Below are 121,896 nucleotides of genomic sequence, written 5' to 3'. Positions count from 1 at the left end.
ATTTGTACTATTTTCTACATTGTAGAATAATAGTGAAGACAAACTAACACATATGGAATCATGTAGCAACCTGGAATACATTTTAATTAACAGGTGTGCCTTGTTAAATGTTAACATGTGTAATTTCTTTCCTTCTTAATGCGTTTGTGACAAGGGAGGGGTTGTATACAGAAGATATCCCTATTTGATAAAAGACCAAGTCCATATTATGTCAAGAACAGCTCAACTAAGCAAAGAGAAATGACAGTCCATCATTACTTTAAGACATGAATCCGGAAAATTTCAAGAACTTTGTTGGTTTTTGCGACTGCACTTGAAGAAACTATCAAGTGCTATGATGAAACTAGCTCTCACGAGGACTGCAACAGGAAAGGAAAACCCAGAGTTACCTTTGCTGCAGAGGATAAGTCCATTAGAGTTAACTGCACCTCAGATGGCAGCCCAAGTAAATGCTTCACAGAGTTCAAGTAACAGACACATCTCAACATCAACTGTTCAGAGGAGACTGTGTGAATCAGGCCTTCAAGGTCAAATTTCTGCAAAGAAACCACTACTAAAGGACACCAATAAGAATAAGAGACTTGCTTGGGCCAAGAAACACGAGCAATGGACATTAGACCAGTGGAAATATGTCCTTTGGTCTGATGAGTCCAAATGTGAGATTTTTGATTCCAACTGCCGTGACATTGTGAGACACAGAGTAGGTGAACAGATGATCTCCGCATGTGTGGTTCCTACCGTGAAGCATGGAGGAGGTGTGATGGTGCTTTGCTGGTGACTCTGTCTGTGATTTATTTAGAATTCAAGGCACACGTAACCAGCATGGCTACCACAGCATTCAGCGACACGCCATCCCATCTGGTTTGCGCTTAGTGTGACTATCATTTGTTTTTCAACAAGACAATGACTCAAAACACACATCCAGGCTGTGTAAGGGCTATTTGACCAAGGAGTGCTGCATCAGATGACCTGGAATCCACAATCACCAGACCTCAACCCAATTTGAGATGGTTTGGGATGAGTTGGACCGAAGAGTGAAGGAAAAGCAGCCAACAAGTGCTCAGAATATACAGTTGAAGTCAGAAGTTTACATAAACTTAGGTTGGAGTCATTAAAACTTGTTTTTCAACCACTCCACAAACTTCTTGTTAACAAACTAGAGTTTTGGCAAGTCGGATAGGACATCTACTTTGTGCATGACAAGTAATTTTTCCAACAATTGTTTACAGACGGAAAAGTTCCAGAAAATGAAGTCATGGCGTTTGAAGCTTCCGATAGGCTAATTGACATAAATTGAGTGAATTGGAGGTGTACCTGTGGATGTATTTCAAGGCCTACCTTCAATCTCAGTGCCTCTTTGCTTGACATCATGGGAAAATCAAAAGAAATCAGCCAAGACCTCAGGAAAAAAAATGTAGACCTCCACAAGTCTGGTTCATCCTTGGGAGCAATTTCCAAACGGCTGAAGATACCACGTTCATTTGTACAAACAATAGTACGCAAGTATAAACACCATGGGACCATGCAGCTGTCATACCGCTCAGGAAGGAGACGAGTTTGGTCTCCTAGAGATGAACGTACTTTGGTACAAATCAATCCCAGAACAACAGCAAAATACCTTGTGAAGATGCTGGAGGAAACAGGTACAAAAGTATCTATATCCACAGTAAAACAAGTCCTATATCGACATAACCTGAAAGGCTTCTCAGCAAGGAAGAAGCCACTGCTCCAAACCCACCATAAAAATACTATGGTTTGCAATTGCACATGGGGACAAAGATTGTACTTTTGGAGAAATCTTCTTGGGTCTGATGAAACAAAAATAGAACTGTTTGGCCATAATGACCATTGTTATGTTTTGCGGAAAAAGGGGGAGGCTTGCAAGCCAAAGATCACCATCCCAACCGGAGGTGGCAGCATCATGTTGTGGGGGTGCTTTGCTGCAGGAGGGACTGGTGCACTTCACAAAATAGATGGCATCATGAGGAAGCAAAAGTATGTGGATATATTGAAGCAACATCTCAAGACATCAGTCAGGAAGTTAAAGCTTGGTCGCAAATTGGTCTTTTACAAATGTACAATGACTCCAAGCATACTTCCAAAGTTGTGGCAAAATGACTTAAGGTCAACAAAGTCATGGTATTGGAGTGGCCATCACAAAGCCCTGGCCTCAATCCCATAGCAAATGTGTGTGCGGAACTGAAAAAGCGTGTGTGAGAAAGGAGGCCAACAAACCTGACTCAGTTACACCAGCTCTGTCAGGAGGAATTGGCCAAACTTCACCCAACTTATTGTGGAAGGCTACTTGAAACATTTGACCGAAGTTAAGCAATTGAGTGTATGTAAACTTCTGACCCACTGGGAATGTGATGAAAGAAATAAAAGCTGAAATAAATCATTCTCTCTACTATTATTCTGACATTTCACATTAAAATAAAGTGGTGAACCCAACTGACCTAAGACAGGGATTTTTTTACAAGGATTAAATGTCAGGAATTGTGACAAACTGAGTTTAAATGTATTTGGCTAAGGTGTATGTAAACTTCCGACTTCAACTGTATATGTAGGAACTCCAAGACAGTTGGAAAAGCATTCCTCATACAAAGCTGTCATCAAGGCAAAGCTTGGCTACTTTGAAGAATCTAAAATATATTTTTTAGTTACTACATGAATCCATATGTGTTCATAGTTTTGACGTCTTCGCTATTATTCTACAATGTAACAAATAGTAAAAAAAAAAAAAAAAACATTGAATGAGAAGGTGTCCAAACTTTTGACTAGTACTGTACATCTGGGGTACAAGCATATTCTCCAACGTCTTACAATTCCTGTTGGTCCTTCCCTGTAGCATACTTGTTAAAAGTTATACAGCATTGGTGGAAAATGGATGTTTCAGTGTTTTGCTGTGGTCAATTGGCATTCGCATACTGTAGATAAAAGCTGTATCCCTGTGAAGAGCAGAACATTAATCAACTTGACAAAATTGAATGAGGCATTTAAGTCGAAGCATTACATCCAACGTATTAAGGTGCGACATTTCCCATGAAAAAAATTAGCATAATTCTAACAATTGATCAAATAACATGAATACAATCAACAGTTCAGAGAGAACATTGTGTTAAACATTTCATAATGACTTAGGCTGGCAGATGCTTTGGTTCAAATTCTAAACACACAATTTTCCCTATAAACTTGTTTCCCCTCAAGAACAAATTAAACAAGACATTAGGGGCTTATTCAGGCAAATGGGAAGTTATCAAATGTCAATACGGAAATTATTTTCTGTTGTGTTTTACAGGGAATCATATCATCTCTGTTCACTACATTTCTATCTGCAACTTTCAAAGCATCGCACCCTACTGGACAAAAACCCCTATTAGTCTACTCTGCGGCCCTGTCCAGAAACAACCCATAGCCCCTAACCCCTAGACACTTGTGGAGATCTGACAGGATTTCATAGGTTTAAGCTACAGTACATGACAATTTAACCACAATTTAACCACTCGGATAGGTTAGGTGGAATTATTACCACATTTATTACACCTATCCATTCCTCTCAGATCTACACAACCTTCAGTAAGCTGTCTAATAGAATCATGGTTTGGCTCAAGCGCTTCAGAACTGAATGAATTTACAACAGAGATTGTAAAGTGTTACTGGATGGTGGAGGCACCCTGATAACTATGCTTACAAAGCACAGAGACAAACAGACATAGTGAAGACATCCCAAATATATAAAAGAAAACAACCATTTCATATCATATTTAAAAATGTGACAAACGTAAAACATGACCCCATAAAAACAAATACAATTTTACGAATATGAGTGTAGTGGTGGTGTTTGTCTAGATTTAAAACAACCCAATCAACCACAGTACTTCAGGAAATGTTTAAATGCTTGACTTGTATACAGTGGGGTCTGAAATTATTGACACCCTTGATAAAGAATAGCAATACTGACTGTATAAAATAAATAATAAAAATACTGATCTATATTTTGTGCTAAAAAATGACTTTCCCCCCCCTAAAAGGTAGGGGTCAGAATTATTGACACCCCTAAAGATTTCCTATAAATGATTCTGTATCAAGGGTGTCAATAATTTCAGACTCCATTGTATATAATTATACTGGTACTGTTTGTTTCTTACTCCATACTTATTAACTTGCTTTAGTTCTCAAACTCAAACTCTTCATTTAGATCAATAGAGGGCGCCAGACACATGTCAATCAGTTATGTATTTTTGCGTAACTTGAACCTCTTGAAGTTCTAAAAAAACGTTTGTCGTCAGCGACAAAACTCGAAACAGGCAGTCTATCTTAAGGGGCACCCAAGAAGTCTGTGCTACATTAAAATCATTTCTCTCTCCATACCCTGAGGTTTAAGTCACAATTATCTCACTATTCAGGTAGATACTGGATTTGGTTAAACTTATCATTCACAGAACTCTCAGAAACTAAATGAAATATACTAGTTTATGCTTACTGCATTCAAACAAATATAATCCCCCTAATTGTATGGTGCAACAGTTCTAAGACCCTGTAAATTGATCACAATCCTTACAATATTCCATTGAATAAATCTATATTCCATCATTTTGAGGAAGACATTTTCTCAGTAGAATTCCTTGCTCCATCAGGAGACGTTGGTGAGACTGGTTAGCCATGTAATTAGTTCTACCTTTGATCAGCTAGACATATACAGCAGTCTGTTTCTGACACTTTACCCCTAGAATCAATTACAGAAAACAGGACTAAAAAGTCCCATCTGGCACAAAGGAGAAAAAAAGAGGATATAACGATACTTCTTGTTCTACAAGATTAAACGGAGGGAAAGTGGTCAGTGTAAAGGTGTCTTCAGTGTAAAGGGACTGTTGTCATTACAGACTGTTGTCAAAAAACCCACCCTGCACGTCCAATTGCTGCTGGGACCCACGAACCAAGGCAGGGACTGAATGAGGTGCTGGGTGGGCTAGGGTTGGTGTTACGTGCCAAGCCGTAGGTACGCTACACTATTGCCTTCCTGACCCAGTTCTCTGTCCATATCGTCTCTGTCGTCCCCGTCCAGCCCGGGGCTCAACGTCCTGAGATGGCCGGGGCTCCTAACTGACATGGTGGTCAGACTGAGGGCCCGGCCAGGGTGAGGGGAGGGGGGCCGGTGTCTGGTGCTGCTGCTGGGCTCTGGGGATTGAGACAGGGCCGGGGTCTTCCTAGAAGTCTCTCCCCCCAGTGACATCTCCTCCTCGGGTGGGCTCTCCAGGTCTGACTCGACGTCGCCCTCCTCCTCCTCCTCCAGGGTAAGTTCAAACTGGAACTTGTCCCCTGTGGAGGTGCAGCAGCCCCCCGCCATGGCCTCCAGGGCCCCTGGCCCCCCGTCAAGGTCCCTGTCCTCGAGGGTGGGTGAGGGGCTGCGCTGGATCATACTCTGGTACCACTCCCGGTTGTCCTCTAGCGTGTCCAGAATGTCCTGGGCGTCAGGGTGGACCAGGTCAGCCCACGTCTCCCACAGAGGGTGGACAATGTAGTCTATGAATCCCACCTACAGGGGGGAGTAAATATGTGAGCTGTACAGTACCTTGCGAAAGTATTCGGCCCCCTTGAACTTTGCGACCTTTTGCCACATTTCAGGCTTCAAACATAAAGATATAAAACTGTATTTTTTTGTGAAGAATCAACAACAAGTGGGACACAATCATGAAGTGGAACGACATTTATTGGATATTTCAAACTTTTGTAACAAATCAAAAACTGAAAAATTGGGTGTGCAAAATTATTCAGCCCCTTTACTTTCAGTGCAGCAAACTCTCTCCAGAAGTTCAGTGAGGATCTCTGAATGATCCAATGTTGACCTAAATAACTAATGATGTTAAATACAATCCACCTGTGTGTAATCAAGTCTCCGTATAAATGCACCTGCACTGTGATAGTCTCAGAGGTCCGTTAAAAGCGCAGAGAGCATCATGAAGAACAAGGAACACACCAGGCAGGTCCGAGATACTGTTGTGAAGAAGTTTAAAGCCGGATTTGGATACAAAAAGATTTCCCAAGCTTTAAACATCCCAAGGAGCACTGTGCAAGCAATAATATTGAAATGGAAGGAGTATCAGACCACTGCAAATCTACCAAGACCTGGCCGTCCCTCTAAACTTTCAGCTCATACAAGGAGAAGACTGATCAGAGATGCAGCCAAGAGGCCCATGATCACTCTGGATGAACTGCAGAGATCTACAGCTGAGGTGGGAGACTCTGTCCATAGGACAACAATCAGTCGTATATTGCACAAATCTGGCCTTTATGGAAGAGTGGCAAGAAGAAAGCCATTTCTTAAAGATATCCATAAAAGGTGTCGTTTAAAGTTTGCCACAAGCCACCTGGGAGACACACCAAACATGTGGAAGAAGGTGCTCTGGTCAGATGAAACCAAAATTGAACTTTTTGGCAACAATGCAAAACGTTATGTTTGGCGTAAAAGCAACACAGCTCATCACCCTGAACACACCATCCCCACTGTCAAACATGGTGGTGGCAGCATAATGGTTTGGGCCTGCTTTTCTTCAGCAGGGACAGGGAAGATGGTTAAAATTGATGGGAAGATGGATGGAGCCAAATACAGGACCATTCTGGAAGAAAACCTGATGGAGTCTGCAAAAGACCTGAGACTGGGACGGAGATTTGTCTTCCAACAAGACAATGATCCAAAACATAAAGCAAAATCTACAATGGAATGGTTCAAAAATAAACATATCCAGGTGTTAGAATGGCCAAGTCAAAGTCCAGACCTGGATCCAATCGAGAATCTGTGGAAAGAACTGAAAACTGCTGTTCACAAATGCTCTCCATCCAACCTCACTGAGCTCGAGCTGTTTTGCAAGGAGGAATGGGAAAAAATGTCAGTCTCTCGATGTGCAAAACTGATAGAGACATACCCCAAGCGACTTACAGCTGTAGTCGCAGCAAAAGGTGGCGCTACAAAGTATTAACTTAAGGGGGCTGAATAATTTTGCACGCCCAATTTTTCAGTTTTTGATTTGTTAAAAAAGTTTGAAATATCCAATAAATGTCGTTCCACTTCATGATTGTGTCCCACTTGTTGTTGATTCTTCACAAAAAAAATACAGTTTTATATCTTTATGTTTGAAGCCTGAAATGTGGCAAAAGGTCGCAAAGTTCAAGGGGGCCGAATACTTTCGCAAGGCACTGTAAATGCACAAAGACCCATACTTCTGAACTTTTGCTAAGACCATTGGTTTAAACCATTGGTCTCAAATGGCTAGTTGCTAGCTTTTCTCATAAACCATGCTGGCAAAATTTGCCACAATGCAATATCCAGTAACAAAATTCTTAGCAGCCAATTAAAATTGTCTACGTAGTTGGATCTGATCCCAATACGTTCTCACTAAAGTATCCATTGAAGTTTTAGCGAACTGTGACCCCAATCAGTCATAATGGTTTGGAAAAAATACAACCAGTTGACAAGACCTCCATCTTCGATTTATTTTTAAGGTGGATGTAGCTAAAAATATTAACGTATAATCCCCGTAAAAGCACATGGATGTGTATGAAACGGTGAGCAAAAACTTGGAATTTGGTCATATATGCAGAAATGTGCCTTACTGCCTTTCGAACTTTGTGGAACATCAATAGCTTAGCCATGGAAGCATCATGCAAAATATATTGGAACACTCCACTTAACCAAGCAGTTGGATGGTTTAACAATCTCCCTCTGGTGGCCAAGTTGACCTTTTTAACAAATACAATTGCATGGTGGCTATACTGTTTAAGGTTGATTCCTTATTTAGTTTCCGGATCGAATGATCTGCTCAGCTGGCCGTCCCCAGCATTTTTGACAGGTTGGCCTATGAGAAAATCTAGCAGCTAGAAATGTAAGACCAATGATTTAAACCACCGGTTTTAGCAAAAGTTCACGAGTATGGTCCCACACTGTTTGATGGGTTCAAACAGACAGTATGACAATAACTTGTAAGCAACTGGGTCTGTTAAGCAGTGCCAAAGATCTGCGGGTGGGTTTGCAGATTTGAGTGAGTGAGAGAGCCTGCGCGCCTTCGCCTGCGTGAACACTACTTGTATGCTATGCACATGCGCTGTACAGTACAGTACCTGGGTCTTCTCGACAGAGGCATTGTGTTTGTCACACATAGGGCTGATCTCCATGCCCTTGTCCCTCTCCCTGTCCCCCTGGGTGAAGAACTCCATCATGATGCGGTCCGTCCACTGGCGGTAGACGTCCAGTGGCTTGGTGGGGTTACTCAGGTCAGCACAGTGAACCATGTTCTGCAGGACCTTGAGACAAGCACAAAGGACCCCGTTAATCTATTGCTTTGATCTTTTCAGAATATATATTTTTTTATTACATATACACTACTGGTCAAAGGTTTTAGAACACCTACATTGTAGAATACTAGTTATGACATCAAAACTGTGAAATAACACATATGGAATCATGTAATAACCAAAAAAGTGTTTTATATTTAAGATTCTTCAAATAGCCACACTTTTCCTTGATGACAGCTTTGCACACTCTTGGCATTCTCTCAACCAGCTTCATGGGGTAGTCACCTGGAATGCAATTAACAGGTGTGTCTTGTTAAAAGTTAATTTGTCGATTTTCTTTCCTTAAAGAGTTTGAGCCAATCAGTTGTTGTGAAAATGTAGGGGGGAGTACAGAAGATAGCCCTATTTGGTAAAAGACCAAGTCCATATTATGGCAAGAACCGCTCAAATAAGCAAAGAGAACCCATCATTACTTTAAGACATGAAGGTCAGTCAATCCGGAACATTTCAAGAACTTTGAAAGTTTCTTCAATTGTAGTCGCAAAAACCGTCAAGCGCTATGATGAAACTGGCTCTCCTGAGGACCGCCACAGGAATGGAAGACTCAGAGTTACCTCTGCTGCAGAGGATAAGTTCATTAGAGTTAACTGCACCTCAGAATGCAGCCCAAATAAATTGCTGCAAAGAAACCACTACTAAAGGACACCGATAAGAATAATTGCTTGGGCCAAGAAACATGAGCAATGGACATTAGACCGGTGGAAATTTGTCCTCTGGTCTGGAGTCCATGTCTTTGTGAGAAGCGATGTGGGTCACCAGATGATCTCCGCATGTGTATTTCCAACCATAAAGCCTGGAGGAGGTGTTATGATGTTGGGGTGCTTTGATGGTGACACTGTCTGTGATTTATTTAGAATTCAAGGCACACTTAACCAGCATGGCTACAACAGCATTCTGCAGTGATATGCCATTCCATCTGGTTTGGGCTTAGTGGGGCTTGTTTTTTTTGTGTTTAATTTGTTTTTCAACAGGACAATGACCCAACACACATCCAGGTTGTATAAGGGCTATTTTACCAAGAAGAAGAGCGATGGAGTGCTGCATCAGATGCCTGGCATCCACAATCACCTGACCTCAACCCAATTGAGATGGTTTGGGATGAGTCAGACCGCAGAGTGAAGAAAAAGCAGCCAACAAGTGCTCAGCATATGTGGGAACTCCTTCAAGACTGTTGGAAAAGCATTACAGGTGAAGATGGTTGAGAGAATGATAAGACTGTACAAAGCTGTAATCAAGGCAAAGGGTGGCAATTTGAAGAATCTCAAATATCAAATATACAGTGGGGGGAACAAGTATTTGATACACTGTCGATTTTGCAGGTTTTCCTACTTACAAAGCATGTAGAGGTCTGTAAGGTCTGTAATTTTGCTCGTTACCTGTATAAAAGACACCTGTCCACACACTCAATCAAACAGACTCCAATCTCTCCACAATGGTCAAGACCAGAGAGCTGTGTAAGGTCATCAGGGTTAAAATTGTAGACCTGCACAAGGTTGGGATGGGCTACAGGACAATAGGCAAGCATCTTGGTGAGAAGGCAACAACTGTGGAAGAAGTTCAAGATGATGGTCAATCACCCTCGGTCTGGGGCCCCATGCAAGATCTCACCTCGTGGATCATCAATGATCATGAGGAAGGTGAGGGATCAGCCCAGAACTACATGGCAGGACCTGGTCAATGACCAGAAGAGAGCTGGGACCACAATCTCAAAGAAAACGATTAGTAACACACTACGCCGTCATGGATTAAAATCCTGCAGCACACGCAAGGCCCCCCTGCTCAAGCCAGCGCATGTCCAGGCCCGTGTGAAGTTTGCCAATGACCATCTGGATGATCCAGAGGGTGAATGGAAGAAGGTCATGTGGTCTCGTGAGACAAAAATAGAGCTTTTTGGTCTAAACTCCACTCGCCATGTTTGGAGGAAGAAGAAGGATGAGTACAACCCCAAGAACACCATCCCAACCGTGAAGCATGGAGGTGGAAACATCATACTTTGGGGATGCTTTTCTGCAAAGGGGACCGGACGACTGCACCGTATTGAGGGGAGGATGGCTGGGGCCATGTATCGTGAGATCTTGGCCAACAACCTCCTTCCATCAGTAAGAGCATTGAAGATGGGTCGTGGCTGGGTCTTCCAGCATGACAACGACCCGAAACACAAAGCCAGGGCAACTAAGGAGTGGCTCCGTAAGAAGCATCTCAAGGTCCTGGAGTGGCCTAGCCAGTCTCCAGACCTGAACCCAATAGAACATCTTTGGAGGGAGCTGAAAGTCCGTATTGCCGAGCGAAAGCCCCGAAACCTGAAGGATCTGGAGAAGGTCTGTATGGAGAAGTGGGCCAAAATCCCTGCTGCAGTGTGTGCAAACCTGGTCAAGAACTACAGGAAACATATGATCTCTGAAATTGCAAACAAAGGTTTCTGTGCCAAATATTAAGTTCTGCTTTTCTGATGTATCAAATACTTATGTCATGCAATAAAATGCAAATTAATTACTTAAAAATCATACAATGTGATTTTCTGGATTTTTGTTTTAGATTCCATCTCTCACAGTTGAAGTGTACCTATGATAAAAAATTACAGACCTCTACATGCATTGTAAGTAGGGAAAACCTGCAAAATCGGCAGTGTATCAAATACTTGTTCTCCCCACTGTATATTGATTTGTTTAACACTTTTTTGGTTACTACATGATTCCACATGTGCTATTTCATAGATTTGATGTCTTCACTATTATTCTACAATGTAGAAAATAGTAAAAAGAAAGAAAAACCCTTGTTTTTCAACCCTTTTGACTGTTGTGATTTCTACTTCAGGCATTTATGTAGAAACCTACATTTACATGACACTATGTCTTGACTTACACTATATATATTTCAGCCACACCTTTTGCTGACAGGCATATAAAAGCGAGCACAGCCATGCAATCTGCATAGACAAACATTGTCAGTACAATGGCCTTACTGAAGAGCTCAATGACTTTCAACGTGGCACCATCATAGGAGGACACCTTTCCAACAAGTCAGTAAGTCATATTTCTGCTCTGTTAGTGTGAAGTGTTGTTATTGTGAAGTGGAGACGTCTAGGAGCAACAATGGCTCAGCCGCAAAGTGGTAGGCAACACAACCTCACAGAACGGGACTGCCAAGGGCTGAAGCTCGCAGTGATGAAAACTTAGGACAGTAAAGAGGCCTTTCTACTGACTCTGAAAAACACCAAAAGAAAGATGCCCAGGGTCCCTGCTCATCTGCGTGCTGCATGGAGGCATGAGGACTGCAGATGTGGTCAGGGCAATACATTGTAATGTCCATACTGTGAGATGCCTAAGACAGCGCTACAGGGAGACTGGACGGACAGCTGATCGTCCTCGCAGTGGCAGACCATGTGTAACACCTGCACAGGATCAGTACATCTGAACATCACACCTGCGGGACAGGTACAGGATGGCAACAACAACTGCCCGAGTTACACCAGGATGCACAATCCTTCCATCAGTGCTCAGACTGTTCGCAATAGGCTGAGAGAGGCTGGACTGGACTGAGGGCTTGTAGGTCTGTTGTAAGGCAGGTCCTCACCAGACACCCCCGCAACAACGTCGCCTATGGTGGCACAGCTGGCGCTGCAGTACAGCGCCCTTAACCACTGCGCCACCCGGACCTTCAACATACTTTCTATCTCATTTTAAGGATGCACTGATGTGGAAATTCTGGGGCCAATACCTAGATGTGATATTTTCATTGGAATATCGACCAATAACAGATAAATATGTTTTTACATTTTTTTAAAAACATTTTTACATTACAAGTGTTCAAAAATTAAGATAACAGAGAAATGTTGTATTATTAAACAAAATTATGCCAAGTTCACGAGAACCCTAATGATATGAGGCCCCGGGCAATTGCCTGAGTTGCCTAATGGTAAGTCCACCACTGCCTGTGGCATCTACTAATCTAGGAATGACCTCTGACCTGGATGCGGTCTGAGTAGTTGTCCAGCAGCAGCACTCCCAGACTGGTCACCTTCTTGGTCTCCACCATGGTCTTCAGGTCAGCCAGGAAGTTCATGTGCTTGGACATGTCAGTGGCCAACACCTGCAGAGGACAATACCCATTCATCACACTTACTTCAGTCACTAAGTCCAATGGCTCAGTGGGTTAGAGCATGGTGCTGCCCACATCCAGGGTTGTGTTGTGGGTTTGATTCCCATATGGGCCACATGCTGAATATACCGAGTGTACAAAACATTAGGAACACCTTCGTAATATTGAGTTGCAGCCCCTTTTGGCCTCAGAACAGCCTCAATTTGTCGGGGCATCAAACCAAATCTTATTTGTCACATACACATGATTAGCAGATGTGTAGCGAAATGCTTGTGCTTCTAGTTCCGACAATGCAGTAATATCTAACAAGTAATCTAACCTAACAATTTCAAAACTACCTTATACACACAAGTGTAAAGGAATGAATAAGAATATGCACATAAAAATATATGAATGAGTGATGGCCGAACAGCATAGGCAAGATGCAGTAGATGGTATAGAGTACAGTATATACAGATGAGATGAGTAATGTAGGGTATGTAAACATTATATAAAGTGGCATTGTTTAAAGTGTCTAGAAATACATTTATTACATCAAGATGGCAAGATGCAGTAGATGGTTTAGAGTACAGTATATACAGTGCCTTGCGAAAGTATTCGGCCCCCTTGAACTTGCGACCTTTTGCCACATTTCAGGCTTCAAACATAAAGATATAAAACTGTATTTTTTTGTGAAGAATCAACAACAAGTGGGACACAATCATGAAGTGGAACGACATTTATTGGATATTTCAAACTTTTTTAACAAATCAAAAACTGAAAAATTGGGCGTGCAAAATTATTCAGCCCCTTTACTTTCAGTGCAGCAAACTCTCTCCAGAAGTTCAGTGAGGATCTCTGAATGATCCAATGTTGACCTAAATAACTAATGATGTTAAATACAATCCACCTGTGTGTAATCAAGTCTCCGTATAAATGCACCTGCACTGTGATAGTCTCAGAGGTCCGTTAAAAGCGCAGAGAGCATCATGAAGAACAAGGAACACACCAGGCAGGTCCGAGATACTGTTGTGAAGAAGTTTAAAGCCGGATTTGGATACAAAAAGATTTCCCAAGCTTTAAACATCCCAAGGAGCACTGTGCAAGCAATAATATTGAAATGGAAGGAGTATCAGACCCCTGCAAATCTACCAAGACCTGGCCGTCCCTCTAAACTTTCAGCTCATACAAGGAGAAGACTGATCAGAGATGCAGCCAAGAGGCCCATGATCACTCTGGATGAACTGCAGAGATCTACAGCTGAGTTGGGAGACTCTGTCCATAGGACAACAATCAGTCGTATATTGCACAAATCTGGCCTTTATGGAAGAGTGGCAAGAAGAAAGCCATTTCTTAAAGATATCCATAAAAAGTGTCCTTTAAAGTTTGCCACAAGCCACCTGGGAGACACACCAAACATGTGGAAGAAGGTGCTCTGGTCAGATGAAACCAAAATTGAACTTTTTGGCAACAATGCAAAACGTTATGTTTGGCGTAAAAGCAACACAGCTGAACACACCATCCCCACTGTCAAACATGGTGGTGGCAGCATCATGGTTTGGGCCTGCTTTTCTTCAGCAGGGACAGGGAAGATGGTTAAAATTGATGGGAAGATGGATGGAGCCAAATAGAGGACCATTCTGGAAGAAAACCCGATGGAGTCTGCAAAAGACCCGAGACTGGGACGGAGATTTGTCTTCCAACAAGACAATGATCCAAAACATAAAGCAAAATCTACAATGGAATGGTTCAAAAATAAACATATCCAGGTGTTAGAATGGCCAAGTCAAAGTCCAGACCTGATTCCAATCGAGAATCTGTGGAAAGAACTGAAAACTGCTGTTCACAAATGCTCTCCATCCAACCTCACTGAGCTCGAGCTGTTTTGCAAGGAGGAATGGGAAAAAATGTCAGTCTCTCGATGTGCAAAACTGATAGAGACATACCCCAAGCGACTTACAGCTGTAATCGCAGCAAAAGGTGGCGCTACAAAGTATTAACTTAAGGGGGCTGAATAATTTTGCACGCCCAATTTTTCCGTTTTTGATTTGTTAAAAAAGTTTGAAATATCCAATAAATGTCGTTCCACTTCATGATTGTGTCCCACTTGTTGTTGATTCTTCACAAAAAAATACAGTTTTATATGTTTGAAGCCTGAAATGTGGCAAAAGGTCGCAAAGTTCAAGGGGGCCGAATACTTTCGCAAGGCACTGTACATATGAGATGAGTAATGTAAACATTATAAAAAGAGGCATTGTTTAAAGTGGCTAGTGATACATTTATTACATATATTTTCCATTATTAAATGACTAGAGTTTAGTCAGTATGTTGGCAGCAGCCACTCAATGTTAGTGATGGCTGTTTAACAGTCTGATGGCCTTGAGATAGAAGCTGTTTTTCAGTCTCTCGGCCCCTGCTTTGATGCACCTGTACTGACCTCTCCTTCTGGCTGATAGCGGGGTGAACAGGCAGTGGCTCAGGTGGTTGTTGTCCTTGATTATCTTTTTGGCCTTCCTGTGACATTGGGTGGTGTAGGTGTCCTGGAGGGCAGGTAGTTTGCTCCAGGTGATGCGTTGTGCAGACCTCACTACCCTCTGGAGAGCCTTATGGGCGGAGCAGTTGCCATACCAGGCGGTGATACAGCCCGACAGGATGCTCTCGATTGTGCATCTGTAAAGGTTTGTGAGTGTTTTTGGTGACAAGCTGAATTTCTTCAGCCTCCTGAGGTTGAAGAGGCGCTGCTGCGCCTTCTTCACCACGCTGTCTGTGTGGGTGGACCATTTCAGTTTGTCCGTGATGTGTATGCCGAGGAACTTAAAACTTTCCATCCTCTCCACTACTGTCCCGTCGATATGGATAGGGGGCTGCTCCCTCTGCTGTTTCCTGAAGTCCATGATCATCTCCTTTGTTTTGTTGACATTGAGTGTGAGGTTATTTTCCTGACACCACACTCCGAGGGCCCTCACCTCCTCCCCGTAGGCCGTCTCGTCGTTGTTGGTAATCAAGCCTACCACTGTAGTGTCGTCTGCAAACTTGAGAATTGAGTTGGAGGCGTGCATGGCTACGCAGTCGTGGGTGAACAGGGAGTACAGGAGAGGACTGAGAACGCACCCTTGTGGGGCCCCAGTGTTGAGGATCAGCGGGGTGGAGATGTTGTTGCATACCCTCACCACCTGGGGGCGGCCCGTCAGGAAGTCCAGGACCCAGTTGCACAGGGCATGGTCGAGACCCAGGATCTAGGGTGTCAGGTAGGGTGGAGGTGATATGGTCCTTGACTAGTCTCTCAAAGCACTTCATGATGACAGAAGTGAGTGCTATGGGGAGGTAGTCATTTAGCTCAGTTACCTTAGCTTTCTTGGGACCATGGTGGCCCTCTTGAAGCACTCAAACCGGTGTACCTGGCACCTACTGCCATACCCCGTTCAAAGGCCCTTAAATATTTTGTCTTGTCCATTCACCCTCTGATTGGCATACACAATCTATATCTCAAGGCATAAACATCCTTCTCTAACCTGTCTCCTCCTCTTCATCTATACTGATTGAAGTGGATTTAACAGGTGACATGAATAAGGGATCATAGCTTTCACCTTGATTCACCTGGTCAGTCAATGTCATGGAACGAGTAAGTTCATAATGTTTTGTGTGTGTTAAATGTACCGTTAAGTGACTTTGGGAAAAAGGTTTTGCTAAATGGCCATGTTATTATGATGTTAGCTAATTCCTTATCATGTTTAACTATGATAACAGAGAGTTATGTAGACGTAATGTTATTTATATCTGATTTCAATTCATTCAGTCAGTGTCTCACCATGTCGATGACCATCTTCCTGAGGGACTGTCCCTGTTTCTTGCTGAGGCTCTGGAAGATGTCACAGTTGTCCTCCTGCAGCAGCTTGAAGCCCACGGCCAGGTGGTGGTTCTCCAGGACAGAGGCGTCGTTGTACATCAGAGCAAGCTCAGAGTCTACAGTAGGAACACCCACAACTATAGTAAAGCAACAACAATTCCAAGGCACTCCTGTATTCAGTGATGTAACGCCTTACAGATGCTATAATGTAGTCTTCACAGTAGTAGATCCAAGACACATTTTGCGCCAAAGGACATATCCTTTATATCTAATCAGTGAGATTGCTAGTGAAGGATGGAACTGACTTGTGTTGATGAGGAACTGGTTGGACACTCCGGGGTGATCCACGTCATGTATGGCACTGCTAAACAGAGCAGCCATGATCTCCAGGTCAGTGAAGACAGCCTGAAAACAATCAACACACACTTTTGTGTTACTACTACTGTTAAGTGTATGTTAAGTGCATAGTTAAATAAAGGTTTAAAAAAATAAGTGTTACTAAGTACACTGCTCAAAAAAATAAAGGGAACACTTAAACAACACAATGTAACTCCAAGTCAATCACACTTCTGTGAAATCAAACTGTCCACTTAGGAAGCAACACTGATTGACAATAAATGTCACATGCTGTTGTGCAAATGGAATAGACAACAGGTGGAAATTATAGGCAATTAGCAAGACACCCCCAATAAAGGAGTGGTTCTGCAGGTGGTGACCATAGACAACTTCTCAGTTCCTATGCTTCCTGGCTGATGTTTTGGTCACTTTTGAATGCTGGTGGTGCTTTCACTCTATTGGTAGCATGAGACGGAGTCTACAATCCACACAAGTGGCTCAGGTAGTGCAGCTCATCCAGGATGGCACATCAATGCGACCTGTGGCAAGAAGGTTTGCTGTGTCTGTCAGCGTAGTGTCCAGAGCATGGAGGCGCTACCAGGAGACAGGCCAGTACATAAGGAGACGTGGAGGAGGCCGTAGGAGGGCAACAACCAAGCAGCAGGACCGCTACCTCCGCCTTTGTGCAAGGAGGAGCAGGAGGAGCACTGTCAGAGCCCTGCAAAATGACCTCCAGCAGGCCACAAATGTGCATGTGTCTGCTCAAACGGTCAGAAACAGACTCCATGAGGGTGGTATGAGGGCCCGACGTCCACAGGTGGGGGTTGTGCTTACAGCCCAACACCGTGCAGGACGTTTGGCATTTGCCAGAGAACACCAAGATTGGCAAATTCGCCACTGGCGCCCTGTGCTCTTCACAGATGAAAGCAGGTTCACACTGAGCACAAGTGACAGACGTGACAGAGTCTGGAGACGCCGTGGAGAACGTTCTGCTGCCTGCAACATCCTCCAGCATGACCGGTTTGGCAGTGGGTCAGTCATGGTGTGGTGTGGCATTTCTTTGGGGGGCCGCACAGCCCTCCATGTCCTCGCCAGAGGTAGCCTGACTGCCATTAGGTACCGAGATGAGATCCTCAGACCCCTTGTGAGACCATATGCTGGTGCGGTTGGCCCTGGGTTCCTCCTAATGCAAGACAATGCTAGACCTCATGTGGCTGGAGTGTGTCAGCAGTTCCTGCAAGAGGAAGGCATTGATGCTATGGACTGGCCCGCCCGTTCCCCAGACTTGAATCCAATTGAGCACATCTGGGACATCATGTCTCGCTCCATCCACCAACGCCACGTTGCACCACAGACTGTCCAGGAGTTGGCGGATGCTTTAGTCCAGGTCTGGGAGGAGATCCCTCAGGAGACCATCCGCCACCTCATCAGGAGCATGCCCAGGCGTTGTAGGGAGGTCATACAGGCACGTGGAGGCCACACACACTACTGATCCTCATTTGACCTTGTTTTAAGGACATTACATCAAAGTTGGATCAGCCTGTAGTGTGGTTTTCCACTTTAATTTTGAGTGTGACTCCAAATCCAGACCTCCATGGGTTGATAAATTTGATTTCCATTGATAATTTCTGTGTGATTTTGTTGTTAGCACATTCAACTATTTAAAGAAAAAAGTATTTAATAAGTATATTTCATTCATTCAGATCTAGGATGTGTTATTTTGGTGTTCCCTTTATTTTTTTGAGCAGTGTATTAACACTTAACGTGGGGATTTTTTTTTACCTTATCTTTACTATTAAAACCATGAACAAATGCCTTCTCCCTCAATATGCATTGATAAAGTTGATGAAATCCAAAGCCATGCACAGGGCAAGTCAACGAACTGGATGAGAATATAGAATATGGCTGAACATCATCCTGTAATCTTCCTCATAATGGAGCCCATACCTCCAGGGCAGGGGTGGAGAGGAGGATGTGAGTGGACTGTACCACGTCGGCAGCATGGATGTTGTTGTGGTAGGCCACGTCGGTGTGGTAGTGGTCCTCCAGGGTCATCATGAAGGTGACGAAGGTGTCGGCTGGGATCTTAAAGTTCTTCAGCAGCTCTCGTTCCTGAGTTTGGGGAGCAACAGAAACCAGGCTCACAGAAGAGTAAACAAATACGTAAGAAACATAGGGGTAAAGTATTGCAGCGAATTCGGGGTAGCCAAGACCGGGACTCAAACAATACACTAAGAGATTCAAACGCCTCGGTGAGAATGCTAGAAAATGCTACAAAGTAATGGGAGACTCATACCTGGAAAATGGAGTACATCACCACGGTCAAAGGCCGATTCCCCGAGTATTCAGCTATCTTGAAAATATCTAGACCCCATCTGTTGATGTCTTCAAATTCCTAGAATGACAACACAACATTCAGTGAGAAAAAGTCTGGCATGGCAAAAATATTTGATTTATTTAACTTTTTTAACATGCATAGCAAAATATATGAAAATCGCACAAAAAAGTCTGTCTTTCCAATTGCGATCCTCCAGAGGGCAGATGATGTGATGAGTGATAATGCGTTATAACACGTCACTGACGGCAGTAGATGATAACGGCATTACATAAATAACATTATAGGTCAAGCAATAAGCATTAAAGTACAGTAACTTATCCATTCTTCACTGTAACATGGGGTAAACAAACTCAGTAGCTACGCAATACCACTCATACATTACAGTATCGACAGATCATAAAACAGTGCCTTCAAGTACCACAATCCTATGGTCATAATGAGGGGGGTGAACCCATTGTACTAATCATTTATTGCCGTTTTTCTAAATAAAGGCCCTGTGGCCCACCGTATTTACGCCAATTGTAAGCCCTCCAGTCATAAAAATGCTAAAATGTTTTAGGGATGGAATGAAGAGATTCATATAATATTTGTAGTATGTCTGACGTATGAAAGCACGTAATGGTCTCTACCACTCAGCCACACAAACCTACACAGACGTTCTTCACATTCACACATACCGACGTACTCATGCTCACACAATCCCTACTGACATCTCGCACACTCACTCATTACCATGCACACACCACAAACGCTGCTGCCAAAATTGATTGATCAATTATAGAGATTCATATTACCATTCGATGCTGCTATATTGTTTATTACCATTATTATTATTACCATGGGTATTTATCCTGCTAACAGCGACTTTACATGTACATTCCTTCATCATTCGCTCCAGTACCCCTGCACATTGAAATAACGCTACTGGCACTGCACTGACCTGTATACAAGACCTGTACAGTATATAACTGTTTCTTTATTACTATAGTTAAGCAATTCACTGTACTGTTTTACACCTGATGTATCTTGTGCATGTGACAATAAAACTTGAGACGTAATGTGTTTTTCTTCACATATAGTAATACGGTCACTAAGCAGGCGTTTTTATCCAAAGGTCTGTCATCCATGCGGGAAACAAACCATTAAGCTGCCAACACCATGCTCTAACCCACTGAGCTTGGAGTGTGTTTGTGCCCGTCTGTGTAAGTGTGTGTGTGCTTGGCACCCACCGTTGCCAGTAGACCCTCCTGGAGCGTGGTGACCCCAAATCGGGGGATCTGGGTAGGGGCAAGGCTGGGGCTGAGGGCAGGTTTCTTCACCGCAACAATCTGGGACATGGGCCTCTTCTTCTTGTCCTTGTCTTTAAGAGGCCCAGACATAATCTCCACATCTTGCTGCTTTTCTACAAACACACAGAGAGAGAGAGAGAGAGAGAGAGAGAGAGAGAGAGAGAGATTTCTTTCAACCAATATAGGGGGACACAGTTGATTATTGTTAATATTAATAACTATAGCTAATCTTTTTCCATCACAAATCAGGTGAGCAATCAATTAGACTAGGACCAGGAATACGGCTTCAACCGATAACTCTGCAGCAAATGTAATGTCTCAACCAAGAATGATTCCTGGTAGTCAGAGAGTGACAAATATAACAAGCTCTATTTTCATGTCATCTGACCATAGCACCGCCTGGAGTTTGATAAATGGCATTGGCACTTGGATTGAAACCAGTGCTATGGTTAGACGACATGAAAATAGAGCTCTTGTGGTGTGGAGTTGCTTACCAAGACGACATTGAATGTTCCTGAGTGGCCTAGTTACAGTTTTGACTTAAAATCGGCTTGATAATCTATGGGAAGACTTGAAAATGGCTGTCTAGCCATGATCAACAACCAACTTGACAGATCTTGAAGAAATTGTTTAGAGAATGATGAGCAAATATTTTACAATTCAGGTGTGCAAAGCTCTTAGAGACTTATCCAGAAAGACTCACAGCTGTAATCGCTGCCAAAGGTGATTCCAACATGAATTGACCCAGGGGTGTGAATACTTACGTAAATTAGATTTCTGTATTTTATTTTCAATACATTTGGAAACATTTCTTAAAACACGTTTTCACTTTGTCATTATTAGGCATTGTGTGTAGATGGGTGAGGAGGAAACCTATTTAATCCATTTTGAATTCAGGCTGTAACAACAAAATATGGAAGAAGTCACGAGCTATGAATCATTTCTGTAGGCACTGTATAACAAAACATTATACAGAACTATAAACGTTGGTGAGCATCCACAACAGCGGCCAGTTTATCATTGATTGTTCTGCAGTAGCCTACACCTGTCAATCAACTGATCAACGCATTCTACTGCAGGCTGTAGGCCTATTAATAATGTGGTAGCACAGACCATTCAGTGTGTGTTCATTGTCATGGTGACAACTGCAAATTGTCCTTCAATGTAAATGTAACGAAAAAATTATGTAGAAACTCGTATTTAAATGTAGCAATTTAACAACAAATGCTGTTTAGCCTATGTATCTTTTACATCATGTTATTGCTTGCCTCGTTGCTTAAGTGGTTGGAAGTGATTTCCATTTTTCAAATGGTTGTCAATTAGTTTGAATCTTCTTTTTCACTGTGCTCATCTCTCTGTATATCCTGTGCAATCATTTGCAATGCATCAGTGCAATAATGTTATCATCACTGGCCAAAGATCCCACCAACGCGCACTCCTAAGATTTCCACAAAGTTAATTTGGCCTAGACCTATTTTACATTCAGCAGCCCTGCTTCTCTCCACAAAAAGGCTATTGGGCATAGTTTAAAAGCTTTTCCTGGGATTTCAAGAGAAGAGGAATAGCGGAGAGGCTTGCCTCCATAAAGCCAATTGCACACGGGAACGGCTGGAAGAGAAAAAGGCGAGAGCTGTGTAGCCGAAGTAAGAAGCTAAATATTAACTAGATAGGCCATTCATTAGCTAAATACTAGGGCTATACATATTTACCTGTCAAAGAAAAAAAAGGTTGACAGATTATAAAATGGCAGATCAGTGTGTTCATCCAGGCTGTGCTTTGCAGTCCCCGGGCACGCAAAGCTCCACTATTGATTAGGCCTACGTTTTTTAGACAATACCATTTTCTACCTAGGCTACAACACAGTGAAATGTGGATTTTTTTTGTATTGTTATCAATTGAGTACACAAGTATTGTCTAGGGCTGTAAACTGCAGCTATGTAGGCTAATTTGAATAACCGCTCAAACGTTCTGTTTTGAATGCTTCATGCCGAAATAACTGCATCCAGCCTAGGCCTGATTTTGCAACCATTTGGATCAGTTATGTATCTATTCTCTACAGTTTACAAGGTCCAGAAAGGTACATTAGCAGACTAATCATTCAAGCTAATGTAGTCTAGCTCCAAGAGCTAAAGACGAATAGCTGCCTGTAGCTGAAAGGACCCATGAAGACAGACTACAAAAGTGTAGCCTAAATGAATTACCTAAATATTAGGCCTAATATTACAGTGAATAGCCTTTACCCAAAGATTTTACACAGTGAAAGTTTTTTTTTAAAAATCAGATAACGAAATGACAAGTAGCCTGGGATAGGCTACTGTGTGCTCCCCAGGCTGAGCTCCCAGTCGGGCTGGGACAAGAAAATTATCATTATCATACAATAATGCATTTTATCCGATTTTTTTCTAGTGAGTAAATCATTCTAGTCTAGGCTGTTAATTAACTGCATTGAATATGGCATTTCAATAACCATTTTGAATGCATGTTTCATTATGAAATACTAATAATTTAGCCTAGTCTTTTAGAGAGTTTAGGTCTACGGTCCAGAAGGGCACATTAGCAGGCCAGTCATAGTGCGTATTTTGTCAGGATGTATCGTGCGTTAACATACACTATCTGAAAATATGGCCTTCTCATACTGATATGCAAGTTTGTTGTGGATCATCATTCTCCCAATTCGTCCTATATCAGGCAAGTTTGCCGAGCGTTCTGCCTTTTCGCCTCGCGCTCCAGGAACCAATAATGTTTCTATTGAACAACTTTTTGATTGGTTGTTAATGTTTTATCGTCGGGGGGACAGGGGGATCACTCAGAAAATTATCCAAACGATAGCCATTGTTATCGTTCTCCACTCTTTTTGTAGTTATCGTTTAGTGTGATAGCTCCTGTTCACTTGAATTAGAGTTGTCTTTGATTTGTATTTATTTCAAATGTTTTTATAACACAAAAAGATAGCAATTTTTCCATTCACTATAATGGGGGATCCTGTCTTCTGCTAACAATGCCTGCAGTACCGCGATCGGTCTTGAACTTCCGTGGCTGCAATGAGAGGGGGCAGTTGTGCTGCCACATTATTAGTTAAAGCATGCGTTAGTAAATTCACTCTTGCTATCTACTCTGATTTCAGAGCACTCTGTCTGCACTCTGAGCCTAACCACCTCTAATGGTCAGAGTGGTGTTTTCTCACTTGTGTCTAGAAGTAGCTAGCAAGCTAGACAACTTTAGCCAGTTAGCTTAGGTGCCTGACTGCCATTGTAAGGTCAGAACGCTCGGATCAATAAGCTCTTAATTTACAAACGCCCAGAGCGTCCTCTGGCACTCCAGAGGGAATTTACGATCACACACGTCCTGATGCAAAAGGCAGCCTAATAATATTATGGTCTCCATGGCAATGCCACACAATGTGTCCAGTAATGCCAGGCTGACATGCTAATAGGCTAGAAGACATGCATGACTAAATATGCATATTTGTGTACTCTTATGCAGGGGCACAACTTTTATTATAAATGAGAATACAGTTGAAGTTGGAAGTTTACATACACTTAGGTTGGAGTCATTAAAACTTGTTTTTCAACCACTTCACAAATTTCTTGCTAACAAACTATAGTTTGGGCAAGTTGGTTAGGACATCTACTTTGTGCATGACAAGTAATTTTTCCAACAATTGTTTACAGACAGATTATTTCACTTATAACTAACTCACTGTATTACAATTCCAGTGGGTCAGAAGTTTACATACTAAGTTGACTGTGCCTTTAAACAGCTTGGAAAATTCCAGAAAATTATGTCATGGCTTTAGAAGCTTCTGATAAGGCTAATTGACATAATTTTAGTCAATTGGAGGTGTACCTGTGGATGTATTTCAAGGCCTACCTTCAAACTCAGTGAAATAAATCACTCTACACTATTATTCTGACATTTCACATTCTTAAAATAAAGTGGTGACCCTTACTGACCTAAGGCAGGGAATTCTTGCTAGGATTAAATGTCAGGAATTGTGAAAAACTGAGTTTAAATATATTTGGCTGAGTTGTATGTAAACTTCCAACTTCAACTATATAATATGTTTCTAAACACTTCTACATTAATGTGGACGCTATGGATAATCCTGAAATAATCGTGAATAATGACGAGTGAGAAAGTTAGGCGCACAAATATCATATCCCCCAAGACATGCTAACATCTAACCATTACAATAACAGGGGAAGTGAGCATTTTTTGGGGGTATGATATTTGTGCAGTAGCATCCACATTCATGTAGAAGTGTTTAGAGACATATTATATTCTTATTTACAATAAGTGACCACAAAATTACCCAAAAAGGGTCATATTAGATTGTGTAGAAATGCAGGAAATTAGCTTTAAATGCCCCCCAAAATTGACAGAGCTCCAGAGTTCCCCCAGACCCCACACCAGGTTGTGTCCCCCCCACTTCTAAAACCAAAGTTGCACCTCTGCTCCTATGTAACCAAACACTGTGCAACCTATGTTCACCCTCTGAATATGTTGGCCTGTTCAGTACTCCAACACATTATATACTGTACAGTACATTAGGAGTGTTCAGAACCATTCCCCTTTTCCACATTTTGTTACTTTACAGCTTTATTCTAAAATGGATCTAACAATTTTTTAAAACTCAATCTACACAAAATACCCCATAATGACAGCAAAAACTTTTAAAAATAAAAAGTATTCAGACTCTTTGCTATGAGACTTGAAATTGAGCTCAAGTGCATCCTGTTTCCATTGATCATCCTTGATGCTTCTACAACTTGATTGGAGTCCACCTGTGGTAAATTAAATTGGTTGGACATGATTTGGAAAGGCACACACCTGTCCATATAAGGTCCCACAGCTGACAGTGCATGTCAAAGCAAAAACCAAGCCACGAGGTCAAAGGAATTGTCAGTAGAACTCTGAGACTGTGTCAAGGCACAGATCTGAGGAAGGGTAACATAACATTTCTGCAGCATTGAAGGTCCAGAAGAACACAGTGGCCTCCAACATTCTTAAATGGAATAAGTTTGGAACCAATAAGACTCTTCCTAGAGATGGCCGCCCGGCCAAACTGAACAATCGGGGGGAGAAGGCCCTTGGTCACGGAGGTAACCAAGAACCCGATGGTCACTCTGACAGAGCTCCAGAGTTCCTCTGTGGAGATGGGAGAACCTTCCAGAAGTCCAACCTTCTCTGCAGCACTCCACCAATCAGGCTTTCATGGTAGAGTGGTCAGACAGAAGCCACTCCTCAGTAAAAGGCACAAAACAGCCCGCTTGGAGTTTGCCAAAAGCACCAGAAGGACTCTCAGACAATGAGAAACAAGATTCTCTGGTCTGATGAAACCAAGATTGAACTCTTTGGCATGAATGCCAAGCGTCACGTCTGGAGGAGACCTGGCACCATCCCTACAGTGAAGCATGGTGGTGGCAGCATAATGCTGTGGGGATATTTATCAGTGGCAGGGACTGAGAGACTAGTCAGGATTGAGGGAAAGATGAACAAAGCAAATTACAGAGAGATCCTTGGTGAAAACTTGCTCCAGAGCACTCAAGACCTCAGACTGGGGCGAAGGTTCACCTTCCAACAGGACCCTAATCACACAGCCAAGACAACGCAGTAGTGGCTTCGGGACAAGTTTCTGAATGTCCTTGAGTGGCCCAGCCAGTGCCCGGAATTGATCCCGATCTAACGTCTCTGGAGAGACCTGAAAATATCCGTGCAGCGATGCTCCCCATCCAACATGACAGAGCTTGAGAGGATCTACATAGAAGAATGGGACAAACTCCCAAAATACAGCTGTGACAAGCTTGTAGCATCATACCAAAGAAGACTCGAGGCTGCGAAAGGTGCTTCAACAAATTACTGACTAAAGGGTCTTAATACTTATGGGTGCCTGCTATCTCTATCTAGAGTGGTGCAGCAGTCCTAGGCACTGCATCTCAGTGCAAGTGGCGTCACTACAGTCCATAGTTCGAATCCAGGCTGTATCACATCCGGCCGTGATTGGGAGTCGCATAGGGCGGTGCACAATTGGCCCAGCGTCATCCGGGTTTGGCCGGGGTAGGCCGTCATTGTAAATAAGAGCTTGTTCTTAAGTGTCTTGCCTAGTTAAATAAAAACAAAATCTAGAAGGGGGCGCTGAGTATGAGAGTGGATGTATGAATGTTTGTCCTTTATTTTACTGATCAGTATCAGAATCCATATTTCATCAACGTGCATACTTTCATCATTTCACCCTGATACATTATTCTTAAGTATTTGCATGAATGTGAGATGAAATGTCATTATGTCGTGCTATCATTTGTTCTCTCTTTGTTGCCTCTCTCTCTTCCCTCATCACAGGTGACGAACTGCACCTGTGACCAGTGGGAATGGTATATAGTGGAGTGCTATGGGGTGGGGCTTCAAGTCTCCTGGTTCAAGGCCTGGGAGAACATGAGTGAAGGTGTCTCTGTGAGGAGGCCTTCTTAATGCCACTTGTACCATGTGTTTGTTATTTTCATCCTGAGGGCCATGTATTTGTAATAAATATCCCTTAACTTTGCATCCGACAAAGTCATCCTGCGATTCCTTTCATAGATATGGCCTGTCTGTGACAATTTTCTATGAATACCCTCTTCATAATGCATTCTAAGTGCATTTATAATACCTTATGAGCTATCCATAATAATGCACAACTCATGAACATCTTTGATTACATTTATAGAGCATTATGACCAAGGCTGTATAACGCCTTATAAAGCAAATAAATATTGTATTATGTAACAGAATTTGAGCAGGATGAATGCTTTACATCAATTCCTATTTGGCAGTAGGGTCAAAATAAATACATTGCATGGCCATTTTAATGCCTGTTCAGGAGCCATTCAGGAGCGCTGTTGTCACTCACCTAGGAAAGTGTTGGCGATAAACTCTGAGACTTGGTTTCCTGACCGGCTGGTTTCTGACAACTGGGTGAGCTCTCTGTTCAGCATCCTTTTGAACTGGGGGACAAGATCAGACACCAGGCATCAGTGACACAAGTTCATACATGGACATACTGTACAGTGTGGAAAGTAGAAAATGCCTCAGTAGAACAAGTGTACCCGCATTAGAGTTCTTCACACACTTTAATGTGGATGACTGACTTATCTCTTTTTGCATAAACAATTTGTGAAATTATAAATTAATAAAACAAAATGAGAGTTCAAAATGGCCCCAAAAATATTTTTACATGATGTTTGGTGTGACTTTTTTACACCACACATTAAAGTGTCAGGAGTAACTAACAAGTAAATCAAATGACAGTAGTGATTTCCTTGATCACATCAAAATAAATGTGTGATATCAATAGACTAATAGTAATCAAGTAATACACAATTATTTTAATAAGACCATAAAATGAATCATTAACTTCTATCATGACACAACCTCATACAAACCCCAAGTCTATTTCAGTGCATCACACATTTAGTTGTCGTTGTTGTTTATTTCATACTAAACACATGCACAGCAAATATTGCACCATGTTTAGCTGAATTAGCTCTGTTGGTATTTTCCATATGCAGGGACACAGTCGTTCCATGAATGGGGATAAATGGAAAAACCAGGGAAGTATAGCCATATCACTAGCAGACAGTGCAGCACACAGTTCAGACAGAAAGAAGTGGAACATTATTTTTCAAACAGAGCGGTGTGGTTGCCATGGTGAATCATGGTACACAGAGGCAGCAGTGCTCAAGGAGTGGTTCATTGAGAGTGAGCGCAGGGCATTTGGGAAGGGAGGGTAGGGCACAACGTCTTCAGCTGGGCTCAGCCCGTTATGTAATCACGTGGGTACGAGATGGCGGAGCGCACAACGCCAGCCATACAAACCACCATATGGTCTTCTTAGGGCTGCAATCCCGTTAACGGGATTGATATGACAACAGCCAGTGAAAGTGCAGAGCGCCAAATTCAAACAACAGAAATCTCATAATTAAAATTCCTCACACATACATGTATCGTATACCATTTAAAGGTAATCTTGTTGTTAATCGCACCAAAGTGTTCAATTTCAAATAGGCTTTACAGCAAAAACACCACAAACGATTATGTTAGGTCAGAGCCAAGCCACAGAAAAACACAGCCCTTTTTCCAGCCAAAGAGAGGAGTCACAAAAAGCAAAAATAGAGATAAAATGAATCACTAACCTTTGATGATCTTCATCAGATGACACTCATAGGAGTTCATGTTACAAGATACATGTATGTTTTGTTCGATAAAGTGCATATTTATATAAAATAATCTCAGTATACATTGGCGCGTTATGTTCACTAGTTCCAAAAACATCCGGTGATATTGCAGAGAGCCACATCATTTTACAGAAATACTCATTATAAATGTCGATGAAAATACAATTGTTAGACATGGAAATATAGATACACTTCTCCTTAATGCAACCGCTGTATCAGATTACAAAATAGCGTTACGGAAAAAGCAAACCATGCAATAATCTGAGTACAGCTTTCAGACAACAAAGCAGCCAAAAAGATATCCGCCATATTGTGTAGTCAACACTAGTCATAAATAGCATTATAAATATTCACTTACCTTTAATGATCTTCATTCGAACGCACTCCCAGGAATTCCAGTTCCACATTAAACGTTTGATTTGTTCAATAATGTCCATAATTTTTGTCCAAAGAGCTACTTTTGTTAGCACGTTTGGTAAACAAATCCAAAGTCATAAAGCGCGTTCCCTAGTTGCAGATGAAATGTCAAAAAGTTCCGTTACTGTCCGTAGAAACATGTCAAACGATGTATGGAATCAATCTTTAGGATGTTTAACATAAAACTTAAATAATATTCCAACCGGAGAATTCCTTTGTCTTCAGAAAAGCAAAGGAACGCAGCTACCTCTCATGTGAAATGCGCCTGACCAGCGCGTGACTGCTGGCAGACCTCTGACTCAATCCTCTCTCATTCGGTCCCACTTCACAGTAGAATCCTCAAACAAGTTTCTAAAGATGGTTGACATCTAGTGGAAGCCTTAGGAAGTGCAACATAACCAATATCCCACTGCGTATTCAATAGGGGCTGGGTTGAAAATCGACCAGCATCAGATTTCCCACTTTCTGTTTGGATTTCTTCTCAGGTTTTTGCCTGCCATATGAGTTCTGTTATACTCACAGACATTAATTCAAACAGATTTAGAAACAGAGTGTTTTCTATCCAATACTAATAATAATATGCATATATCGCAACTGGGACTGAGGAACAGGCAGTTTACTCTGGGCACCTTTCATCCAAGCTACTCAATACTGCCCCTGCAGCCATAAGAAGTTAAAGGAGACGGTGCATGTACACACACACACTGAGACATACAGGACGAAAAGTGTAGTGTACTCAAAGGGAAACAGGCATGTGTGTACACACAGAGGTGTACACACACAATATGTGATAACTTGTCTAGACAATAATAGGCAGTTTTATACACTACGTAGCCAAAAGTATGTGGACACTCATTCAAATTAGTGGATTCGGCTATTTGTTATGGTGTATAAAATTGAGCACACAGCCATGCAATTTCCACGGACAAACATTGGCAGTAGAATGGCCCGTACTGAAAAGCTCAGTGACTTTCAACGTGGCACCGTCATAGGATGCCACATTTCCAACAAGTCAGTTTGTCAAATTCCTGGTTTGTTAGGAGCTTTATGAAATGGGTTTCCGTGGCCGAGCAGCCGCACACAAGCCAAAGCTCGCCACGCGTAATGCCAAGCGTCGACTGGAGTGTAAAGCTCTCTGCCATTGAACTCTGGAGCAGTAGAAACGGGTTCTCTGGAGTGATGAATCACTCTTCACCATCTGGCAGTCCAACGGACGACCCTGGATTTGGCGGATGCCAGGAGAACGCTACCTGCCCCAATAAATAGTGCCAACTGTAAAGTTTGGTGGATGGTCTGGGGCTGTTTTTCATGGTTCGGGCTAGGCCCCTTAGTTCCAGTGAAGGGAAATCTTAACGCTGCAGCATAGAATGGCATTCTAGATTATTCTGTGCTTCCAACTTTGTGGCATCAGTTTGGGGAAGGCCCTTTCCTGTTTCAGCATGACAATGCCCCTATACACAAAGTGAGGACCATACAGAAATGATTTGTCGAGATCGGTCTGGAAGAACTTGACTGGCCTGCACAGAGCCCTGAACCCATGTTTGTCGAGATCGGTCTGGAAGCACTTGACTGGCCTGCACAGAGCCCTGAACCCATGTTTGTCGAGATCGGTCTGGAAGAACTTGACTGGCCTGCACAGAGCCCTGACCCCATGTTTGTCGAGATCAGTGTAGAAGAACTTGACTGGCCTGCACAGAGCTCTGATCCCATCGAACACGTGTGGGATGAATTGGAACGCCGACTGCGAGCTAGGCCTAATCGCCTGACATCAATACCTGACCTCACTAATGCTCTTGTGGCTGAATGAAAGTCCACACAGCAATGGTCCAACATCTAGTGGAAAGCCTTCCCAGAAGAGTGGAGGCTGTTATAGCAGCAAAGGGGGGACCAACTCCATATGAATACCCATGATTTTGGAATGAGATGTTCAACGAGCAGGTGTCCACATACTTTTGTAGTGTACCATCTCACTGACATAATATGCTAAAACACAGATACAACCAAAAACATACTGTTCTACAGTGCACCAAAGCACACTTATCGTTATGCAGACCCATTAAGAAGTTTGCAATGCAATAACAGAAAATGAAATTCTGACACCCTTACACCTTGAGCCCAAACACATTCCCGTGCACTCACCTGTATGAGTGTCCAAGACACAGAGAACAAAGTGACTTCGGCCAACCAAGTGGACACATGTTAAATCAAAAACAAAGACGAGTGAGCAGTAAAAACCAACTCAGATGAATAAAATCCAGTAGCAGATTCTATGGGTCTACAGTTCTGTCACAACCTGACAGTCCGTAGGTCCGAGATTGAAAGAGGGGAAAAGATCTAACAGTCGTCAGCCAAAGACGAGGTGTGCCCGTAGCCCTGAGCTGAGTAAGGAGGACAGAGGGCACAGAGGGGACATGGGGGACGGGCGATGCAGAGCAAGTGGACAGACAGTCCAGCTAGGTGCAGGACACCAGAGCGCATGGCTGACTGCTGCTCCTTCATCCACCATCCCACTCTCAATGTAAATACAGAGACCGAGGGGAAGGAGTGAGAGAGGGAGGGAGGGATGGGGAGAGTATGAGCGAGGAAAGTCTCTCCCTCCCTGTGTGTATCTCCCCTTGAACTACCTACATGTGGGATGCCCCCTAGCCAATCAGCTACACAGGCTGGAGGGATGCGAGGGATATGATTGGTTGTGGGTGTAAAGGGGAGGGGAGTGTGAGAGGTGGAGGCTGAGAGAGAGAGGGGGGATACATAATGCATCCAGGAGGAGTGGAGTGGAAAGAAGGGATGGGAATCCATGCGACTGGTTAACTCCTTCAATGGGAAGGATGGGCTCCATTCATGTGTTGGTGTGTGTTTGTGTCTGAATGGGAGGGTGTGTGCATCAGCCCAATGCTCTTTGTATGCCCAAATATTAAGCAGAGGGAGAATGCAACAGCAGTTCAACTGCCTACATCTGTAAAAATGTAAATACTGCAATGCAACAAGAACCGACCTGCTTGGTGGAGGGTCCAAATAATGGACATATCTGTGAAGTGGTCATATCTGTGAATCTGTGGTTGCCATGGCGCTGTGATGTCGCATACGCAGAAAGCTCTGTAAATATTGAACATATTTTAATAGTTGTAGGTGCTTCTGGACAGAATTTTAGATAAAATATTTTTTTGTTGTTAGGTAATTAAGTTTTGATACACTGAACCAGAATATAAATGCAACATCTAAGTGTTGGTCCCATGTTTCATGAGCTGAAATAAAATATCCCAGAAATGTTCCATATGCACAAAAAGCTTATTTCTCAAAAATGTTGTGCACAAATTTGTTTACATCCCTGTTAGTGAGCATACCTCCTTTCCAAGATAATCCATTCACCTGACAGGTGTGGCATATCAAGAAGCTGATTAAACAGCATGATCATTAGAAAGGTGCACCTTGTGCTGGGGACTATAAAAAGGCCACTCTAAATTGTGCAATTTTGGCACACAATGCCACAGTCTCAAGTTTTGAAGGAGCGTGCAATTGGCATGCTGATGGCCAGAGAATGTAATGTTAATTTCTCTACTATAAGCTGCCTCCAACGTCATTTTAGAGAATTTGGCGGTACATCCATCCAGCCTCACAACTGCAGACCATGTGTATGTCGTTGTGTGGACGAGCGGATTGCTGATGTCCACGGATGCCCCAAGGTGGCGGTGGGGTTGTGGTATGGGCAGGCATAAGCTACGGGTAACGAACACAATTGCATTTTATCGATGGCAATTTTAATGCACAGAGATACCGTGACAAAATCCTGAGGCCCATTGTCGTGCCATTCATCCACTACCATCACCTCATGTTTCAGCATGATAATGCACGGTCGGCTCCATGTCACAAGGATCTGTACACAATTCCTGGGAGCTGAACATTCCCCAGTTCTTCCATGGCCTGCGTATTCACCATACATGTCACCCATTGTGCATGTTAGGGATGCTCTGGATGGACCTGAACGATGGCGTGTTCCAGTTCCTGCCAATATCCAGCAACTTCGCACAGCCATTGAAGAGGAGTCGAAAAACATTCCACAGGCCACAATCAACAGCCTGATCAACTCTATGCGAAGGAGATGTGTCGCACAGCCTCGAGTCTTAGGTATGACGATACCTAAGCTTGGCACACCTGTATTTGGGGAGTTTCTCCAATTCTTCTCTGCAGATCCTCTCAAGCTCTGTCAGGTTGGATGGGGAGCGTCACTGCACAGCTATTTTCAGGTCTATACTGAGATGTTAGATCGGGTTCAAGTTCGGGCTCTGGCTGGGCCACTCAAGGACATTCAGAGACTTGTCCCAAAGCCACTCCAGTGTTGTCTTGGCTGTGTGCTTAGGGTCGTTGTCCTGTTAGAAGGTGAACCTTCGCCCCAGTCAGAGCTTTGGAGCAGGTTTTCATCAAGGATATCTCAGTACTTTGCTCCGTTCATCTTTTCCTCCATCCTGACTAGTCTCCCAGTCCCTGCCACGGAAAAACATCCCCACAGCAAGATGCTGCCACCACCATGATTCACTGTAGGGATGGTGCCAGGTTTCCTCCAGACATGACGCTTGGCATTCAGGCCAAAGAGTTCAATCTTGGTTTCATCAGACCAGATAATCTTGTTTTTCATGGTCTGAGTCCTTTAGGTGCCTTTTGGCTCCAAGAGGGCTGTGATGTGCCTTTTACTGAGGAGTGGCTTCCGTTTCGCCACTCTACCATAAAAGTCTGATTGGTGTAGTGCTGCAGAGATGGTTGTCCTTCTGGAGGGTTCTCCCATCTCCACAGAAGAAATCTGGAGCTCTGTCAGAGTGACCATCGGGCTCTTGGTCACCTCCCTGAGCTCAGTTTGGCTATGGGGACAGCTCTAGGAAGAGTATTGGTGGTTCCAAACTTCTTCCATTTAAAAATGGAGGCCACTGTGTTCTTGAGGACCTTCAATGCTTCAGAAATGTTTTGGTACCATTCCCAAGATCTCTGCTTCGACACAATCCTGTCTCGGAGCTGCTAGGACAATTCCTTCGACCTCATGGCTTGATTTTTGCTCTGACATGCACTGTCAACTGTGGGACCTCAAGTTGTAGAACATCTCAAGGATGATCAATGGAAACAGGATGCACCTGAGCTCAATTTCGATTCTCATAGCAAAGGGTTTGAATACCTTTATTTTTAATATATTTGCAAAAATTCTAAAGACCTGTTTTCGCTTTGTCATTATGGTGTATTGTGTGTAGATTGATGAGGAAAAATAATAGTTCCATCCAACTAATGTAACAAAATGTGGAAAAAGTCAAGGGGTCTGAATACTTTACGAATGCACTGTATACTGTGCCATTTTCAAAAGCTATTGAGATGGCATAGCGAACAAAAGCATCATATCACTTCAATCAACCACTGTCCTGATGCATCAAGGAAAGCAGCATATGCTACACCAGGAACTCAATTCTCCAATCTAATATACTGTACAGGTAAAGAATAACATCACTTTGTAAATCTTAAACATAAGACATGTGATCGACATGAACACATGGCAATGAGATACTTATGAGGGAGATGAAAGGTGCTGTGGCAATGGTATTCAAAGTTGGGTTCGCGACCTTAAGTGGGTTCACGGGGGAAGTGCAGTGGGGTCACGTTATTGTATGGGGTAATATACAAATGTTTTTGAGAAAGATAATTTGAGAAAAAATAAAATAATTATTGAGTAAAAATGTATTTATTGGTTTATTTCCATTTTGACAAGAGATTCAAATGCAATGAATTGAAGGTTATTTGTTGATGTAAAAATCTAAATTGACCAATTTTACGGTTGTGTCATCAGATTTGGGGTGGGGTGGGTTCACGAGAAATTCTTGGGGGAAAAAAATGGGGTCCCTGCTGAAAAAGTTTGAATACCACTGCTTTAAAGCAATCATTCCCAGGTTGTTACTGTAGATGAGGCTCAGTTCAAATGCAACACAGCTCACCTTGTTGGAAGCCATCTCGCTGACTGAGTGACGGGTCTGCAGGGTCTCCAGCTGGTCCAGACACCAGTCCAGCTCCTCCAGTGTCTCTATGGCCAGCTTCTGGTAGGGCTCCTCTGAGGGGGTCAAAGGTCATTATGCTGTTAAAGCCCTGAGAGAGACCACCAGAGACCACCCCATCCAGGCCCTAGTCTAGACTGAGCCCCAGATCCTTTGGTTCATGTCCAAACCCTCAAACAAGGGGGGGGGGGGGGGGGTGCAAAGACATCTATATCGTCCGCTAATACAGGACTAGTGAAGGTCCAGTGAGGTACTTTTGTTAATTTTTTGTAAACTAAATGTATTGTATTTCAGTGTTTACCAGCATTTGTAATTAGAGTCTGATAATTATCTGTAGAAAACAGTTAATCTGATAATACCTGCTTCATATAGCTTATGTTTTACAGTTTCTTGAAATACAGCACTTTGCAAATCCAAATTATTTCTATGTGGAAACTGAAATGGTATATTCGTTCCTTTTCCATTTTAGTAGACACTCTTATCCAGAGCAATTTACAGTAGTGAGTGCATACATTTTCATACTTTTTCGTATTGGTCCCCCCGTGGGAATCGAACCCCAAACCCTACTGTTCCAAGCGCCATGCTCTACCAACTGAGCCACATCATCACAAACCACTTGATGCCTCAATGTACTCAATTACTGTATTGTACATTGTTTTTCATCATGGTGAGGGAAAGTCTACAGGTACAAACCTAGATGACCAGCATATGTACAATACAGTAATGCAATTAATACTGAACAAAAAGGGATTGTTTTCCATGTTATTTGATCAAGAAATGTAATTTGATGTGGATGTTTTGGGTCATTTCCCATAACTTTGCATCTTTTGATGTAATGGTTTGAGGACAGGGTTTTGTTCTTTCTGGATTCCATTAGAATGATGATCACAGAGAAAAGGACAGGGCAACAACTCTTACAATTTTAACTGTTGACCCCTACAAGATACCTTTCTTAATTATCTTAAAAACATGTTTTGCCCGCTACAGACGTCTATATCGGTCCGCTAATACAGGAGTAGTAAATGCCCAGTGTACTACTGATGTGAAAAAAACATTTACTTCAAATGTTAATATTTTTTTTTATTCATCAGATTTTTCAGGGGGTGCTGCAGCACCCTTAGCACCCCTACTTCCCACGGCTATGATCACTTTCTCTTTATTTTACCCTAGTCCCACAGACTGAGGCCCTGACCCCTGTGTTCAGTTATCTGGCATCAGACTGTAAGGCTCTATCTCAAACCAGAGACTATACAATTCATTGTCTAGACATCTATTGCATATTTTCTCTGGTTTGTTATCAGTGAAAACTAATTCTCAAACCATGGCAGCTTCAAATACGACAAATGTCCTCCTGAGTACTTGTATCGAGCTATGACATTTTGGATAGCCCCCCCCCCCCAAAAGGATGGATATAGAGACAGATATTTTATTCTGTATGTCTCTTTACATCTTTTCATTCTCACTGCACTGCCCTTACCAACGTAAAGCTGACAGATACGCAATACTTGCAATTAAGGCAGTAACATCAAAACAATCTTACGGTTAGATCGTAGGGCAAGCTGTATTTTCAGTTCTTGTGAACTTACTATTTTCACAGAGTGCAGCAGACACTAGGGAACAACAAAACCAATTGTTGTGAAGTAATGTAAGAGGTAAAATCAGATGCATAACCTACTGACCTGGTATGCTTGGATTGGTATGAGTAGGCATTGAGGGAGTGTTGCTGCCTGACGGCCGCCTGTTGGGCCGATCCTGCAGATGAGTTATGACGGCAAAGTTGCTTCTGACTGTTCGGAGACTGGCGAGCACCTAAAGAGAGGGGGGGAGACTGATTTAGTGGTATGATGCATTATGTCCATGATATTCTACGCACAATATCCGGATTTCCTAAAACATAAGATTTCATTTGCGTTTTTTTCGATTTTTAATGGGAGCTATGTCTGTCCCAAGACAATCAAATGAAAATCAGAATGTTACGGTTTTGTAATTTTGATGCCAACATTGAGGGTAGTTGATCAAACTCTGCCTATGGCTCTGTAGCCTGATGCCAGATCTGTTTGGGCTGTATAGCCTGCACCTATCGTGACAATGGCCAGTTGGCTATACTGCACAAAAAGTACTGGGACCAGGCTAATGGCTCTGTCTTTGGCATGTGCAGGTCGTACATAATTGTACATTTTAGTAATTTACCAGACGCTCTTATCCGAAGCGACTTACAGGAGAAATTAGGGTTATGTGCCTTGCTCAAGGGCACATCGACAGCTTTTTCACCTAGTCAGCTTGGGGATTCAAACCAGCAACCTTTCCGTTACTGGCCCAACACTCTTTACCGCTAGGCTACCTGCCGCCACTCAGGTATTATACACCTATCACACACGTGAGCTCTAGTGAAACACTGAAATGCACAGGGGTACAAAACATCCCTAAACACCTGTCTCAGGGACTTTGTGTGCCTTCATGTTGCAACTCAAGACTGCTCCGAGTTCAAAATGTCACCCCTTGAAGATTTTACATCTGTCCGGCTCTGCTTACGACGCATGTCAATATTGGACTCCTCACTTGTTTTGTAACCCTAGTTGAGTTGTGACACACAATGACACGCACTACGTGCAGACGGGTTATTGCAGCAAAAGCCGCTGGTCTGGGTTGGAAGAGTATCGCTGGCACACAGATGTCGTCACAGTGTGTTCAGACCTTTGAAATGTTTGAATCCTTCCCGACTGTAATGTGCTTTGTGGATTCAAATAAAGTATTTCATGTGTGTGTGTTTGTGTGTAATGAATGGCGCCCTACCACTTAAAACACCACCAAGACAGCACTGTGCATCATATGATTTTCCACGCAAGAAGTACATAAAGGCTGGCTCACTGTACTGCACACAATATTACCATGCACTTAAAGCGAAAACGCATGAACATAGCACTGACCTGTGCAAATGGTGTCACAATCATGTCTTCTCCATGTCTAAACGGACAGAAGAAAACAAAAACACTGGGTTAGATACTACATCTTCAACAAATAGGTGAAGAACAGAATATCACCATCTGGTACGCTCTGAGTGTTAAGCAATGGGCGTCCTAGATGCAGCCTGAACACCCATATACTGTATCCTGTATCAGTTAACACATTGGACACATGGAGAGGAAACAAGTGACATGCACACAACTGACTGTGAGAACTGTGGGAAAAATCCTTTGAAATTGTGCTTTATATATTATCATGGACATAATGTGTGGTCTTGTGGTCGAGCCTTTCTGTTAAGATTGTAGGCCTCAGGCTATCCATGCAGCACCAAAACAGCAGCAGGCTCAACTCAGATGCAAGGCCTGTGGGGTTTTTCTTTTGGGATGGTTCGGGAGGAAAAGGGGGTGAGGGATGCGTGCATGTGTGTGTGTATGGGCTGGGGGGGTTAAAGGTTATGTGTTGGGGCAGGAGGTGGGTGGGGGTGTGTGGAGGGGTTAAGGGGTTTGTGAGGGCAGGAAGTGTCTGAAACCTAAAAACGCAGTGGGTCCTTAAAGGGGAAGTTCAATAGAAAAAATGTGTCACACGCATCTCTCACCGCGGCAGCCAACCGACTTCCCAGTGCTTCAAGCCCTCTTCCCTTTAAATACATAGAGCGAGAGTCCAGTGACTAAGCTAGACTTGACATGGGTAAACAGACTGTGACATGGCCTCCGATCTCCAGAAACAAACATCAACAATATGAGACAGGAAGGTTACGTTTTTAGGGACCTCTGTGGGAATCATAGTTGAAGGGTTAGCTATGACAGTATAAATATAAGAGAGTAGACATGTATTGGTTAGTGAAACATCAAGGTTGGGGGGGGGGGGGGGGAGCAACAACGGCAAAAAGAGAGACAGAAAGGTCAGAAAAAACTATTCAGAAAGAGCGCGAGAGCGAGAGCGAGAGCGAGAGCGAGAGAGAGAGAGAGAGAGAGAAGTCCCTGGAGAAGGGGTAAGGTTAGGAGGGTCATGCATCACTTTGGTCCAATGGTACTTACAGCTCACTGGCCATGGAGGAGTTGCGGGACATGGCTTTTGGTGAGAGGTCGAAGTCGGAGTCGGAGCGGTAGAGGAAGGACTCGCGGCGCTGGCTGTGGGGGTAGTTGGCCTGCAGGACCAGGCCGGAGCTGGGGCTGGCCTGGGGGTCCAGAGGGCTGCGTCCCACCGGCAGCCCATTCTCCACATCAAAACTTAGGGTGAGAGATGAGAAAGAGAAGGGAAGATTCATGTGAATAGGTGTCTGGAGCAGCGGAGCAGGAAGACAAGATGTCATTGTCCCTTCCTTTATTCTGTCCAGTGTGATGACAGAGGTATGGAAGTCTGACAAAATGTGTGAATCTTCAATCCGAAATCATCATTGTAGTTATCGTCGTCAAAAACACCACTGACCAATCTCTGCCTGCCTCATAGCTAATACACAGTATATTGAGAATAGAAAAGAGCTGACCTAGTGATAGCAGGCCTAGAGCAGCAGCCATTCCCTACAACCCCCACACCATTTATTTGAACATAATCACGCTAGTGTCAGCACTGACTTCACCACGTACGTCAGCAGAGTGCCAAAGTCTTCCGCCTCTGTCAGGGTCCTGGGTGGCACTAAAACAAATGGCGCCGCTGGCACCTCTCCACCTCTGCAGCCAGACCCTGACCCCAAAATGTCAGGGTGATCAGTCCATAGTCATCCAATCTCATAATAGGGCTGACTGTTTGATGGGACAGTGGAACTCCTCTCTCTCCTTTTCATGTTTTGAGAATGCAATTAGACGTTCAGTTAGGAGATCGGAGGGGGAGAACGGCAAGTGGGAGATACAGCGGGAATGCTGGATGTGGGGATTGAACCAAAGTCTCTGGAAGGAAGTAATCTAAGCTACAGTATGTGTCAAGAGCCGGAATTGTTACCAATCAACCACAGGCTCTGCATGAGCAAAGTATATCCAATACAACAGGGACTTTACAGATACCGCAGTCGGCAGGTGAATGCTTACAAAGTTCTAATACTACAATAACCTCCTCCTTTAGGCTCTTTGGTAGGAATACGTGACCGTGCGTCTGACCTGTGTGACTCTCCTTTGTCCAATCCAACTCCAGAAGCGGAGTTTGATCCAGGGGGCGGTGCCACGGTATACAGGCGGCAGCTGCAAGGTCAGGCTGAGGTGGAGTTGGAGAGAGTGGTTCTAAGAATAGCCCTCTGTCATTGATGGAGGTACATGCGAGAGGGCTATACATAGCCTTAAACATACGGCATGCCCCCCCCCCCTGGCTGGAGTCTCATATAATTACGTTAGGCTGAAACCCTCACCCAATACGGTACATACCCTTTCAATCGACTTCAAGTTCAACACATAGCGAATAGAAAGTGCTGCAGATTTTTTTGTTGTCATGATTTCCACAAACAAGTTATTATTTGCCAGCACTGTGTGGTGTGCGAATTTCTTTTGAGTAAAACTATTTCTGAATGTCTCTGAGGCACCTGCAACAACCACCTGTGGATGTACGAGTGCATTTCACTCCTCTCACAACAGCAGTCAAACCTGCATGCCTCGGTATGGGGTGTGTTGTGTTGTGACGTATGCACCCTAAATACATCGAGGCTCCGTATTTTGCCTAAATTAACATTTAAAAACAAACCTGCACCATACTCGGGCAGTGACTGACATCATTAATCAGAAACAATGAGAGGGAGAGCAACAGAAAGAGAGAGTGAAAGATAGGTTTGCATTTCGACGGCTCAATGCAGCGTTTTAACAAGCTCCACCTGATTGGTGAGGAGGTGCCACGGGGGAGGAGCTGCAGTATAAAAGCATCAGTGCCAGGGCTTGCCTTATTACCCAACCTCTCCTCCTCCCTTTCCTCCCTGACTGGTGGGGAGAGCCCCAGGGGGAGGGGCTTGCCTTATTACCCCACCTCTCCTCCTCCCTTCCCTCCCTTTTTCTCACCCTTCCCTTCATCTAATTTTCAAAGATGCGTCCGTCCCCTCGGAGCGATTTGGGCCATCTCTGAGGGTGGGGCCAATGGCATCAGCAGCTATGAATAGCTCTATCCAAAATAACTGAATTAACCCCCAAAAACACTCACACGTGAAACAAAACTCGCCCATTAGAACTGAAATCCACGTCATTCACATGAAATGTTAATGTTTGAGTAAACTATCAGAGCCTGAGGCTTGGAGATATCAGAGTACACTTATGGACTGTGGCGATCTCCTTCCCAGCTGCAGGCGGCTTTTCTTCTCAACAACGTTCCCACTCACTTCTATTTCCAGAAGCAATACAGTGCGGTAGATGAAGGCGCATATTTTCCCAAGAAAACCACCTGGGCAAAGTTCAAGAAATGCCACTAGGAAAAACCTGGGATTATCAGACTGAGTGGGAGGACAAGTGTCCATAAACAGTGGTATTCATACTGTTAGTTCCCTCTACTGGGCTCCCGAGTGGCGCAGCGGTCTAAGGCACTGCATCTCAGCTCTAGAGGCATCACTGCAGACCCTGGTTCGATCCCGGGCTGTATCACAACCAGCTGTGATCGGGAGTGACATAAGGCGGTGCACAATTGTCAGGGGAGGGTTTGGCTGGGGTAGGCCATCATTGTAAAAAAAAAAAAAAAAAGGTTCTTAACTGACTTGCCTAGTTAAATAAAGGTTAAATAAAAAATACAGGAAACAGAATGGGCTTCTGAGTGTCAGGTAGCACCATCTACTGGAGACAGAAATATAACTCATCACTGTGCCAGTCAGTGCATGTTCCCCAGCACACCAGTGTCTCTATAATTCGACCACTGTTTAAAGTACATGCATCTTAAATGTCAGCCAGAGAACAGGTAAGATGAAGTTTTTGCCTCAATGTGGATTGGGTGGTAGCCTAGAGGTTAAGAGGTTGGGCAAGTAACTGAAAGGTTGCTGGTTCGAATCCACAAGCTAACTAGGTGAAATCTGCCCTTGAGCAAGGTACTTAACCCTAATTGCTCTGGATAAGTGTGTTTGCTACTGTAAATTTGTATAACATGTAAATGACCCAAAAAAGTATAATAAAAAATCTGATGTTACACAGACACTACACTCAACATGGAGGATATGTATCATGTATCACACAAGCATTAAACCAATTGTGCCATTCCACTGAATAAACCTTCGAATCAATCATCTTTTATTATGGTGATGTTCTAGTCGATAGTGACCTTGGTGTTGTCATTGTTCTCAGGCTCTGACGTCAATCAGTGTCTCCTCTCCCTTCTCTTTGAGTCTGGACTACCGTCAGAACTCGTGGGAGACAGGCCTCCCTGTATCCCACTGTGGCACGCACCCTTCTGGGGTGTCTCCCGAGGAGACCACTGGCACATATACACACGCACACACACAAACATTTGGTGCAGACTAATCACTAAATGACTATCTTATACTGAACCGGAACGGTGATATCGAAACGTCATCTGATCTCCACAAACACAAAGATAATCCTCCATGTTTTCTTTCCTCTTCAAATGTGGGAAAAAGAGCAAATCCATTAGTTCCTGGATAAAAGGATAAGCCCCCCTCATGATTCAAATTAAATCAAACTTTATTTGTCACATGCGCTGAATACAACAAGTGTTGACCTTACCTTGAAATTCTTACTTACAAGCCCTTAACCAACAGTGCAGTTCAAGAAAGAGTTAAGACAATGTATACCAAATAAACAAAAAAATAAGAAGAAGTAACACAATAAAATAACAATAACGAGGCTATATACAGGGGTTACAGGTTAGTCGAGGTAATTTGTACAAGGAGGTAGGGGTTACTAGTGACTAGTGATTCAGAGGAAACTCAAAGGAGCCTTCAGGTCTGTGTCATTCAGACAAAGGAAGAATGGACATTAAGGTCGTTCCCCAAATACCGCTTTTAGCTAATAAAAAGTCCAATCCCCTTTCTGTTTTCTTTCTGAGTGGCGTGAGAACCAGCTCCGGGGGCCTCGCCGACCTATGACAATCAAAGTGTGTGTGCTTGTCTCGGGGAAGTTCCCGCAGCCCTTACACGCCAGGAAAGAAGGAAGTGGAGGCAGAGAATGTTGGAAAACAGAGGAGTGGACCTTTTTTTGGTGTGTGTGTTCCTGGTGATGCGTAAGCTTTGTACTGGGGGGGGGGGGCACCTGGTTTGGGAAAGGGGGATGTTAGTGTTGCACCTCTCACCCCATTGTGCGCGACCTGACACCCGTAGCAAAACAACGCGGTGCACCACCAAAAACAAGAAAAAAATGATGCATTTGAAACTGCACATCTAAACACAGCTTACGTATGAAGACAGAGCACTGGCACAAAACTTACTTTTTATTTGAGGTCCCATGTGCCAGTCTAGAGTAAACAATTTCAACACTTCCTATTAAACCTATGTCAAACACTCAACTTTTGAACACAAACTCCATGGTTAACGTGTAAATGAGGCTATATAAACCTCTTTGCCCTGTATACTTTTGTACCGGGTCTAGCCAAAGGTCTTTTAGATAGGTTACTGACTATTCTTCTCTTATCTAGTCTAGCTTCTGGTGTTTATAAGTCATTTCTGGATACTGATAAACATGTTATACACGTTATTTATCATCTCAACAGCCGAACAAAATTTAACCCCACAACATAATACATTCACCGTGTATCAATTCATACAAGTTGACCAAAAGGGAAAAACGTTCTGTATCCAGCAACATAAGATACAGCCATGAGCATATGTTTTCTAAAAATAGCCCTTGAAGAGAAGTTGTTGCCCGAGAACAGACATGGAGTCATCAGAGAGCCGTCTGTGGATATTTATTTTCTCTCTGAGCGACTCTCCAAACACCACAACTTGACTCGCTGTCAACAGGGTAAGAGAGACCCAACTTAACTGGTAACAAGCAGTTCTGAAGTTCTGAACACAGACACGTTCCACCCTCCATAAACATGCACAATACTTCGGGACTTTAACTGGCTTGACCAAATGGATTAAGAATGATATGTTTTTTTAATAATAATCATCATTTTTTATAAACAGTGTAATCCATATAAGCAGATTAAGCTAATATGACAAATATGTGAGTTTATGACATTTAGCGGTTTAAAAAAGGGAATGTTTGGCCTGGTAAATTGGTGTGGCACAGCTGAACAAAAGTTGAATGTACCACTTGAGCCAATAAGATAATAGAACACATATCGTCTCACATACATCATAAATAAAGTGAAATGTTAAGAACTAAAGGAACTGAGAAACTTTTGGAAAGATCTCCAAAGCAAAGCCAAAAGATAGTCCTTCTTTGCTTTTGTTCACCGCCAACTGACTATACTGTTCCGCACTGTGGCTGAACTCTTACCGGAACAAGCCTCTGTCCCAGCCAACAAGAATCAGAGGTAAAAAAAACTTCAGCTATTAAAACCGCTTCAAAAATCTACAGGATGTATACATGAAGAGTGAGAGTGTAGAAGTAACCGATATAACAGATACAAATAAATACACACACATACCACCCATACCCATACAGTATCACCCACCCACCTCCCACAAACACACCCACTCACACGCTTTGGATTCACTTACTCCAGGGGGAACTGGAGGATCCTATCCTATCCAGCAGTGGTCCTGTGGTAACACACAAGCAGCCATGTATCAGATGAGCACCACAACGGCTCCAGAATGCCACCGTCCGTATACCCATATACTCTGGCCGGGGCCGTGACGTCAGAGGCGCTTGTGACAGACGACTGGGAGCGGTAGATAAGCTACTGTGGTGGGCCCTGCTCAGGCCTGTCAAGAGAGTGCTACAACCCAATGGCTACACAGCTCAATCCACTCACATCTAGTGTGGAACCTACTTCTCGTGGCCTCACTTTAACCCCTGCCTCTCGTGGCCTCACTTTCACCCCTGCCACTCGTGGACTCACTTTCACCCCTGCCACTCGTGGACTCACTTTCACCCCTGCCTCTCGTGGACTCACTTTCACCCCTGCCTCTCGTGGACTCACTTTCACCCTTGCCTCTCGTGGACTCACTTTCACCCCTGCCTCTCGTGGACTCACTTTCACCCCTGCCTCTCGTGGACTCACTTTCACCCCTGCCTCTCGTGGACTCTTGTGCTTTTGGAGAGGAAATAACCCCCCTCAAATGTTGACAGTTGAAAGAAACTTCTCTGAAAATTGAAGTCCAAGCTCTTTAAAAGACTTGCATTTACCTGAAGTGCTTTTCTCTTGGTTTTGAAGTGCTCTTCTATGGCAGTAACTCACCCAAACCACCACCCATCTGTATTACCATCTGCTTTCATTTGCTATGACACAAACATTACTCATTGGGACATTGCCAACCTGCAACTCATGACTACTTACTATGATACCATCAGCTCTGCTCAATCCCATGACCTAGGCGAGGAGTCAAGAAGGCATAAAAAGTGAAAAAAGTGGTATTCCAGCATGAGCCCTTTCCCCTATCTCTACAGGTGGGTATTACAGTATGGAACTTTAGCTGGTAGGACTCTGCTTGTGTGCTGGGTATCTGTTAGCAATTAGCTAGTGCTAGTCCTCTCAAATCTCTCCGTCAGAGGAGACCAGCCCTGGCTTGACCTCTGTGGTATGACCCTCTTCTTTCTCTCCCGTGTTTCATTACTGTCCTCTTAGAATGGGATCAACATGCTCTTTCCCAATGGAAAGGGAAAAATCACACTGTTGCTACCTCACAGTCCAAACAAGGTGCATTAAAATCAAGAACAAACTGGATCGGCGAGAGATATTCAGCCATTCTTGGAGGAAAATGGAAGTTCATTAAAAGCTCATCAGGCAAAAGACAAGTATTTATCTGTCAAGCTCTCCGTGTGAATGACACAAAGTTTGACAGACGGTGATGTCATCAGTGGAAGTGAAAGCGCTGGCCATGAGAGAAAATACAAATAGTTGTTTCTTGAAAGTGATTTCCCTGTCTTTGCAGTCTATGGGAGGAATGTTGATAATATGTTGTGTGGAAAAAACACTCCCTTGTAAAAGAAAATTAAGAAAGGAAAAAAATGAAGGGTGTGGCATTGGCTGCACGGAGGCATATGAGGGGAAAAAAACAGGAGCGGTAAACATTTGGTTAAAGGAGGGAGGGAGAGAGGGAGGGGTGGGGTGGAGAGCCAAGGCAGGGAGGCTCTGATCTCTGCTCCCACATCAAAGGGAGAGAGTGTGTGTGTGTCCTGTCTGTAAGCGGGGACTCCCGTTTGAAGGTGGCTTGTATGTCGTGAGACTGACGTCAATCACATCTGGATGAGTCGTCATGTATATAGCCACAGATGTAAGCCAGAGAGCAGGCCAGCTGCTCATAGGCACATTTAGACACCCACTAAGATACAGCACACACACTTCGGGGGTAGTACGGGTTGACGATGTAGTCAGATACCTTTTCCAATTGGAAATAGGATATTTCAATGTGTTGAAATGGACCTGAACCAAGTGCTTATGGTCTTGGCCAATCTGAAAGGGTTTCAGCTACAGGGATAGGACTTTGTTGACTACATACACTATATATAGTTGAAGTCGGAAGTTTACATACACTTAGTTTGGAGTCTTTAAAACTAGTTTTTCAACCACTCCACAAATTTCTCGTTAACAAACTATAGTTTTGGCAAGTCGGTTTGTGCATAACACAAGTCATTTTTCCAACAATTGTTTACAGACAGATTATTTAACTTATAATTCACTGTATCACAATTCCAGTGGGTCAGAAGTTTAGACACACTAAGTAGACTGCGCTTTTAAACAGCTTGGAAAATTCCAGAAAATGATGTCATGGCTTTCAAAGCTTCTGATAGGCTAATTGAGATAATTTGAGTCAATTGGAGGGGACCCTGTGGATGTATTTCAAGGCCTACCTTCAAACTCAGTGCTTATTTGCTTGACATCTTGGAAAAATCTAAAGAAATCAGCCAAGACCTCAGAAAAACAATTGTAGACCTCTACAAGTCTGGTTCATCCTTGGGAGCAATTTCCAAATGCCTGAAGGTACCACGCTCATCTGTACAAACAATAGTACGTAAGTATAAACACCATGGGACCACGCAGCCATCATACCGCTCAGGAAGGAGACACGTTCTGTCTCCTAGAGATGAACGTACTTTGGTGCGAAAAGTGCAAATCAATCCCAGAACAACAGCAAAGAAGATGCTGGAGGAAACCGGTACAAAAGTATCTATAGCCACAGTAAAACGAAAACGAATCCTATATCGACATAACCTGAACGGCCGCTCAGCAAGGAAGAAGCCACTGCTCTAAAACCGCCATAAAAACGCCAGACTATGATTTGCAACTGCACATGGGGACAAAAATCATACTTTTTGGAGAAATGTCCCCTGGTCTGATGAAACAAAAACTGTTTGTCATAATGACAATCGTCATGTTTGGAGGAAAAAGGGGGATGCTTGCAAGCCGAAGAACACCATCCCAACCGTGAAGCACGGGGTGGCAGAATCATGTTTTGTGTGTTCTTTGCTGCAGGAGGGACTGGTGCACTTCACAAATACAGTGCCTTGCGAAAGTATTCGGCCCCCTTGAACTTTGCGACCTTTTGCCACATTTCAGGCTTCAAACATAAAGATATAAAACTGTATTTTTTTGTGAAGAATCAACAACAAGTGGGACACAATCATGAAGTGGAACGACATTTATTGGATATTTCAAAGTTTTTTAACATATCAAAAACTGAAAAATTGGGCGTGCAAAATTATTCAGCCCCCTTAAGTTAATACTTTGTAGTGCCACCTTTTGTTGCGATTACAGCTGTAAGTCGCTTGGGGTATGTCTCTATCAGTTTTGCACATCGAGAGACTGAAATGTTTTCCCATTCCTCCTTGCAAAACAGCTTGAGCTCAGTGAGGTTGGATGGAGAGCATTTGTGAACAGCAGTTTTCAGTTCTTTCCACAGATTCTCGATTGGATTCAGGTCTGGACTTTGACTTGGCCATTCTAACACCTGGATATGTTTATTTTTGAACCATTCCATTGTAGATTTTGCTTTATGTTTTGGATCATTGTCTTGTTGGAAGACAAATCTCCGTCCCAGTCTCAGGTCTTTTGCAGACTCCATCAGGTTTTCTTCCAGAATGGTCCTGTATTTGGCTCCATCCATCTTCCCATCAATTTTAACCATCTTCCCTGTCCCTGCTGAAGAAAAGCAGGCCCAAACCATGATGCTGCCACCACCATGTTTGACAGTGGGGATGGTGTGTTCAGCTGTGTTGCTTTTACGCCAAACATAACGTCTTGCATTGTTGCCAAAAAGTTCAATTTTGGTTTCATCTGACCAGAGCACCTTCTTCCACATGTTTGGTGTGTCTCCCAGGTGGCTTGTGGCAAACTTTAAACAACACTTTTTATGGATATCTTTAAGAAATGGCTTTCTTCTTGCCACTCTTCCATAAAGGCCAGATTTGTGCAATATACGACTGATTGTTGTCCTATGGACAGAGTCTCCCACCTCAGCTGTAGATCTCTGCAGTTCATCCAGAGTGATCATGGGCCTCTTGGCTGCATCTCTGATCAGTCTTCTCCTTGTATGAGCTGAAAGTTTAGAGGGACGGCCAGGTCTTGGTAGATTTGCAGTGGTCCGATACTCCTTCCATTTCAATATTATCGCTTGCACAGTGCTCCTTGGGATGTTTAAAGCTTGGGAAATCTTTTTGTATCCAAATCCGGCTTTAAACTTCTTCACAACAGTATCTCGGACCTGCCTGGTGTGTTCCTTGTTCTTCATGATGCTCTCTGCGCTTTTAACAGACCTCTGAGACTATCACAGTGCAGGTGCATTTATACGGAGACTTGATTACACACAGGTGGATTGTATTTATCATCATTAGTTATTTAGGTCAACATTGGATCATTCAGAGATCCTCACTGAACTTCTGGAGAGAGTTTGCTGCACTGAAAGTAAAGGGTCTGAATAATTTTGCACGCCCAATTTTTCAGTTTTTGATTTGTTAAAAAAGTTTGAAATATCCAATAAATGTCGTTCCACTTCATGATTGTGTCCCACTTGTTGTTGATTCTTCACAAAAAAAATATAGTTTCATATCTTTATGTTTGAAGCCTGAAATGTGGCAAAAGGTCGCAAAGTTCAAGGGGGCCGAATACTTTCGCAAGGCACTGTAGATGGCATCATGAGCAAGGAAAAATATGTTGATATATTGAAGCAACATCAAGATATCAGTGAGGAAGTTAAAGCTTGGTTGCAAATGGAACTTCCAAATGGACAATGACCCCAAGCATTCTTCCAAAGTTGTGGCAAAATGGCTTAAGGACAACAAAGTCAAGATACTGGAGTGGCCATCACAAAACCTTGACCTCAATCCTATAGAAAATGTGTTGGCGTGTGCGAGCAAGGCCTACAAACCTGACTCAGTTACACCAGCTTTGTCAGGAGGAATGGGCCAAAATTCACCAAAATTATTGTGGGAAGCTTGTGGAAGGCTACCCGAAATGTTTGACCCAAGTTAAGCAATTTGAAGTCAATGCTACCAAATACTAATTGAGTGTATGTAAACTTCTGACCCACTGGGAATGTGATTAAAGAAATAAAAGCTGAAATAAATCTTTCTCTCTACTATAATTCTGACATTTCACATTCTTAAAATAAAGTGGTGACCCTAACTGACCTATTTTTTTACTAGGATTAAATGTCAGGAATTGTGAAAAACTGAGTTTAAATGTATTTGGCTTAGGTGTATGTAAACTTCTGACTTCAACTGTATACAAGTATGTGGACACCCCTTCAAATTAGTTGATTTGGCTATTGCACACACACCCATTGCTGACAGGTGTATAAAATCGAGCACACAGTCATGCAATCTCCATAGAAAAACATTAGCAGTAGAATGGCCTTACTAAAGAGCTCAGTGACTTTCAACGTGGCACCGTCATAGGATGCCAGCTTTCCAACAAGTCAGTTCGTCAAATGTCTGCCCTGGTCAACTGTACTTGTTGATAGTGTGAAGTGGAAATGTCTAGGAGCAACAATGGCTCAGCCGCGAAGTGGTAGGCTACAGAAGCACACAGAACGGGGCTGCCGAGTGCTCAAGCATGTAGCGAGTAAAAATCGTCTGTCCTCGGTTGCCACATTCGCTACCGAATTCCAAACTGCCTCTGGAAGCAACGTCAGAACAAGAACTGCTCGTCGGGAGCTTCATGAAATGGATTTCCATGGCCGAGCAGCAGCACACAAGCCGAAGATCACCATGCGTAATGCCAAGCGTCGGCTGGAGTGGTTTAAAGCTCCCCGCCATTGGACTCTGGAACAGTGGAAACGTGTTCTCTGGAGTGATGAATCACGCTTCACCATCTAGCAGTCCGACGGACGTATCTGAGTTTGCCGGATACCAGGACAACGCTGCATAGTGCTAACTGTAAAGTTTAATGGAGGAGGAATAATGGTCTAGGGCTGTTTTTCATGGTTCAGGCTAGGCCCCTTAGTTCCAGTGAAGGGAAATCTTAATGCTGCAGTATACAATGTCATTCTAAGCAATTCTGTGCTTCCAACTTTGTGGCAACAGTTTAGGGAAGGCCTTTTCCTGGTTCAGCATGACAATTCCCCCATGCACAAAGCGAGGTCCATACAGAAATGGTTTGTCAAGATCAGTGTGGAAGAACTTGACTGGCCTGCACAGAGCTCAACCCCATCAAACACCTTTGGGATGAATTGGAACGCCGACTGCCAGCCAGGCCTAATCGCTCAACATCAGTGCCTGACCTCACTAATGCTCTTGTGGCTGAATGAACGCAAATTCCAGCAGCAACGTTACAACATCTAGTGGAAAGCCTTCCCAGAATAGTGAAGGCTGTTATAGCAGCAAAGAGGGACCAACTCCATATTAATGCCTATTATTTTGGAATGAGATGTTCGACGAGCAGGTGTCCACATACTTTTGTCATGTAGTGTAAGTAGGCCTGACTCATCTTATTGATTATGTTGGGTACGGTACGTGGGGAACTGATTAGCACTAACATGGAAACTCTTAATCTAATGGCACACCGTGTAAGGATGAGGTGATTGCCATTAACTTGTGCTGAATGGTTAAGGGATGATACATGGGTTAGACTGCTCAGGTCATAAACGAATTAAGCCCTATCAGAAACCTGCAGCCCTCTTCCCACAAGTTATATTGATGAGTAAACCCCCCAACCATGTACTCAGAATAGACACACACACACACAACCTCCCTTCCCCCCACACACCATCCACAAACACACACCCTCTGCGTCCTGCCAGCTGAGTCTGATTAGGGCCCCAGCGGGCCAGGTCTTGATTTGGCTCTTTGCATCGACCCCCTTTGCATCTACCCCCGAGCGGCCACAATTAGGCAGGCGGGCCATGGAACATGAGCGCTCAACGGGCAGAGCAGGACTCAGAGCAGGGCTCTCCATGGAACAAACAAGCTCAGGGGAGCAGGGGTGCTCTCCTCTAACAAGACTCATATGGCTTTAATAGGTGCCTTTCAATAAACAAGTGATTGAGCCCTGGTGTGAGGCAGGTTCCTCCACTTCCTTTTCACATTAAGACTTCGCAGCCAAGAAAAGGAAGACTGAGGCACACTGGGCATGATGTCCACTTGTCACATGTGCCTGGCGTCTCTTAGGAAGGAAACATAGAATTGTCTGTCCCCTTTCTGTGAGAATGTTTGTTTGATGAGACCCTCAAATTTTTGGGGCCCTGAGCAAATTGTTGGTCTTGTGAGTGGAAACTTGAATGTTGTAAGAATTTTGTACAACTTCCAGAGCACGTTTACAGTGAACATTGAGGCTGTACCATTACAGTTTTAGACAGTAGCCAATAGGCTATTGTGGCTATTTAAGCATAATGTAGGCTTACCAACAAAACCAATGGAGCAAATCACATAACATTTTCACACGGAAATAGCTTTTGATTTCTATGAAATAGCCTACAGTATATGTGGTGTTCAATGCAGGCCTACATTGCATGGGACTTTTAGAAACGTTTTTACATTATGAAGGGCTTGACTAATGATTTTTTACTTGGTCTGTAACACCATGGGCCATATAGGTGACTGTAAATTGCATTGTATAGTGTTATATTTTTTTATGTATTATTTTTTACCATACAGCGAATTAGACAATGTAGGCTACCCCTCTTCGTATTGGCTTATGTGCATATTCACCCCTGTCTCAAAATACTACACTGCCCCTTAATTAAGACACAAGCTTTTTACCTGACTGGCTTTTCAACGAGCTTGAAATGTAGCCTACACGTTTTGTGCTCTTGTATGAAGCAGTAACTCTCCATTGCTGGCCTATACTTATCTATAACTGGGCTAATAACTCGCTATCTAGCAAAGAATATCAACAAATGTCCACACGTGCGGCTCTGATCTGAAAAGCGCATTCACTCGCGGGTGATTGAAAGACCGCTCGTGGGCTACACCCGCCAATAGAATTATACTCCGTTGCGCTCTGGCTCTGCGTACAACAAAATAACAGACTAAATCTTGCAAAGTTAGATTTGTTTTGGCTTGTTGCATTGAAAAGTGGCTGATATAATGTTGATTCGATCACGGTAAAAACGTTGATCAATATAGTGCAAACTAATGGGGCGAACTCAGTGAAGTTAAATCTCTAGTGTCTCCGCGCGGCATGGCATTTCTTCTGGGCGGCAGTCCTGGAGTAGGTGTGCGGCTGCGCAGGCGCGCAGTTTAGAGAGAATATTATTGTTGGTGACAGTGTTGAGAGTTTGGGCAAAAAGTGTAGACAGAGAGGCTAGGCTGCGGTGGCTTGTGTGTGTTGTTATATTCTCAAACAAGCACATCCGCACACACACACATCAACACACAAGCATGCACACACTTTCTCACAGTCCTACTTGTCTCCCTATCTGTGCCAGAGGCCCCAAGTCATTGACCACAGAGGTTGAGGCGTCTGAGAGTGGGTGTGCGTTGACGTCACCAGTGGTTTCTGAGTCGTTGGAGCAAGGCTGTGCAGATAAACTAGCACAGTGGGGCTTGATGGACACCAGATAAGACCACTCCACAGGTTTTAACCCAGTCAGCATGGGGCATTGTTTGCTACCAAATTTGTTATTGTTATGCAAAACGGAACTGGTGACGTCAACACATTCTGTCCAAACCAGTAAGCAGGTAGCTTGGATGAGTCAAATGTACTCAACAAAACAATGACTGTACAGGGGAACAACAGAAAACTCAATATCTTCTTGGAAATTCAGACATTTTGATGCAAGTGTTTGTCTCGTCCTAAAAGCTAAGGTATTGGTTTTGACTGAGTAGTCAAGAAGATATAGAGGGAATGGCATTGAAAGATAGTATTCACACCCCTCGACTTTTTCCAAATGTTGTTGTTTTACAGCCTGCATTTAAAATGGATTCAATTGAGATTTTTTTTGTCACTGGCCTGCACACAATACCCCATAAAGTCAAAGGGGAATTATGTTTTTCAAAATTTGTACTAATGATAAAAAAATGAAAAGCTGAAACATTTTGAGTCAATAAGTATTCAACCCCTTTGTTACGGCAAGCATAAAAAAGTTCAGGAGTAAAATTTTGCTTAACAAGTCAAATAATAAGTTGCATGGACTCACGGTGTGTACAACAATATTTTTTAATTAACATTATTTTGAATGACTACCTCATCTCTGTACCCCACACTTACAATTATCTGTAAGGTCTCTCAGTCGAGCAGTACATTTCAAACACAGATTCAACCACAAAGACTAAGTAGGTTTTCCAATGCCTCGCAAAGAAGGATCACTATTGGTAGTTGGGTAAAAAATGTTTTTTTTAAAAGACATTGAATATCCCTTTGAGCATGGTGAAATAATGAATTATACTTTGGATGGTGTATTAATATACCCAGTCACTACAAAGATGCAGGAGTCCTTCCTAACTCAGTTGCCGGAGAGGAAGGAAACCACTCAGGGATTTCACCATCAGGTCAATAGTGACTAAAACAGTTACAGAGGTTAATGACTGTGATGGGAGAAAACTGAGAATGGATCAACAACATTGTAGTTACTCCACAATACTAACCTAATTGATAGAGGGAAAAGAAGGGAACCTGTACAGAATAAAAAATATTCCAAAACATCCATCCCGCTTGTACCACTTCCTGAGTGGCCTAGTTACAGTTTTGACTTAAATCAGCTTGAAAATCTATGTCAAGACTTGAAAATGTCTAGCAATGATCCTCTTTGGCGCCATAATACGATGGTAGTATGAAGAGGATGGCTGACGTTTTACATGCTCCTAACCAACTGTGCTATTTTGTTAGTTTTTTTTACGTTGTTTGTAACTTTTATTTTAAATTATTTTGTACATAATGTTGCTGCTACCATCTCTTAGAACAGCGATTACTCACCACAAACTGGAATAAACTTTTTCCTTTAATGAGTTCGACGAGAAGGATATATTGCTTTCCCAGGAACAGGCTCAAATCCCAGTCGTTTGCATGAAGAAAAGACAGAGGAAAAGGGGGCGCAGGTCGGGCTTCCTTCTGAGAATCCGTAGGCGAGCGAGTAAACTCCTAAATCCATCCGTTCTACTGGTTAACATGCAATCATTGGAAAATAAAATTGATGAACCTACGATTCTGCCCCTATAGAAGTCTCGAGGTATTGCTCGCCTGAGGTAGAGTACCTGATGATAAGCTGTAGACCACACTATCTACCAACAGAGTTCTCATCTATATTATTCGTAGCCGTCTATTTACTACCACAGACCGATGCTGGCACTAAGACCGCTCTCAACCAACTCTATAAGGCCATAAGCATACAATAAAATGTTCATCCAGAAGAGGCACTCCTAGTGGTGGCTGGGAACTTTAATGCAGGCAAATTTAAATCAGTTGAACACATTTTTTTACCAGAATATCACGTGCAACCAGAGGGAAAAAAACTCTAGACCACCTTTACTCCACACACAGAGATGCATACAAAGCTCTCCACCGCCATCCATTCGGCAAATCTGACCATAATTCTATCCTCCGCATTTCTGCTTACAAGCTTAAACTAAAGCAGGCAGTACCAGTGACTTGCTCAATACGGAAGTGGTCAGATGATGCGGATGCTACACTACAGGACTGTTTTGCTAACACAGACTGTAATATGTTGCGGGATTCATCCAATGGCATTGAGGAGTATACCACCTCAGTCATCAATAAGTGCATCGACGACGTCATCCCCACAGTGACTGTACGTACATATCCCAACCAAAAGCCATGGATTACAGGCAACATCCACATCGAGCTAAAGGCTAAAGCTGCCGCTTTCAAGGAGCGGGACACTAATTCGAACGCTTGAAAGAGATCCCGCTATGCTCTCAAACGAACCATGAAACAAGCAAAGTGTCAATACAGGATTCAGGTTGAATCCTAATTACACCGGCTCTGAAGTTCGTCGGATGTGGCAGTGCTTGAAAACTATTACAGACTACAAAGGGAAAGCCAGACGCGAGCTTCCCAGTGACGCGAGCCTACCAGAAGAGCTGAATGCCTTTTATGCCCCTTTGAGGCAAGCAACACTGAAGCATGCACGAGAGCACCAGCTGTTCTGGATGACTGTGTAATAACACTCTCAGTAGCCGATCTGAGCAAGACCTTTAAACAGTTCAACATTCACAAAGCTGCGGGGCCAGACACATTACCAGGACGTGTACTCAAAGCATGCACGGACCAACTGGCAAGTGTCTTCACTGAAATTTTCAACCTCTCCCTGACAGAGTCTGTAATACCAACATGTTTCAAGCAGACCACCATAGTCCCTGTGCCCAAGGAAGCCAAGGTAACCTGCCTCAATGATTAGCGCCCAGTAGCACTCACGTCGGTAGCCATGTAGTGCTTTGAAAGGCTGGTCATGGCTCACAACAACATCCTTCCGGATACCCTAGACCCACTCCAATTTGTATACCGCCCCAACAGATCCACAGATGGCGCAATCTCAATAGCACTCCACACATTGCCCTATCCCTCCTGGACAAAAGGAACACCTATGTGAGAATGCTGTTCATTGACTACAGCTCAACATTCAACACCATAGTGCCCACGAAGCTCATCACTAAGCTAAGGACCCTGGGACTAAACACCTCCCTTTGCAACTGGATCCTGGACTTCCTGATGGGCCCGCCCCCAGGTGGTAAGGGTAGGCAACAACATGTCTGTCACGCTGATCCTCAACACTGGGGCCCCTCAGTGGTGTGTACTCCCCTCCTGTACTCCCTGTTGTCCCATGACTGCGTGGCCAAACACAACTCCAACACCATCATTAAGATTGCTGACAACATAACAGTGGTAGGCCTGATCACCGACAACTATGAGACAGCCTATATAGAGGAGGTCAGAGAACTGGCAGTGTGGTGCCAGAACAACAACCTCTTCCTCAGCATTAACTATAAATAATATATTCCTACTCATGGCTTAATCAAGTTGTGCCCAAAGCATTAATATTGAAAAGCACAGCATTGGAAGGAGGGCTGCTTGTTGGCATTAGCGGAAACTAAAATGATGAGAGGCTAGTTAGAGGATTTGGAAGATTATACAGTATACATAGTTTTTGTCTAAACAGATTTTTACTGTGTTATTAGTTGCATATGTTCAATTCATCGGCCCACCACACTGGTCTATAAATACGCCTGACTCAACGTTCATTAGACGTTGCCTTTGAAGTGTTTTAAACATTTGGGCCTGACATTATAAACAGACTTTGTTTCTGCGGTGAAGAGGTTTGTCGTCATGCGTTTTCAAATGTCAGATACAGAATTAGTCCTATTTCCATTTTGCTTCTTTAAACTGGAGCACTGAGACTAACGTGAACGAGAGTCCATGGGGTACAAACTATATAGCTAACATAATGGTCTCTTTCACATATTGCCATCTGTTGAGTGTGGTGTGAGCCACACGTGAACGTGTGTGTGTGTGGTGTGAATGCCAGTAGTGGTAATAAGTCTGTCACAGACCAGAAGACCTCTGATTTCACCTGTGCTGAGAAGCCATGTGTTCTTCATTAAAAGAAACCCTCTGGCCACATCATTCTAGCCTGACAGTCGTAGTCCAGTCACAGTCATGGCTATATCCACAGCTACGTAACTGAGAAACATCCTAATACCGAACAAAGTCATAAAAACTTCAACAACAAAAAAGCTCCCACGACTACTAAGATTCAAGCATAGCTTGTGGTAACAAAGGGTGACACAAAACCCACACCAAGATAGGATGAAAGAGCTGTGTTAAAGTGAAACTGGCCTAAAAGCACACATGTGTGTGGGTGCTGAAAATGAAACTGTAAAGTCTGCGTCCAACTCACACTCTCAAACATTTAGATCCCCGGAACGCAGCCCACTTTTCCAGCTCACTCTCCAGATCCCAATTACTGGAATTCTAATCACCTGTTCACACACCTGCATGTCATCATCCCACACTATTTCGTTCAGTTCCTTGCACCCCATCACTGTGGGGGTGTTGTTTGTTGAGACACACTTCTTTCGGAGTGCTGTTTTTTTCCCCGTTCTTCACTCCTCCCGTGTATGATAGTTTTTGCCTGCCTCACTCACAACTCTTTTTTGCCTATTCCTTGCCTGTACTGTTGCCATTTTGGACCTACTGTGTATGACCTTCTGCCTGCCCCTGGACCCTACCTCCTCCTATGGTCCCTTCCAATAAACACCTGCTGCGCTCTGCACTTGAAACCAGCTCTGTCTCCTATCATGTTCATTACAGACACATGGACAATTCCAGGGTAAAGGAATTGCGCTGAGACTCACTTTAAATTTATGCCAAACAAAATCCATTGATTTCAAAGTTTAACAAACCATACAACTCTACCCATAAGGACTACTTTTAACAATTTGAACAGAACATTTTACAGAAACACATTTACTGGAAGAATTGTGCCGATCAAAGTTTGGGAACAGAATTTCATTTTTAATGTGTTACCACATTTTCCAAAACCTCTTAAATATCTGCTCCGAATTAAGATTAAAAAAAGAAAAATGGGGTGTCAGCTACGACATTACATCTGTTCTCTTTTGGTTATTGAACTACAGTAAGTGAAGTGGACTTACACTTGGTAATGGATTGCGGTAACGGAATTTCATCAGGTGACCGTGATCTGTACTACCCAGAAATGCATAATTATGGATATGAACGTAACTCTCTTCATGGTGATGTATCTTAAATAGGTACAAAAGGTATACATATGCAATACCCTCCTTTGCATATTTGGGTATTATTATATGCAATGGCTGTTATTTTAATGAGCTTTGCCCCCAAACAAGACCAAATCATGGAGGTCTATGTTTGCGCCCTATCAAGGCTGGTCCGGGAACGGACCAAAAATCAACCTCTGTAGATGTTGAAATTAAAACTGGTCCAGTCCGGACAATACGGAAGAAAAAAACGTCTGTGTATGTAGGAATCAAGGCCAGGGCGGACTGACCAAATTTCAACTACTTTTCAATGAACATGGAAGTCCAGTGTCAGTCGGTAAGGATGCTGGTTACAGTAAATGGAAAGAGAGGGGTGTGAGTAAGAGCCGGGAGAGGTGACATTAACTGGAGAGAGAGAAGAGAGAGAGGAGAGAGGCAGATCGAGAGAGAGAGAGGCAGATCGAGAGAGAGAGGAGAGAGGCAGATCGAGAGAGAGAGAGGCAGATCGAGAGAGAGAGGAGAGAGGCAGATCGAGAGAGGAGAGAGGCAGATCGAGAGAGAGAGGGGGGGGGGGGGGTTGTGGTTCTTTAGTGCTTTGAACACCAGATGACAGAAACAGAAAGAAAACAGTTATGAGCTGAACATACAGTACCAGTATGCCAGTGGAAGGGAGGACTGTAGCAGGTGACTCAACGATGGTTTGTGCCTACTATGATTTCCCACTGTAGCCAATTTAATTGCAGTAATTCCATTACAGATTTTTCTGAAATCCCATTACCAGTTTAGTAACGGAATTTCACATTTTAATTTAATAATTCATAATTTAACTTAATTTATAAACCAAATAGATATCCCTAAAAACACAATAACTAATTGTTAGGTCAACCTTTACTTACTTCTGTGAACTTTCATTATCCTCCCTCCTGATGAACGAGAGAAATTAGAAAATATCTTAAAGATATGTGCGTTTTTGCTAACAGAATATCAAGGCACAGGGCAATGTTTCTAAAAAATTAAACAAGGCAAGTCTTCTCTCCAAAACTAAATATAAGTGTTGATATTAGTTGGCAGGGGTCTTTAATTCAGCATTATTGTGTTTTGATGTATTTATAATACCTTTTAAGATGTTTTTAAGGCCCCTCTTCTATCTGTTTGACCATATATAAAAGCCTCTGCTAATTCCTAATATTAAGGATAGAACATGGTTGAAACATTGATATATGCCTTAATTTCTAAAAAAAAAACAGACTCTTATCTTTCATTTGACATGCTCCTATAAACCTCACGTTGGTCTTCATTGGTCTTTTTACATGGAAATGATTACATGCAGCATCTGGGACAATAGGTGAGAGGGAATAATAAGGTGGTGCATTTACCGCCTGCGCTTCTGGACAATGTCAATGGGCCGGTTGACTGCGCACGGGGATCCACAGATATTCCCATTCCGCACTTTGAACGACCGGTCCGTGGTGGGGGCCATGAACACACAGTTTGTTGGCAAACTCATATTTCTCCCCCCTTTATTCACTCCTCCTCTCGCTCCCTCTTTTCCCCACTTTCTACTTTTTTTCTCTGCTTTCCTTAGTTTCCTTCTCCTTTTGAAAGCTACGGTGGGAACATTAGAGTGCTCTTGTCCGTCTCCTTTCGCGCGACCCTGCTGCTTTCCTCACGCCGCACCTGGTTCCCATTGCCGCTCAAATGAATGATATGTCAAACAGAGAGGACCGAAGATGCCGCAATTACAAGAAAAGCCAAAACAGCAAGACAATCCCTGCGAGAATCTGGGAGAAAGTCTGAGGCTTTGAGGGAAATCCTCCTTGGTATTTCCCACCAACATTCCTGTCAAAAACATTTAAAAATCAGCCTCTTGAAAAGCTGCTGTGTGTTTCAAAAATTTTTTTTTTTTCTCCCGGGTAACATCCTTAGATGTGGTTGAGGGACAGAACGAGCTGAGTTTGTCACCAAGCACATGTTCAACAGTTGTAGAAGCAAGAGTGAAGCTCCCTTAAATGGACAATATGGAATTCCTTTTCTATCCAGATGAAGGTCAAAATAAACAAAATGCAGATCAACTAGCTTGATTTTCTCCTTTCCATTCCTATGTCTGGCTCTCACTGTCTTTTTGAACAATCTCTACATGAAGGCTCGATCAGAAAGCTCTCCCACTCTCCCCTTTCTGTCTCACTCCTCATCAGTGTCTTTCTCTCCTCTGCAATTCTTCTAAACCCAGTCTTCCACCTCTAAGTCTCAACTCCCTCTGACAGCTGAAGACATGGACCCTCTTGAAAACTCAATAAGTGTCTGTTTGTGTGCAAGTCTCGCTATATCATGTGTCTGTGTGCCTGTGCTAGTGTTCCCTTCCTGTGTATGTGTATGCCAGTTGAACTGTGAGGTCAGAAAAAACAGGGGCGGTCTCAGAGGCAGCATGGCTCCTACCCTCTCAGTATCTCCAGGTTTAACTCTTTATATGCTCTATATGCTATATACCATACATCTAAATACCATAAATACCTGAAATATGTGCATCAAGACATATTAATATATCAACTCTCACATGACATTGCTTAGACTTCTGTCCTTTTTTCAAGAGAGAAAAACAGTAACACATTGAAGTGTGTCACAATAAAACGGAGAACAGTTTCTACTGACAAAAGCCTGAATGGAAGACAATGATTCGTTGAGATTAGTAGTATGGGGTGTGTTACTACTTGTCTGGGGAAAAATCCTGCACCCATATCAGCCCTCACCATCGGAGATCACCCACTCCTGTTTTAGCATGTTTACTACATGACAGTCTTCACCTGATCCCAGACAAGAAAATCTCCAAAAGTCATCTGCCCAGACCTAGAGCCAGAGCCCAGATCAATAAGGTCAGAGAAAGCAGTGGACTGAAACGGCCCATGAGCTCACAAAGCGTTACTAATGAAATCAGGGGTAGATATTTGTATACTGGGGAAGAGGGCACAGAGCCCGGGGTGGCATGTTGGCAGACATGTTGGAGGGGAATTGATAAGGGGAGCCTTTTGAAAGTCACGCAAGTGTGAAAACACAGTGTTATAAAAAAAACACACATTTTTGTTTTCCATTGCAAAATGTTTTCCGTTCAGTGCCTAATGAACACAACCCAGGTATATGACCTCTGACCTTCTCTCTCTGCTAAGGAGATGGGAACGACGACGACATAAATCTGTCACACACACCAATGACAGGCACAGTGCTGAGCGATTAAAATAGAATTCCCCTGTCTGCAATCTTGCTGGTACTGCCAGCCACCTGGGGAAAACCGGGAGAGAACGTTTATCACAAAATAAGTAAATATAAAAAAAATATCCAAAGCTAATACCATAAAGTCTTACATGGTTCAAATAAATGTAATCAAATTTAGTCTGGGTTCAATAAAATACAATAAACTCTGAATTTAAATGGAATTGGTCCGAACATTGAAGACCTGACCTACAGTAAGAGACATTCCTGAAACATCAACGAAAACTAAAGCCATCAGCAGCAGTTGAGCACTGAGGGTAAATACATTCCAGTTAGCATGACTGTTGAAGGCATCTTATAGATCTGGACAATCTATGACAGACAGGGACATACGTAAGCTGCATACATCGGACCCTCTGATCATTGCGCAACGTGCCTGACAAACGTGCTGGGTCTTGAAAAAGACACTGGGCTGGGTGGCTTTCAAAGAATGTGCCTCTGTGCCATGCTGCGTTCCCTCCCCTATGAGGAGCCACATCTAGATCAGAGTGCTCCGTGCTATGCATTGTCACCCTCTGTGGACTGGCTGGAGTACCATTGGGTAGGCACTGGATCACCATGTGCCTGCCTAGTGGAGTGGAGTCGAGCGAACCGTACGTGCCCTTCCTCCAAAAATCTAAGCCCATTATTTTGTTCAATTGCTTGACAATGGAATGTTTTATTTCTGTTGTTTTAATGACAAAGTCTAATTATTAAAGGCTAATTATTAAAGGCTTATCATTTACAGTGCCTTGCGAAAGTATTCGGCCCCCTTGAACTTTGCGACCTTTTGCCACATTTCAGGCTTCAAACATAAAGATATAAAACTGTCTTTTTTTGTGAAGAATCAACAACAAGTGGGACACAATCATGAAGTGGAATTCGATTGGATTCAGGTCTGGACTTTGACTTGGCCATTCTAACACCTGGATATGTTTATTTTTGAACCATTCCATTGTAGATTTTGCTTTATGTTTTGGATCATTGTCTTGTTGGAAGACAAATCTCCGTCCCACTCTCAGGCCTTTTGCAGACTCCATCAGGTTTTCTTCCAGAATGGTCCTGTATTTGTCTCCATCCATCTTCCCATCAATTTTAACCATCTTCCCTGTCCCTGCTGAAGAAAAGCAGGCCCAAACCATGATGCTGCCACCACCATGTTTGACAGTGGGGATGGTGTGTTCAGCTGTGTTGCTTTTACGCCAAACATAACGTCTTGCATTGTTGCCAAAAAGTTCAATTTTGGTTTCATCTGACCAGAGCACCTTCTTCCACATGTTTGGTGTGTCTCCCAGGTGGCTTGTGGCAAACTTTAAACAACACTTTTTATGGATATCTTTAAGAAATGGCTTTCTTCTTGCCGCTCTTCCATAAAGGCCAGATTTGTGCAATATACGACTGATTGTTGTCCTATGGACAGAGTCTCCCACCTCAGCTGTAGATCTCTGCAGTTCATCCAGAGTGACCATGGGCCTCTTGGCTGCATCTCTGATCAGTCTTCTCCTTGTATGAGCTGAAAGTTTAGAGGGACGGCCAGGTCTTGGTAGATTTGCAGTGGTCTGATACTCCTTCCATTTCAATATTATCGCTTGCACAGTGCTCCTTGGGATGTTTAAAGCTTGGGAAATCTTTTTGTATCCAAATCCGGCTTTAAACTTCTTCACAACAGTATCTCGGACCTGCCTGGTGTGTTCCTTGTTCTTCATGATGCTCTCTGCGCTTTTAACGGACCTCTGAGACTATCACAGTGCAGGTGCATTTATACGGAGACTTGATTACACACAGGTGGATTGTATTTATCATCATTAGTCATTTAGGTCAACATTGGATCTCATTCAGAGATCCTCACTGAACTTCTGGAGATAGTTTGCTGCACTGAAAGTAAAGGGGCTGAATAATTTTGCACGCCCAATTTTTCAGTTTTTGATTTGTTAAAAAAGTTTGAAATATCCAATAAATGTCGTTCCACTTCATGACTGTGTCCCACTTGTTGTTGATTCTTCACAAAAAAATACAGTTTTATATCTTTATGTTTGAAGCCTGAAATGTGGCAAAAGGTCGCAAAGTTCAAGGGGGGCGAATACTTTCGCAAGGCACTGTAGGTACTGATGTTCTAGCACCCTTTTATGGAGATCAATTCACAACTAACAGTGCACCTACATAGGAAGTCTGTATACTTTTTACATTGTTTTTGGAAAAGCATATTATTATTCTCAGAAATTTGGTTTTTAGAAAGTAAAAAAAAGTAAAGATGGACAGGTGACTATGATCGCAAAGAGTCTTCCAAAAGTCACGAATGAAAACACTCACTGGAATTGATGCTACTCCCCTGAGATTCCTGTGAGTCTGCCTTTCAAAACATCTCACATTTCTAAACTTCTCAAAACCTCTTTGGAATTGACCAATTCTTTCATGTGAAACGCAATCCAAGAGGCTGTCACCAGTAGATGTCACTCCATACCAAAATACCAAATAATAACCTCCCCCTGACACAATATTCAATGCCCCTCTGAAACATCAAAACCATGGCATAATAAAACATACACCTCTTAGAGCCGGGCATGGAGGAATCAATAGGTTTCTGGGAGTAAGAGGAGGGGGAGGAGGGTGATGGGGAAGGGCGGTCATGCTGAATACATGGAGCTGGAGTAGTGACGCACATGAGCCACTGTTGCGGCCCCCCTGGTGAGATCTGGGAACTATTCCAGGCTCGGGGCTTTATTTCGGGGGGACAGACCGGGAGTGTTGTGTTATTGCTGCCTTGATTAGCATTCCAGTTCTCTTTGGGCTGCATGGCTGCCTGGGAGAGCATGGGTCATGTTCAGAAGGCACGAACGTGAACTTGTCCAATAAGAACACAGAGTGCAATGTTATGTTTCAAAGCATTTTGCTACATTATGCATGCAACCACTCTCTCTCTTAGTGGAAAACTAGACTTGAAGGGGCTGTTTGAAACGTGAATGGCTGATCGAGATATGACATGGACAAACTCTCTGGTCTAACTGTAATCTCAGTCTGGAGACTCTCCAGTGCCCAGTGCCACCTGGATGACATGCTTTGGGTCTCTCTCAGTGTGGCAGTAGTCAGCAGATCAGACTGACAGGCACTCAGAGACACTGACCAGACCACAGCTTGTATTAACAGTGATAGCAGTAGTGTCTGAACATCACTTGGGCACTGATAGAGGCTTTGAGGGGGTAGCAGGCCAGGGAGATGCAAGTTACAGCCAATGCTTTGTTAGTTGAAGCCTCTCATTATTGAGTCACACTCGAAGCAAAACCTTTCAAAGGAATTGAAAAATAAACAATGTGGGGTCCGATGGTTGATGAAGCACCGGTGTTTTGCTTTGAAACATATAACGCCAATCTCCATCAAGTACCCCAACACTGCCGCCAAATGATGTGACTGGCAGTTGCCTGACCCCTTGTTTATTGTAACTGATTAAACAAATGGCATAACTGCTAAGCAATATAAAGTATGAGGTTTATTATGTGCCCTCTTCCTCAGTGCTCATCTGAAAATGGCACCACTGTACTTCCCCAATAGCTCTGCCGCTGCTGGAATGTGGGCAGCCCTCCTGTGAAGATCATAACTGTGGTGGCCATAGTTATTTGGTACTTCACATCGGTCAGTGGCCTTGGCATTGTACGGGCTCTCTCAAACGCTCATGTGACGATGACATCAGCACATCTGGAAAGCATTGGTGGGGGGGTCCTTCAGGTATTGGACCAAGACAACAGGGGTGTGTGTGTGTGGGGGGGGGGATAGGAATAGTGTGATGATCTGAACGTCTCCAAACCTCTGATCATATGATAATGTTATAAGGGATCCATATATTGTCTGGGCCATTGCTTAGCATTACACATAAAGTAAATAATCGAAGCGTATGAGGGGCACAGAAGAAATGTGTGAACAGATTTGCACTATAGAGACACAGTACTAATAAAGATATTGAAACTCTAAGGTAACTCTACTTGCTATATTGTATTTACTTTGCCACCATGGCCTTTTTTTGCCTTTACCTCCCTTATCTCACCTCATTTGCTCACATCACATATAGACTTGTTTATACTGTATTATTTACTGTATGTTTGTTTTACTCCATGTGTAACTCTGTGTCGTTGTATGTGTCGAACTGCTTTGCTTTATCTTGGCCAGGTCGCAATTGTAAATGAGAACTTGTTCTCAACTTGCCTACCTGGTTAAATAAAGGTGAAATAAAATAAATAAATAAAGGTAGCCCGGAATAAAAAAAAAAACAGAATAGACGAAAACAAATAAATCACGAACATAATCCCAGAATACTGCCCAACTGAACCCGAGGGCACTTTCAGACTATGCTCAGGCCTCTGTCTGTGGTGGTGTTAGAATCTATGATCAGTGGGCGAGTTACTGGTGACCCCAGCCAACTGTTGATCTGGAGAGGCTAATACCACATTGTACCACCCATCCCAGTGGTGCCTCCCTCCTAATGGGAGACGTGTGGGTGAAAGCACATTCAGTATACGAATACAAACCAGTGTGCAGGATGGCTCCATAGGAGAATGGTGTGGCTAATCACACACCCACTCGGAAACACACACCAATCACACACACGCACACAGTGAGCAAAGTGTGCTCCACCAGTGTTACTCACTGCACCCCATCCCAGTTGTGAAATCAGCAGACAGGGTTGGGGCAATCGATCCTATTCTCCTTTCCCCAAGGCTGGTACAGCACAGTACACAGAGCAGTCAAAGTACACATGTACACACAGATACACACACACACTAGAGCTGTGACGGTCACAGAATTTTGGATGACGGTTATTGGTAAGCCAAATGACCGCGGTCACTGTTATAATCGTTTAAATAGCAACAAAAAAAATATCTATATTTATTTGTATTTTTAGTTAACCTTTATTTAACTAGGCAAGTCAGTGAAGAACAAATACTTATTTACAATGACGGCCTACAATGGCCAAACCCAGACCGATGCTGGGCCAATTGTGCGCCCCCCTATGGGACTCCCAATCACGGCCGGTTGTGATACAGCCTGGATTCGAACCAAGGTGTCTGTAGTGACGCCTCTAGAGCAGCGGTAAGCAGAGAGGAACTGGGTCTACAACAGACCCACATTTGGAACGCCTGTTTAATAATACAATCCTTTTGATATTGTCTCAAATTCCCCCCACCGGCAGAGTAGCTAAGTTAAAACAGAATTGTATTTAACTTCTGGCTTCCTGCGGACTGTTTTTGTGCAATTGGAAGCAACGCTAGTGTATCTAAATACACCCGCGTTACTAAAAGCAGCTATTGTAGTACTGGCTGGCTTGCTTGGTCTATAAAAAAGTGGTCAGATGAAGCAGATGCTAAATGACAGGACTGTTTTGCTAGCACAGACTGGAATATGTTCCGGGATTCTTCTGATGGCATTAAGGAGTACACCACATCAGTCACTGGCTTTATCAATAAGTGCATCGAGGACATCGTCCCCACAGTGACTGTGCGTACATATCCCAACCAGAAGCCATGGCAACATTCGCAATGAGCTAGCGCTACCGCTTTCAAGGAGTGGGACTCTAATCCGGAAGCTTATAAGAAATCCCGCTATGTCCTCCGATGAACAATCAAACAGGCAAAGCGTCAATCGAACCATACCTCACCGGCTCTGACGCTCGTCAGATGTGTCAGGGTTGCAAACTATTACAAACTATTACAGACTACAAAGGGAAGCACAGCTGAGAGCTGCCCAGTGACACGAGCCTACCAGACGAGCTAAATAGCTTCTATGCTCGCTTCGAGGCAAGTAATACTGAAACATGCACAAGAGCATCAGTTGTTCTGGACGACTGTGTGATCACGCTCTCTGCAGCCGATGTGACTAAGACCTTTAAACAGGTCAACATTCACAAGGCCGCTGGGCCAGACGGATTACCAGGACGTGTACTCTGAGCATGCGCTGACCAACTGGCAAGTGTCTTCACTGATATTTTCAACCTCTCCCTGTCTGAGTCGGTAATACCAACATGTTTCAAGCAGACCACCACAGTCCCTGTTCCCAAGAACACTAAGGTAACCTGCCTAAATGACTACCGACCCGTAGCACTCACGGCTGTAGCCATGAACTGCTTTGAAAGGCTGGTCATGGCCCACATCAACACCATTATCCTAGAAACCCTAGATCCACTCTAATTTGCATACCGCTCCAACAGATACACAGATGATGCAATCTCTATTGCACTCCACATTGCCCCTTCCCACCTGGACGAAAGGAACACCTATATGAGAATGCTATTAATTGGCCACAGCTCAGCGTTCAACACCATAGTGCCCTCAAAGCTCATCACTATGCTGACCCTGGGACTAAACACCTCCCTCTGCAACTGGATCCTGGACTTTCTGACGGGCCACCCCCAGGAGGTAAGGGTAGGTAACAACACATCCGCCCCGCTGATCCTCAACATGGGGGCCCCTCAGGGGTGCGTGCTCAGTTCCCTCCTGTACTCCCTGTTCACTCATGACTGCACGCAGAGGCACAACTCCAACACCATCATTAAGTTTGCTGATGACACAACAGTGGTAGGCCTGATTACCGACAATGATGAGACAGCCTATAGGGAGGAGGTCAGAGATCTGACCGTGTGGTGTAAGGACAAAAACCTCTCCCTCAACGTTATCAAGACAAAGGAGATTATGTAGGTGTATGTAGGTGCCTGTAGGTGCCTCGACACAATCCTGTCTCGGAGCTCTACGGACAATTCCTTCGACCTCATTGCTTGGATTTTGCTCTGACATGCAATGTCAACTGTGCGACCTTATATAAATCCGGGGTGTAGCTTTCCAAAACATGTCCAGTCAATTGAATTTACCACAGGTGGACTCCAATCATGTTGTAGAAACATCTTTAAGGATGATAAATGGAAACAGGATGCACCTGTGCTCAATTTCGAGTTTCATAGAAAGGGTATTCTTTTAGTTTTTTTTTTAAATAAAGTAGCAACATTTCTACAAACCTGTTTTTGCTTTGTCATTAGCGGGTATATGGTATTCTATTAGGATCCCCATTAGCTGTTGCAAAAGCAGCAGCTACTCTTCCTGGGGTCCACACAAAACATGAAACATCATACATAATACAGAACATCATTAGACAAGAACAGCTCAAGGACAGAACTACATACATTTTTAAAAAGGCACACAAAGCTTACATATCAATGCATGCACACAAACTATCTAGGTTAAATAGGGGGGGGGGCATTGTGCCACGAGGTGTTGCTTTATCTGTTTTTTGAAACAAGGTTTTCTGTTTATTTGAGCAATATGAGATGGAAGGAAGTTCCATGAAATAAGGGCTCTATATATCATACTGTAAGTTTTCTTGAATTTTTTTTCTGGATTTGGGGACTATGAAAAGACCCCTGGTGGCATGTCTGGTGGGATAAGTGTGTGTGTCAGAACTGTGTGTAAGTTGACGATGCAAACAATTTGGGATTTTCAACACATTAATGTTTCTTATAAAACGAGGAAGGGATGCAGTCAGTCTCTCCTCAACTCTTAGCCAAGAGAGACTGGCATGTATAGTATCTGTTTCAGCCCTCTGATTACAATTAAGAGCAAAAGTGCCACTCTGTTCTGGGCCAGCTGCCGCTTAACTAGGTCTTTCCTTGCAGCACTGGACCACATGACTAGACAATAATCAAGATTAGACAAAACCAGAGCCTGCAGAAGGTAAAGTCAAGTAATTTAGTCTCCTCAACTTGTTCAACAACCACACCATTCATTACCAGATTCCTCTGAGGTCTAGGAATTATATGTACCAAATACAATGCTCTTAGTTTTAGAGATGTTCAGGACCAGTTTATTACTGGCCACCCATTCCAAAACAGACTCAAACTATTTGTTAAGGGTTTCAGTGACTTCATTAGCTATGGTTGCTGATGCGTATATGGTTGAATCATCAGCATACATGGACACACATGCTTTGTTGAATGCTAGTGGCAGGTCATTGGTAAAAATAGAAAAGAGTAGAGGGCCTAGAGAGCTGCCCTGCGGTACACCACACTTTACATGTTTGACATTAGAGACACTTCCATTAAAGAAAATCCTTTGAGTTCTATTAGACAGATAGCTCTGAATCCACGATATTGAAGAGGTTGAAAAGCCATAGCACTTAAGATTTTTCAACAAGAGGTTATGGTCAATAATATCAAAGGCTGCACTGAAATCTAACAGTACATCTCCCACAATATTTTTATTATCAATTTCTTTCAACCAACCATCAGTCATTTGTGTTAGTGCAGTACATGCTGAAAGTCTGAAAGTATGCATGCTGAAAGTCTGTTGTTAATTTGTTTACAGAGAAATAGCATTGTATTTGGTCAAACACATTTTTTTCAACAATTTGCTAAGACCTGGCAGCAAGCTTATAGTTCTGCTGTTAGAACCATTAAAGGCCGCTTTACCACTCTTGGTTAGCGGAATTACATTGTCTTCCCTCCAGGCCTGAGGACAAAGACTTTCCTCTAGGTTCAGATTAAAAATATGACAGATAGGAGTGGCTATAGAGTCAGCCACCATCCTCATTAGCTTTCCATCTAAGTTGTCAATGCCAGGAGGTTTTTCATTATTGATCGTTAATAATCATTTTTCCCCCTCTACCACACTAACTTCACAAAATTCAAACTTGCTGTTACGGATCCCTCCGGAACTTTCATTACGCACACCTGTCCCCCATTCCGACTGACTGTATTTGTACAGTTGAAGTCAGAAGTTTACATACACTTAGGTTGGAGTCATTAAAACTCGTTTTTCAACTACTCCACAAATTTCTTGTTAACAAACTAGAGTTTTGGTAAGTCGGTTAGGACATCTACTTTGTGCATGACAAGTAATTTTTCCAACAATTGTCTACAGAGAGAATATTTCACTTATAATTCACTGTATCACAATTCCAGTGGGTCAGAAGTTACCATACACGAAATTGACTGTGCCTTTAAACAGCTTGGAAAATTCCAGAAAATTATGTCATGGCTTTAGAAGCTTCTGATAGGCTAATTGACATCATTTGAGTCAATTGGAGGTATACATGTGGATCTATTTCAAGGCCTACCTTCCTACCGAATCTCTTCATACCAACGTGACAGAATAATCGACCATTGAGGGAGACAGCAGGAATGGCCCGTCTAAGGACGCTGTGACTGGTCCGTCCGGCGCCGCCGCAACTTCAGCAACTTCAGCAACTTCAACTGGCCTGTCCGACGACGTAACTTTGGCAGCTGCATCGGGTCCTGATCGATCCGCACTGCGTTCCTGTGATTGTCCTCGAGATCGGTGTCGTTGCGCCGCTAGTGCGTCAGGGGGGGTACTGTCACGGAACTTTCATTACGCACACCTGTCCCCTATTCCCACTGATTGTATTTGTATATATGTGTCCTTTGGTTACCATTGGGTAGTCGATTATTGTTACTATGTCCATTGGTGCGTGTGAGTACCTGTGCTGTGTGTTTTGGGCTTTTGTTAACCACAAAAAACAGGAAGTCACTTGGCGAAAGTGTGATTTTGTGTTTGAGAAATAGAAAATGTTTTGCTATTTTTCTTTCTACTTGCTTCCTCTTAACCCTTTACACTCGTGGGAATTGACATATATATGGATAGGTCTAAATTAAAAACATTCTTAGAGTATGCATAACCATGGTAGCAATTAGAAGGGAACAGTTTGGAGATTATGGGAAAGACTCAATCCACTGTTGATTTTATGTGCATTTAACATTCACTATATTTGTTAATAACAAACTCTAAAATTCTCTGGATACATTTAGAAACATGACAACAAAATATCCCTGGAAAATGTGGGTTAGGTGGAACATAAGACAAAGAAATTACAGTTTGAGTGAGAGGACTAACTGGTGTCTCCAATTGCCCACACACCTCTCCAAAGTGTGCACAGTTCCTAAGTCATTTCAATGCACTTTCATGACTCAAAGAAGAGTGTTCAACTATAAGTTTTTTTTTGAGCTCTCCTACTGTAGCTGTGCCATTGGGGAACTAGAGCAAGCACACTTGTAGTTGTTTTGTATGGAACACAACCCTGCATCCCCCATCACAAAATTACTGTTGTTGTTTACGCAATCCAAAAAGTACATTATAAATCACAATCTGGGTCAGGTGGGTATCATTTGAAAGCCTGTTATCAAATACAATATTACAGTGTTAGGATTTCACAATGCAATTCAGGGAAAGAGATCATTATTTTTGTACGCATATAAAGGAGTCATGAGTGCATTCAGGTGCGTGTCGTGGAAAATTAGAATAGACAATAGACAAACATTCAGAACAACTCAGGGTATGACGCCATGTAACCTTGTAGCTGAACATTGAACATAGTGATCATAAACATTGACACTGTACATGACATAGAAAACTGCACATTTGGATTGCTTGTAGGACATCAAAGTGCTATTTATTATAATCCTCAACGTCTCATCTTTCAAAATATATAGAGTCCTCTTAAAGATGCACTATACAGAAATCACTCCATGTCCTGGCAAAAATTCTAAAAGTTGGCCTAATTTCAGTTTATGACCAAACAAGCGAGTATAGTGTAGAGAATCACGGTACCATCTAAACCGCTGTGAAATATATTTTTGATAACCAAAACAATCCCAAAAGTAAAAGACGCAAAAACCAAACACAAGAACGGGAAGCATAGAAATAGCGCACATAGAACTGGTCTACCACTACTTAGAGTTGCTTTCAATGAGAATGACACATCTACAACACACATTTCTGTGTGAATTTGGTCAGGCCACCCAAAAAGTAGCATATTGCAGCTTTAATTTACAGTATTTCTATCACTCAGACAACAAAACACTTGCAAAAGTTGCCCAATTAGCGGGAGGAATGGTGGCAACTTCTTGTCTTGCACGGTGCTCAAGATCAGAACGGCTGTCAATCAAAACACATACAGCTCTGCGAAGGCAGAGCCAGAGCCAGAGCTCTGACGTCCTGTTACTGTACAGCCACTATGTTGTACATGAACCAGAAAAATACAACACTTGAAATACAGTCTGAAACCACAACTGTATGGTATGAGGTTGAACTGACTGCAAAAAAACAAAAACGGAATAAAACAGTCAAGATACTCACATACCCCCACACAAGATCCAGTTCTACATACATACCCTAAGCAGGAGTGTCTTCGACCGTGGCTGTTGGGGCCATAGCTGAACTGGCTCCACTTCCTGGGGAATCGGTGATCTTTGTTCATTGTGGGTCAAGCTTTTGGCTGCTATAAGTCTATGACTTGCTGGGCTAACAAAGAAAAAGAGGCTACACACCCACAACAACAGCTGGGAGACGAGCTGGAGCTCAGGTGGAGCTCATCCTCTCCGAAGGGTTCTCCAGCCGGGGCTGTACCCACCACATGCTGCTACCGCCTGGGGAGACTCAGGGAGCGGTGGGTGGGTGTCCCCCGATCACAGGTATGCTGGGGATACTGGGGTAACTGTAGATCAGGAGAAGGGGAGAGGCTGAAAATGTACTAGTCCCAAGTGCTGTAGGATACGCAGGTCTCAACAAGACCAGTGGTATTCAGTGCTCCAGATAGCTTTCTAGATTTGCTGTATTAGGATTCCGTCTCTTCTGTCGTCCAAAATTCAGAGAGACCGGTTCTTAAACACAAAGTTTCTCACAGTGTCTCTCTCAGACTCTCTGTCTGTCTCTATAGAAAGGGGAAATCCTGCATGATACAGTAACCAATGTGAGGGAGAAGGGAATGAGGTTTGAGCGCGGAGGGCAGAGCGAGCGTTGACCTCTCTCCGCAGTGTGGGAGAGCTTGCGCTGTCCCCAGAGGTTCTGGCTGTGGGGGCTGCACCCAGGGCCCATCCAAGCCCCCACAACTGTTTAGATATTTTTTTAGGATATCTACAGTAAAAGTGAAACAGCCTGCAAATACAAGCCTTCAGTTAAGGAGGAACTTGATGAAATTGAGGAAGCGTTGGCATCTTCCGAGGAAAGGAGAACCGAAGACTTCAGATAAGTATGCCAGAAGCAAACGGTCAAGTTAAAAAGATATGAGAGTTATACCTACCATATTCCCAAGTGCATGGATAATTATTTTATTCTGAATAGAAAAAAAAAAAACAGTTTAAAGGTTTTCTGATGCATTCTGATCGAGTTGCCATAGATTATCTTTGTACGTCTGGACTTGTCTGTGGGTTTCTTTGCTACTGGGTCTCTCTGGTGCCTGGCAGCCCTAACCTAGCACAGGCCGACACGTGGGATCGACATGCCTCCCAATGTGGCACGCCCTTCGTTCCCCCTTAAGCTAAACAATGACATTGTGTATTGTTAGCTTCCACGAATAAGGGGTAGTGAGGGGGCACTCAGATGTAGTTCCTGGGGTCTAGGGTCTAGCACAGCACACGCACAAACCTGCGCACAGAAACACGCACAGAAACATGCACACAGGAAAAGTACACGCAGTCTGTGGTCAGTGATAAAAACAGAGATAAAAACATCACTGGACAGCAGTTAGCCCAGCAGTTAGCCCAGCAGTTAGCCCAGCAGTTAGCCCAGCAGTTAGCCCAGCAGTTAGCCCAGCAGTTAGCCCAGCAGTTAAAGCGTTGGGACGGTAATCAAAAGGTGAATGGTTTCGAAATCACGAGCCGATTAGGTGAAAAAACTGTTGCCGTGCCCTTGAGCAGCAAGGCATTTAACCCTTATTGCTACTGTAAGTCACTCTGGATAAGTGTGTCGGATAAATTACAAAAATGTACATTACAAAAATTATTTCAAGCCCTGCAGTTGAAGACTCCAGGAAACTGCTATCCACAACACACACTATGCAATGTCACTCTTGCACAAAGTGAGTCCACCAATGTAATTACATAACACATTTGATGTACCTGTAGATGACACTGACACTTTTTTTGCACTGTGCCACAGACATGCCAGGGCTGGAATAAAAGCCTGCACACCCAGTAGCTCTCCAGGTTTCATAGAACAGGCAATCTCAGGAAAACTCATAATCACACCACCTGCAGGTACTCATTAAAAGAGCACGGTAATAACCATCCACCCTGGATTGTACTATGCACAACCTCTGTCAGCTACAACACAACCTGCTCCCTCACCTCACCACTTTCCTAGACACCACACACACACACCTAACAGTGTTAAATAAATGTGTTTGATCTGGAACTTCTATCTAACGACAGTCTCCTTTACCTATGTGCAGGTGATTGCGGGATAAGGAGTGAGATCTCACCTCTAATGAGCTGGGTCGTTAAAATGTTCAGCAGGGAATGTTTGGTTTCATTTGAATTGGCCTTCCCACACTACGTGTCCCTGCAAGAACATCTCTAGTCGATTGTGTCGTTTGGGACGTTTTCTTTTTGGAAATAAGCTACAGTAATATTCAACTCTGCCGCAATGTTTACAGTATGTAGTGCATGTCCATGGTAAATAAACAGATATCCAAGTAACTATTATTTTATCTATCTGTTTAATTATTGGGCAGAGATGATGCAGGGATCAATCATTGGTCTTTATTGTAGTAGCGTAAGGTTAGAGATTGAAGATATTTGCCAACGCAGGTAATGTAGCAGCAGCTAACTATTTTATTGTAATTGTATAGCTGAGGATAAAAATACCTGTATGCTATGGATGTGTAGCTATGTAGCCGATCTGTGCATGGACCCTAAACCGTTTGGTATAAATATTAGTTTAGAACCGCAGGTTTAATTGTTCTAGCTACTTCCACTGGTAATGACTGAGTGAAGGAAATGTGACAGTTACATTTCAAACTGCTACTGAATGAAAGTCCTGCTGCAGTACTAATCCACATTGAACCACAGCCAAAGGCTGGGTACATTGTTGTTCTGATGTTCTCATTGGTTGCGCATATGGTGCTTATTTGTTGCATGAGGCATTTTTTGAATTTTGGATTCTCACCGACGGTCAAGTTTTTATTTTGGTGCTTGTTAGTTCTCAAAGATCTTTTTAAAACAATACACAGCGCCATTATCTTTTCTACATACTTTATATCTGGTTTGAGTCGTTTATGTTTACACTGAAAACGTTTTACCATCCCGAAAATGTATCCTCCCCCAGAGCTGCCCGTCGCTGCTAAATTAAACTAGGGGAAACATTGAAATATAAGGACTGTTGCCAGTACAGGCATTGAGAAAAACACAAGGCTCCTGTGATGTGGTGATGTCCCATTCCCTAGGTCTAATTTAGCTCTCCCTACCACTAGTTGCTCTGTTTCCGAGTGCCTACCCCCACGAGAGACACTCGAAAACAAAAGGGGAGGGCTAAGCGGGGGGTATTGGGATTGAGCCCTGGAGTGTGTCAGAGTGTGTACCATCCTCTGTATGGCCCTGAGTCAGAACAGGGCAGAACAGACCCCTTAGGCCATCAGGCCCCCGTCAGACAGCCTCATTAAAGCATGAAACACACCAAACACGCTATTCAATCTGTTAATCGGCTACAGCGGGGAAACAGTCAGAGGGGGAGAGAGAGGAGAAGAGGATGGGGAGGTCTGTAGGGTGGAGCTGCTGCCAAAGAGAACATGGGAGGCCAGATATTAAACCAGGAGACCAGATGGAACCATGGACGTGGCATGGGGCTAGACACAGACCTGGTTTCAAATACTATTTCGTACATCTATATATGTAAGAGCATGTGCCTGCCACCCAAAAAGTGTGTGAGTGTGTGTTCTGTCCTTTTGCTAGGCCTGGCAGGGACATCAGTGCCTGTCCCAGCAAGTGCAAGGTGTGTGTAGCGTTTGGAAGCTGTGAGTGTGATAGCAAACAGAATGAATATGAGTAACATCTGTAAAACTGTTCACAGGGTGCGACAATCCAGTAGAAAAGGTGTAGGCCTACAGAGTAAAAAAGAGCCTCTTCTGCAGGAATTAAGAAGTCATCATTACACAGATTTAAGTCACATAAAATGGCATAGAAGAATACTGTTCTGTATGAAAAGTATGTTAGATACAAAGGATGCCATCATAACTGCAGCATTAATCAGCCCTATTATGTAAACACTGCATGCTCTGTCTGGTGAATGTCTGGCCGGTACAGGAAGAGAATCTAAAGAGCTCTGGACAAATGCAGCTTATCTGAAGCATTTTCTCTTGAAAGGCAATCGCTGAAAGCTCTCGGCTGCCAACACATACCTTATGACGGTTCCCATTTGTGTTTATCTTCTGCAAGGCCTCACAGTACACACTCCATGCACTGCCAGAGGTATAATCTATTTTCTGTGATGTTAAAACGAGTTAATTGATACCAGCCGTTAGCTTTCTTGCGTGTATCATCATCTGCTTAATGCCAAGTTTCCTGACGCACAAATGTTGTAATTTTTCCTAACCTTGTGGCTTGAAGACCCGCACAAAAGGCTACTCTCTCTAATACACAAACTAGGGATTGTCAGCATTGTCAAAGGGGTTATACATTAAACCCTAAAACAATTCAAACTGCTATCCAAGTATCCAAGGTAAACATTGTTTTGGAGGATGTTTTTGGAGAACACTGTTTTTACTTGGTTGGAACGAATAGGGTCCAAAGTAGATAAAGAGAAGAGCAAGTGAGGAAACTGCATGAGGATTCTCATCTGTGATGATGGCCCAGTACGCCCCTCTGTGTAATCAACCTAAACTCCGGTGTTAATTAATCCTGGCCCATCTGTGAATCATAATGGGCAAAGAAGCATAGATCATTCCATTTTACATTGGCTGTTGCTTTTAACAATTTCATGCTAAAAAGCCAGGGGACCAGGGTTCCGCTCTGGAATCACGCTTTTCACTGTGCTCAGAGGACACTTTCGGAACAGCAGTTTAGCTGAAGTCGAGCCCAAAAGGACAATTCCCATAGACAGCCCACATAGAGAAGTCCAATTTTAAAAATCCTAACAAGACACTTTCGTTATCACCTTTGTGTTGAAAATATCCATAGAATTTTTCAAGTAATTGTCTCAGGGACACTTTTTTTTCTTCATCACTCACAGACGAATATGTTAACATTTATATCACTCCACTGTCTGTCATGTTTCTGGATGACGTGATGACGTCGTTGCTGCTCGCCCTGCTTCCAGTGCGCACTGAGTGCTGGTGCACTGCCGTTCTCGGATCTGTAAAGCAGATGCCAACCGCCATGAAACGGCGTATGCAAACGTGAGTAGATTATGTTGAAAACAACGGTCGGCCATCTCGGACGTTGTCTCAAGTTCATATATACACTGAACAAAAATATAAACGCAACATGTAAAGTGTTGGTCCCATGTTTCATGAGCTGAAATAAAAGATCCCAGAAATGTTCCATATGCACAAGAACATTATTGTATTTATTCTTTACATACCTGTTAGTGAGCATTTTATCCTTTATCCAGATGTGGCATATCAAGAAGCTGATTAAACAGCATTATCATTACACAGGTGCACCTTGTGCTGGGGACAATAAAAGGCCACTCTAAAATATGCAGTTTTGTCACACAACACAATGGCACAGATGTCTGAGGTTTTGAGGGAGGGTGCAATTGGCATGCTGACTGTGGGAATGTCCACCAGAGCTGTTGCCAGATAATTTAATGTTAATTTCTCTACCATAAGCCGCCACCAACGTCGTTTTAGAGAATTTGAAAGTACGTCCAACCGGCCTCACAACCGCAGACTACGTGTAACCACGCCAGCCCAGGACCTCCACATCCGGCTTCTTCACCTGCGGGATCATCATGGCTGTGTCCCTGCCCAGTTATGTGAACTCCATAGATTAGGGCCTAATTTATTTATTTCAATTGACTGATTTCCTTATATGAACTTATATGAATTGTAACTCAGCAAAATCTTTGAAATTGTTGCATTTACAGTGCATTCGGAAAGTATTCAGACCCCTTGACTTTTTACAAATGTTGTTACGTTACAGCCTTATTCTAAAATTGATTTTTTTTAAAATCCTCAGCAATCTAAACACAATACCCCATAACAACAAAGTGAAATATTTTTATTTATTTTAGCAAATGTATTCAAAATAAAAAACAGAAATACTTTATTTACATAAGTATTCAGACACTTTGCTATGATACTCGAATTTGAGCTCAGGTGCATCCTGTTTCAATTGAACATTCTTGAGATGTTTCTACAACTTGATTAGAGTCCACCTGTGGTAAATTCAATTGTTTGGGCATGATTTGGAAAGGCACACAACAGTTGACAGTACATGTCACAGCAAAAACCAAACCATGAGGTCAAAGGAATTGTCCTTATAGCTCAGAGACAGGATTGTGTTGAGGCACAAATCAGGGGAAGAGTACCAAAGAATGTTGGTAGCATTTAAGGTCCCCAAGAACACAGTGGCCTCCATCATTCTTGAATGGAAGAAGTTTGGAACCATCAAGAATCTTCCTAGAGCTGGCTGCCCGGCCAAACTGAGCAATCGGGGGAGAAGGGCCTTGGTCAGGGAGGTGACCAAGAACTCGATGGTGACTCTGACAGAGCTCTAGAGTTCCTCTGTGGAGATGGGAGAACCTTCCAGAAGGACAACCACCTCTGCAGCACTCCACCAATCAGGCCTTTATTGTAGTGTGGCCAGACGGAAGCCACTCCTCAGTAAAAGGCACATGAAAGCCCGCTTGGAGTTTGCCCAAAAGCACCTAAAGACACTTGGACCATGAAAAACAAGATTCTCTGGTCTGATGAAAACAAGATTGAACACTTTGACCTGAATGCCATACGTCACATCTGGAGGAAACCTGGCACCATCCCTTCGGTGAAGCATAGTGATAGCAGCATAATGCGGATGTTTTTCAGCGGCAAGGATTGGGAGACTTGTCAGGATCGAGGCAAAGATGACTGGAGCAAAGTACAGAGAGATCCTTGATGAAAACCTGCTCCAGAGCGCTCAGGACCTCAGACTGGGGTGAAGGTTCACCTTCCAACAGGACAACGACCCCCAGCACACAGCCATTACAATGCAAGAGTGGCTTCAGAACAAGTCTCTGAATGTCCTTGAGTGGCCCAGTGAGAGCCCAAACTTGAACATCTCTAAAAAGACCTGAAAATAGCTGTGCAGCAACACTACCCATCCAACCTGACAGAGTTTGAAAGGATCTGCAGAGAAGAATGTGAGAAACCTCCCAAATAAAGATGTGAACGTTCTTGGGTGACTCTAAATTCTGAAATTCAACTGAAATCTATGATACATACTGCACAAACAAAGTATTTGCCAACAGTGATTGTAAAAACATACAGTAATTAAATGCCAAAAAAGTAGACAGTTCATGAGTCACTTTAAAGAAACTCAAGAACTACAGTGCCTTGCGAAAGTATTCGGTATTTTTTCCCATTCCTCCTTGCAAAACAGCTCGAGCTCAGTGAGGTTGGATGGAGAGCATTTGTGAACAGCAGTTTTCAGTTCTTTCCACAGATTCTCGATTGGATTCAGGTCTGGACTTTGACTTGGCCATTCTAACACCTGGATATGTTTATTTTTGAACCATTCCATTGTAGATTTTGCTTTACGTTTTGGATCATTGTCTTGTTGGAAGACAAATCTCCGTCCCAGTCTCAGGTCTTTTGCAGACTCCATCAGGTTTTCTTCCAGAATGGTCCTGTATTTGGCTCCATCCATCTTCCCATCAATTTTAACCATCTTCCCTGTCCCTGCTGAAGAAAAGCAGGCCCAAACCATGATGCTGCCACCACCATGTTTGACAGTGGGGATGGTGTGTTCAGGGTGATGAGCTGTGTTGCTTTTACGCCAAACATAACGTCTTGCATTGTTGCCAAAAAGTTACATTTTGGTTTCATCTGACCAGAGCACCTTCTTCCACATGTTTGGTGTGTCTCCCAGGTGGTTTGTGGTAAACTTTAAACAACACTTTTTATGGATATCTTTAAGAAATGGCTTTCTTCTTGCCACTCTTCCATAAAGGCCAGATTTGTGCAATATACGACTGATTGTTGTCCTATGGACAGAGTCTCCCACCTCAGCTGTAGATCTCTGCAGTTCATCCAGAGTGATCATGGGCCTCTTGGCTGCATCTCTGATCAGTCTTCTCCTTGTATGAGCTGAAAGTTTAGAGGGACGGCCAGGTCTTGGTAGATTTGCAGTGGTCTGATACTCCTTCCATTTCAATATTATCGCTTGTACAGTGCTCCTTGGGATGTTTAAAGCTTGGGAAATCTTTTTGTATCCAAATCCGGCTTTAAACTTCTTCACAACAGTATCTCGGACCTGCCTGGTGTGTTCCTTGTTCTTCATGATGCTCTCTGCGCTTTTAACGGACCTCTGAGACTATCACAGTGCAGGTGCATTTATACGGAGACTTGATTACACACAGGTGGATTGTATTTATCATCATTAGTCATTTAGGTCAACATTGGATCATTCAGAGATCCTCACTAAACTTCTGGAGAGAGTTTGCTGCACTGAAAGTAAAGGGGCTGAATAATTTTGCACGCCCAATTTTTCAGTTTTTGATTTGTTAAAAAAGTTTGAAATATCCAATAAATGTTGTTCCACTTCATGATTGTGTCCCACTTGTTGTTGATTCTTCACAAAAAAATACAGTTTATATCTTTTTGTTTGAAGCCTGAAATGTGGCAAAGGGTCGCAAAGTTCAAGGGGGCCGAATACTTTCGCAAGGCACTGTAGAAGCAGATAAGAGTTTCTCAATCCATTTGTACAGAAAAAAATAATCAGTTGAGGGGAATTGGTATAGCATGTTGTGTAAAGAGAGGTTTTAGAGGGTTTGGCTCACTTTATTTGCTTCATCAAGTTTCCCCTGCAGGTTATGACCCTGGCCATCAAAAATTAATCTTTGACGCCACCAAAAGCCAGAAAAGACTGCTAATTGTTTTGGGAAATCTAGCTTTGGATCACTGTGGCCATCCATAGCGCTTGGAAATCTATGAAGTTCTTCCTGAGCTACTTTTATAGCTCTTGTAGAGTTAGTATGATTTGGCCAGTGACATTCCACCTGTGCTGACATCACAGAGAAATCACGGGTAGCATCAAAGTAGACCAATAATAGACACAGATTAAAAAACACCCTCATGTGAAGAGATGTCTCTTCTTTTGTTTTGCCAGGATGGTAAGTAGATAAGACATCGGTACATCAGACACATAGCACAGTGCTGACCTATGGTTGGCCTGCTGAACAGTACTGAACACCTGAGGCAGAAGACGAGAGGCTTGTCTGCCACACCGCGAACAAAAGGCTTCATTGAGATGCCGACACAAGAGACATTAACCCATGATTTTGACTCAGGAGTTACCTTTAGACTTGGCCAGGAGGCTGCGTTAGCAAGCAGACCCCATGACAACTACATGATGCGGAACAGCAAGCGCTAGCAGTGTGACGGCTCCAAAACAAAGCCCTATTACATTACCTATTAGCTCCTCAATTGACTTCCTTGGCATCGCATAGGGAATTCAAAGCTGTAACTATCTGGCATCTTAATTTTATTTACATTTTTTATTGAACCTTTATTTAGCTAGGCAAGTCAGTTAAGAACAAATTCTTATTTACAATGACAGCCTAGGAACAGTGGGTTAACTGTCTTGTTCAGGGGCAGAATGACAGATTTTTACCTTGTCAGCTCAGGGATTCGATCTAGCAAACTTTCGGTTACTGGCCCAATGCTCGAAACACTAAGCTATACCTGCCACCCCAAAATGCCTTCAAGGGGTAATTATCAGGCATCATACAAAGAAGTGCAGATAAACAAGAGGCTGCATGGTTTGCGCTGTGAACCATCTAAAAACACCATCCAACAGAACAAATCTTTCATGCAACAATCAAGTCTTCACCCAGCAAGGAATCAAACCACCATTTGGGAAAGACAGCTCTGACTGTGGACAACTGTTATATCATAAAGCATTGCATCGTAAAGTTTCTCATTGTCACGTATCGTCATGTAAAAAGGATTGTATCGTTAACTTGGTGTGTGAGACAAGGTGAAGTGCCTAGGCAGGGTGATGCTGCGGTTTGAGCTTGCGGAAGAGGAGCGGAGAGTTGGAGGGTGAGTCCCTGGGGGACATCCTGGGGGAGCCGCAGGGTGAACCCCTAGTGGAGCGTGGCTTCAGTTTGATGAGCTGGGTCCAGAGGAGGGCCCTTCCAACAGCGAGGTGCCAACCCAGAGTGCCTCCCTCATACTCCCATGGGGATACGGGTGATTCTTAATAAACCAGTTTTAAACATGTCTGGAGCAAATTGAGTTGTAAAAGCATGATGCATCTGCAAAAATGACCTATCATTGATAACGAAGATGTCTAGTTTTTTGGCAAAGTGTCTTATTAAATACATTAAATCATATCAAACTTTATTTGTCACATGCTCAAAATACAACAGGTGTAGTAAACCTTACCGTGAAATGCTTACTTACAAGACCTTAACCAACAACACAGATCAAGAAAGATATAAATATTTTCTTACCAAATAAACTAAAATAATAAAAAGTAACACAAAATAACAATAACGAGGCTATATACAGGGGGTATTCAATGTGCAGGGTTACAGGTTAGTGGAGGTAATTTGTACGTAGGGGTAAAGTGACTATGTCTAGATAATAAACAGCGAGTAGCAGCCGTGTAAAAACAAATAGGGGGTGCAATGTAAATAGTCCAGGTGGCCATTTGATTAATTATTCAGCAGTCTTATGGCTTGGGGGTAGAAGCTGTTAAGGAGCCTTTTGGTCCTAGACTTGGCACTCCCGTACCACTTGCCGTGCGGTTGAAGAGAGAACAGTCTATGACTTGGGTGACTGGAGTCTTTGACCATTTTTGGGGCTTTCCTCTGACACTGCCTAGTATATAGGACCTGGATGGCAGGAAGGGCAGGAAGCTGTGGCACAGCGGTCTAAGGCACTGCATCTCAGTGCTAAAGAAGTCACTACAGACCCTGGTTTGATTCCAGGCTGTATCACAACCGGCCGTGATTGGGAGTCCCATAGGTCGGTGCACAATTGGCACAGCATCGTCCGGGTTAGGATTTGGCTGGGGTAGGCCGTCATTGCAAATAAGAATTTGTTCATAACTGGCTTGCCTAGTTAAAAAAGGTAAAATAAAAAATAAAAAAAATATTCAAGCTTGACCCCAGTGATGTACTGGGTCATAAGCACTATCCTCTGTAGCGCCTTATGGTCAAATGCCGAGCAGCTGCCATACCAGGCAGTGATGTAACCGGTCAGGATGCTCTCGATGGTGCAGCTGTAGAACTTTTTGAGGATCTAGGGACCAACACCAAATCTTTCCAGTCTCCTGAGGGGGGAAAGGTGTTGTCGTGCCCTCTTCACGAATGTCTTGGTGTGTTTGGACCATGATAGTTTGTTGGTTATGTGGACACCAAGGAACTTGAAACTCTCAAATGCTCACCTGAATCTTGCACATTTCACCCCAAATTCTCATTATTGAAATGAGTCTCAGGTCATCTAACGTATTTGAATAAAACACAAAATATGTTGCTGTAGTTTGTCCATAAATCATAAAAATTGTACACTAGTTGAAGTTTACGTTAAAGTATAATATTTATCACATACAAACAAAAATGTGTTTCATTACTGTAATACTTTTTCAAGTTCCTGTAAAAACTCCAATCAGTTTTTAAATAAAGTTTTATTCACCCATGATGAATCATCTAGAGTAGTAGAGGTTAAGTTAACTTGTTCCCTTATATGCCTTCAGAATGAGGTTCTTATTCTCAAACACCTCCTTTACCCAACTTTGCCTTCTCATTACCGGAATGGCTAAAAAGCTGAAATTGGGAAAATATCTGATCAAAAAACATAATAATTATGAAATAGTACATATCATAATCACAGTGAATCAAATAGGAAATTTCATGAAAAATCACACTTTTAAATAGTTATTGAGAATGTCGCACCGTCCCCTCCACTCCACTGCTGCTTATGGGGATGCTAGAACGTTCTGGCCTTGTAGCTGGCGCTCTCCACCCAGAAAAGTCAACCAGGATGCTCTCTCAAAATGACGCAACGTTCCCTCCACTCCACTGCTGCTTATGGGGATGCTCCAACGTTCTGGCCTTGTAGCTGGCGCTCTCCACCCAGAAAAGTCAACCAGGATGCTCTCTCAAAATGACGCACCGTCCCCTCCACTCCACTGCTGCTTATGGGGATGCTCCAACGATCTGGCCTTGTAGCTGCCGCTCTCCACCCAGAAAAGTCAACCAGGATGCTCTCTCAAAATGACGCACCGTCCCCTCCACTCCACTGCTGCTTATGGGGATGCTCCAACGATCTGGCCTTGTAGCTGCCGCTCTCCACCCAGAAAAGTCAACCAGGATTCTCTCTCAAAGAGTTATTTTACGTAATGCTCTTCATAACCTTGGGTCACATAAGGTGTCCACAGGCATCTCAAAAGAGTTGTCAAAGGTTTGAAACTTGAAAAACATTATGTACCAATGGATCTTCACAGAATGTTGTTCTTTCTTTTTGGGATTGAGAATCTCTCCCACCCCGTTCAGTATAGTGGTCTACTGGTCTTGCTAGATAGACACAGACACACGTGTGGTGCGAGGCCTCCTCTGCGATATAAGCTCTGTTTACATGGTGCTGAAAACTTTTCCCTCCTCTTGCCTGAAAACGGCCGGCTGGAGTTAAAAAGGGGGTTAGCGCGTCGCGGGATAGTTAGCCGGGGGGGGGGGGGGGGGGGGGGGGGGTTACTTTAAAATTATTTCCTTTTTCAGTCAATCGGCCTGTAAACATTAACCAGTCAGAGCCACATTTTCACTCTCCCTCAACAAACACATGCCTGAGCTGCTGTGATCAGGCTCAGGAACAGGTCTTAGCTGACAAGGCCTGTTTGGTTCTTCATTATGCTTATGCAAGGCTTATGCAAGGCTTATGCAAAGTTACATCTTCCGACCATAAAAAATGAGAGAGGAAGATAAAGTTTGTAGAGGAGCACAAGCGATCATGAGCTTGTGTCTCAAATGGAGTTTCTGCCTTCTCCCATGGGGTTGGTGGATGATGGAAAAAATACACCATCTTGTGTCCTCTTTTGACCCAGTGGGTGGCCAGTGACCCATTCCTCATCTACTCCACACAAGGTCTCTAGAAACCAGCTGCACAAGGCCAGGCAATTTCCTCTGTAACACTATATACACTGAGAACACAAAACATTAACACCACCTGCTCTTTCCATTACATAGACCAGTGGTTCCCAACCTTTTTTGCTTACTCTACCATCAACTGAATTTTGCTCTGCCCGGAGTAACCCTGAAATACCACCTCATGTGCATTTTACCATTAGGCCTATGGTCTCATCAGTCTTCTCGAGTACCCCTGTGGATAGGCCAAGCACCCCCAGAATGACCAAGTGAATCCAGGTGAAACCCCTTATTGATGTCACTTGTTAAATCCACTTAAACTAGTGTTGATGAAGGGGCGGAGTTAAAGAAGGATTTTTAAGCTTTGAGACAATTGAGACATAGATTGTGTACGTGTGAGATTTGAGTGCCTTTGAACAGGGTATAGTTGTAGGTGCCAGGCGTAGGGCTGTTACAGTGACCATATTACCGCCACACTGGAGTCATGATGGCAGTCAATTTCCACGTGACCGCTTAGTCACGGTAACTAGGCTTCTCCAAGCTCTGATGCTGCTGATGGTCATTAGTAGCCTACCAAACGTGCTAACTGCCTGGTACTCAACACTCTATTGTCCCTCTAATTACTCTGACATCAATGCAAATGTAATCGAAAATCTAATCAAACACCTCATGAGAGCCCATGAGCTCATGTTGCACAACATTTCTTTAGGCTATGCAATTGCGTGAGAAAACAGAGTGATGGCCTCTATTAAAAAGAGAGGGATCCAATCAGCTTTCTATAGGCTAGGCCTACTATATTTATTTCTCAACTTTCCTAATATTAAGCACATTGCTTCTCTTTTACAACAGGATGGCATGACATTTAACCACGGGAATAGTGTCCTCCATTCACTATTTAAGTGCATAGACAACATGTATTTTTTCCCCTGCTCCTTTTTTGAGACAGGTGCATGATAATGGTCCATTTAAAATCAACACATTTCACACATATATTATTTAATATATGTAAAAACAAGATTAAATCAGGAATAGTCTGATGGTGACAATATTAGCCTATCACTTGTGAATGATATATTTGCTGCTGGGCATTAAAGGCATTATCAAGTGCTTGTGAAATTGTGAATGGGGGACTGATCAAGTGGGTACAGCCTGAGAAAAAAACAAAGCAGAGCACATGCCTTTCATGCAACTTTTTTCAAATCATCATTAGAGTCGCATCATGCAGTCTTAGAATGTATTAAAAATCAAAACATATACTGGCATACATATGCATCGCGTGCGTTTCATGTTTGGGGTTATATCATTTTCACTATAAAAATGTACCTTTATGATAAAAGCATTACATGCATAATGGCATTTGTGGTCACTTTTGAGAATGGTGTTTTCCTGCTAATGGCACATTCGCGCTTATAGCCTACTGCCATGGGCTCGTGAAGAAATAGCCTAATAGTGTATCAACATTTTAAGCAGAACGTTCTCATCTGTTGCATCAGGATCATTGCTTAAATTTATGTTTGGAATATTTATTTCTCGCACAGAATAGGTCAACTGTTGTACTACGGGGGATAGAAGGCTAGTGCTTTTGCTGTTCGTTAGGCCTACTCATTTTGTTGGCTGACGAAAAGTAAATGTGGATAGTTCTTCCAACATCTTCAATATGCACCTCAGAATTGGTTAAAGACGTTGAGAACTGAGATGCAGTGCCACTCGGGAGCCCACTTGGGAGTCTTCACTTGTAGCCTGTGAGAAAGACCTGATCAGGTGACGGAGAGCCATGTGAGTGAGAGGTGCTTCAGAGCATCCAACTGGGAGAAGGGAATTATAATTCTTATATTCAGCCCACTGGACGCAAAAGGCATGTTTTTTTAGTGGGCATTATGGCCACACAAAGCGGATGCCGCCGGGAAATTCGAGGCATTATCAAGTGCTTGTCAAATTGTGAATGAGAGACTGATGAAGTGTACAACCTGAGCAAAAATGCCTTAAAATGTATTAAAAATCAAAACACATAGCCCAATGTTTGTATCACAACTAAAGTTACATAAATAACTCTAAATTAAGCATATAATCAAATCAAATGTTATTAGTCACAATCGCAGAATACGACAGTGAAATGCTTACATATGAGCCCCTAACCAACAATGCAGTTTAAAAAAAATACGGATAAGAATAAGAGATAAAAGTAACAATTAATAAAAGAGCCGCAGTAAAATAACAACAGCGAGACTATATACAGAGGGCAATGTGCGGAGGAACCGGTTAGTTGAGGAAGTATGTACATGTAGGTAGAGTTATTAAAGTGACTACGCATAGATGACAACAGAGAGTAGCAGTGGTGTAAAGAGGGAGTGAGGGGGAGGGGGGATCTGCAAATAGTATGGATAGCCATTTGACTAGATGTAAAGGAATCTTAAGGCTTGGGGGGGGGTAAAAGTTGTTTAGAAGCCTCTTAAACCCAGACTTGGCGATCCGGTACCGCTTGTAGTGCGGTAGCAGAGAGAACAGTCTATAACTAGGGTCACTGGAGTCTTAAACAATTTTTAGGGCCTTCCTCTGACACAGCCTGGAATAGAGGTCATGGATGCCAGGAAGCTTGGCCCCAGTGGTGTACTGGGCCGATCACACTACCCTCTGTAGTGCCTTGCGGTCGGAGGCCGAGCAGTTTCCATACCAGGCAGTGATGAAATCAGTCAAGATGCTCTCAATGGCACAGCTGTAGAACCTTTTGAGGATCTGAGGACCCATGCCAAATCTTTTCAGTCTCCTGAGAGGGAATAGGTTTTTTGTGCCCTCTTCACAACTGTCTTGGTGTGCTTGGACCACGTTAGTTTGTTGGTGATGTGGACGGCAAGGAACTTGAAGCTCTCAACCTGCTCCACTGCAGCCCCATCGATGAGAATGGGGGCGTGCTTGGTCCTCTTTTTTTCTGTAGTCCACAATCATCTCCTTTGACTTGATCATGTTGAGAGAGAGGTTGTTGCTCCTTATAGGCTGTCTCGTCATTGTTGGTGATCAGGCCTACCACTGTTGTGTCATCTGCAAATTTAATGATGGTTTTGGAGACCTGCCTGGCCGTGCAGTCATGAGTGAACAGCGAGAACAGGAGGGAACTGAGCACGCACACCTGAAGGGACCCTGTGTTGAGGATGTGTTTGTTACCTACCCTTATCACCTGGGGGTGGCCCGTCAGGAAGTCCAGGATCCAGTTGCAGAGGGAGGTGTTTAGCCCCTGGGTCCTTAGCTTATTGATGAGCTTTGAGGGCACTATGGTGTTGAACGCTGAGCTGTAGTCAATGAATACCAATCTCACATAGGTGTTCCTTTTGTCCAGATGGGAAAGGGCATTTTGGAGTGCAATAGAGATGGCATCATCTGTGGATCTGTTGGGGCAGTATGCAAATTAGAGTGGGTCTAGGATTTATGGGATGATTGTGTTGATGTGAGCCATGACCAGCTTTTCAAAGCACTTCATGGCTACAGACGTGAGTGCTACGGGTCGGTAGTCATTTAGGCAGGTTACCTTAGTGTTCTTGGGCACAGGGACTATGGTGGTCTGCTAAAAACATGTTGGTATTAGAGACTCAGACAGGGAGAGGTTGAAAAGGTCAGGGAAGACACTTGCAAGTTGGTCAGCGCATACTCGGAGTACACGTCCTGATAATCCGTCTGTCTCTGCGGCCTTGTGAATGTTGAGCGTGATCACACAGTCTTCCGGAACAGCTAGTGCCCTCATGCATGTTTCAGTGTTATTTGCCTCGAAGCGAGCACAGAAGTAGTTTAGCTCGTCTGGTAGGCACGCATCACTGTGCAGCTCTCGGCTGTGCTTCCCTTTGTAGTCTGTAATGGTTAGCAAGCCCTGCCGAATACGACGAACGTCAGAGCCGGTGTAGTACGACTCGATCTTAGTCCTGTATTGACGGTTTGTCTGTATGATGGTTCGTTGGAGGGCATAGCGGGATTTCTTATAAGCTTCCTGGTTAGAGTCCAGCTCCTTGAAAGCAGCAGCTCTAGCCGTTAGCACAGTGCGGATGCCTGTAATCCATGGCTTCTGGTTGGTGTATGTACGTACGGTCACTGTCGGGACGATGTCATCGATGCACTTATTGATGAAGCCAATGACTAATGTGGTGTGCTCCTCAATGCCAACGGAAGTATTCCGGGAACATATTCCAGTCTGTGGCAGCAAAACATCCCTGTAGCTTAGCATCTGCTTCATCTGACCTCTTTTTGGAAGCAGGAATCAGGAGGATAGAATTATGGTCAGATTTGCCAAATGGAGGGCGAGGGAGTGCTTTGTATGCGTCTCTGTGTGATGGTTCTAACCCAGCGGTGGGAAAAATACCCTTGTCTGGCCTGCAAATTGATTTGACATGCAAATATGTGTGGCCCTGAGGCCAAAACATGTGCCCACCCATTCTAACCAATATCTTGTAACTTAGGTAATATGGAGGGTAGATGAGGAACAATACGACTTTTATATTACAAAGTAAAAATAACACATTCTGTGCTACCTAGAAAGAATAACATGCTTTTATAAAGAGGGTCAGGAAAAAGCAGGCTATAATTGGTTGAATATGCTAAGGGAAAAACTGAAATTCGAGTTTGTCCTGATGCTTACAGTACTGTATCTACAACTCATAAGCCAGCATCAGACCTATCCAAATACGGCCCTTAGACTAAAATACTCCTGAAAGCTCAGTCTGAAAAGGAATGTAGAAGGCTGAATTTAATCATCTTTCTTTAGTCAAACAAATTGTGATCCTATTTTATGCAATTATTTAAATTAAAAAGTACACATTTCCAAAGTCTTTTTATACTATATTTGAAAAGTATCCTAAATCTGAATTACTGGAATTTGGGAGATTTAAGATTTAATAGTACAGTAAATAATTATTTGAGCCTGCCAACAATGTCCATCTGTATTGCTAATGCTATGACAACATCTGGTAAAATCAAAAAACAACTCTCATTGTCATAAGCTCTCTCTATCACCTACTCATACTGTATGTGGACAGGGTTGTAGTGAAGATATTGCAGTCATTTGCAACTCAATGCTCTTCTCTTCGTTGTCAATATCTATGAAACATGAAAGTGATGAGGTGGCCTTACTACAGTTTTGTGGTCCGTCTCAGGCTGGCCCCCTAGACAGGGCTGATCTAATGCATGCGGGTCAGGGGGTCAACGTACTGGAATGAGCTCACTTATCCACACACAGCTGCTGTGTGAACCTTTGCCAAATGCAACCAGCAGATGGTGCACTGAGTTTTCCCAGCCCCGCTACAGGGCCCCCACCCCTCCCCGCGCACAGGGCCGTTACGGTCAACACATTCCGGCCCGGAACACTCACAAGGCAGGGTTGAGTGTTCTAGGATCACAACTAAACAAATACTGTGCGTCTGTGAGGAATTAAGGACAGACACCAGACCCACGCAACAGGCCAACTTTAGAACTGTTGAATATTGCAGATGTATGCGAGGGACAGAGCACCAAAAAGAGTATGTGGGACTTCCAATAGCCTGGTCCCAGATCTGTATGGATTTGAACTCCTCTGATGGTAGTCGGGTAAATACTATATCACAATGGCATAACACCATTGTAATAGTTTTTTCCATTATTTCTTTAAAGGTGGTACTATGGACGAGGTAATCCATTAAATTGAGTACTGTGTTCATTCATATGTAAGCAAGAATCAATAATGCTAGCGGCCATCATGGTGTGTTGTGTATCCAATATGCATGAATAGAATGTAGCAAATGCAATTGGATGACCAAGTATTAACAGCTTAGAGGGATACTTCAGCATTTTGGCAATGAATTTGTCCCTTTACCTACTTCCCCAGAGTCAAATGAACTCGTGGATACCAGTTTTATGTCTCTATTTTTTATTGAACCTTTATTTAAGTCAGTTAAGAACAAATTCTCATTTACAATGACGGCCTGACCAAAAGGCAAAAGGCCTTCTGTGGGGACGGGGGCTAAAATATAAAATAAATGTAAAAAATAATAATAATCTGCGTGCAGTTTGAAGGAAGTTGCTAACTAGCGTTAGCGCAATGACTGGAATATGGTTACTGCTAGTATTCTAGTAATTGTGCTACACTAGTTAACATTGGCTCACGAAACTGCCTCTAACTTCATTCATACTGGCTGCAGAGACATACAAATGGTATCTATGAGATAATCTGACTCTGGGGAAGTAGATATGTCCTCATTGCCAAAATCCCGAAGAATCCCTTTAAGATTAGATTGACTTTCTCTATTGCACTTTGAGGACAGTACATAGTGCCCTATTTGGTTGTGAGGGCTGTACAGCCTTCTAGGACTGATTCCCAATAGGATAATAAGGATTTATCAGCTGTTTGGTTATTTTGAGTCACCAGGAATGCAGAGGACTGTACCAGAGCTTATGTCCACTAAATTACTGACCTCTGAAAGTGCGTTAAACTATTCATTTCAATGCTAAGTCACTTAACTGCCACCCTTTACTGTTGCACAAACACAACATACCACACACAGTTTCAAACCCAGAGTTTCAAACCTACACACCCATGCTGACATACGCATAGCAGCCCACACAGTTCTAAACACACAATGTTTCACACAAACTCACTGGCTTACACACATACGCGGTTTCAATAAAGACTCCAAAGGGAGGATAACCTTCAGAGTGATTTGATTTTTGACAGTCCAATTACAGTACATTAGCCCCCTAAGATGTGTCTCCATGTGGAGGAAAACCGCACAAGTGTTTCGATTTTTTTAAAGACCAATTACAGTGCCTTCAGAAAGTATTCATACCCCTTGACTTACTCCACATTTTGTTGTGTTACAGCCTGAATTCAAAGTGGATTATCTCAACCATCTACACACAATAACCCATAATGACAAAGTAAAAACATATTTTTAGAAATGCTTGCAGTAACATCTCATTTACACTATCATTCAAAAGTTCGGGGTCACTTAGAAATGTCCATGTTTTTGAAAGAAAAGCTCATTTTTTGTCCATTTAAAATAACATCAAACTGATCAGAAATACAGTGTAGACATAGTTAATTTTTATGGATTATCTACATAGGCGTACAGAGGCCCATTATCAGCAACCATCACTCCTGTGTTCCAATAGCACGTTGCGTTAGCTAATCCAAGTTTATAATTTTAAAAGGCTAATTGATCATTAGAGAACTATTTTGCAATTATGTCAGCACAGCTAAAACTGAAAGCTGAAAACTGTTGTGCTGGTTCAAGAAGCAATAAAACTGGCCTTCTTTAGACTAGTTGAGTATCTGGAGCATCAGCATTTGTGGGTTCGATTACAGGCTCAAAATGGCCAGAAACAAAGACTTTCTTCTGAAACTTGTCAGTCTATTCTTGTTCTGAGAAATGAAGGTTATTCCATGCGAGAAATTGCCAAGAAACTGAAAATCTCGTACAATGCTGTGTACTACTCCCTTTACAGAACAGCGCAAACTGTCTCTAACCAGAATAGAACTAGGAGTGGGAGGCCCTGGTGCACAACTGAGCAAGAGGACAAGTACATTAGTGTCTAGTTTGAGAAACAGACGTCTCACAAGTCCTCAACTGGCAGCTTCATTAAATAGTACCCACAAAACAACGGTTTCAACATCAACAGTGAAGAAGTGACTCCGGGATGCTGGATGCTATGCAGAGTTGCAAAGAAAAAGCCATATCTCAGACCGGCCAATAAAAAAAAAAAGATTAAGATGGGCAAAAGAGCACAGACACTGGACAAAGGAACTCCGGAAAACCTCCCTGGTCTTTGTGGTTGACTGACGGACCTACAGATAATTGTAAGTGTGGGGTACAGAGATGAGATAGTCATTAAAAAAATATGTTAAACACCATTAATGCACACAAAGTGAGTCCATGTCACTTATTATGTGACTTGTTAAGTACATGCTTACTCCTGAACATACACTACACAGTCCAAACGTATGTGGACACCCCTTCAAATTAGTGGATTCGGCTATTTCAGCCAAACTGACAGGTGTCTAAAATCGAGCACACAGGCATGCAATCTCCATAGACAAACATTGGCAGTATAATGGCCTAACTGAAGAGCTCAGTGACTTTCAACATGGCACCATCATAGGATGCCACCTTTCCAACAAGTCAGTTCTTCAAATGTCTGCCCTGCTAGAGCTGACCCACTAAACTGTAAGTATTGTTATTGTGAAGTGGAAATTTCTAGGAGCAACAACGGCTCTGCCACAAAGTGGTAGGCCACACAAGGTCACAGAACAGGACCAGAGTGCTGAAGCGTGTAGCAAGTGAAAATTGTCTGTCCTCTGAAGCAACGTCAGAACAAGAACTGTTTGTCGGGAGCTTCATGAAATGGGTTTCCATGGCCGAGCAGTCGAACACAAGCCAAAAATCACCATGCGCAATGCCAAGCGGCGGCTGGAGTGGTGTAAAGCTTGCAGACATTAGACTCTGGAGCAGTGGAAACGTGTTCTCTGGAGTGATGAATCACGCTTCACTATCTGGCAGTCTGTGGGACGAATCTGTAATTGGGGGATGCCAGGATAATGCTACTTGCCCAAATGCATAGGAGGAGAAATGATGGTCTGGGGCTATTTTTCATGGTTCAGGCTAGGCCCCTTAGTTCCAGTGAAGGGAAATCTTAACTCTTCAGCATACAATGACATCCTAGACGATTCTGTGCTTCGAACTTTGTGGCAACAGTTTGGCGAAGGCCCCTTCCTGTTTCAGCATGACAATCCCCCATTCACAAAGCTAGGTCCATACAGAAATGGTTTGTTGAGATCGGTGTGGAAGAACTTAACTGGCCTGCACAGAGCCCTGACCTCAACCCCATCGAACACCTTTGGGATGAATTGGTATTTAAGCTTGCCATATCAAAGGGGTTGAGTGCTTATTGACTGAAGACATTTCAGCTTTTCATTTTGTATTAATTTGTAAAAATGTCTACAAACATAATTACACTTTGACATTATGGGGTATTGTGTGTAGGCCAGTGACAAAAAAACTAAATGTAATACATTTTAAATTCAGGCTGTAAAACAAAATGTGGAATAAGTCAAGGGGTGTGAATACTTTCTGAAGGCAGTGTATGTTAGCTAAAGAGTAACTTGGAAAGATCAAGGAGTGGAAGAGATGGTCTCAGAATGTAGTGTAGCAAATGTAAAAAAGTACAGAACACAGAACTTTCAAGGTAAAAGCCCAGATGGAACAATCAAATAATAGTAAAACCCTCTCTTGGAACCAAGGGTATAGACGTGGGTGCAATGCGGCGATCTCCTTTGGAAAAGACAAGAACTTGGACAGAACTGTCTGTGTGTCACTGACTGTCAGCAAGTGATGGCAAAGAGAAGCCTCTATGGACTAGAGCAGGCAAGCCCTGGCACGGCTGTCCCTGGCATGGGTATATGCTCGCAAGAGGAAGAGTCAGTGGGCCAGATTGTGGATACAAAATGGGCACCTGTTATGTTAAGTGGGGATTCTTTATTTATTTTTTAATCCAATGCTTCATCACGAAGGAGTGGTTATCCATGAAATACGAGCCAGATTAACCTACTCCTTGACTAAAAAGCATTCTCATTGGAGAATCTTGAATCGGGACAAGTAAGGTATTCGCTTAATATTCACCTTTTTGATGAACGTTTTAACTGCTCTCTGTTATCAGTGAGCACAAACATAGCACCAGTGCATATGTTTAGTAAAGTATGGTTATTGAGTTCAGTAGGTGGTTTGTTACAAGACACTGTGAAGACCTGGATGTCATTACCACACCACAGGCATGCTCTACCATAGCAGCCTTCACCATGTTGCATAATCACATCCTCCTGTCTGTTACACCCTGCAACATCTCCTAGGCAACCAACAGCTTCTCAAAAGCAAAAAGTGTGTATTTATTCAAAAGGACAGCTAGAGCTAAGGATATGTCAGTGACCTTCCTTGTACCTGCATCTGCAATGAGTGTGCTATTAAAGGAAACCCTTTACTCACAAAACTATCATTTTTTAATTTATTTTTTAATTAGTCCACCTAAAAGGTTTTGCATGTCAGCAATCAAATTGTCAAGATATAGGATTTTCAAGAAGCAAAGTGTCACTGCCACATCAAGTGACATTCTGGGACTGTATTAACAGTGGACTAATGTAAAAAATACCAAAATATAGTTTGAGTGGATTTTTCCTTTAAGGGTGCCCAGTACAGATGAATGGTGCGGCACTGTGGAAGTAATTACCATGGTTACATGGACTACAGTATGTACACAAACAGACTAGCACTGAGTGCACGTATATTCAGTGGCTCATTCACATTGAGAATTTCAAAAAGTAAGCTTTTTCTCCCTACTGCTCAGATGTTACATCCCTTGCTGCCCCCTTGTGGTTATCAAAAGCTCAAATCTGAAAAAACACGCTTTCATTCAACTTCAAAAAAGGCCAGTGAGTGCATGTAATCTTAAGGGAAACTTCCATACAAAAGAACCGTACAGTCAGTAGATTTGTAGCTGCAGGGGCATCCTTTCTACTTCCCCACTCATACCACAGTCCCACAGGTGCAGTGTATAAACTGAGCAGTATAATAAGAGGCTGGTAGCAGCAGCTGTGATCTGTGTGTTACATGATTGTATATGTGCTCCTTTGTTTTGCTGACGTTGAGGAAAAGGTTGTCATGACACAATGCCAGTTCACTTACCTTCTCCCTTTCCTGTATCAAAAGGTTGGCTGGTCCTCATTAAAGTCCCGTAGATCACTTCATTACTCCTGTTTGTTTACAAAGCTCTACTATACAAGCTACCAGGATTGGTTAACTTTTCCAAGTTCCTTTGGTCTCCACCAAATTAGGTAAATCCGCGTTTTAACGCTACCCATTTTTTGGAATCACTTATAATATTAATTACATTTGGATTCCATGATGCCACGAAGGCATTTTAAAAACTCTGATGCCGATTTCATTGTTTTGATTGATTGACTTTAAAAACTTGTTTATGATGGCTGTGATGTTCTTATGTTATGTACGTGTTATTTTATCTGCAAGGGTAACGATGGGTAACGATGCTTGGTGAGTGTCAGTTGTAGATGTGTGCAGAGGGTCCCTGGTTCGAGCCCAGGTAGGGGCGAGGAGAGGGACGGAAGCTATACTGTTACATAGGCGCTAATTTACAAATGCATAGACACTGAAAAAAACATCTGCTCGTACTACATGTTCCACCAACTACAGAAATTAAACCAACCTCTCGGTGCAGTCAAAAACTTAACGTTCCTGTGTTTTATATACGGTATATTTCGACACTATGAGGTTGGAATATAACTGTGAAAATTATGTTAATGCCCATTTAGTGTAAGAGCTGTTTGAAAAGACCGTCTGGAATTTCAGTCTGTTTTGACATTGAGATACATTTTTAAAATCCAGCTGCATTGGACCTTTAAGTTCATCTTAATTATGGCTTCCCTAAGCGGAGACCATTTCCACTTAATTTCTTAAGTACTTCACATACACAGCATTAAATCTATTGTTAATAAATAGGTACTATTAGAGTGCTCAGTGCTGGTCGGGTGCACATATTAGTACGAAGGGAAGACATATGCATTGTGTATGACCCAAATAGATAAACATACAAAAGATTAGAGTGGCATGTCTCTGCAAGATTAGAGATTTGCATAAAGGTCATGTTTGAAATTGTTTCTGAGACATGCAAGAACAAGCAGCTAACAATGACAGTGCCATTACGATGCCTCCATGAATTTCCTGCTATTTCAAGACTCAGACAGGTCTGTCTGAGGTCTGTCTTTTCAGTGAATAGAAGTTCGACATGCTCATCTCTCAGAAGCTGAATGACACGGTGCAGGTTAAAGAAAATACAAATATGTACGCTGTTTTAACTCTCCCGAAGGTGGTTGCTTGATGTGTCCACTCTAGTCTCTGTCTGGTCTCAGGGTGAAGACAGAGGAAGACAAAAAGGTTGCCAAGTTGTCATCAATAAATAAACAAACACATTTGGAAGTGTTAACCCTATATGTCCCGAGATCCCAGCTTTTCATTTATCTGACTTCCATTGATGTTCAGCCCTTATATTTAGCCTCACAATTAAGTATTTTACAATTTTCTTTTCAGGACAACAAGGGCTACAAGTAGAACACAAAACAATTTGACAAAAAGAGTAGCATTCATGAGTTTTGACGAATGTCAATAAAAAAACAATACAGTCCGCCACAGCAAAAACCTCATAAAAAGTTATTTATATTAATGCTGTAAGTACATAATTGTTCTCTCACTGGGAAATTAATATCCAACAAGTCAAAGTCAACTGTGTGGAGTTTATGACAGCGATTATGTGAGCTTAATAAAGAATTATAGGCAATATGCCCTGGGATTTCCAATGACCTATGTTGAAGAACTCCTTACCTTCTAACGAGAAATAGACGCCTCACAAGTCCTCAACTGGCAGCTTCATGAAATAGGACCCGCAAAACACCAGTCTCAACGTCAACAGTGAAGAGGTGACTCTGGGATGCTGGCCTTCTAGGCAGAGTTCCTCTGTCCAGTGGCTGTGTTCTTGAGCCCATCTTAATCTTTTCTTTTTATTTGCCAGTCTGAGATAGGTATTTTTCTTTGCAGCTCTGCCTAGATGGCCAGCATCCCGGAGTCGCCTCTTCACTGTTGACGTTGAGACTGTTGTTTTGCGGGTACTATTTAATGAAGCTGCCAGTTGAGGACTTGTCTGTTTCTCAAACTAGACACTCTAATGTACTTGTCCTCTTGCTCAGTTGTGCACCAGGGCCTCCCACTCCTCTTTCTATTCTGGTTAGGGCCAGTTTGCTCTGTTCTGTGAAGGGAGTAGTGCACAGCATTGTACGAGATCTTCAGTTTCTTGGCAATTTCTCACATGGAATAGCCTTCATTTCTCAACAAGAATAGACTGATGAGTTTCAGAAGAAAGTCTTTGTTTCTGGCCCTTTTGAGCCGGTAATCGAACCCACAAATGCTGATACTCCAGATACTCACCTAGAACAAAAGTTTTCAGCTGTGCTTACATAATTCCAAAAGGGTTTTCTAATGATCAATTAGCCTTTTGAAATGATAAACTTGGATTAGCTAACACAATGTGCCATTGGAACACAAGAGTGATGGTTGCTGATAATGGGCCTCTGTACGTGTATGTAGATATTCCATGAAAAATCAGCCGTTTCCAGCTACAATAGTCTTTTACAACATTAGCAATGTCTACACTGTATTTCTGATCAATTTGATGTTATTTTAAATGGACAAAAAAATAAGCTTTTCTTTCAAAAACCAAGGACATTTCTAAGTGGCCCCGAACTTTTGAACGGTAGTGTGTGTGTGTGTTTATATACACACACACACACACACACACACACACACACACATACACACATATATATTTATATTTTGTACTTTAACCCCTTATTCTCTCCAACTTCGTGATATCCAGTTGGTAGTTACAGTCTTGTCCGTAAGGGAGTTGTAGCGATGGGACTCGGGAGAGGCGAGGGTCGAGAGCCATGCGCCCTCTGAAACACGATCCTGCCAAGCCGCACTGCTTCTCGACACACTGCTCGCTTAACCCGGAAGCTAGCCGCACCAATATGTCGGAGGAAACACCGTCCAGCTGATGCCCAAAGTCAGCTTGCAAGCGCCCGGCCCACCACAAGGAGTCGCTAGAGCACGATGGGACAAGGAAATCCCGGCTGGCCTAGCACTCCCCGAACCCAGACGATGCTGGGCCAATTGTGCGCCGCCTCATGGGTCTCCCAGTCACGGCCGGCTTTGACACAGCCTGGGATCGAACCCGGGTCTGTAGTGATGCCACAAGCACTGCAATGCCTTAATAGTTGTTAGCTCTAACCATTTTGAGCTACAAACTCAGGATCCGCCCTTGTCTCACAAACACCGCTCTAGCTCAGCCTCCATTAATAATCACACAGACTAATGGTTGGTATCTACAGGTGCAGAATAAATAGACAAATCCAATGGTACAACCCTGTAGCTTAAACACACAACGTTTAAAAGGGGTTAGAAGTCCAAAATGAGCAGGCGATACGGTTGGACTGATTGGGTTAAAAGCCGTTTAAGAGCAGTTCTTTCTAATGTCCTTTCTCTGGATTTTGAGCTCGTCTCAGATTGCCTTAGACTGCAGCCAAAATATTCAGTAGTAATGAAGGTAACTTAAATTTTGTGTGTGTGTGCGTGTGTGTGTGCGTGCGTGCGTGCGTGTGTGTGAGAAGAGACTCAATGCAGATAACAAATACCTGCCAGTAGCTCAAGTGTATCAGTCTGCCTGGGATGACAGAGAGACTTGACTGAAAATGAGTGAGAAAGTGTAGCCTTTGTATGAGTCATCCAAGCACTCAAGTTTTCACAGATCGTTTACAGAGTGCGACTGGAAGTTAAGGTTGTAACACATGATGACTAACGAGGTGACAAATCTGTGTGCCCTATGTGCTAAAATGCTATACGTGCTAAAAGTCCAACCTAAAAACATAAATGGAAAAAACAAAACCTGTAACAGTAGGCCGCATGTCAATGTCAACAAAACGAATGGAGCTGATCGTGTTACTACAGGAGACAGCAGAGAGAGCAAGCCCATATCCACACTGATGGGGCTGCAGTGGAGATGGTGAAAAGCTTAAAGTTCCTCGGCGTGCACATCACTGATGACCTGAAATGGTCCATTCACACAGACAGTGTGGTGATAAAGGCGCAACAGGGCCTCTTCAACCTCAGGAGGCTGAATAAATTGGTCTTGGCCCTTAAAACCCTTACAAACCTCTACAGATGCACCCCTGAGAGCATCCTGCCTGACAGGCTGTGTGTTGGTCACCCCTGTTTCACACTGTGTATTTAAATTCTGTATCCCAAACATAGCTTATGCTAATACTTCTACTGTACATTGTATTTTAGTTACACCGTTTATACACACCACATATTTATTTATGTACTGAATTCTTGATATAGCTCATTCTAATATATCTACTGCTGCACATATTCCCTCGGTGTACATACTGTATGTATAGATTGCATTTTGATACTGCTACAGTGCTATTTGGGTTGTTAATTGAATTCATTTTGCCGCTCTTGATTTCTTCACCTTAATTTTGTTGTATTTTTCTTTACATTAGAGATGTTTGACATCTGACTGCATTGTTAGGAACAAGTCACATAAGCATTTCGCTGCACCACTATGACACCTTCTAAACTCTGTTCGCGACCAATAAACGTTGATTTTATGTCCTGTATCAGCATTGCGTGTTCGCTCCCAGCTTCATGGTTTGAACGAGGTGCGTAATTCAAGTCCATATAATACAGTACAATAGAATACAGAAATACAGTCCACACTCAAAGACTACGGAAGCTTGTTTCATTCATTTACCCGAGCGAGCATACATCTATGGGCTTTCATGTTTTTCCGCCTTGCGTTATGTAGCCTATAACCTATCCTATTGGATAACGGCACAATCCTTTGGCCTTTTTTGGCCTTGAGCTCATAAAATGTATTTAATGTAGGGCTCATAAAATGTATTTAAATATAGGGCTCATAAAATGTATTTAATGTAGGGCTCATCTGTCTCAGGAAGCATCAGAATTAACATGCCGATCAAAGCTCGAATCGAATCCAGACACATTTATATGCTTTATATGCTTAAGAATGACACTTACGGTTTTGGCGGTAAATACTGGGTTACCTGGGAGAAAAGTGATTTATTCTCGGGATGGAACATATGTAAAATACCATGAAAATATTCAACCGTAGGGCACACTAATGAATTGTGTAATTTTGTCCTTCTGTTTGTAGGCAGATTGGAATCAGCATGACCTCGCCTTACAAGGTACAGGTCAAACAAACATAATTACAGAGGTTGTGAAGCTTGTGTGCACATGTGAACAGTTAGACCTTTGTGTTTGTGTGTGCGCGCGCACGCATGTGAACAGTAGATCTATGTGTGTAGAGTATTTAGTATTTTTAACATAAACATCATGGTACTGAGTGCAGGAATATTAGTAGACATATTGATATTGTTGGGTTTGCCAACCCTGAAGAAGGCAGTGATGCCGAAACATTTATAGTAATTTATTTTTACCCAATAAATTACTGGGAGGTTATATATATGGCGTGTGTGACTCTGTTTTTATAGCTTACAGTTTTATTCTCCGTTAGTCAGCACCTCTACACTAAATAAATGTTCTCTGGGTGTGCGCCAGCTCATGCTGGGTTTGTGACTCAAAACATATTTTATCAGAGCTAAAAGCATGGTATTGGACCAGGGTCTTCTATATACTAAAAGTTTTCTGCAATTTCCCAAAAATTATAATTGTTTGTATCTGATAGAGGGGACTACACAGGCCCTAAAAACTGTCCACACAAATCTCCTCTTTTTCAGAGCAGGTCACTGAAACAAATGCACTGAAACAAATGCGGCTAGAATCTTCTCCCAAAAATATGTAGGGATCTCAGTGTAATACATAACTAATGCGGAGGCTGACTTATCGAAGGCTTCAAAACGCACATTTGTTTTTATCCAAGTCTCTTCAAAACATATTTCTGAGATCAATTTCCCTACATTACATTTTATCTTGAGTGTCTAACCAGGTTTTCATCCAAAGTTGGACAAAAAAAAAATGTTCTGACAGGCCTGATGGAAACAGCAAATTTGTCGGTAAACTTTCCAAATGTAGACAAAACAAAATCTGCTAGACAAGGTGTGATATTAATGTGTCTGTAAAATGTATTATACAAGAAATGGCTGTGGAAACTCTTTTACGCGCAAAAATGTATATAATAACCATTATATCAAAATAAACTTGGGAGTCACGCGATGACGGGCGGTCCTCCCACTGCGACTCGGGAAAGTATGCAGTATGAGGCTACAGATTAAATAAATAATGAAATTCACAGGGTGGTGGAAGTGCAAGGTGATGAGCTTAATACTCCTTTCCAATAAATATCTAGGGTCTAATTCTGGTGACATGATGATCAATGCTTGGCTCCCATTTGACCAAAAAAAACATTATCTTGCTCTTTTGTTCATAATAATCTCATCATGTAAGCCAGGGGTACTCAACTCTTACCCTACGAGGCCCGGAGCCTGCTGGTTTTCTGTTCTACTTGATAATTAATTGCATAGACCTGGTGTCCCAGGTCTAAATCAGTCCCTGATTAGAGGGGAACAATGAAGAAAGCAGAGAGAACAGTCGCTAGGTGCGTCAATGAAGCATGTGTCGATACTGATAGGATGGAAAGAAAAACAGCGCTGCTCTCGGATCAGCTTTCTCAATTCAAATCTTACCTGAACATTAGAGTCATTTCACAATACTGACGACGGATCAGCTCCTATAGAGATATTACCACCTATGGCAGCAAATATTGATGCGGTTTATTCGAATGCTTACCCAGTAAAAATGAACTAAATCACCGATTTGACACATCATTGCGCAAGTTAGGCTACACATCATGAAACATATTGAGACAAATTGAGACAAAAGTAGCAAAATATAACTAAATTGTATTAAATATTACATGTACAGTACCTTGCGAAAGTATTTGGCCCCCTTGAACTTTGCGACCTTTTGCCACATTTCAGGCTTCAAACATAAAGATATAAAACTGTATTTTTTTGTGAAGAATCAACAACAAGTGGGACACAATCATGAAGTGGAACGACATTTATTGGATATTTCAAACTTTTTTAACAAATCAAAAACTGAAAAATTGGGCGTGCAAAATTATTCAGCCCCCTTAAGTTAATACTTTGTAGCACCTCCTTTTGCTGCGATCACAGCTGTAAGTCGCTTGGGGTATGTCTCTATCAGTTTTGCACATCGAGAGACTGATTTTTTTTCCCATTCCTCCTTGCAAAACAGCTCGAGCTCAGTGAGGTTGGATGGAGAGCATTTGTGAACAGCAGTTTTCAGTTCTTTCCACAGATTCTCGATTGGATTCAGGTCTGGACTTTGACTTGGCCATTCTAACACCTGGATATGTTTATTTTTGAACCATTCCATTGTAGATTTTGCTTTATGTTTTGGATCATTGTCTTGTTGGAAGACAAATCTCCGTCCCAGTCTCAGGTCTTTTGCAGACTCCATCAGGTTTTCTTCCAGAATGGTCCTGTATTTGGCTCCATCCATCTTCCCATCAATTTTAACCATCTTCCCTGTACCTGCTGAAGAAAAGCAGGCCCAAACCATGATGCTGCCACCACCATGTTTGACAGTGGGGATGGTGTGTTCAGCTGTGTTGCTTTTACGCCAAACATAACGTTTTGCATTGTTGCCAAAAAGTTAAATTTTGGTTTCATCTGACCAGAGCACCTTCTTCCACATGTTTGGTGTGTCTCCCAGGTGGCTTGTGGCAAACTTTAAACGACACTTTTTATGGATATCTTTAAGAAATGGCTTTCTTCTTGCCACTCTTCCATAAAGGCCAGATTTGTGCAATATACGACTGATTGTTGTCCTATGGACAGAGTCTCCCACCTCAGCTGTAGATCTCTGCAGTTCATCCAGAGTGATCATGGGCCTCTTGGCTGCATCTCTGATCAGTCTTCTCCTTGTATGAGCTGAAAGTTTAGAGGGACGGCCAGGTCTTGGTAGATTTGCAGTGGTCTGATACTCCTTCCATTTCAATATTATCGCTTGCACAGTGCTCCTTGGGATGTTTAAAGCTTGGGAAATCTTTTTGTATCCAAATCCGGCTTTAAACTTCTTCACAACAGTATCTCGGACCTGCCTGGTGTGTTCCTTGTTCTTCATGATGCTCTCTGCGCTTTTGACGGACCTCTGAGACTATCACAGTACAGGTGCATTTATACGGAGACTTGATTACACACAGGTGGATTGTATTTATCATCATTAGTCATTTAGGTCAACATTGGATCATTCAGAGATCCTCAATGAACTTCTGGAGAGAGTTTGCTGCACTGAAAGTAAAGGGGCTGAATAATTTTGCACGCCCAATTTTTCAGTTTTTGATTTGTTAAAAAAGTTTGAAATATCCAATAAATGTTGTTCCACTTCATGATTGTGTCCCACTTGTTGTTGATTCTTCACAAAAAAATACAGTTTTATATCTTTATGTTTGAAACCTGAAATGTGGCAAAAGGTTGCAAAGTTCAAGGGGGCCGAATACTTTCGCAAGGCACTGTATTTCACTAAGAATGAATTAGGCTATTTATATTTAATGCAGTCATCTCGGTTTTCATTTAAAGTATATTTTTATACGTCACTTGTTAGTATCAATTGCAAATACATTGGCAACTTTGTTCTGAAGTTATCGGAGGTCATAGAGAGATCGATAAACCATGTTATTCTATGTTTAGTGGACATCTTCCATGTATAAAGTGATGTGGGAGGGCAAAAAGGCATTTAATAGGTGTTAGATTACGAGTGTTTTCAAGTGCAACGTTAATAACAATGGTTTTGGGAAACAGATTTAACGATGCTCCTACGAAGGTTCTAACCATAAATTTAAGCCCCATTCCCAATAACCATAAACACTCTGTTACGTTGCGCCGGATGTCATTAATTTGGTGACCGTCCACAACGGAGTGGAATTGCAATGCCCCCTTGCGGTTGACGGCTCCATCGCGAGACGGACACCGCATAAGTAATACACATTGGCTGTTAAGCCAATTATACTTCATGACTTGCCTTCCGTTTTAGTTTATTGTGATGGATGATAATTATTAGGTGGAGGTTGCTAGTTACAGTATAGCCTAGCTTTTAGCTATCTAGCTGCTCTGTAAAGTTAGCTTAACTTGCTAGAAAGTAATAGATTGAGGAAAAAGTAGCTAAACTAAACATGTTTTATTATCAACTGAAACAATATCTTTCTCCTGTCTTGAATGAAAAGGTCATATTTTTGCAATCTCCCAAAATAAATGCGATCCCTGACGAGAGACTCTCCTCTATCTTATTTTGGGTTGTGAAACCCTCATTCGCTCTCCATCCAACAGTGGAACAAGATCGCAGGGAGATGATGTACGGCAAAATACATCACGATCGAAACCGGGACCTGTTCATGTATCTCACATAAGTTTGCTGCACATATGTTTGCTGCACATATGATAAAATCAACGCTGATGAAATCATAGCACTGTTCAAGATGATGTATTTTAAAGATGCACTACGTAGAAATTGCTCCACCATTTCCTGGTTGCTAAAATATTAATAGTTTGCCTAATTTCAGTTTATGCAATACAATGAGCAGGTATTGTGTAGAGAATCCTTGTACCATCTAAACCGCTGTGAAATATATTTTCCATAAGCAAAAATATTGGATTTACAGCCGTTTGAAGCTGGTGTAAAAACCCATGGTGTATTTTTTTTATAGTATTATTTATATTATATATATTTTTTTACACCAGATACAAAATAATCATAATGAGTAAATAATATGGGCAAGCTAGAAATTGGCTGTCAGAAGTATTACAATGTAACTTTTAAAATCGGTCTGTCTGCATATTTCAAGACATGGCATATATGAGTGTAGTGAGACACCCAATGGGCTGGACGATTCTCTTCTCGTCACTCATTTTGAAAAAAACGTACACTAAACACTTGGAAAATCAATCAATCCACCATCATTAACACATTAGAATAATCAAATGATCTATTATTGAAATGTTGAAATAGCATGGGCGACCGAGAAAAACAAATTGGTACAATTTAAGGCCATGTGGAAAACAACAGTGCAGTCACAAGAGATGGGAGTGAGAGCATGTGTGTCTGGGCAGATGAGATGTATTTGTTGTTTGTGCACGTCTGTAAGTTATTGTTCGTATGTGTATGTTTGTAAGTGGTGTAACAAAAATCATTTATAATCATCCGGAAGAAAAAAAACGGGTGAAGCAGTGTTCAACAATGATATATATTATTTTAAAAAACCTCTTTGGTTTTGCTGTCGTTGGAGGACACCCTCTGAAGTGAGCTTCTAATATAGAATGTCATCATCCCTCTCTCCCCCCTGCAAACAGAGCTCCATTTCCTTTCCCCAGAATCACGAGTGCTCACTGTAGACTCCTGGCCCTACTCATCACAGCATGGTCTTTTGGGGGATGCAAGCACGACACGGTGCTCACTGATAACCCTGCCTGGCCCCCATTTCGCATTCATCACACACTCCTGGGCAGGCTGACGCCTTGGACGTTCCAAAGAAATCACCACCAAAAAGACTTGGCTCAACAAGAGGAGGATGACAAGGCTTTGCTCTCATGTCCATGTCAAATCAAATCAAAGTTTATTTGTCACGTGCGCCGAATACAACCTTACAGTGAAATGCTTACTTACAGGCTCTAACCAATAGTGCAAAAAAGGTATTTGGTGAACAATAGGTAAGTGAAGAAATAAAACAACAGTAAAAAGACTATATACAATAGCTATATACAATAGCGAGGCTATAAAAGTAGCGAGGCTACATACAGACACTGGTTAGTCAGGCTGATTGAGGTAGTATGTACATGTAGATATAGTTAAAGTGACTATGCATATATGATGAACAGAGAGTAGCAGTAGCGTAAAAGAGGGGTTGGCGGTGGTGGGTGGCGGGACACAATGCAGATAGCCTGGTTAGCCAATGTGCAGGAGCACTGGTTTGTTGGCCCAATTGAGGTAGTATGTACATGAATGTATAGTTTAAGTGACTATGCATATATGCTAAACAGAGAGTAGCAGCAGCGTAAAAAGAGGGATTGGGGGGGGGGGGGGGGGGGGGGGGTACATAATACAAATAGTCCGGGTAGCCATTTGATTACGTTTTCAGGAGTTTTATGGCTTGGGGGTAAAAACTGTTGAGAAGCCTTTTTGTCCTAGACTTGGCACTCCGGTACCGCTTGCCATGCGGTAGCAGAGAGAACAGTCTATGACTGGGGTGGCTGGGGTCTTTGACAATTTTTAGGGCCTTCCTCTGACACCGCCTCGGCCAACAGCTCCCCCCCCCCCGCAGCTACTCGCCCAAGCCTCTCCAGGTTCTCCTTTACCCAAATCCAGATAGCAGATGTTCTGAAAGAGCTGGAAAACCCGGACCCGTACAAATCAGCTGGGCTTGACAATCTGGACAATCTGGACCCTCTGTTTCTGAAACTATCCGCCGGCATTGTCGCAACCCCTATTACCAGCCTGTTCAAACACTCTTTCATATCATCTGAGATCCCCAAGGATTGGAAAGCTGCCGCAGTCATCCCCCTCTTCAAAGGGGGAGACACCCTGGACCCAAACTGTTACAGACCTATATCCATCCTGCCCTGCCTATCTAAGGTCTTCGAAAGCCAAGTCAACAAACAGGTCACTGACCATCTCGAATCCCACCGTACCTTCTCCGCTGTGCAATCTGGTTTCTGAGCCGGTCACGGGTGCACCTCAGCCAAACTCAAGGTACTAAACGATATCATAACCGCCATCGATAAAAGACAGTACTGTGCAGCCGTCTTCATCGACCTTGCCAAGGCTTTCGACTCTGTCAATCACCATATTCTTATTGGCAGACTCGGTAGCCTCGGTTTTTCTGATGACTGCCTTGCCTGGTTCACCAACTACTTTGCAGACAGAGTTCAGTGTGTCAAATCGGAGGGCATATTGTCCGGTCCTCTGGCAGTCTCTATGGGGGTGCCACAGGGTTCAATTCTCAGGCCGACTCTTTTCTCTGTATATATCAATGATGTTGCTCTTGCTGCGGGCGATTCCCTGATCCACCATCCGCAGACGACACCATTCTGTATACTTCCGTCCCGTCCGTGGACACTGTGCTATCTAACCTCCAAACGAGCTACAATGCCATACAACACTCCTTCCGTGGCCTCCAACTGCTCTTAAACGCTAGTAAAACCAAATGCATGCTTTTCAACCGTTCGCTGCCTGCACCCGCACGCCCGACTAGCATCACCACCCTGGATGGTTCCGACCTTGAATATGTGGACATCTATAAGTACCTAGGTGTCTGGCTAGACTGTAAACTCTCCTTCCAGACTCATATCAAACATCTCCAATCTAAAATCAAATCTAGTGTCGGCTTTCTATTCCGCAACAAAGCCTTCTTCACTCACGCCGCCAAACTTACCCTAGTAAAATGGACTATCCTACCGATCCTAGATTTTGGCGATGTCAGAGGCCGAGCAATTGCCGTACCAGGCAGTGATGCAACCAGTCAGGAAGTTCTCGATGTTGCAGCTGTAGAACCTTTTGAGGATCTCAGGACCCATGCTAAAAGGCTTTGTCGTGCCCTCTTCACAACTGTCTTGGTGTGTTTGGACCATTCTAGTTTGTTGTTGATGTGGACACCAAGGAACTTGAAGCTCTCAACCTGCTCCACTACAGCCCCGTCGATGAGAATGGGGGCATGCTCGGTCCTCCTATAGTCCACAATCATCTCTTTAGTCTTGGTTACGTTGAGGGATAGGTTGTTATTCTGGCACCACCCGGCCTGGTCTCTGACCTCCTCCCTATAGGCTGTCTCGTCGTTGTCTGTTGCTAATGAGATAATTGAGTTTAAAAAAGGTTCAATATATTTGCCTATGGAGACAATGGTGTTGTCCAGGTGACACAAAGGTAAGTTCTAATCTATTACAGCAGGCTGACTCACCGGCTAAGAAATCAGGATGTTTACAGCTACGGGCCATAGTTATTTGGCTGGAAAGGTGGGAAAACAAACCCTGGCCTTCATTGAGACAATTAAGAAGGGGGGTTTTAGTTTCATATTTGACAGACCCATCTTGAAGATAGGTATCCTTTTTATGAGTCGTTCTTGGTTATCCTTGTAAGCAGAGCAATTTATGTCAAAGTACCAATATAAAAGTAATCTGAATACAGGTATCAGGTAACATTGAGTCATAAAATAGAAACAGACAAGACCATAGTACTATAGCTACCAGGTACAGATTTTTCCATGAGCAATTGGACAACTTGGTAGGTATTGAGTAAACACTGTAAATGTTGAATGTGGATCTCTGTACAGCTTCAAGGCAGCTCTGCAGTTCTCTCGTCACAAATCTTCCAATCAAATTGTATTTGTCACATGCGCCAAATAGAACAGATGTAGACCTTACAGTGAAATGCTTACTTACAAGCCCTTAACCAATAATGCAGTTTTAAAGAAAAAAAAGTATTTACTAAAATAAACTGAAGTAAAAAATGTATATTGGGGTGAGAATGGAGAGACCGTTTTTTTTTGCTATACTATAATACTGGGCTGCCAGCCCAGCGAAACAAATAGCCCCAAACAAATCTGAATCATTAGAGGTCCTGGTCATCCATACATAAAGACCATTAAACCTGAACCATTAGTATTTTGAATGCACTGCTTTGTCAATAGCCAACAGAAAGAACATACGAAAAATAAACAACGCATATAAACAAGCTCTTGATAGAGTAGAACAAATGATGTGCATTAACTCCTAGCCTTCACGAGACAATGGGAGTGATTCTAATCAAATAATTACCTGGAACGTTTCCATGGCCATGAGTAAAGAAGAAGACAAACGGTGCTAATGCTTAAGACCAGGCGACCCAAGCCCCTTACAAAAACACTGATATAAATGCAAACACATATTTTCAAGTGGATGAACTTAGAACCTCATCAAGCTTTGAGAAGGACCATTTTAATGGGCTTAATGTGCAAGGATTAGAACCTCATCAAGCTTTGAGAAGGACCATTTTAATGGGCTTAATGTGCAAGGATTAGAACCTCATCAAGCTTTGAGAAGGACCATTTTAATGGGCCTAATGTGCAAGGATTAGAACCTCATCAAGCTTTGAGAAGGACCATTTTAATGGGCTTAATATGAAGGATTAGAACCTCATCAAGCTTTGAGAAGGACCATTTTAATGGGCTTAATGTGAAGGATTAGAACCTCATCAAGCTTTGTGAAGGACCATTTTAATGGGCTTAATGTGCAAGGATTAGAACCTCATCAAGCTTTGTGAAGGACCATTTTAATGTGCAAGGATTAGAACCTAATTTGCACCTCATCAGAAAAAAACTCCCGACCTGCCATGAATGAGAGAATCGGAGAGCAAATGAGAAATCATCTCTCTGATGATGACCATTTCTGAGGGGGGAACAAGGTATGCATGAGACACCTAAGGCCAGTATTTGTAGAGAAACTGCTCTGGCGAGATGGACCATTTTGGGACCCAGCGAGAATATCAGTACGACACTACAACCTCCCATCCTGACCTCGCTCTCTAACAGCGCACTGGACTTCCTTTCGTTCCTACTCATCTGGCTTGTGATCAAGCAGAGGCTTCCTCCTTAATCTCCTAATGCTCGGCTGGCTTCCGTCCGACACAGTGCTTAATTTGTAAATTGGGAGGTGCTGGAACAAAAAGTGCTCAGAGAGAGGGGTGACCTTTGGGGCACCAGAACGCGAGAAAAAAATAACTGATAATAAAGCATTGCATGCATTATCATCGCTATTGCGTAGTGGCATTTAGCTCTATAGCCGAGGGGCTTGCAGAAGTTGCACACACTGGGAAGATTTTTTTAAGCCTAGGGTCCAGGTAAATGTGGCATTTTATAAAACGCATTTCATGGAATTGTACATAATTTTAGATGACTGGAGACATAGGACAGTATCTTTTTTAATACCTCACAAATGATTGAAATGATTGAAAGGAAATGACCCTGTCCTGAATCAAATCAATAGCCCAGGCCTAGCTGTGTGGAGACACACATATTGTACAACGAGGAGGAAGTTAGTCCAACAAAAAAAAGCATCCAGGTTCACTCAGTCACCCAGTGATGCGCAGTTCCAATCACCGGCAACAGTCGATGCGCAAAGTGACAAAAGCCTATCCCTTCTCTTGTTTTACTTAGTAAAACAATGCTGTTCGCTCAATAGGCCTAATTTGGAAGTTGATTAAAAAAAATACATTTTTGCAGCCTACAGACCGATAAGTATTTTCTTTCCAACCTGTGTTTTCCAGCGATTGTATTCAAAATATAGCGAAAGGCCTGTTTTGGCTGCATGCTGTTCACTGACAGACTTGCCGCTTGCTCCTGACTGTAGGCCTGCCTTGTGATTGGGCTACACACAATCCACAGCTACGCTACTGTGGGTCAATTATAGGCCTGGTGTAGTATTCGGAATGATTTCATTTTGTTCTGAACAGACTTTGGCAAATGTATTTCAATTTCTCAGGGGTGCTGCGGCACCCTTCCTGCAGCTATGATTCTATAAGGAAATAAATGATGTGCAACGTTGGAGAGATGAGAGTCAAGAGAGTCAAGATGAGAGTCAAGGCCTGCCTTGTGATTGGGCTACACACAATCCACAGCTACGCTACTGTGGGTCAATTATAGGCGCAATTATAGGCGCAGGCTCATGTCTATTAGAGTAGAGAGAGGGAGAGAGATCATAGACCTTGAATCTCATTCTAGTTCTGGGTGAGATACAGGCAAGCTTCTCTCTCTCTCATCACAGCAATGGCCGCAAGTTGGTCTATAGGCAACAATGTCGCGCATTCAATAATGTAGAATAATAGTGAAGACATCAAAACTATGAAAATAACACATATGGAATAATTTAGTAAACCCCCCCAAAAAAAGTGTTAGTGAATGAGTAGGGGAATGGATGATCTCTGCATGTGTGGTTTCCACTGTGAAGCATGGAGGTGGTGGTGTGATGGTGCTTTTCTGGTTACACTGTCTGTGATTTAGAATTCAAGGCACACTTAACCAGCATGGCTATCCCATCTGGTTTGTGCTTAGTGGGACTATCATTTGTTTTTCAACAGGACAATGACCCAAAACACACCTCCAGGCTGTGTAAGGGCTATTTGACCAAGGAGAGTGATGGAGTGCAGCATCAGATGACCTGGCCTCCACAATCACCCAACCTCAACCCAATTGAGATGGTTTGGGATGAGTTGGACAGCAGAGTGAAGGAAAAGCAGCCAACAAGTGCTCAGCATATGTGGGAACTCCTTCAAGAGTGTTGGAAAAGCATTCCAGGTGAAGCTGGTTGAGAGAATGCCAAGAGTGTGCAAAGCAGTCATCAAGGCAAAGAGAGGCTACTTTGAAGAATATCAAATATATTTTGATCTGTTTAACACTTTTTTGGTTACTACATGATTACATATGTGTTATTTCATAGTTGTGATGTCTTCACTATTATTCTACAATGTAGAAACTAGTAAAAAAATTAAGGAACACCCTTGAATGAGTAGGTGCGTCCAAACTTTTGACTGGTACTGTAATGATGATGATTCATGATTTTGACTTGCTGAGAAACGGTGCTCAGAGGAGACAGACCGCAAGGTTTATACAAATCTCCACTATTGAAAACTAATTGCTAGTCTAAAAGAAATTGGAGATAATGTCTAGGTTCTTTTTACAGCGGAGATCAAGTTTATAAATGATCTGACAGGGCTGATGAGACTGTGGATTGCACAGTGAGATGGAACAGAGTAAATAGGCATTTCAACATCATAGCTTTAGCCGGTGGTAACTTCTGGAATAGACACTGGCTGGAATGGGGTTTTAACCAATCAGCATCCATGATTATAATACAAGGCTCATGTCAAATACCAGGGCATGTACCAGTAGTGATTGGGGAGAAAAATTGATAGTTACATATCGCAATATTATTTTGGCACAATATTCTATTGATATGAGTCAAAGTATCGATTTGTACTAATAAATAAACTCCATAACAGCAGTAGTTTTTCATCCTATAGCTTGTTCTGCATCTTCTTTGTAAATAGTGAGCCAACATGTTTTCAGCACATTTATTTCCCTGACTGATCAAAACTCATTTTCTCATGCTCTCTCTAGTCTCTCTGCAGCAGACATACAGTATAGTGAGCAATATGTTCGGGAACATCAAATCACAATAGAAGAGTCGCAGGGTCGAATCGCAATATATATTGAATCATGAGAATCAAAATACATATTGTGAGGTGAATGGCAATCCCCAGCCCTATGTACCAGGACATCCAAATCAGTAATGCAACGGCTGGCATTTGCAGGTCACCCCATTAGAACATAGCACCCATAAGCTTTTATAAATTCTCGAATATAACACAAATCCTGCACACTGAAACCGTTTCTATGCTCAATGTTAACATTGGCTAGTTTAATCATAAACCAGTAGATTTAAAACTGGGGCTTGATAACCCCTTTCCAACACAGACCTTTAGCCATTATCACTCGAAAACAGATGGGTGCCATGGCAACATCATCCATGGAATGGCTAATCCTTCCACTGTCTCAGTGTTAAAAGTGCTTTAAAAGCAAACAGAGCATCTGAGTAAAACGGCAGCAGCACTGACCACATATGGGTCACTCTTCCCAGAAGCATGACCTCATACAGCCCAGCTGGGGAGCACTGACAGAGAGGCAGCGTCTGGGGCGGTCCACAGGCCTGGCTCAGCTCAGCAGCACTAACACAGACCTTTATTAAAGGCTCTGTTTCCTCACGGCCAACATGTGAACGGCATGGAGACACCGGCAAGCGGCTTGGGTAGACAGCAAGAAGCGGGCTACATTCAGGAACATTTGAGGATTTGCGCCATTTTGTCAACACACCTCAATCCTCAAACAAATGCTGTTCTTAGGGCCTTATCTAATCAGAACCATAAAAAAACAACACACAACACAGTTTCCATCAGCAAAGTCAGGAGCATCCCTCACACCTCAGCCACGGAGCAGTCCGTTCATCTCTCTCTACCTTGCCCATGTGAACTGAGTCATCAGTGTGGGATAAAAATGTCATGAGACAATAGAGGAGAGCTGCATTCATTCATACATAAATACGAGGCACCGGGGAGGCAGAATGCAGGGAGTGAGTCACGTCTCTACTCCTACCTGAAGCCTGCAGTGATTTCAATGCCATACTATCCTCAATGCCAAACAGCCAGCGGCAGTCAGTAGGCAGCTTTCATGGCAGTGGGCCCCTCCAGAGTGGATAAATGAGGTGAAATGTGACGTGAAACGCTGCAATGCTATAATGGTAGGCCCCAGTCATGAACCATTACTGACCCCAGTACAAAATGTTTCCAGCCCAAAAAGCCAGGGTCACAAAGATCACAGGAAATCACAGCTGAATGGGTTGAAGGTGTCACTTCAATCTGATGTAAATTGATGATGGATGATGATGTCAATGATTTGAATGAATGTCTGATCTTATTTTAAAGTGACCATGTAATGTTAGCCTACACGTGGCTTACAGAAGAAAGGGATTCAGCCACAACACAACACCCTCTCACGCTGGTTAGTCCAATATCTATAAACAGTTAATGAAAAGCAACCAAACAACAAGAAACATTTCCCCCAGGATCAAACTTAAGACTGCAGACAGATGACCTCATAGACCACAGAGACGGGGAAGGTCCCTTTGCAATATACTCTCACTTTAGTAGGCCAACGCTGTTCTAGCACAAACTACCCCTAGCCACACTGTCTTTCCAGGGGAAATGCTCAGCAACCCAGTGTGTGTTTGTGTGCGTGTCTGATTGCAAAATTAAGTAATGTAAAAAATAAAGGCTCTTTTGTTGCATCATAACAACAAAAGATAATTACAGGGATAGTTTGAATTGACGTTGGTGGTTAGGAGAACTAACAACAAAGGCAAGGAGAATTTATATAAAAGGTTAGGTGAATTTGGTTAAGGCTAGAAAAGGGGTTGGGTTAAGGGGTAGCTAAAATGCTACAGTTGGCCCAGATGCGACTAGAACACACAACCTTTGGATTTCTAGACTGTTAAGCACTGAAGTACATATGAACAGGAGACAGCTTCCAAGATGGCAGACCATTGTTTTTAACATAATCTGCTCACATTCGCATACGCCGTGTCATGCTGGTTGCCATCTGCTTTACAGAGCCGATAACGCCTGCAAACTAGCACTCAGTGCACACTGAAGCAGTGTGAGCAACGACGACGTCATCACGTTAGAAACATGACAGACATTGGATGAATATAAAATGTCCATATTTTCCTCTGTGAGTGACGGAATACAAATCGGTATCAAAGAATTACTTGAATAAGTAAATGGATATTTTTTTGCCACAAAAGTGATGAAAAAAAGTGTATTTTTTTTAATTGGGACTTCTCTATGGGCAGTCTATGGGAATTGTATTTTCGGCACGACTAAACTGCAATACCGAAAGTGTCCTCTGAGCACAGTGGAAAGTGTGCTTCTAGACCAGAACCCTGGGGCTTTGGGTACATGCCCACCAGTGGAGGCTGGTGGGAGGAGCTATAGGAGAATGGGCTCATTGTAATGGCCCAAATGGAATCAATGGAATGGAGTCAAACATGTTGTTTCCATATGTTTGATCTGTTTGATACTGTCCCATTTATTCCATTCCAGCCATTACAATGAGCCCATCCTCCTATAGCTCCCCCCACCAGCCTCCACTGACACCCACCCATCCTCCGCTGACCAACCTCCCTCCAATAATTTCTGCCTTCAGTAACCTTCTGTCTTTGGTAACCATACCAAACGTAACATATCACACTTATTGGAGGTGCAAGGATTTACGTGAAATACCAAACGTCTGTCCAATGAGCCCAGTCTGGTCAAAGAGGTAGTTCCTTTTATTCTGGAATTATGCACACACTTCAATCAGCATGAGCTCAATATCTTTCTGTGTTAAGAGCTAAATCAGTGCATGACTTTACTTCACACAAAATGGAGAGTGTGGGGAGGATATTGGCATTCTAATTAAGTTGAGTAGCTTGCTGAGACACCGCCATTTAATTGAGCACTTTTATCCCTCTCATTTATTATGAACTTTGGAAGTGACAATAAGGCAGTTGCAAAAAGAGATCAAGAGGTTAGTAAGACTATTTAAAACACCATTAATAATGACGCATTACAATTACCGTTTAAATGCGGATGGCCACGACAATCGTGGCTTTTTCAGCCCAGGGCGATCCTTCTCCATAGTTCTGTTGCGAGTCAGGTAACGCTCTGTGTCGGAGTGAAAACGCTGCTTGATTCGGATGTGAGTTCTTGGTTGTCGCCACAAGTGTTTGGGTGCCTTGGCGGAACCAGCACTTTCTCTACTTAGACCTGTGCACTCCATCTTTTCGGTTGTTCCCTCCAACATCAGTAGGCTACCTCTTCGTATGAAACTTCAATGTGCGCTACAGGCGATGGCACATTGCGCTGTCCACGACACGAGGTGCTGAAACGAGGGAACGTCAGATAGGAAAGTTCTTCTGCGTCAATATCGACATAACCCCAGGGGATATAAAATCCACAAACAAATAATATTAACTCTTCAAATATTATACAAAACTATTCATTTGATACTCTTTTCTATCGCTGCCTTTCAATCTATGGAGATTAATCGGTTGTCAAAAATGTTTTTCCAATCCTCGCTCTCGCAATGTAGCCTACATGTGCGTATAACGAGTAAAAGAAAACAACTTTTTCGCCCATTCCAGAAACCTCTTCAAACGGCAGGAGACGTCGGAGTGAGAGGAGCATCTATCGATAGGTGAACTCAACTCACTCCGCTGCTTGTGTTGTTGGGCTCCCATCTGCGCGCGTTATGAAGCAGTTCAGCCAACCGTTGGGACCGCGCGAGCACGACTGACGCGAGGTATTCATCACATTACATCATCGGGTGAGCAACATTGACTACGAATTCTGGAAACTATTAATCCTTCTGTGAAATAAAACATTGATTTGTTATGTTATCAACTTTGGACACTTTCAAGTTGGCTTCTTCATGGGGTTTCAAATCATTAAAGTGAAAATGGCCCCCAGTTTTCTGTGATTCAATTGAAGGGATTATGTTTAAAAAAAAACATCACTCGAAAATCATTTCCGTATTTTGTTCAGTTAAAAACAGACTACAAAATATATTCAGTCACCCAAGGGGGGCAAGGAAAGTTTAATAAAGTCAGTTCATTCCTATTAAATGTGTTTCTTTATAATGCTGGTAAATGATTTCAATAAAAAGGGAACAGCTTTTATTTAACTTTCATTTCCCTCCAAGATAGATAGAATATAATTAATTGCACTTGCAGTTCCAGTTTGTTCTCTTTTATTTCCTTCACCATGATACTTACTACCTTTGGACTGTGACATATCGACATTGTTTCTTCATCTCATTATCAGTTTTTGGTTACTGCTATGAATAATAAGATGGTATTCTAGTATTGATAAACTATGACTCAGAGTTGATATAGCCCTCTACAGACTTATATACCATGTGATGCTCAACATGAAAAGGCAATAACACTCTCCATACACTCCACATAGCCCTGACATCCAGTCATTTTTATTTGACAGTAATAGACCTTTGAATACATTCTGTACCAAAAAGCCCTGCATAATTGCACAAAGTTTTCAAATGAATTACCGAGGATTCGGCCATTCATTTTCTCTCTAGATCTGAGCATGTCACTGTGCCCTTTTCCCGGCTTTGCAAACATGATGGGCTCTTATTGGAATAGGAGAGAGAGCGCAAGCAATATGAAGAGAGGGAAAGATGTGAGACAACTAAAAAATGAGAGAAAACCGAGAGGGCAGAGAGGAAGAAAGAAAAAAGGGAGAAAAATTGAGAAAAAGACATGACAAACAGACATGGAGAGAGAGAGAGCAAGAGAACCAGGCAAGACTCTCCCCCTCCCCATATCTTCTCTGACCTTTCTCCCACTTGCCTCTTCCGGGCCATTCCAGTAATTACCCATCAATTCATAAGGAGAAAGGAGAATCATTAACACCCGTAACACAGCAACAACCAACAATAAAAGCCCATCATACAGAATCCTGCCTCCTTTCCTGTCATCTTGCCTCTGTGAGGCCTGCGATGCCGAGAAGCAGACGGTAGAAACGTCAGCTCAGAGAGGATACATGTACCGCCGGGCCATAACGAAATTTATGGATAAACAAACACAGACACAATAAAGCAGGTGACCTCCGTTGACCTGAGGCTGGGAGAGTGAGAGGCGGGAAGCAGCCGTCAGACAGAAGGCTTTTCTTAACCCCCTCTGGGCTTAGAGAGATACAGGATTCAGAGAGATTCCACCTTCATATTATTGACTGAGCGGAATCTGGGCCACAAAGATAAATAGGGGCAGGGAGGCGTGATAGGAAGGCGCTGAGTGAGTGAGTGCATAAACACTGGGACAAACACAGACATACTGATAACTGCCAAAATAAAGGACACAATTTAGTAAATTAGGGACACAAAGTACATTTAAAGCAGATACCTCCACACAGGTGTGGTTCCTGAGTTAATTAAGCAATTAACATCATGCTTTTAGGTTCATGTATAAAATGCCCAGTTACCCATTATTTTGGCGACCATGGCTCGAAGAAGATCTCAGTGACTTTGATAGAGAGGTCTCAAAGGAGAATAGGGTTTTTAAAAAGGTGTGTGTTTATGTGTGTGTCTCAGTCAGTCACCAGATCTCAACCCAATTGAACACTTATGGGAGATTCTGGAGTGGCGCCTGAAACAGCAACAAATTATCAACAAAACACCAAATTATGGAATTTCATGTGTAAGAATGGTGTCGCATAGATAGACATCCATAGACTTCCAATAGAATACCAGACACTTGTAGAATCTATGCCAAGGTGCACTGAAGCTGTTACGGCGGCTTGTGGTGACTCAATGCCCTATTAAGACACTTTATATTGGGGTTTCCTTTATTTTGGAAGTTACCTGTACGTCCAAGCACACGCACACACATCCACAAAAGTTATTCAGTCTCCGCTTCCCTCAGCCTGGGCTAGATTAGCTTGATGTGAAAACCAAGTGTCACAGGTGCAGTGCAGTTTCCATCCCAGCTAATTTGACTGCTTTGAAAGAAAGTCAGTTGACAGTCTGTCCTTCTGACATGACATACTGTAACATTCTCCTGAAGTGTGGAGAAAATTCAAACCCTTGCAGCAGGCATAAATATCACACAGTAGCCTTCTCAATGAATCACACTGCGGACCTCTCATGGCTTGTTGAGCACATAGAGGGAGAGAAACGAGAGATTGTGCAGGGTCGGGGAGTAACGGAGCGAATCTGACAAGTCGGCGGCCACTATGACACAGCACGTGTTTGATGGATCACAGGGAAAAAGCCGGAATAGGCTTTTTTAGGCTACAGTTCAAGCTGTCTTCCAATGGTGCGACAGCTGTCGGCATCCAAAGATTATTCAACTTCAATAAATGCCTGGAGGTAAGGACACCGGCGGTGGTGTAGCCTAAGGGCGATACGGATATCACGTATTATTGATATCTACATAGTGCAATGATGTGAATCACACTGCTTCTCTCTCATTTAGCCATTTGTGCTTTACGGATTGTGGTTGTTGTGGATGGCTGTTCACAAATATATATGTGTATTTTAACCCAAAAATGGTTGACGTGAACTTAACAATGCCTCACTAATTCAACTGTCACACCACATGAGAATCCAAAATATAAGATTGTTTTTCTCCAATGTTAAAAAACATGGTAAATGTAAACAAACAGTATATAGCCTCAAAACATGGTTAAAACAATCATTTTGATATCCTGGATGGTCAGTCCTTGCTTCCATAGCTCTGTCTATTACCTTAGAAACATTTCTACAGAAACATCCCTCAGCTTTCTACCAAAACAGAGGCGGGTTTTCGCTTTGTTGTTGTTTCAACTGTGGATTCACCCTTTAAACAGCTGCAAATTATCAAGATATCAAAGTGTCACCAACAGCATATGGCATACTTTTGTCACATGCAAATAGCACTTTTCGGTAGTGCTCAAAGCATGCCATTTCATGATAACATAAAAAATGGCAGTGCAATGGATAGCAGCCACTTTACGGCTATTTAAAAAAAAAAAATTTGCGCTGATCTTAACTTTGTATGGTAGATGATGTCTCCACTATGACCGAAAAGAGCGTCTGGACATCAGAACAGCGACCACTCACCTCGATTTGGATGAAGGTTTTTGCTTCAACGAGTCGGAGGCACAGGACATACTGCTCAGCCCGGACCAGGCCCTAATCCCGAGACTCGGAAAAAGAAAAAGGTGGAGTAAGAGAGGCCGATCACAGGCATCCTGACGAAAATACGTTAATGAGTACATAAACCGCCTCTACCCTCCATTCTATTGGCGAATATATCATTGGAGAACAATCACTGGAGAACAAACTGAACAAGCTCCGTTCGAGACTATCCTATCAACGGGACCTGATGAATTGTAATACCCTATGTTTCTCAGAGTCATGGCTGAACAAGGACATGGATAATATACTGAACATCTAACTGTTTTTTCTATGCAACGGCAGTGTCGGGTAATCTCAAGTGGGGAGGTGTGTGTCTCTTTGTTAACAACAGCTGGTGTGTAATCTCTGATATTAAGGAAGTCTCGAGGTTCTGCTCACCTGTGTTAAAATACCACATGGGTCTCCTGAGTGACACTGCGGTCTAAGCCACTGCATTGCCGTGCTAGAGGTGTCACTACAGACCCGGGTTTGATCCCGGGCTGTGTCGCAGGCGGCCGCGACCGGGAGACCCATGAGGCGGCGCACAATTGGCCCAGTGTCGTCCAGGTTGGGGGAAGGTTTGGATAGCCGGGATGTCCTTGTCCCATCGCGTTCTAGTGTCCCCTTGTGGCGGGCCGGGCGCATGCACGCCGACTTCAGTCGCCAGTTGTACGGCGTTTCCTCTGACACATTGGTGCAGCTTCCGGGTGAAGCGAGCAGTGTGTCAAGAAGCAGTGCAACTTTTGACAGGGTTGTTTCGGAGGACGCATGGCTCTCGACCTTCGCGTCTCCCAAGTCCGTATGTATGTATGTATGTATGTATGTATGTATATATACACACACACACACACACACACACACACACGTCATGATAAGCTGTAGACCACAGAAAACAAGAGGAGTTTTCATCTATATTTCTCATAGCTGTCTATTTACCACCACAAACTGACGCTGGCACTTAGACCACACTCAACGAGCTGTATAGGGCCATAAGCAAACAAGAAATTGCTCATCCATAGGCGGTGCTCCTAGTGGCCAGAGAAACTGAAATCCATTTTACCAAATTTCTACCAGCATGTCACCTGTGCAACCTTTACTCCACACACAGAAACGCATACAAAGCTCTCCCTCGCCCTTCATTTGGCAGATCTGACTATAACTCTACCCTTCCAAGCAAAAACTCAAACAGGAAGTACCAGTGACCCGCTCAATATAGAAGTGGTCTGATGAAGCGGATGCTAAGCTAGCACAGACTGAAATATGTTCCGGGATTCATCCAATGGCATTGAGGCGTTTACCACATCAGTCACCGACTGGGAATTGATGTAAAATATATCACTAGCCACTTTAAACAATGCTACTTAATATAATGTTTACATACCCTACATTATTCATCTCATATGTATACGTATATACTGTACTCGATACCATCTACTGCATCTTGCATATGCCGCTCTGTACCATCACTCATTCATATATCGTTATGTACATATTCTTTATCCCTTTACACTTGTGTGTATAAGGTAGTAGTTTTGGAATTGGTAGTTAGATTACTCGTTGGTTATTACTGCATTGTCGGAACTAGAAGCACAAGCATTTCGCTACACTCGCATTAACATCTGCTAACCATGTGTATGTGACAAATAAATTTGATTTGATTTGACTTCATTAATAAGTGCATCGACGACC

The 121,896-nt window shown here is 42.9% G+C and overlaps 1 protein-coding gene across 4 annotated transcripts; it reads right to left on the bottom strand.

Moving 5' to 3' along the window:
* Positions 1–2,684: 2,684 nt before the first annotated feature.
* LOC110524143 (cAMP-specific 3',5'-cyclic phosphodiesterase 4D) lies at positions 2,685–60,443 on the bottom strand. 4 transcript variants are annotated; one of them, XM_036977957.1, is made up of 15 exons: positions 59,374–60,440; positions 38,888–39,079; positions 38,446–38,487; positions 37,814–37,850; positions 36,566–36,695; positions 34,830–34,942; positions 27,123–27,216; positions 20,177–20,349; positions 18,906–19,004; positions 18,557–18,721; positions 16,579–16,678; positions 16,235–16,389; positions 12,316–12,438; positions 8,116–8,298; positions 2,685–5,536 (listed from the first exon to the last, which is right to left on the bottom strand). In XM_036977957.1, the coding sequence occupies exons 1-15, from the start codon at positions 59,502–59,504 to the stop codon at positions 4,982–4,984; spliced, it is 2,292 nt and encodes a 763-aa protein (XP_036833852.1). In that variant the 5' UTR covers positions 59,505–60,440; the 3' UTR covers positions 2,685–4,981. The 4 variants fall into 4 exon arrangements, with proteins under 4 accessions (XP_036833852.1, XP_036833853.1, XP_021459186.2 ...); XM_036977958.1 differs by lacking the exon at positions 59,374–60,440 and adding an exon at positions 44,425–45,699; XM_021603511.2 differs by lacking the exon at positions 38,446–38,487 and having other exon boundaries at positions 59,374–60,443.
* Positions 60,444–121,896: the final 61,453 nt, after the last annotated feature.

This window comes from Oncorhynchus mykiss, chromosome 5, assembly GCF_013265735.2.
Source record: "Oncorhynchus mykiss isolate Arlee chromosome 5, USDA_OmykA_1.1, whole genome shotgun sequence".
Taxonomy (NCBI): domain Eukaryota; kingdom Metazoa; phylum Chordata; class Actinopteri; order Salmoniformes; family Salmonidae; genus Oncorhynchus; species Oncorhynchus mykiss.
Note: the sequence above shows the minus strand (reverse complement) of the source record. Positions and strands in the feature narration are given on the sequence as shown.

Bases quoted from the DNA above. Each gene is read 5' to 3' on its own strand.
- LOC110524143 (XM_036977957.1), bottom strand. From the start codon at position 59,504: ATGAGTTTGCCAACAAACTGTGTGTTCATGGCCCCCACCACGGACCGG. The intron at 20,350-27,122 runs GTGAGTGACAAC...GTGTGTTTGTAG, and splicing joins TATCGCCAACACTTTCCTAG to AAAAGCAGCAAGATGTGGAG. The intron at 5,537-8,115 runs GTACTGTACTGT...TCCCCCCTGTAG, and splicing joins CCTCTGTCGAGAAGACCCAG to GTGGGATTCATAGACTACAT.